The sequence below is a fragment of the Callionymus lyra genome, chromosome 8 (assembly GCF_982586985.1).
Source record: "Callionymus lyra chromosome 8, fCalLyr1.hap1.1, whole genome shotgun sequence".
Classification (NCBI taxonomy): Eukaryota; Metazoa; Chordata; class Actinopteri; order Syngnathiformes; family Callionymidae; genus Callionymus; species Callionymus lyra.
Window position 1 is genome coordinate 7,557,240 of NC_141825.1, and position 144,179 is coordinate 7,701,418.

Consider the following 144,179-nt stretch of genomic DNA (forward strand, 5'->3'; position numbering starts at 1 on the left):
AATCTGGTTCTGAAAACAGTTTTGGACCTTGTATCATGTCTCCGGTGGTAAATGTGGAGGTTAATCTGTGGCTGATCTTTTGTTCATTCGAGGACCTGACACTCAAGCACGGCTGGAGGACGGGCGCCATCATCCCCGAGCTCAGGAAGGAGATCAAGATCATGAACACGGAGGAATACATTCACATGATGGCCTGGCTGCAGGCGCTCACCGGACTCATAGAGCAGATGCAGGTAAGACCTGTCAGTCAAACCTGTCAACATCAGAGTAGACACATTTTTGTGTTGATGTAAAGATTCCAGTGTTTAAGGTCAATAACTTCCAATAAGAGAAGAACACATGTGAATGATTGAGGATAAAAACTGAGATAATCAAGAATGAAAAGATAATATCATAATTAAACTTTTACTTCCTGTAAATATACATTTTGTTTGGTCCTCAAACTACAAGATTAAAGCATAACACATTTATATTTACTCATTTATATCTTTAGCTACAAGCTTTAATTAAGTTTATTTTTTATTTGTATCTCATGAATTTATTCAAAAAGTGTGTGTTCTCTTCAATTTCATACAGTCATTATCATTGACATGTGCTGTGTCTCAAATCACGCGCTTCTCTAAATGCACTGTTTTACAGTACACTGTAAGACAGTGCACTTAGTCGTGCAGTGCTCAAATGTCGACATGTAATACTGTCTCAAATGATACTGAAGCTACGTCACTGAAGACGCGTCCGTGGAGCAGATACAGACATAAAAGTCTCGAGAAAAACTCTTATTTTACCACAAACAGCAAAACAACAATAATAACACAATGAAACAAAACTTAATAACTTGTTTCAATTGAAAAAAATTGCTGTCAAGTGATAGTTTTTCAACGACTGGTTACAATCAGTGTTAAAAAGTAGTAGAAGAAGAAGCTGTCGAGTCATTTCCTGTAAGTGTGTAGCAGCAGAGTTTGATTTGAGACAGTACTACCCTGTCCACATTTGAGCACTGCTCAATTAAGTGCACTGTCTTCCAGTGTACTGTTAATCAGTGCCCTTAGAGAAATGCTTGATTTGAGACAGCAGTAGCGTCATCTACGTCACTAAGATGGCGGCCGTTAAGGGTGGAAAATGTTTGGGACATACTCATGTTTATGATTTTAAATTTTTCCCGAGAGCGCAAATGTATTATTAAAAACTTGTCTCAGGATTGATTGAGTCTCTAACGAGAGTAAACAACAATATTTTTGCATTATTGATCAACAAATGTTAATGTTTTAGCAAAGAAGTCACAAGGATTTTTGTCCATAAAGGTTCACAGAGATCCAGCGTGTCAAGCCGTGGTGGAAGAGTGGATCAAAGAAAGAGAAGCCATGAGGTTCAAGTATCATTTACACGTTTATCTTCTTTAAAAAGAAACGCATCGTAACCTTTTTTTATTTCTGACTTCAGGCCACAAACCAAAGATTCCTTCAACCCTCAGTTCGGGAGTCTCTTCAGGACGTACCACAACCCCACCTACTTCTCCCGCCGCCTGTCACGCTTCGCCGACATCTACATGGCGTCCATCAGCTGCCTGCTCAACTACCACCTGCAGCACACCTTCTTCCCTCGCCGCACGCCGCTGCAGCACGAGTCGGCCTTCTGGCCCGAAAACGCGCCCGGCGCCGCCGCCGCGTCCTCCTCCACGCTCGGCAAGTCCACGTAGAGAAGTAAGAGATTTGAGCGTTAAAGGACTCGATCCAAAGATGTAACTTATGAAAGGGAAACGGTTCATCAGCGCACTTGTATTTATCTATAGATGTTTGAGAACAAGCTTTTGTCATTTTATCAATGTTTACACACAATACAACTAGTATTTATCAAATATTATCTTATTTTCATCCTTATTAAATCTAGATAGATAGATACACTTTATTTATCCCACTGGAGATCTTCTCCACTCCTGCCCCCAAATGAAACAATCTAATAGCACGAGGAATGAATTAGTCGCTGAGTCTATTAGTGTTGCATCATGGGAGGAGCATATGTGTACTACATCTCAGTTCACAGATAAAACAATGATTCAACACAAGCTTAATTTGACATGGAAAGATACACACATGTATAATACAGTAATAATCTTATATTCTTAATTGAAACTGAATTAAAACATGAATCATCAGAGATTAATACAGTTCATAAGTTATTGAACAAAGAATTATTTAGATTTTTCTATCATTATATTTTCTAGAAAATTTATATATATATATATATATATATATATATATATATACATATATACATATATATCAATTTCTGACGACAAAGTTTTCAAAATCAGACTTTTAATTTGAAAAAAACATCAAATTACATCAAATACTTCCTGTGACTGTTGATGACCCTCATTCTTTTTACAACAAATTTCTACACTGAATTATTTACATTTAAGTATTTTACGTTAACTTTTTTTTTTACATTTTACTATTTTATACATCAATTTATTTATGTATTGATCCAGAAACGCAAATATTGATTGATTGATACAAAAATAGAACAACAAAGATTGAAATTTGATGTTTTTTGAAATTCAAAGTTAGATTTTGATTCTCTAAAATAAATTAATATTCAAAGTCTGATGGCAAACATTTACTTCCATAGATTGTGATTTTGTTTTCAGCTAAACTTTTCTGACCCCAAACGAGTCTCGTCCTGAAATGACTCGATAATCGGATCTTGATAAGGATCTCGTCCTGTTGTTACTATCTTCTCTTTTTTTGTACGAGCTTAAATGCAACGTTTGACTCACTGAATGTGACTCTCGATGTTTCTTGAGGAAACATGTTCTCAAAGGAGCAGATGGCAGCAGCAGATGATAAAACACTCATTACCACTGTAAGCCTGGAAAGTCGCACTCGGAAAAATGACTCGGGATAATCTGAATGAGAGTGGAGGACGTGGAAAGTGAGATGATGGAGATTCACAGAATTTCACCGTTTCTTTTCTTCCCTGACCTGATTTGTGATTTCTGAAGAATATTCTTTTCTTCTCGAAGTTGATCTTATGGTCAATTAAATTCACTTGATAATTAACCTGTTAACCATCATTTATTCAACACAATGATTGACATCACGCCGTTGATCCAGAGTCTAGAGCCTGGATCGACTCGCCAAAAAAAACATCTGGATTCTTCTCTGACGTTTTTAATTCACAAAAAGTGTAGAAATATCTGAAAGACAAGATTTCCAAACATGTCTGTTCTTCCATTGTTTACTCGTTTAGAGCTGAGTCATGTTTTCATCCAGATGCTAGTATGCTATTTAGCATGCTAATAGAAGCTAGTTTGCTAGTTAGCATGCTATTAGAAGCTAGTTTGCTGGTTAGCATGCTAATAGAAGCTACTTTGCCAGTTAATATGCTAATAGAAGCTAGTTAGCTAGTTAGCATGCTAATATACGCTTGTTTGCTAGCTAGCATGCTAATAGACGCTCATATGAACGTGAAAGTAAGACGTTCTATTTTTACAGCCTGGATGGAGAATAAAACTCCAAAGAAAGGTTGAAAATATGCAAACAGTTGTGGACGTTACTGAGTAGTTTCTGTGCATCATCTTTAGAAATTGTTGAAGAATCACGTTGTTCTCGTAGTTTCATGATGTACAACGAGATTCTCGATCAGTTGTGGTGTTTACACTCAACAGTACTGTATCTGTATCTTTGTGTTTAACTGTTTTAACACAAGGAACTTCAATACGTCGGTGAATGTAAGATTTTTGGAAAATGCTTTTGGTGTTTTACAGTCTCGGACAAAACTTTTAGGACCTTTGCACTAAAGATAACAGATTTGAACATATGAAAAACTCCATATTTGAAACTTCTTTTAAGACATTGTTTCATTCTGCTGGGGAAACTAAAAATCATTTTGGTTTGTTGCTAAAAGATGTAGAAGTTTTTCAAACTCACTTGCTGAGGATGTGACTGAGCAAAATAACTCAAAAACGGATAAACAAATCTCACATAAATGTTTCCCGGGGGAAAGTTCCAAACAAGAATTTGTGTTGTTCCAGCAAACAATCTGGATCCACTATTGTTTTTTTTAAGAATGTATCACCTTCTCTTGAGAGATATTTAAGTTTGTAAACACTACTGCCACCTGCTGTCCAGTATTTCATTTTAATCTGACTAATTATCAGTAAGATTTTAAATGATAAAAAAGGGAATATAATTATTTAGATAAAATAAAAATGTGGCAATAATATAAGGGAAAAATCAAGTTAGAAATGAGCTGCTTGACAGGGGTCTGTGCTCTCAGCGCATTTCTAGTTTCACATGTTTTCATCACTAGTTCTGAAGATTTTTAAGTTTTAAGCTAAATCTGTTGAACTCAACGATGCTAAACATCACTAGATGTATTTGTATCTTCACAACCTCACTGTGATGGATGTTTCCTGCGGCAACATTATTTAGCCACTGAATCGTTTTAACATCCGTATTTTTATCCTTCTTTGGAGCGTGACTTATCATTTTTTGTGGCGAAAACGGTTGAATACTGCTGATCGTCACTGAACAAAAAAAGAAAGAAAATCTACCTTTTTTAAGTATAAATAAGTATTCAGAAAAGTGATGGATTTCCACAAACTTTAAATGAATTGTTGATAAAAGGAAAATGCTACGCTAACAATGCTAACTGTTTCTAAGGTCCTAAACTTTTGTCCTGGACCGTCATTGAAAAGATTTGCACTTCAGTACTGTACTATTTTTGTCGGATGTTTAATGTTTTTAGTAAATCATAAAATACAATGGAACTCACTTTTTTTTTTTCTTGATAAATGTTGAGTTGTGTGTTTGTGTTGCGATCTTTTATTTTGTTATCTTGTGTTCGGTAGAAACGTGTCTCACATTTGGGTTTTTCTATAGATTTTTTTTTTTTTGTGTAATAAAAAACTTGAGGACGCTTTTTCAGTCCTCGAATGAAACTGGAACACATTCAAAATAATATAATTTCATACTTTGTGGGCTCATTTGTTGCAGTTTAATTGTTGTTTCACCCCCAGCCTTCAACAACAAAGGACCTTATTTTGAACGCGTCCTTCCTCCGAGTGAGTTGTTCTCTGACTATTTATTAAAAGTTTGCTTGAAGATTCTTCGCGGCTGCGTGTCATCAATCCTGTTTGAAATGAAGTTTAATAAGACGTTGATTAAAAGTCTCTCCTGATCATCATTCGGAAGATATTAAACGACTTAATCAACACAATATTACATCATAGAACGTCTCCTCGTCTGAAGAATCACCTCCAGGGTTTGATTGATGACTTTTCAACTTTCCAATTAGCGTTAGAGCTGCAGGTTCGCGGGGATTAATCCGGTTAAATCGGGTTACGTGAGGGGGAGACAGGTGCCTCAGATCTGAAGGCAAAGCTGTGGAATTATCCGCCGTCGGATCAGAGGCTCTGGAGCAGGACACCCCTGGGTCCAGAGCCACAGTGTGACTTCTTCACCATGGACAGCAACAGTTCCACCTGGAGCTCCGGTCCCACCGTCCCGGCCGAGACCTCCGCGGCGGCGCCCACCATCTTCCCGCCGTACGGCTACAGCATCATCTCCTTCCTCATGTTCATCAACACCGTCTTCTCCGTGTTCAACAACGGGCTGGTGATCACCGTCATGCTGAAGAACCCGTCCATCCTGCAGCCCATGAACGTCTTCATCCTGAGCCTGGCCGTGTCCGACCTCATGATCGGCCTGTGCGGCTCGCTGGTCGTCACCATCACCAACTACAGAGGCTCCTTCTTCATCGGACACGCCGCCTGCGTCTTTCAAGGGTTCGCCGTCAATTACTTTGGTGAGTTTTTGTCTCAGATTTTATCTCTTGTTGGCCAATGAACGAATTTATGATCAGTAAATATGTGTTTACTCGTTTTTTCTGAATGAAACACATCTTTATCAAAGTTTTTTATGCCTTAAAAAATATCACTTGTCTTAAGAGTGGATGCGTTTAACTGATCGGAAAGCAGAGCAAGAAAATATAAAAAAAAAACTGCTTTAAATTAACTAAAATCTCACATCGGACCAATTATTATGTCTGAATTAAGACAGGCCTTGGAATTTTAAATGAACAATTTTGTTCCAATAAAGGATTTGAAAATAATTTCTGTTATGAATTTATATGAATTTCAGGTTTTATATTTTTTTAATAAATAAATAGTAATATATTTAGAAGGAATATAATAATAATAGAGAAATATTTGAATATAGTATTTATATTAATATAAATAAATGCAGAAAAATAAAAACACAGCAGGCTAAAATATACAACAAATGCCTTTTTTTCAGTGTATGTATTAGTGATGAACTCTATATATTCAAAGTCCAAAAAAATGTATTAACTATGTTAAATAAAGATGTAACTGAACAATGTATCAACAGAAATTCAGTCAAACCAAAAAGCAAAATAAGCCTAAATTTATGTCAAACTAAACTATTTAATTGTGTAATAAAAGTTCTATTTTGTAGATAAAATAAAAGAATGACCTCAGCATATAAACAGAATAAGCAACTGTGTAAAATGTTAAATATTATGAGATGACGAAACAGTTTTCTGCAGGACTGGTCTCTCTCTGCACGCTGACCCTCCTGGCCTACGAGCGATACAAGATGGTCTGCACCAGGAAGACCTGCTTCAGCATGCGTCGCAGCGTCACAGCTCTGGCGCTGGTCTGGGTCTACTGTCTGTTCTGGGCCGTGGCTCCTCTCCTGGGCTGGAGCGGGTACGGTCCCGAGGGGATCCAGACCTCCTGCTCTCTGTCCTGGGAGGAACGCTCGTGGAGCAACTACAGCTACCTGATCTGCTACACCCTCCTCTGCTTCATCTTCCCCGTCATCGTCATCATCTACTGCTACTCCAGAGTCCTCAAGTCCATGAACAAGGTAAGTAAGTAAAGGTTCTTTGTAAAGATCTTTCTAGACCAGGGTCACAAAGCGCTTTAACGATCAAAACAATACACAGTTAAATTATATACTTTAAAAGGTCAAGAACACATGACACAAACACAGCAGCAACATGAAAGTAAAGAAAAAGAACAAATAATAATGTCTTAAGATGTTTCTTGAAGGAGTCAGTAGATCATCAAACACAGAGGAAGATCGTTCCAAAGCTTAGGAGCAACAGTCTGGAAGGATTTCTCTCCTCTGGTCCTGAACCGTGTTCAGGAACCATCAGTAGATTCAGAGCTGGGGTGTAAGTCTTGATCAGATCAGTGGTGGAAGGTCTGACCATGAATAGATCTGAAAGTAAGAACCAGAATTTTAAAATGGATCGTGAAAGAAACTAATGCGGAGTTTTGAGGATCTGGGAAATGTGAGTTCTTCTACTAGAGCAGCTCAGAATTCTGGCTGCAGAGTTTTGTATTAACTGCGAGCGAGACAGATCATTCTTTTTTAGACACTAAAATAAACTGTTACAATAGTCTAAACGAAAAGATACAAACACATGGATTATAAGCTCCAGATCGTGTTCAATACAATTTTATTTAAAGTGTCTTATCTCAAGACACTTTACAGTTGAAGTAAGACTATAGTGGAGAAAGGAAAAACAGATCCAGCAACTCAACAATGGGTAAATTACATTGTGGCATTGGCAAGAAAAAAACATCCTTTTAGACGGCAGAAACCTTGAGTAGAACCAGACTCATTGTTGATGGCCTCCTGCTGTGACCAGCTGGGAGGAAGGATGGTGGGGTAGACAGATGGACAGAGAAGAGTTAGGGAGGATACAGTGAGAGAACAAAAAAGAGGAGAGTAGGAGAGTCCATGGAGGTGCTGGAGAGAACTCTGGATCCATTGACGTGGTGGAGGTCCTGGATCAGCAGCAGCTCTGGAGGTGGAGCCCTGGAGCTCTGGGAGAGAAATAAAAAGTGTGGGTTTTAACTGCACAGGTGATGAATGTAATGCAGAAAAGGAAGGATATACAGAGCCCAGTGACTAAAACTCCTCCAGCAATCGAAGCCTATAGCAGCTAAAGGAAAACAGAAAACCTGTTTCAGGATGACATGAAGTTTAAAGCTTGGTTTCCTGACCCTCAGCTGAACTGCAGCGTGGAGAGCCAGGGCGGGCGCTGCAGCCAGAAGGAGAATGACCACGCCACCAACATGGTTCTGTCCATGCTGCTGGCCTTCTTCATCTGCTGGTTGCCCTACACCGTCCTGTCCGTGGTGGTCGTGGTGGACCCGGACGCGTACATCCCTCCACTGCTGGCCACCATGCCCATGTACTTCGCCAAGACCAGCCCGGTCTACAACCCCATCATCTACTTCCTCACCAACCAGCAGGTGAGCAGGTCTTCGAAATGAACCAGAGACTTCTACCATGAAGAAGAATTCAAACTTGTGTTCTTTAGTCAGTTTTAAAGAAAAATACAGTTTTGACTTCATTTGATTTACTAGACGTAATATTTTATTCCTCGTTAGGATACCAGGGTTTTTCAAATCATGGCCGTTTGCAATTTAACCAATAAATAATATAAACAATACAGTTATTGAGATAAAATAAATGTTTGGCAATAATCTAAAGTAAAAAGAACATAAAGTTATAAAATTTACATTTTCCTGATCTGCGTTACATTTCGGAAAACGCCGCGTTTGACGGTGAAACTACAAGCCCCTGTTTAGATAATGCAACATGGCCGACGTCACAGGAAATAGAAGATGTGTGTCACGATGTCCGCGGAGTCAACATGTATCATAACAGGAGGAGAAATTTTCAATCTTATTTCAATACTTAACTACTAAGTGATCTGAAACTGTGAAAGATTCCCTTTCTTTTTATCTTCATGAATCTCTAAACTTATCGCTAAAGTACCATATTTCTCAGACTATAAGGTGCACTTAAAATCCCTTAGTTTTCCTAAAGAAAATCGACAGTGCTCCTGTTTTAACTTGCTGACCTTAAGCTGTTTTTCATGTGGTACATGGTCCTTCAAAATCTGTCACAGTCTTGGTAAAGTACAGAGCGTTAACGCACGTTATAATCCGGTGCACATTTTAGTCTAAAAAATACGGTACGAGTCAAAGGTCTGCATCCCTTTAAGTACACAAATCTATCGTTGTAGTTCTGGAAAACGGTCTAGAGATCCAATCATTTGTGGTCTCTGTCTTGCCCGGAAACAAATTGTCATAAAACTCTACTTCAAATATTCTTGTTAATTATATGTGTACTATTGTTATTAGTACTTTTGTGTCTTGGTGACGGTCTTGAAAAGTTTTTTTGTATTTGTGACACTCTCTAGTCTTGGTAGAGTTTCTTGACTGGGTAAGTCTGGACTAAAAGTCAACACGAAGCCCTCGTGATTCAGCCTTGAGCAACAGAAACATAACAAATCCATTTCTTTCCAGTTCCGTGACGCCACCCTGGAGCTCCTGTCCTGCGGGCGATACATCCCCAGAGGCCCCAAAGTCCGCATCACCATGCGCTCCATAAACAGGAGGGGCCAACTTCCGACGTTTGGCAAGAAATTCTCCACCCACACCAAAGTCCTGCCTCTCTGACTCTCGCCTTGTCTTGGACCAGAACCTGCTGGTCTGGGTTTTTTACGTGGGGCTCCGTGCCGCCCGAGAGAGCTTCTTGCATGTCGGAGGAACCCTTGATGGTGGACTGTGTGGCTCGTGGGATTAAGACGCAGAATAAACAAACTGACAAAAGTCAATTTGACAAAATGTTGGGATAAAACAAATAGATCAGCATGAACGTTACAAGATTAAAGTCGCCTCATCGCCGACTTGTTATAGAAGTTAAAGTGATAGTTCACCCAAAAGTAAAGAGTAATCTGTTCTTTCTAGCGTTATAGACAAAAATGTTTGTTCATTTTCATGTAGTGACTGGACTTCAGTTGTCTTTGTCTTCATCTTCGTCGACACTTAAAAACATCCAAAATACCTCCATACTGCTCGTCTGTAACGCCCCTCTTGGATTGACACATGAGAAATTGTTAATAAATAATAAAAAAACTTAAATAATTCTATATTTTAAGCTTGTTTTTTTTTTTCTGATCAATTCTTCTCATGTGGAGCTTCAATCCAGACGAGCAGTATGGAGGTATTTGGATGTTTTTAAGTGTCTTTTTGGACAAAGATGAAGACGAAGACAACTGAGCTCCAGTCACTACATTAGAATGAACAAACATTTTTGTCTGTAACTCTAAAAAGAACAGATTACTCTGAAAATATTCCCAGCATTAGTCGACATAAGAGTAGAAAATGTGTGAAGTTTGAATTCACTTTAAGGCATTATCTTTAGTGATTATTGTCGGCCATTTCAACTGATGAGAAAAATAGTATTTAGTTTCACTTCTTGGTGTTTGTCTCCTTTGATTCTCCTCCATCACTCCTCCACTCTTTTAACCATCCTTGAACCTCGCCTCATTTTAACTTGAACCACTATATCCTCCCAAAAAACTCCTTTGATTGCTCTTAAAAAATAAAAAACACTAAATCTTTACTTGTGTAACATCTTCCTCACACCATGTGTTCATCGATCTTCATTCAAGACAAGTTAAAATTCTGCAGTAGTTTCTTCATAATGTGTTCTTCGCGTCAGTGAAGACTCTCATTGGCTCGAGCCAGAAGATCTGAACACCAAACAAATTGAAATTGTGGTTTTGCTTCTTCATATTTGAGTTTGTCTCAAACTTTATTTTAGATAATTATCGTGAACGTGACGGGAAACGTGTGACTCTAATAAATTAAAAGTAAAGGACTTTTGCTTTGGTTCCCATTCCTGATCTCTTCTTCTCACCGATGGTGCTCTCGCTATCTCACCAGGGTTTATCGGGTTTGATCTTCCTCAGATCGCCAGTTTAATCCCTCGGCGATCAGATTGAAATCCAGTCGTCTAATCCCCGACACCAGCAGCCAGTCAGTCAGAAAGATGATTAGCATGAGGAGTGTGTTCTGTGTTCAGTTTCTGTCGCCGCGCATTTGCAATTTCAAATAATCATCATTTTTTACGACACAATTTGTCTTGTGCACCTCAGTGTTTCTTAATTTTGAGGATTCTGCTCCATCGTTGTGCTGGATTGTTGTTTGTAAATATAAAAAGTCTAAATAAAATGTTTTGGATTTACAATCGCTTTCATTTCATTAATACAGAAGTAAATGAAAAACGAGGAGATGTAGGTGTATTGAACACATTTCAGTCTCTCGTACATCTTTCCAATGATCTACAGATGGATTGATATGAAAGACGTGTGTTTATTGTATGACTAACAACAAAGAAAATAAGAAAAATTCCAACGTAAGTAAATGTTATATAAAAAGGCAAAAATAAAGAATTTACAGGTGAATAAAAATGTCCTGTAAACAATGAAGGATGACATAAACCTGTAAAACATGCTAGAATAAAAATGAAGTATATTATTATATAAATAAAGGAAGGGGTGGTAAAAATGAAAGATGAATAACAGGCCATGGTAATGAGACCAGAAGATCAGCAACAAAATATGAAGTTTCATGCATCAATCTCGTCTGATAGCGCTAACCTATGTAGAGAGGGATCTGATCAAATGACCTTCAGGTTCGTTGACTTCACACAACACAAGACTTCCTCCAAAATAACTGGATGTCTTAACTCAGACCACAAGGTTCTTACTTTCTTTTTTTTTTAAATTCAAGCTGAAGATTTTTGACTGAATACAGATTAACAAGATTAACCCTAGCATTAGCTCAGGGTCAAGGTGACCCGGAGGCCAGAAAACAAAACTGAGAGACAACACAAGGGTTAAAACAAACACAGTTGTTTTATCATTACCTTTTACCTTACTGGGGTTGCAGGGAGACTGGAGCCTATCCCAGTATTATAGGGTCAGAGGCAGGGGACACCCTGGACAGAACACCAGTCTGTTGCAGGGTGGCACACAAATACAGACAACCATTCACACACACTCTCCTAACTATGGATAATTTTCCATAGGTGGTTCTCAAGTAATCAATCTCTGTATGTTTTTGGACTGTGGGAGGAAACTGGAGTGCCCGGAGTAAACCCATGCAACACGGGGAGAACATACAAACTCCAGGCAGAAAGGTTGGTTCAGCCTGGAATTGAACCCTGGAATTGAACCAGCAACCTTCGTGCTTTGAGGTGACCTCGCTAACAACTGCACCACCACCTGCTTATTATATTCTTCGCAAATCCCTCGGAGAGTTCATTAAAACAAAGTAACGTCTTTTTTTAAGTCTGTTTACGTGTTACAGTCATTTTCCATTTTCTTTTTTTTGTGTGACTGTAAGTAAGTAAGTAAGTAAGCAAGTAATATTTGTAAAACTCTTTTCTAGACCAGGGTCACAAAGCGCTTAAACAATCAAATACTAATACTTAATAAAATATATACTTAAAGGGTGAGATTATATACAACTACATAATAGAATGACGTGTCTTTCTTCAACTTTCTCTTTTGGGTTTCAATCCAGTGTTTTTAACCCTCCTTCCGCGAATATAAAAGTTATTCGTTTCTTAACTTGTGGCCCTAAATTGCTGATTAAATATCCTGGACGCTGCCCACGGAAATACATCGCGTTGATCCCAGATTTGGCGAAACTGCATAAGCTCCGACAAGTGTGAAACGGAAAGAGCATTTCACACTTTTATCAGCAAACAGGATTACACAATGCGATTCTCTAATCCGTTGGCGTGCTGTCCCTTTATTTCCTGAGCCCAACTCAAAAGTCCAGAGTCTTCCATCTGGCACTTTTCCCAACCGCGAGATACGCTTGATGGACATCTGCCCCCGACTCTAAACCCTGCGTCAAAAGCAGATTGATTCCTGTGACGTAACTCCTTTTTTTTTTAAATTAACAACATCTCGTTCCGCCTGCGACACCAACAGCCCAGTTTATAATGAACGCGAAAAGCGGGGACTCCCAGGTGACCCGGCGGCGTCGTGGGGTGATAATGAAAAGGGTGGATACTTTGGCTTTAATTGTTCACGTCAAAGGTTCGCCCTTTAATGTTCCATCTGCAGCCCAAACGGGAGCCAGAGGAGTCGACGCTGAAACATGGGAGCCCTTTGAGTCCGGAGATGAGAGCCGACCCGTCGCTCGCGCCCGGGAACGGCAGCGTCTGGGACGAATACGTCGACCTGGGATTCGTCGGCGCCAACAGCTTGATCCTGGCGAGCACGACGGTCGTGGGCGTCGCGGCGAACCTGTTCGTCATCCTGGCCGTCTTCTCTCAGAAGTCCCTCCAGACGTGGAACAACGCGCTGGTGGTGAACCTGGCGGCCATCGACACCCTCAGGTGTCTGGTCGACTGTCCGGCTCTGTTTGCCATCGTTCTGTTCGTTCACGGGCGGAGACGCTTGGACCGGCTCGTCTGCGACGCGCAGATCGTCTCCTTCTCCTTCAGCTGCTGCGTCCAACTGTTGACTCTGGCTTGCATCAGCGCCGAGAGGTACCAGGCCATCGCGCAGCCTTTCAAAACCGTGCAGAGACGCCGCAGGATTATCGCTCTGATCCCGCTCACGTGGATCCTGGCCGTCCTGCTGGCGTCGTTGTCCGTCATCCGTTTCAAAGACTCGCCCGTGCATTTGTACTGCAGGTCTCAGCGGGGAGACGCTTCCTCCTACGACACATTTGGACTTTACACACTGTTCCCCCTGTGGGCGGCGTGCTTCGCCGTCATTATCGGATTCTACGGACGCATATTTACCCACGTCAGGGCGCACAATCGCAAAATATTTGACCAGGGGACCTTCCCGGTGTCTGAGCAGAAGCACACCGAGGAGAAGAGAGCGACACCACAAGCACAGAAGAGTCAAAACCTTCGTGAAACTTTGGAGCTGGTTGAACTGGAGACTCAGGACGGGACGCACAAGGATTCCGTTGCTGCTCCAGAACTGGATGCTACTGACAAGAATCCTTTGAAAACCCACCAGGATAACGGTTCTGCTGAAGACAAGGCGTCCACTGAGAGACCTCAAAACGAGCCAGAAAATCCAGCAAAACAACAAGAGAAGATCAATTCAATCAAAACAAGTGCTTTGATTCACAACGACGGAGGAGAATCCGTGGCCGTCGCCGCCGTCGATCCGGTCCCGACCCAACCCGGCGCCGTGACCACAGAGGTGTTCGGCGCCGTGTGCATGATGCCCACCAAGTCCAGCCGAGAGCGGGCGAGCAAGAAGAAGGAGAGCAACCTGGCCAAACGTACCGGCTACATCATCCTGACCTTCCTCTTGTTCTGGCTGCCGCTGATCACCACCGTCCTGCTCAACTTCACCGTCCACGGGAACAAGTACACCAAGGTGAGTAAGAACCAGAATTGTAAAGTTGAAAGTCCTGAAAGAAACTGGCAGCCACTGAAGAGATTTCAGGATCGGAGAAATGTGAGTTCTCCTACTAGAGCAGCTCAGAGTTCTTGTTAAGACATGAAAACACTGTTGCAATAGTCCAGACGAGAAGACACAAACACAAGGATTACAAGCTCCAGATCATGTTGTGACAACATTTTCCTAAGTTTAGAGATTTTTCTCAGTCACCTCTAACCTTCTCTCTGCTCCGATGTCACCCTCTTTAGGTGACCAGGGCTCTGAACGTGGAGATCCTGTCCGTGTCCATCTCCTGCATCACCTCCCTGAGCAACCCCATCATATACGCGGCGCTGAACCCTCAATTCAGGACCGAGTTTCATCGTCTCAGGAGACGAGTCAGATCCATGATCCGCAAGGAGTCTTGAGGTTTTCGTGTTCAACTGAACTGTTGACTTTAATCAGCGCAGTTTTCCTTTCAGTCGTCACGACCTGAACCAGCTCCTGCAACTCAACAAAGATGGTGACAACGCTTTCTGTCCATCAAGTGATCGTCTTCCTTCTCATAATACTTTTTTTTAAAATATTTAAACAACGAACGGTGAAAGTATCACTTTCTACGTGATGACGACACACACCGCAAACGTTTTTCATAAACCTTTTTTTGGATCAAAAAAACTTGAACTATTTACTACACATAAAACATGTGTATTAACAAAAACACCTTCTTTGTCAATCAGATTATTTTCCAAGCGTCCCTCACTTCCTGATCCGTCGACATGTGACTTCCACCCCAGCGGAATGTAACGGCGCTGCTGATTGGCCGAAATATGTTGGACTAAAACAACTGTACGATGTTAACTTTCAAGTGACGAACAATGATTACAAAACAATGAGCTGTTTTAAACCGGTAAAATTTTTGATTATGTAATGTTTACTCATAAGTTTCAGTATCATTGGTCGGGGTTCATCCAATCAGTGTCGTCGTCACATGTAGCCGCGACATATTCAGGTCACATTTTTTTTATAAATGTTATGATTTGGTTAAAAGTTTTCTCTAAGTGAAGTGTTATCGTTCACGACGTGTGGCGTCATCATGTGGGACCGAAATCATACTTGGATTTTGATGTAAGATACAGCAAAAAAATAATTTAAATAAAAGAAATGCAAAGGCCATGTGATTTAGTTTTAAATATTTTATTGTCCCTTGAACATGCTTTTATAAAGTGTGCTAGCATCGTTTTTTCGGCGGATCGTGACAGATTTGAAAAATGATGTTGTAGCTTCTAAGAGGTAAAAGAAGGACAAATAAATATTTAATATCTGAGCTACAGATTCTAATTAAGTTAAAAAACATTCCTTGGAAGGAAAATAAATATTTATAAATATTTGTCCATTTAGGGTTATTAAGATTTTCTAGTCTACATAGTCAATGAAAGTCTGATGTTTGTCCAAACCTTATGATGTTAATTGTTCATTTCTTTCAATATAAAAGTCCTACATTTACATCAGCCGCTGTGTTTTCCTGCAGTGGTTCCGAGGCTCTGTTGAGCCGCTCGGTCGGATGCAATTATCCCGGCATGTGGGACGCCACGGACGCCTCGACTCCTTCCTCCCCGAGGATGCCTCAACCGCGACCCCCCCCACAGAGCCGGTCACGTCCTCACTTGTCCCTCCAGCACTTTTATTTTCCACCGTGTTAATAGATAATGAGGCTTGAAAATGAAGGGCGTCAATTAAACACCACACGACTACAAATCTCACCCCATGTTTGATGCTTTAAAAATAGGTTTCTTTCTCAATGAAATAAATCATGTTTGTTTCAACTGAAATGATGAATAAAAGATGAAGAAAGAAAGTTGATCTAACACGCACAGAAAAATAAACCATTTGTTGACAACACTTCAGCTTCATCAGACCATGACTACGAAGCACATTGACTTGTAAAGAGGACGTCGACACTTTATTATCGAGGACAGGGCGGGAAATAATCCTAGTCCACTTTGATTGACATTTCACCATCCAATCATTTCAAACGGGCGCTCCAGAAGCTTGGACAGTGTTTCACAAGTGACCAAAATATTTGTATTTGGTGTCAAGACATTCAAGTATTTAACAGTAAGTAAGTTATGAAGGTGATCTTAAATAATTGTGTAAAACGTGTCCCAGGGAAAACACATTTTACGGCACCTTTGACCCTTGTTATCTCCAGGTCAAGGTGACCCAAGAGCTGAGTAATTAACTAAATTATAATATTTATAATAATAATAATAATAATCCATTACAAAACTTTCAGAAGAAAAATACTGAGTATATAAAACACCAGGTTATTAAAATAATAATAATATTGTTGATTGAAAAAACAATTGCCCTGTTTTATTCAAGTGTAATAAGTTTGTTATTGTGTGTTTCACAAATGATTGAGCAATGTTTAAACTGTGTACAGAGCAGGATTCAAGGTATCTTTAAAATGAGGTCAATCCATCCTTACGATCTCATTTGTCACCGTCGTGAGCTTCATGGCCAGAGATGCACAGTTCAGCACTTCAAAAAGTTTGTTCCGGCTCCGCTTGTGCAAGAGACAAAACTACGACAACAACAAAATAAAAACACATGTTTGAATGATGACGTCTTTTGCTGACTTCACTAGTTTTTCTTTTCGCGAGTAATTCTTTCAGAAGATAATAAATAAAGACTTTCTCTTCACACAACTCACTAAATTAGGTGTCAATAAACAACTTTACAAATGATTAAATGCAACCGCAGACACTATTTTTGCTACTTTGAAAGCCTGAAATATAGTTCGCTAAATTTATTGATCAAGTGCTAAAAGTGATAGTTCACCAAAATTCAAACTCAATTTCTACTCTTATGTCGACTAATGTTGATTATTTTCAGAGAGTTCGGTTCTTTTTAGAGTTACAGACAAAAATGTTTGTTCATTTTAATGTAGCGACTGGAGCTCAGTTGTCTTCGTCTTCATCTTCGTCCAAAAAGACACTTAAAAACATCCAAATACCTCTATACTCCTCGACTGTAACGTCTCTCTTGGATTGAAGCCTCGACATGAGAAGAATTGATTTGCTACGCAAACAGGAAGTACTACAGGTCAATATTTTGAGCGCTTCCAGTAGACAGTAGCGTAGACAGCAATCTGGAAGCGCTTGTGATATTTACCTGGAGTACTTTCTTTTAGCGTAGCATGTTAGCCTGTTAGCTTCTACTACAAAATATTGAAAATATAGACTTGTTTAAGTATTTTTCTGAACAATTCTTCTTATTTCGAGGCTTCAATCCAAGAAGGGTGTTACAGTTGAGCAGTATGGAGGATGTTTTTAAGTGTCTTTTTGGACGAAGATGAAGACGAAGACAACAGAGCTCCAGTCGCTACATTAAAATGAACAAACAATTTTCATCTATAACTCTAAAAAGAACAGATTACTCTGAAAATAAATCCAACGTCGACATGGGAGTAGAACATGAGAGAAGTTTGAATTTTGGTTGAACTATGACTTGAAGATCAAGCAAAAACGATTTTTCAATCTGACCCTGAAGACCTTCATGGCCGCTCATATGAAAAAAGACATGGGTCAAAAGAGTGGATGATTCAGAAGAGCTACAGTATTTATTGATCCACTGCACCAAAAGCACAATGTTTCGAATATTTCCCTTTTGATTCTGCTCATAGATAAAGTCCATGATTTGTAGAAGTGACATCATAACACAACCATCACTCTCCTGTTTTCCTTTGTCCCATTTCGACCGGCAAAGCCCTGACAGGAGGCAAAGACAAAAGGCTTACTTTGAATTAAAAAGAGAATTTCGGCGAATGGCAGCATGCAAATCCGTAATTCAACCCGTTAACAGACAGAAACATCGGCCGACAACTGTGAACTAAATCTAGAAAGAAGAGGATCCAAACGTGGTCGATAAAAGTTCTGAGATATTTACAGTATGAAAAAATAAAACTACAAAATGGCCGTTAAACACAGTGAAGTCTGGCTTTTTTTCTGCAGGACGCGACGTCGACACTGGTATTTCTACCGTCAATGGGAAATCTCTCGATCGTCAGAAATGAAAGCGAAAAAAACACAAACTTCTGACTTGCACATTTTTCACAGACATGTCATGATGCGCGGCACATTTTCACTCGTCAAGCGATGACACGATGAATGAACGAAAGAATATTCACAACAGTTTCCATTCCAGAGGATGCATGTCTGAATTTACATCAGTGGAAAAAAACGGCTTCTTCCAAAAAACTTGGATGGAATATTCACAGAGAAGCCTCGCGGACGATGAGCGTGTGTGCTTTTTTTTTTATCATGGGCGGCCGTTATGACCCGTCGCTGGAACATCTGCCTCTCTTTGAAATGAGAAGGAAAACAACTTCAGATTCAAAAATAAAGTCTTTTTTTTTTCCAGATGTGTAGGCAACAACGATCCAGTGGCAGCGTGTCTTTGCTCTGCTGTGCTTCTCGAAAAGGATCTGCTGGTCGCTCCACCGTCAGCTGTCCACGTCGCCGGAACTCCATGCAGCGTTGACATCAGATGAGATCACTACTTCAAAAAACGAAACTCAAAAAACCGCCGATCTTGTAATCCCTCTCGATTATGGCAGGTTGATGCTCGGTGGTCCCTCTCCTCGGCATCTCCGTTCAGACCAGTCGGGCCGACCGCGGGTGGGTGGGGGGGGGCGAGGCGTCTACAAGGCCGATACTCGGACAATGTTGCTCTGAGAGTACGAGGAGGTGGTGGTGGACACGTCCCCGCCCGATGAGGTCACCACGGGGACGGACAGGCTGACCATGGAGGGGGTGATGTAGGATCCGTCGCACTTCAAGGTCGCGCTCATGTCCAGTTTGGCGTTAAGGCTGGAGCGGCTGTAAAACAACGAGGATGGAGTTAGAAGAGGGTTTTTTACATCAACGACAATCTTTCTGGACACGATTGTCAACTGTGTGACTCAACCACAAATATCCTGATGATGCAAAAATGTCAGTGTAGGTGTTAGAAACGTCTTTTACTGCCTGTTAAACACCCAGTTCCATTTGTATCAACGTCACAAGCACCAAGATAGTTAGTCCAGCAAAGGATCATGGGATTGATGACGCAACACCCAGAAAGAAAAAACACCACTTCGCTAAGAACATCTGTCCTGAATAAAGTGTGATTTTGGTACAAGGTTTAAAGGACTCCTTTCAAATCAGCAGATCTGTTGTGTGGAGTCCCTCAGGTTCTGTTTTGAGTCCTTTATTATTTTTGCTGTATGTTTGAAACTTGGAGCTTATAATCGTTTGTATCTTTCGTTTAGACTATTGTAATAGTTTATTTTGGTGTCTAAACAAGAAGGATCTGTCTCGCCTGCAGTTCATACAAAACTCTGCAGCCAGAATTGTGAGCCGCTCTAGTAGAAGAACTCACATTTCCCCGATCCTTAAAACTCTGCATTAATTCAAGATCCTCAGAAACTAATTTACTATTTGAATGAGACCTGCTATTTTAAGAGAACAACCAGGAGAATATGTATAACCCTGGAACAAGTCGGGAAAACCCGGGGAGATTAGTGTAACAACGTGTGTCATACAAGATGATTTCGTTATTTCATGTATTTCATTTATTGTTGATGTGTACGTAGTGTCTGCTGTCGTCTGAGATGTTGAATGTTCTGTCGGACAAGATAAAATCGCATCAATCAAAACAATTCCCAAAGACAAATACACAACAACAACAACAGTATTGTGTAAGAAACAAACAGCTTAACATCAACTTTTTAAAACACATCTGTGTTATTCTTAACCTTTTTATAAAATGCTTATTTTGCCTTCAGTTTGAACTGAATCAAAAATACGAGGGTATGATTCAAAATGGAAAGAAATGGAAGCCTCTGTATTTACAATGAATTAAACTAGAAACTCATTCAACACTGCTGGGTTTAAACATTCAAACGAGCAAACATGGATCTTTGCTCACAATTAAAACACTTTTGAGTTTCTCACACAAAAGTTTCACCTCAGAATTCAAAGTCAAACAAATCAAACTTCAGAGCACGAGTGACATGTATCTCAATATGTGTGTGTCTAAATGTGTGTCTACATGTGTGTGTCTCGGTGTGTGTGTCTCAGTGTGTGTGTGTCTCAGTGTGTGTCTCAATGTCTGTATCTCAGTGTGTGTGTCTCAGTGTGTCTATAAATGTGTGTGTCTCAGTGTGTGTAGCAATCTCCGTGTGTCTCAATGTGTGTGTGTGTCTTGGTGTGCATGTCTCAGTGTGTGTGTCTCAATGTGTGTGTCTCAGTGTGTGTGCCTCAATGTGTGTGTGTCTTGGTGTGCATGTCTCAGTGTGTGTGTCTCAATGTGTGTGTCTCAGTGTGTGTGTCTCAATGTGTGTGTCTCAATGTGTGTGTCTCAGTGTGTGTATCTCAATATTAGTGTGTGTCTCAGTGTGTGTGTCTCAGTGTGTGTATCTCAATATGTGTGTGTGTCTCAGTGTGTGTGTCTCAGTGTGTCTATAAATGTGTGTGTCTCAGTGTGTGTAGCAATCTCCGTGTGTCTCAATGTGTGTGTGTGTCTTGGTGTGCATGTCTCAGTGTGTGTGTCTCAATGTGAGTGTCTCAATGTGTGTGTCTCAATGTGAGTGTCTCAGTGTGTGTATCTTAATATGTGTGTGTGTCTCAGTGTGTGTGTCTCAGTGTGTGTGTCTCAGTGTGTGTGTCTCAGTGCGTGTGTCTCAGTATCTGTGTCTTAGTGTGTGTGTCTCAGCGTGTGTGTCTCAATGTCTGTGTCTCAGTGTGTGTGCATCAATGTGTGTCTCAGTGTGTGTGTCTCAATGTGTGTGTGTCTCAATGTCTCGTCTCAGTATGTTTGTCTCAATGTGTGTGTGTCTCAGTGTGTGTAAATATTGAAAGAGTTTAATTTTTTCTCTCCAAAACTTTGAAAAAGTATTCGTGGAAAATAGTTTTTTGTTCTTTTGCAGTCAAAATGAACATTCATTGTGTTTAATTTTCGTGGAAAATAATCAAATACTTGTTTAAAATCAAATGCACGGAATCATTACTTGAGGTGTGTTAAAGTTTTGGGAGGATGTTATTCAGACTGCAGGAGATGAAAATGTGGTCACTCGCGTATGAAATTGCATATTTTGAACAAATAAATCTCTTTTAATTCAAGTGGATGCATCTTTGTATACTGTGTGTGTGTATGTGTAGGTGTGTGTGTGTTTCAGAGTGACTCTGAGGAAAGTGAGTCGACCACTTAAACATATAAATGTATAAAACCCACTTCATCTCGATCACCTTTTCTATTTGAAACTTTGTTTTATCTGTTGAAATATGAAAAAAAAGAAATAATCTCCAATGGAGATAAAAAAGAATCTGCTCCTATTTTTATAAATCAATTGAAGAGGTCCGTTGCTACTTTATCAGTGACTGTGCAAAAGAACATTAAAGCTCAATTTCTCTCCTTTTGTATCCGTGAACTCTCTTGATAAGTAGTTCAATGGAACTTAAACTACGGTGATTATGGCAGATATAAGAGACATTTCACTTTTACCGCTCCTGTGCTTTTAATGAGAGTTTTATCATCTGCTGCTTTTTTCGACACATCTGTATTATCTTTCACGCTTAATTTCACCAGCAGATTAAAACGAAAAGTTTCTCTATAAAATGTATAATTTACTAGAATAAAAACATTACAACCATTGATTGATTAGAGTCGACATTAGATCAATTCAAGTTCCATGGATTTAGTGACAAAACCAAAATAAAATATTCATAATAAAATTTGATTTAATTATTTGTTTCCCTCTTGAATCTAATTTTATCCGTCATTTGCTGTATAGTGAAGTGAAATAGTTTATTATTAAATAATGTATTATTTCAATTATTATTATTATTGTTGTTGTAATTGTTATAATTATTATAATTATTTTCTTTTTATATTATATTGATATATTATATATATGAACTATGTGTTTAATCTGTGTATTTATGTTGAATCTTTTTTTCTACTTCTGATTATTTCTAATATTTCTAAACTTGTTCAACTGTGGGACAAATAAAGGAATATCTTATCTGATCTTATTGAATATTCTTGTCGTGCCGTAGATTATGATCTGATTTTTTTTTTTCAACTTCCTTGGCCTCCTTTTGTTCAAGAATATTAATTTCTTTGGTCTTCCTGGTTCTCTTTATTTATTCTTGCCATTGAAACATAACACAATATATATATATATAACTGTATAATAAAACTAGTGGACATACAGAGTAAACTCTCCTGTCCTTCAAAGAAAGAAAGAAGAAGAAATAAGAAGCACTATACTACAAACACTTTCACATTTGATTAGAGTATGTTTTTGATGATTTCTTTGTTATAAAAGCCAAAAAAAGTGTACAACAATATATGTTTGTTCCTACAGTATCGCAATATATCCCGATATATATATTATCGTCACACATGTATCGTGATACTATAATCTCCAGATTCTTGCCAACACACAGCTCTACAAGATATGTCCAAACATCAGCTGGAGTCACTGTGTCCTCTCGTCCTCAGCTATCACCGGGATTTCTTTTTGTTGTTCCTTTGGCTGTGAAGGATGTAATGACTGCTGCCATCTAGTGGCCGGGCATTTAATTGGAACACTAACATGAGCAAAAGCTCTTTTATTTGCATGTAATAAAAACACGTTAATGAAAAATAAACCATAAAATAACTATGATACAACGATAACAATGTACTACAATGATGACAATGAACTACAACGATGACGATGAACTACAACTATGGCAAGGAAGTACAACGATGGCGATGAACTACAACGGTGGAGATGAACTACAATGATGACAATGAACTACAACGATGACGATGAACTACAACGATGACAATGAACTACAACGGTGGCGACGAACTACAACGATGACAATGAAGTATAACGATGACAGTGAACATCAACGATGACGATGAACTACAACGATGACGATGAATTACAATGATGGTGATGAACTACAATGATGATGATGAACTACAACTATGGCGAGGAACTACAACGATGGCGATGAACTACAACGGTGGAGATGAACTACAACGATGACGATGAACTACAACGGTGGCGATGAACTACAACGATGACGATGAACTACAACGGTGGAGATGAACTACAACGATGACGATGAACTACAACGATGACGATGAACTACAACGGTGGCGATGAACTACAACGATGACAATGAAGTATAACGATGACAGTGAACATCAACGATGACGATGAACTACAACGATGACGATGAATTACAATGATGGCGATGAACTACAACGATGACAATGAACTACAACGATGACAATGAACTACAACGATGACAATGAACTACAACAACGACGATGGTGTTAACAAAGTTTGACAACACACAGCCCTACAAGATATGTCCAAACATTAGCTGGAGCCACTGTATCCTCTAGTCCTCAGCTATCACCGGGGTTTTTTTTTGTTTGTTCCTTTGGCTGTGAAGGATGTAATGACTGCTGCCATCTATTGGCCGGGCATTTAATTGCGACACTAACTTGAGCAAACACTGTTCTGAACATTGGCATGTAATAAAAACACATTAATGAAAAATAAACCATATTATAACTATGATAAATAAAGATTTAAATCTAATAAAAAAGTCCTTTGAGAAAAAAAAAGAATGATACAGTGCTATTGATAAAGTATCGTGAAAATTAAAAGTGTATCGCTAACTTAAAAAAGCATTGAACGGAGGAGAAAAGAGTGGAGGCTCCAGACCTACCTGTTGACCACCGGCCTCTCTCGGATCTGGATGGTGCTGAGCTCCTGGTTGTTGGTGCTCGGCAGACTGAAGCTGCTCTTCTTCCTGTGGCGCCTCGAGCAGCAGGAGCTGAAGCCATGCGGGGAGGAGGACAGAGACGAGGAGCGAGAGCCAGGCTTGGTCATCACCGAGATCTCCATGCAGTTGGCCTGGAACGTCTGCTCGTCCACGAACTCGTGGTTCTGGAGAAGGAAAAGAACCGCAGTTAAGACGCATGAATCTGAGCTGTAAGTAAAGATGTGGAGGCTCAACATCCAGAACAAAACACTTAATAATTGGAAAATGAATCATCGAGGGGATAGAAATATATTGAGCCAGATGTCCGCCTGAAGAGCCATCTGTGAGCGAGAATTGAAGGTCGTGTGCGGGAGTCTCTGCCGGCAGGTGGCGCAGTTACATCACCGCAGATCTGCCGTGACTCATCCGGCGCTCACCTGTTTCCTTCCAACGCTTCGTGCTGGAACTAAACCTTTCATCAACAAGTCTGGGATTGATCTGATCATTTACACGAAAGAAAGTAATTGAAAAGAAAGTGTTTGGATTTAACAAGCAAATGCAAAAAGCCAACGTTTGATTTATCTGCCTTCAGAATACATTTGTGGTTATAGAAGTTCCAATTAGAATCTTTCAAACAAAGGAATATCATAATTACTTTTTCATGTTTGAAACAGTAACTTATACATTCAAAGAAATACCTTTATTTCTTTTACAAAACATGATTAGATGTGACGACGACTGATGGAAAATCATCAGAGATGATGTGTAAGAACATTTGAGGCAACGTTTCATTGTGTTCAACCCTTGCTTGTTGTTATCGTCATGATTCAAAATGATGAACCAAGACGATGACAATGAACTACGACTACGACATTAATGAGGAAATATGGCGATGAAAATAAACTATAATGATGACGCGTAACTACTACAATGATGGTAGACATCGATGAATTACAACAACGAACTATGACGATGACGTCAGTACACAACGTTGGCGAGACTACGGCGATGACAATGAACTACAACGATGACGATCAACTGCAATGATGACGATGAACTACAACGATGAAAATGAACTACAACGATGATGATGAACTACAACGATGATGATGAACTATAACGATGAAGAAAAACTGCAATGATGACAATGTACTACTACGATGACGGTGAACTACAACAATGACGATGAACTACAACGATAACAACGAACTACTACAATGTTAGTAGACTTCGATGAACTAGGATGAATTACCACAACGAACTATGACAACAACATCAATCCACAACGTTGGCGAGACTACGGCGATAACAATGAACTACAACGATGACGATCAACTGCAACGATGACGATGAACTACAACGATGATGATGAACTACAACTATGATGATGAACTACAACGATGAAGAAAAACTGCAATGATGACAATGTACTACAACGATGACGGTGAACTACAACAATGACGATGAACTACAACGATAACAACAAACTACTACAATGTTAGTAGACTTCGATGAACTAGGATGAATTACCACAACGAACTATGACAATACGGCGATGACAATGAACTACAACAATGATGATAAACTGCAACGATGACAATGAATTTTTAATTTATTTTATAAAGAACAGATGAAGATGTTTCAATAAAAGTTTCAGAAAATTGGAAAAATGAAAATATGGTTATGTTATGGTCGTGTCACAAATTACCAACTGGATCCATGAATAATTTGAACAGTTTTTGATTTACTCTATTTAGTAGAGGATGATCTGATTTTGTCTTCGCAATCGGGTTGATTTTTTAGGAAAATGTAATAATGCCATCTACTGGCCCATTGAACTAATTTCTTTGAAATACATTTCAAATGCCTAAAAACAAAAAAGTTTGCTAAATAAAATGTAAGTTCATAATATTGGGTGGAAAAAAATGTCAATTTTGGGAGTTTCGATAAAAGATTAAAGTGTTTTTTATGTTTGTAATTCCTTGTAACATAAAGATGACAAATGCAGTTTTTATAGCAATTTTTTTGTGCCAAACTGAATACATCGCAGACGAAAATATTGTGCATCTTTTTAAAGTCAAGCAAACTATGTTTTTTGCATTTTTTAATCAAACTTTTTTATTCATCTTTAAAACCAAAGCAAATGAATATGTTTCAATAGAAGAAATGTTGCTAATCGGAAAAAAGAAAATATGGTTATATTTTCGGCGTGTCATGAAAAACCATCTGGATCCATTAATCCTTTCAAAATCTTATATTTACTCTCTTTAGTAAGGAATAATCTGATCTTGGCTTTTGGTCCTACTGACCAATTGAGCTCATTGCTTTGAAATACGTTTCAAATGCCTAAAAAGGAAACAGAAAATCATTGCTAAAGCAAATTTAAGTTCATAATATTGATGTAAAAAGAACAGTGTCTATTTTTAAAATTGTTTGATTTTTTTCCTTCAAAGTAGTTTTAAATTGTGTTAAATTCATGCTAATTTCAAGTACTTTGCTACTTTGTATTTTTAATAAATATTGTTTGAGTGTAACTGTTAAACAAGAAAATAAATTAGAAACAGACGAGAAGATAAAACTTTCAGGAAATGTCGTCTGGACGAGAAACACTAATTTGTTACGAACAACCATCAGGATCCATAAATAATTTGACAAAAAACCTCCGATAAAAGCTCAGAGGATTTGTTACTTCTTCTCTAATTTCGCTACATTTCAACACGAGTCACTTTCTACTACGTTCTACACTCACGCGCACGTCTTTCTTCTCTGAATAATGAATGTCTCGAACTCGCTGGTTTTGTTTGGAGGGAATAATCTCCAGCGAGGGATCCCGAAAACTGACGTTCACTGTGCTTCTCGACGCTAATTTTCACTGCACATTAACCAGACATTCGGTTTGTTCATAGATGATAAAAAAAACTCGCTGATATCCCAGGATGCAACAGTGATACGTCCACATGTGTTTCTTTATGAACCACTGACAGCAATTAAAGTTTATCATCATCTTCTGCGAGAACAAAGGAACGAGCTCGTGTACGAAGGACTCTAGAGAACGATCAAGTTGGACGCCTCGGACGGACGAGCGTCAACAAAGATGGCAGAACATCCCGCGTGTTCGGTGAGTGATAACGGATGAAGCCACATGTGTTTGCTGCTGATAAAGGCTGGATGTGGTGCGAGGGATTGTTACCGTGGTCTTCTCCAGGCAGTGCAGCAGGTGATGGTGTTGGCTCTCGAAGGGGGGTGTGGGGGGCTTCCCCACCAGGGCTCGTCCCGCCTCCTTGGAGGCCTTGGATCAGAGAGAAGTGACAGGTGATTACACTGTAGTCGAGTTGTTCCAACGTTCAGTCGTTCAGAAGAAAAACAGTCGCAGGCAACAGCGAGTGATCTGTAGCTCGGCAGCCAAACTACTTTTTCAATTTCATGATCTTTTTTGACTTATCGAGATTTATTTGAACTTCTCAAGAGCTTTCTTAACTCCTAAAGAAATTTAGTATCTTCTCAGTATCTTTCTTAACATCTCAAGATCTGTTTTAACTTCTCTAGATCTTTCTTTCCTCCTCAAGATTTTTCTTAACATCTCAAGATCTTTCTTAACTTCTCGAGATCTTTCTTAACATCTTAAAATCTTTCTTAACTTTTCAAGATCTTTCTCAACTTCTCAAGATCTTTCTTAACATCTAATAATCATTCTTAACTTCTCAAGATCTTTTTTAACCTTCCAAATCTTTCTTTACTTCTCAAGATCTTTTGTAACATCTCAAGATCTTTTTGACTTCTCAAGATCTGTTTTAACTTCTCAAGAGCTTTCTAAACTCCTCAAGATATTTCTTAACTTCTCAGTATCTTTCTTACCTTCTCAGTATCTTTCTTAACTTCTCAATATCTTTCTTAACTTCTCAGTATCTTTCCTAACATCTCACAATCTTTCTTAAGTTCTCATTATCTTTCTTAACATCTCAAGAGCTTTCTTAACTTGTCAAGATCTTTCTTAACTTCTCAAGATCTTTCTTTTACTATTCAAGATCTTTCTTAACTTCTCAAATCTTTCTTAACTTCTCAGCATCTTTCTTATCCCCAAGATCTTTCTTAACTTCTCAAGATCTTTCCTAACATCTCACAATCTTTCTAAAGTTCCCATTATATTTCTTAACATCTCAAGAGCTTTCTTAACTTGTGAAGATCTTTCTTAACTTCTCAAGATCTTTCTTTACTATTCAAGATCTTTCTAAACTTCTCAAGATCTTTCTGAATTTCTCAAGATCTTTTTTTTAACTCCTTGAGATCTTTTATTTTAATATGTCAAAATGTTTATAACATCTCATGAAGTTTTACTTCTTTTTTAACTCCACAACATTCTTCTGTAATTATGTGAATTTATTTGTTTTACTTGTTGTGGTCTTTCTTAGCTTTTCAAAATCTCTTTGCACTTCTCGATCTTTGTTTTCTTCTTCTATGTTAATTTAAAGACTCCGTAAGACATCAACATGTTTTTTTTTTCACCATCGCAAATCAGAACCCAATCCAGAACCACAGCAGTGGCCCACCTCGACACAGATCAAACACCAAAACACAGCACAGATTCAGAACCAAGGACAGCACCACACACGTTGATGAAGCCCTGCACGGCTCTGGGATGGAAGGTGTGTCATGTTAGTCTGCACTACAGCCCAGGATGCTCTGGAAGTGACACCAAGAAAAAAAGAACGGCAGGTTGAAGACAGAGTTTAGAGGAGATGCAGACGGAGCAGGCGACCTCCGCGGACGACCTACTGTCCAGAACACCTTTTGATCGCTCCTTCCCCTCCAAACCCTGTTGGACAGACATGCAGAGCTTGAAGTTTCATGAGTCAGTGTGAAGCTCCGGCGTGGGGGCGCCCCCTGCTGTATGGACAGAGAAAGAGACTGTTGAGGAAGCATGTGTCAATGTTGATGTACGAGAGACGACTTGACCAAGCACTGGAATGACAGCGAACCCTGTGTCACAGCATGAGAAGCCCCGCCCCCTTTTGGAGAGTGGTGATATATGGCCCCCCATCCCCCGCCCCCAGGCAGAGCCGCATGCAAGCATTAGCCCCGGTCAATCGGCCCCCGTGGCCCCTCGTTACCTCCTCCAGTGAGTCCATCAGGAGCCCATTTTGTTTGTAGCGCATATAGGCATTAGTGCCTCGAAGCTTCGCAGCACGGATTCTAGCCACCCGAGTTTTCTGTTTGAACAAACAGACCTCTGTTTTAGCCCACGGTTCCTCCGACACACTAATTGGCTCAGAGTCCCTCTGGTAGCCCCCAGTATTTAGCGGCAGAAGAAGAACCGCCTCCATTAGCAAACACACGGCGTTCAGTAGCAACAATTTATTTGGTTGGTTTCCCACTGAAAAAAAATCTGCTGATCTACACAAAAGAATCCTTGTTAAACATAAGCGTCAGTACCCTCTGGGCTCGGCGTTTCTCCGCCCGCTGGCTCTGGTGGTAGATGCGGCTGAAGTTCGAGACGATGACAGGAACAGGAAGGGCGATGACCAGCACCCCGCTCAGAGAGCATATGGACCCGAACACCTTCCCAACGATGGTCTTTGGCACCATGTCGCCATACCTGGGACACAGAAGAAGAAGAAAAAAAAAACATTCGTCAGTGAAACGGGATCAAAAGCTTGCGGCGTTGTTTGTTTCATGATATTTTTAATGCTCCTGAAAATAGCCCCGGTGTCCTTGAAACCCCTTCAAGAAGTTGAAGGAAAGAGTCACAGATTTGAAGCGAGCGAGCAATAAATAGGACTTTTGTGAAGTCTCTGAATCGCTGGCCTACTTTTCCCCAAGCGTGCCGTCGCCGTGTTCCACTTTGAAAAACCTTGTTTGGTGTATAATTACTCACCTGCTGGCTTCGGCTAATTCTTCTCACATGGTGACCAGATGTCCCGCGCGACCTCTATGTGTTGAAACCATCGTGTAGGTCTTGTCACGGTGAGTAAAAGTGGATGATAACCCTTTGATAATAGCAACGATGGCTTCACCAGTGACTTCAAAATTGTGTGGAATTCATAAAATAGTAATTAAATATGTTTATTTACAACTGTGTAATATTAAGTAATGTGTTATAATAATAATAATTATAATTGAATGTATGTTTCCCTTTACATCCATCTGATCTCAAAGGTCTACAGGGTAGAAACAAGAGATATCACTATAAACATATACATTTCACATCTGATTTGATTTGATTTTGTCTTGTTTGTCCTTCCCTGAGTTCTACGGCGCCTGTTGCTCTCTCTCTCTCTCTCTCTCTCTCTCTCTCTCTCTCGTCATGCAATCGTCACCTCCGCAGCAGAGCTTAAAGCTGCCTCTCCTGCAGCAACAGGTGCCAGATTATAATGGTCACTCCCTGGTACAAACTTTTTCGATTTTCTCTCTGTGGATTACATTTCTTCTTGTTCTTAGTAATTCTGTCCTTCTTGTGCTTGACTTTTTGTTTTTTTTATCAAGCGTGTGTTTTTTCTTCTAAACACCGTTCTCTTGTTTTTTGAGTCAGCTCTTGTCCAAACCTCGCAATAAAACCTGAACGTTGAGAATAAAACACATTTTTGAACTTAAAAACAACAAGTTTTTAAAGTTTAAACTGAGGGCGCCACCTACTGAGCTCTAATATATGACACTGTTTCATGAAGCAAACACTTTGGTTCACTTTGACCCTGAGATGACACAAGGGATATCACAAATACTTTGGTTCACTTTGACTCTGAGATAACACAATTAATACCACAAATACTTTGGGTCACTTTGACCCTGAGATAACACAAGGGATATCACAAACACTTCGGGTCACCTTGACCCTGAGATAACACAAGGGATATCACAAATACTTTGGTTCACTTTGACTCTGAGATAACAAAAGAGATACCACTAACACTTCGGGTCACCTGGACCCTGAGATAACACAAGGGATACCACAAACACTTCGGGTCAACTTGACCCTAAGATAACACAATTAATACCATAAACACTTTGGGTCACCTCGACCCTGAGATAACACAAGGATACTACAAACACTTCGGGTCACCTTGACCCTGAGATAACACAATTAATACCATAAACACTTTGGGTCACCTTGACCCTAAGATCACACAAGGGATACCACAAACACTTTCGGGTCACCTTGACCCTGCGATAACACAATTAATACCATAAACACTTTGGGTCACCTTTACCCTGAGATAACACAAGGGATATCACAAATACTTTGGTTCACTTTGACTCTGAGATAACAAAAGAGATACCACTAACACTTCGGGTCACCTGGACCCTGAGATAACACAAGGGATACCACAAACACTTCGGGTCAACTTGACCCTAAGATAATACAATTAATACCATAAACACTTTGGGTCACCTCGACCCTGAGATAACACAAGGATACTACAAACACTTCGGGTCACCTTGACCCTGAGATAACACAATTAATACCATAAACACTTTGGGTCACCTTGACCCTAAGATCACACAAGGGATACCACAAACACTTTCGGGTCACCTTGACCCTGCGATAACACAATTAATACCATAAACACTTTGGGTCACCTTTACCCTGAGATAACACAAGGGATATCACAAATACTTTGGTTCACTTTGACTCTGAGATAACAAAAGAGATAACACTAACACTTCGGGTCACCTGGACCCTGAGATAACACAAGGGATACGACAAACACTTCGGGTCAACATGACCCTAAGATAACACAATTAATACCATAAACACTTTGGGTCACCTCGACCCTGAGATAACACAAGGATACTACAAACACTTCGGGTCATCTTGACCCTGAGATAACACAATTAATACCATAAACACTTTGGGTCACCTTGACCCTAAGATCACACAAAGGGATACCACAAACACTTTCGGGTCACCTTGACCCCGCGATAACACAATTAATACCATAAACACTTTGGGTCACCTTTACCCTAAGATAGCACAAGGGATACCACAAAGGTTAAACTTACATTTATTAATTGTCTTGATTAGTAGGTGTTAAATCAGGCCCTTGGCAGAGGCACGTGCTCTCCTAGTGCTTTTCAGATATATAAACCTAATGAGAGGAAAATATTATCTTAATCATGTTGGTGACATTGTTGGGATTGTTGAGTATTTCCTGCTACACACCTGAAGTCCATCGTTACCATCCCTAACCTGGATCAAGTACTTCTCTTTCTATGGCACCTGTACGAGCCGTTTGTTGGAAAGCAAAGCAAACCTGGATGTGGAGTCTCTCAAGTCGCTGTCAGGTGAGTCACCTGCATTAAATCAGATGAATGCGCTCGTTCTCTCCCACCTGTCTGAGCGAGACAGGAAGTTATAATCCAAGTGTCCTTCATGAACCTCCAGAGTCGCTCCAGGCAGAGCCAACAAACGCCGCTGTTCCCACCACGAGGCTCCGAGAGGTGATTATCAGTCAACGTAATGACACAATTAAGCCAGGAAGCCTCCGTCGCTCTGAGGCCACTGATGGCGGGAGAGGAGAACTAACAAATGATGACGCGAGTCGTGATCACGGAGACTCTGTGTCGACCATCAGGCGCTCTAGTCTCAGTATTTATATTTAATCCATTAAGAACATTTTTTACATTCCAGCCTTTTATTAATTTAATTTAAATCGTGAATGACTAAATATTTGAGCAAAACCACAAGTTTAGTGTTTCCCCTGAGATCTTGGTCGATGACTGAGGACAAGAGGATACAGTGACTCCAGCAGCTTTTAAAGCTGATGTTTGGACAAATTTTGTTTTGAAATCAAATGAAAGCAGTTACGACTTCGTCAAGAGTCATGTGGTCTTTTTAATTCTGCAACACCAGAGTCAAGTACTAGACAATACTACAAATGTATCCTCGTTACTATACTATCAATATACATCGTATCGTTGATCCTGTATCGTGATACGTATCGACAGATTCTTGACAATACACACACCTATACAGTAAACTACCTACCTCTCTGTAGAAAACTGACCTTCAGTGATCATTCAAATACTTACAATTTCAACTAAATATATATCATATCTAACATATAATAGAAAGTGATCGTTTCCTGATGTGAGTTCTTCTACTAGAGCCGCTCAGAATTCTGGCTGCAGAGTTTTGTATGAACTGCAGGCGAGACAGATCCTTCATGTTTAGACACCAAAATATTCTGTTACAATAGTCTAAACGAGAAGATACAAACACATGTATTATAAACTCTCTATAAAGATTGTGTGACATAATCTTTCCTCAAATTTAGAGATTTTTCACAGTTGAAGGAAACAGTTTCTTTATTGAGCTCAAGAGTACGTTTATAGGAACTATAAAAAGAAGTTACTCGAGCGACAAGTTTATTTAAACGTTCCAACATTTGCAGAATCCTCTCAAACAATCATTCATCGTCTGTTTCTGCTTCACTGGTGCTATTTGTGTTTCATTAGAACCCAAAGCTTTGTTGTTCAGTCGACGTTCCTCCATACGACTATGAGCCTCAGAGAAACTACTTTAAAGCTTGTTTCTCGAGAAGAAGAATAAAAGAACAATGTTGGTGTGTATTTATTCAAAAGACCTGCAGGAATCATAAGATCTAACAAGTAAAAGTTTACTGTAAATAACTCATTTTGTCCTGCAGCTCTGGCTTTGTTTAAAAGCTAAACAAGCAACTCTTGGACTTTTTATCACCACAAGAGTCTGAGTTTAAACAGACTCACAACTGTGTTTGCTACACACAGTCAGACACTGGTTGAAGTTTGTCAGTGTCATCAGAATATCAGTGGTTTCATTCAAATGTTGAAACTAATGTCTTTTAAATTGAAATGTTGTTTTTTAAGCATTTTTCAATTAAATAAATGATATATAATATCGGCTAAATCTGTTTTATAGAATCAAGAATTATATATAAAAAAAAATGTTGTATGTTTTCAGTCATGGAATTTAAAAATATGGACATTTTCAGAATGAACATTTTTTTTACACATACAAAAAGAAAAAACTAAAAAAACTACTTTCAATCACCCCCCCCTCCCAAAAAAAAACCATTTCAATAAAAAACTAAAATTTAGATTAACCCTCCCCTCCCAAAATCCTTTTTAAATAATAAAAAAAACAACAACCAATTCAATTACCCCCCCCAAAATATTTAAAATAACCACCCCTACAAAAAAAAACATTTACATATAAAAAACAAAACAAAACAAAAACATTTTAATTAACCCCCCCTAGAAAAACAAATTAAATAAAATGAAAAAATAAAAAAGATTAATAAATTATTAGTCCAATAAACAAAAAGAAAAAATAACCTTTAATATATAAATCAACTAATTCAATTATTTAATGAACATTAAAATTATTATTTATTTATTTTTCAACATTAAAAATGTTAAATTAAATTAAATGTTGCCATAAAACAAATATAACATTTTAATCAAACAAAAAAAAACAAAAAAAACATTTCAATTAAAAAAACAACAACTTTCAATTGAAAAAAAAACCAAAAAGCTTTGTATTCTTCTTCGAAAAATTCAAAAGTCATTTCAACTTTCTTTTCACAGGCTCTGACTTTGGAGTTTCCGGCCGACATGTTGCCGGAGACAACGCGAGCTGAGGAGACGAATGATGGCGACCAAAGGAGGAGCAAACGACCTGAGAAGACCATTACCTCCGGAGAACAAGATGAATGCAGGTGGAGGAAGGACATCAGCATTGCTCAGTGTCTGTGACAGCTGCACGTCTCTCAAGTCAGGCGGGGGAATGTGAATGTATCGCTACACGGGAGGTTGAGCGCTTCATAAATGAACTTGTCTAATGCCGGCAGCTTGAGTCATTAGCCTCGGGCCCCATCATTCTGGCTCCGGCGCCGCCTGGACTCAGAGACGTTCACGTGGACGCTTCAATATCACGCCTGGTGAGAGCTGCTGTACAACAGTTTGCTTTGCTCTGAGTGATTTCCCTCAGACGTCGTAGGTTTTTACGCCTCATCGTCGCTCACGCCTGGAGGCGTCGCTTGAAGATGCACCTGTGACATGACTTTAGACCCCCCCCCCCACGTATGACGTGACTTTAGATCCCCCCACGTATGACGTGACTTTAGATCCCCCCCACGTATGACGTGACTTTAGATCCCCCCCACGTATGACGTGACTTTAAATCTTTAAATGAGAGATCACTGTACACAGGTAGATCAGTGGCATCAGAATATTGGATAAACTTCACATTTTTAATTTAAATGTTGTTTGTTTCATTAAAGTTGAACTAAAGTGTGTTGTTGTGTTGTTGTGATGTGTGATTCTATTGTATCATCAGCGTGTTTGTGCGTGAGTGCTAAAGTGTGTATGTGCGTGTGTGTTGAAGTGTGTATGTCCGTGTGTGTTGTTGTGATGTGTGACTCTATTGCATCATCAGTGTGTGTGTGTTGTTGTGATGTGTGACTCTATTGTATCATCAGTGTGTGTGTTATTGTGATGTGTAAGTAAGTAAGTCATATTTGTAACTATATTGTATTATCAGTGTGTATCTGTGTTAAAGTGTCTATGTGCGTGTGTGCTATTGTGATGTGTGACTTTATTGTGTCATCACTGTGTATGTGTGTTGTTGTGATGTGTGACTCTATTGTATCAACAGTGAGTGTGTTGTTGTGATGTGTGACTCTATTGTATCCTCAGTGTGTGTGTTATTGTGATGTGTAAGTAAGTAAGTCATATTTGTAACTATATTGTATTATCAGTGTGTATTTGTGTTAAAGTGTCTATGTGCGTGTGTGCTATTGTCATGTGTGACTTTATTGTGTCATCACTGTGTATGTGTGTTGTTGTGATGTGTGACTCTATTGTATCATCAGTGTGTGTGTGTTGTTGTGATGTGTGACTCTATTGTATCATCAGTGTGTGTGTTATTGTGATGTGTAAGTAAGTAAGTCATATTTGTAACTATATTGTATTATCAGTGTGTATCTGTGTTAAAGTGCCTATGTGCGTGTGTGCTATTGTGATGTGTGACTTTATTGTGTCATCACTGTGTATGTGTGTTGTTGTGATGTGTGACTCTATTGTATCATCAGTGTGTGTTTGTACAAAACTCTATTTTCATTGAAATATTGACATTAGAAAATGATCTTAAGCTCCGCCCACTGAAAACCCTTTGTTTTTCTGGAGATGAAATCTTGTTGACCATAACCACACCCACTCTGCTGTGATTGTCAACGTGGAGGTTTGTCAACGCGCATCATCAATGATCTCCACCGCCAAGAGACTCGTTGTATAAAAAAAGCAGGGCATGATTACAGCTGGAGGAGGAGTGAAGCCATTATTACGTCATAATGGACTCTCGTAACCTCTCTTTCGCCAAGATTTCAGAGCAATTTTATAAAGTGATAAGTTGAAAACATGGTCATGATGAAAAATTGAATAAGTAAATGATTTATGTATGTTTTTTTTACTGGTTACATTTTATATTCTACTTCCAATAACTTAAAAATATTTTTTATGAATTCAGAATTGTGTCATTGGTAACTTGCATCCATGAATGTCAGGACTAAGATGATTTTTCCTTTTCGCTCTTATTCTACCACAAAGGACGAAAAGGCTGAAAACTGTCACGTCAGCGTGAATTTGCTCATTTTCTACATTAAAATGTTCAACTAGTTTTGAATTAATTAAAAAAAGCAATTATTTTTTAAATTACTTTTTCTAAAGTCGAAGCCTTTAAAATCCAATATCAAAATCCAGATAATATTGTCTCTGTTGCTTTTAAATGTACGTCGTCACATGATCGTCTACGCACCCCACGATTGGCTGAAAGTTTTACACATAGAGATTGAATTTTCTAATTCCAATTATTCAAAAATACATTTTATAAATTCGCTTATTTTTACATTCTTAGTCTTGTTAACGTAGTATATAAATGTTAGGTAAAATATTTCTCATTGGTCATCACTTGATCACCTAATAACCCTATAATATAGTTATTAGGCTAAATATTTATTGTTTAGATTTGAAGGCATTTTGAAGGCACTGATACACTTTCATGCTTTAGACCACACGACAACTTCAAGACTACAGTCCAGACGCAGTGATGGATGGTTCATAAGGAAAAGCTGTGACACACAAAGCTCCGATGGCAGAGGAAGGAATTAACAGCAGCCAGAGATTAAAGCAATGTTCCGCCTTTGTTCTTGTTGTCGGCGAGAGGCGCCTCCCCTCGTCCCCAGCACCGAGCTGACATGGGCTGAGACACCAAGATGGATGACCAGATCCTTATCCCCACCCCCCTCCTCCTCTCAAGCAGGAAGTGGTGTGTCGGAATGACTGAGTATCAATTCCCGGGTTGCATCCACCTGAATCCGAGCCAGGCTCCGGCGGAATCCGAGCGGAGCTGTTGGACCGAACCACCGAGACGCCGGATGAAGCTGGAAAGTGTGGAGACTTTGACTCTTAAATCACAGCCGAAAAAAAAGGGTTTAAATGGAATTTCAGTGGGTTGTCAAGGCAGCAGCACGATGTTGTTTCCTTAAAGAAACATGTTTTTTTTTTTAAGTTTTACAGGTTTGAGTAAAAGACAGAGTTATGGAGATGAGTTCTTGATGTGATAGAAACATCATTAGGTCTGTATTGATGAACTAATCTCACGATACGCCTCGATACGATCAATTCAGAACACGATACAATTTGATCCGATATATAATGATGTATCTTTATATATATAGAGAGCAAAGTGCAAAGACATAACAAACCGCAAATATAAAGAACAAAGTGCAAAAAGATAGCTAAAAAAGTGCAAATATAAAGAGCATAGAGAAAAACTACAAATATAGAGAAAAAAGTGCAAAAGATAACAAACTGAAAATATAAAGAGCAAAATGCAAAGAGAAAACAAAGAGCAAATATAAAGAACACAAATAAAAAGATAACAAATTGCAAATTTAAAGAACAAAGATCAAAAAGATAAAAAACTGAAAATATAAAGAGCAAAGTGCAAAGAGATAACAGACTAAATGTAAAAAACAAAGAGCAAAAAGGTAACAAACTTCAAATATAAAGAACCAAAGAGCAAAAAGATAACAAACTGAAAATATAAAGAGCAAAGTGCAAAGTGATAACAAACTGCAAATATGAAGAAAAAAGATAGTTAACAAAGTGCAGATTTAAAGAGCAACGTGCTTAAAGATATAAAACTGAAAATATAAAGAGCAAAATGCAATGAGAAAACTAAGTGCAAATATAAAGAAAAAGGTGCAAAAAGAAAACATAGGTCAAATATAAAGAGCAAAGTGCAAAGAGATTTAAAAAAATGCAAATATAATGAGCAAAGTGCAAAGAGATAACAGTCCATATGGTTGTCTATATCTTTCCCTGAACATCAATCAAACGACTAAAAGTGCAAACTTTAAACAACGCAGGGACAAACTTCACAGACAACTAAACAGCAATGATGTTGTTTTATGCTTTACATTAATAGATGTGTATATTTTATTGTTTAAGTGTTCACTTAAATCTAATCTTTTTTTATTCAGTCTCATTAAATCAGAACTTGTGACCAAAATTAAGTTAACTTGGTGTTCAACGCACTGAAATGAAAGGAAAACTGGGAAAATCTAAAGGTAAAAAACACAAGTCAGTGACTAAAAGGTAATTAAAGGACACACACTTGTATTAAGACACTGTGCAGATACAACAAAGTATTCAAGTCTCCAGTGGGACAAATATAACTACTGTTTCACTAATGTAAGTAAGTAAGTAAGTAATATTTATTTATATAGCGCTTATGTATTCATTTACAAACAAAGATTGTCTCCTCAATGGTTTTATTATTCTTTCGCTATTAGATTTTTATTTTCTTTTGCCTAATTTTGCACTTTTCTCTCCCAGAAAATGACTCAAAACACTCGAGCAACAGACGTCAGATTCACGACGAGATTAAAAACATGGTTGAAACGATGCTGTGATGGAAACAGCAGCTGCTGCAACATGTTTCAGCATAAAAGGCTCTTGATGGTGCAGATGTTTGTTTGTCAGCTGACCAGATGTTAGGAGACGCTGTACACGAAGACATGTACATATTACATTTATTGTATATTGAATCATTTAACATTAAATACGTTTTATTTATTTAAATGTTCATTAAATCATTATATTTACTGATTTCTACATTGAAAGGTATTTATGAATGAAAAAATGAAATATATTCAAAATGAATTATTTTTTTGTTCTAATGAGAATAATTCAGAAAAACATTTTCTTTATTTTAATTTTTTTTATTTGCAGCTTTTACTTTTAAATTCAATATAAAATGTTGGTATCATAACAAAATATTGTCACCGTTGTCATGGTGAATAGATATGCAAGTTCTTCTACAATATGTTGTCACATGATTTTCTACAACATTGAAAGTTTTTTTTTATTTAAAGATTTTTTGTTGTTGTTTTTGTGTCAATTAAAATGTTGTTTTTTTAATTGAAATGTTTGTTTTTTTGTTTTGTTTTTTTATTGAAATTGTTTATTTTTTGAGTAATTGAATTCAAAATGAAACATATTAAAAATTAATTGCTTTAATATTCTTATAACAATAGCTCAAAATACATTTTCTTTATTTAAAATGATTTATTTGTTGATTTTAAATTCAATATAAAACGTTGGTATAATAACAATATAGTCACTAGACAACACCGTTGCCATGACGAATAGTAATATAGTAAATTATTCTACGGTATGGCGTCACATGATCGTCTACACGTTGCTTGATTGGCTTAAAGTTTGATTGAGTAGCTCGGTTCTCTATTTGTATGGTCTGGCGACGCTATTATACCAACGTTTTTATTATGAACTTGCCAGCATTTGTCCAAGGATTTTTACAAGATAAAAAAAAAATTGAAAAATATTTCTCATGCAAAATTCAAAAGAGCATGCAATTTAGTTTTAAATGTTTTATTTTCTCTTTATGATCATTAACTCTTGAGATAAAACGAGGGTTAAGAGGAAACCAGAATCGTTATTAGGATCTAAAATGACACAAATGTTGCAAGGTGAGGCTGTAACTTGATATTTGAGCTTCAGACTCTAATTTAGTTTAAAACGTTTAAAAAACACAAGTCAATGAAGAAAATTAGCAAATTCACGCCACCACGACAGATTTCAGCCTTTTCGTCCTTTGTGGAAGAATAAGAGTGAAAAGTAAAAAATCCTCTTAGTCCAGACATTCATTGATGCAAGTTACCAATGACAAAATTCTGACTTCAAAAAATATATTTTTAAGTTATTGGAAGTAGAATATGAAATGTAATCCATAAAAAAGACATTTATAAATCATTTACTCATTTAATTTTTTCAATTTTATTAATCAAAAAACATCAATACAAAAAAACCCCACAATATTAAAAAAAAAGTTCTAACATTTGAAATTTTTAAGTTAAGTTAAGTTACTGATTAATACTTTATAAAGTTGCCCTGAAATCCGGGCGAACTAGAGGTTACCAGAGTCCATTATGACGTAATAATGGCTTCACTCCTCCTCCAGCCAGCTGTAATCACGCCCCGCTTTGTTTACACAACGAGTCCTTTGGAGGCAGAGACTTCTGAGATTAATGACGCCCGTTAACAAACCTCCACGCTTGACTTATCATAGCAAAGTGGGTGTGGTTATGGTCAACAAGATTTCATCTCCAGAAAAAGTGTTTTCAGTTTTCAGTGGGCGGAGCTTAAGATCAATTTCTAATGTCAATATTTCAATGAAAAGCGTGTTTTGTAAAATCACACACTGATGATACAATAGAGTCACACATCACAACAACACACGTACGCACACATATGATGACAGTTCTGGAACACAGTCCTTGTATAGTAAGGAGTAATTAAGTCATTTTTATTTGTTTCCAGACCAGGGTCACAAAGCGCCTAAACAATCAAAACAATATTCAATAAAGTATATATTTTAAGGCCAGATAAAACTGAGAACCCAACAGGAGTTCCATAAAATCAAGGAAAAGCCTGAACAAATAGAAACGTCTTAAGATGTTTCTTAAAGGAGTCAGTAGACTCCATCAAGCGCAAAGAGAGAGGAAGATCGTTCCAAAGCTTAGGAGCAACAGTCTGGAAGGATTTCTCTCCTCTGGTCCTGAGTCGTGTGCGTGGAACCATAAGTAGATTCTGATCCACAGACCTCAGAGCCCGCGCTGGGGTGTAAGGCTGGATCAGATCACTGATGTTAGGAGGAGTCTGACCATGAATAGATCTGAAAGTAAGAACCAGAATTGTAAAGTTGATCCTGAAAGAAACTGGAAGCCAGTGAAAAGTTTTAAGGATCGGAGAAATGTGAGTTCTTCTACTAGAGCGGGTTAGAATTCTCGCTGCAGAGTTCTGAATCAACAGCAGGTGAGACAGATCCTTCTTTTTAAGACATGAAAACAAACTGTTACAATAGTTCAGACGAGAAGAAACAAACGCATGGATTATAAGCTCCAGATCATGTTCCGACAACATTTTCCTAAGTTTAGAGATTTTTCTCAGTTGAAGGAAACAGTTTCTGGTCAGTTTTCTGCAGTGTTGAACAAGAGACATGTCTTTATCAAATACAACACCCAGGTTTCTCAGGCTCAGTTTGACAGACTGACCTAAGTCACCTAAGTACTGACTCAACCCTGGAATTATTAGGCCCAATAACCAGAGTTTCAGTTTTGTCCACATTTAGCTGCAAAGTGTTTTAGCCATTGTTTGATTTCTAGCTAACGATTGACTAAGTTCAGCCTCTGGGGCTCAGTTGGATCAAAAGAGCAGTAGAGCTGGATGTCATCAGCAAAAATGTGATAAGAAACATCAGGAAATCTCTGAATGATTTTACCGAGGGGAATCTTGTGAGAAGCAGAATGAGTGCACGAATGCTCCTACCCAGGTGCAAAACAAATAGACTCAGGGACTCATTCATTCCTCGGGCTATTAAATTTTACAATTCTGAGTTCGGGGGCAGGAGTGGAGTGAGAGTGAGATGTTCTGTTCTAAGTTAGTCTTTGTATCCTTAGTCTTTGTTGTTTTTCTTTGACCTATGTTCTTTGTCTTTATCTTTAGACTTAGATTGTGTCATCTTGTTCTTTCTCTTTATGTTCTTCTTATTATTTTATTTTGTATGTATTATTTTTTATTGTTTATGAAAAATTGCTGGCTACTGGAAAAAACAATTTCCCGAAGGAGACCTCCTGAGGGATCAATAAAGTTTTTTGTTTTTTTTACCTACCTACCTACCAAGTACAGCAAAAACAATAAAGGACCCAGAACAGAACCTTGAGGGACTCCACACAACAGACCTGCCGATTCAGACCTCATTTGAATGGCAGATACACTAAAACTGCGCCCAGAAAGGTAAGATGAGAACCATTCTAACACAGACCCAGACATTCCCACGTCAAAGGCCGAGGACAGATCCAAGAGAACCAGAACAGTGGATTTACCCGAACCTCTTCTAGTGTTGACCTTCACAGCGTGACCTTGTTAGGCTCTCGCCCAGATTTCTTCTCAAGACCTGGGTCTGGGCGCACTGGTCGCGGTCACGTGTGCGTTCGTGCGCACAAACCTCTAATTGAACATCCAGTCGCAGCAACAACACAAAAACAATCTCGTTCCCTGATCGTCCTCCAGAACAGCGTCTGGGCTCGGAGACCATCTGGTCAGTGGGAGGAAGAAAGAGAAAAGATCTGGACGACGTTATTTGTTATTTGATCACGACCGGTCTTGGAATCAATTCAATGAAATCATCACGACCTCAACGTCTGCTCCGACCTCCGACCTTCCGCTGACGCAATCACACGGCCGCGAGGTCGGAAAAACACAACTAACGTCGTGCGGTGATTAGAGATGTTTGGATTCTCTCTCCAGGTGCCGAGCGTCGGGATCTGAGAGTGTAATCTCTGGAGCGAGCAGGTTCTTGTCGACGGCGTGGAAATCCATTTACCCAGAGGCCTCTCTGTCACTTCTCCTCTGGCTCCTGAGCTCCAGACCAAACGTTCCTCGGCTCGAAATGAATGGAAAAAGCCGACAGACGTTCGCCGATGCCGGCGAGATGGCGATTAGATGCGTCACTTTGAATCTCTATCTCGTCCTCGTCGATGGACTTCTGAACGGGAGGCGGCGGAATGAAACAGATGTGATGAAAACATTAAGAAGCTCAGCTGATGAAGATCCAGATGAATTAAGCGTCGCGTCGCATCAGGAGCTTCGCCTCGTGGTTTCACAGCAGTGCTGACAGAACCACACGTGACCATGAGAAGCTGCGACTCACCTTTGTGTGTTTGTGAGAGTTTAGTTCATCTCTACCTCATGATCTGAGAGGAAATTATCATTTATGATAATGCGACCAGTTATCCCTCCATCCATCCATCCATCCATCCATCCATCCATCCATTCATCCATCCATCCATCCATCCATCCATCCATCCATCCATCCATCCATCCATCCATCCATCCATCCATCCATCCCTCCCTCCATCATCAATTTATCATCCATCCATCCATCCATCCATCCATCCATCCATCCATCCATCCATCCATTTATCCAGCCATTTATCCCTCCCTCCATCATCAATTTATCATCCATCCATCCTTCCTTCCTTCCATCCATCCATCCATCCATCCATCCATCCATCCATCCATCCATCCATCCATCCATCCATCCATCCATCCATCCATCCATCCATCCATCCATCCATCCATCCATCCATCCCTTCATTCATCCCTCCGCCCATCCATCCATCCCTCCGCCCATCACCATCCATCCATCCATCCATCATGCATCCATTTATCATCCATCATGCATCCATTTATCATCCATCCATCCACCCATTCATTTATCATCCATCCATCCATCCATCCATCCATCCATCCATCCATCCTGCATCCATTTATCATCCATCATGCATCCATTTATCATCCATCCATCCACCCATTCATTTATCATCCATCCATCCATCCATCCATCCATCCATCCATCCATCCATCCATCCATCCATCCATCCATCCATCCATCCATCCATCCATCCATCCATCCATCCATCCATTTATCCCTCCCTCCATCATCAATTTATCATCCATCCATCCTTCCATCCATCCATCCATCCATCCATCCATTTATCCAGCCATTTATCCCTCCCTCCATCATCAATTTATCATCCATCCATCCACCCATTCATTTATCATCCATCCATCCATCCATCCATCCATCCATCCTGCATCCATTTATCATCCATCATGCATCCATTTATCATCCATCCATCCACCCATTCATTTATCATCCATCCATCCATCCATCCATCCATCCATCCATCCATCCATCCATCCATCCATCCATCCATCCATCCATCCATCCATCCATCCATCCTTCCATCCATCAACCCTTCCATCCATCCATTGATCCACTGATCCATCCATCCATCCATTTATCATCCATCCATCAAGTATATGGGTTTATTAGTTTCTAACGTAGCACAATTTTAAACTAAAGCTGTGATTTTTTGCAAAACATGATAAATAAGATTGTTGCTTCAGTTTACGTTATGTGTAATTAAAACTAATCATATTGTTTATCACAATATCATTGTTGCATAATTCATTTATTCATTATAATTCATGCATATACATTACAGTGAAAGCAATTAGCATGTAGCATTACAGACTGATTGTCTTGTTGGGATTCAACCCTAAACACTCTCACTCTCAGTTCTTACTCCAGCATCAGCTTTAGACCTTATAAATCACTTTTAAACACATGTTTTTTCTCAATTCTCAAGAAGGATTTATTGACCCTAATATAGTAAAAAAAAAACATAATTTACAAAATTGATCGAATAGCAAATCAAGAATGATTGTTTAATTTGGACTTTGATGCTTGAACTGTTAAGACACTGTGAGAGTTTTATTTTAATTTATCAAATAAAAGGTACATTATTGTCTCATATTAATGAATGAATAATGAATAGTTTTTATTTTGCATAAAATGTGTAATTATTTATACAAAGTAAATTAGAAGATCGTAAATCATTGTAAAAAAAAAAGACATTTTCATTCCTGACACGTTTTTAGTTATTTTCAGTTTTCCGCAAATTAATAAATATTTCTACAAGGATATTCATAGAAACACATAATATTTTAACACTTATAACATATATCTCATCTTGAATAATCTTTATCGTACAATATACGATAATCTATGAACATACGGAGCACATATCAATGTAAATATATGATATATACATATATTTTATTATTATTTTACCTGTTCATATTTAACACATAATAATTTAATTCAAGTACACTTACTCTTCTATATATTTGTTCACAAATATTCTTCTGTATCTTTTTAAAAATACATATATTTGTACTTTGTTTTGTTTCTGCCTCCAGACAAACACACACAGCTCGATACACACAAGCTTCATGTGTATCCAAGTCTTTGGCTTTAATGTACAGTCTCTATGTTTTATCTATAAAATTCCCTCGAATATTTCTTACTTGTGTGAGTCTCTCGATGTTTCGAAGTAGAAAAGATCCATATTCTCAACAAGAGTGTGTGTCTCCGTGTTATTGACTGTATTAGTTCACTTCAAAAAAGTAAAAAGAAACTCTACCTGTGGTGGAATATCGTTACAGTTTTTGTTGTATTGCATAAACACTTAAAATCAAAAGTAATACACAATAATACAAACTAACACTCGAGGAGCAACATCTCGGCCCAGATTAACACAATTATAAACACAATTTTAGCTTCACACTTTTTTCTAATGACTGCACACAGTCGATTGCAAAATACTAAACACACTTGTATACATTAGACACACTTGCATATCATGATGTCACTTCCTTTCAAACTCCAAAAGACTATTTTTCTCAGTCCCCCCACCCATATTTTTCATTTTTTATAGTATCTTTTTTATTATTATTTTTGATTGGGTGTGTATTTTTGTGTGTGTTATGCACAGTACTGACATCTTTCGTTGAAATTTTGATTGGTTTAGATAAATACATTTTATTTTCATCCCAGCATTGGTCTTGTGTTGTGTTTGATGAATTTCAACTTTTGTATATTTGCTTTTTTCTGTGTGTACTTCACTTACATGACTCACATAACTGAGCAGTAGAATTGTTAAAAGTGTGTTAGGTCAAGTGCAGCGGTGTGTAAATGCATGTGGTGTTTGTGGAAAAAAAATGGGCCCTCTTTTCAAAATCATGCTTAAGCCATCGAAAAAAAACACTGTAATATATATTTATCATTTTCTCGCTCGAAGCACGAGTCCCTGCATGTCTTTGACGACCCACTGAGTTGATGATTTTGTCTCTGACCTTCAGTTATCAGCCAATCACACGTCCAGCTCCCTGCACTCGCTTTTTCAGGTAATTCACTTTCACACTTTAATGACTGCTGCTGCTCAGACCATCTTCTTCCCCTGTCCGCCTCCTCATCTCCCCCGCCTCCCCCGCTGGTCCAAAAACCTGTCAATTATACTGAATCCGTCATCGACGGCACCGATAAAAAGCGGATCATGGCGAGAGTGACGACAAGGTCACAAAGTATCCACCAACGAGGGGGTGTGAAGTGAAGCATAAATCTGCTGCTGAGGTTAAGGAAGTGTCAACGCGGTAAAAAAAAGAGAAAATGTGAGAAGTTGCTTTTTGAATTTAAAATTAAACTTAGAATTAAATTATGTGTGACATAGTTTAAATGAGTCATTGGGTAAAAAGTTCCAGAAATAGAAAGAGGGATTATCGCTTTTCAAAGTTAGCACGTTGTACCGAAAAACAATGTTCGACATTTGTTATAGTGCGGAAAAAAACATCCTGGACTTATTGTTTGACCATAACATTTTTTAAAACACAGTATTTTTTTAAATGTTAAGAGTCCATGTTCCGACACAAGCTAGCATGCTAGCTAGCTACTTAAACAGGCTATTAAAAATTGCCATTTAAGGGTAGCTCAATGTAACATTGCATAAAAAAAAGAAGTGCAGACCTCTGCCAAGCAGCTCACTCCCTGACATAGGAAAGGCTGTTGGTTTTAACAAGATTCGTAGTTTTCTGCATTTAAGTGTCGTCGGATATCCGAGTTCCAATAGTTTTTTGTTTTTTTTCATTAGGTTTTGTTTTGATTTTGTTTTATTCAGTTGCAAAATGCATCACAATTAAATCCTGTCTTATCAATCCTTAAATTGATTCATGGATCCTGATGGAAATCCAGAAAACCGCCAAATTTTAATAATTTTATCTTAATTTGCAAAAAGGTACAAAGATAATATTCTAGGTCATAAAGTGCAAAAGTAACCATCGTCCTCTTCCTCAGATACTGTCAATCCCAAAAGATTGTTAGTTCGGTTAGTACCGAGTATCGTAACATGCTTCATTTTTTGGTGTTTTTGGTGTTGGATAACTTGATAAAAAAAAAACCAAAGTGACAAAGCGATGGAAAAATTATGAACTATTGTGTTGATTGTGTTTGCGCAAAATTTGCGTTGGCACAGGTATTTCTCATGTTAATCCATACTACAGACATTTTTTACTTGTAAGACATTACACTAACCATTGTATGCTTCCTTGAAGACCAGCTGTAATTTATTACCGTCTGTGTTTTCCTGTTTCAACTTTGTTCTCGCCTCTCGGATGATCAATATCTTATAACTATAGGATCTGACCAAAACAGTTTTTACTTCAGCGTGGAAATGGTACACACGATATGAAGGTTCTGTACTAAACTCTCCTTGCAAGTAAATCCTTTTGACTTCAAACCAATTATTATCTCTGATGTCTGTTCTTTGTTCACAGTCTTCAGTCGGATTGCTTACCTGACACAAAGGCAATAGAAATTCGAATTGATTTTTAGTTGACCTTGAAAAATTGTTTTCTAAAAGGAGTATTGTTCAGGAACTGCTACCGAGGTGAATTTGTTTTGGTACCGGTATCAAAGACTTTCGATCGAAATTCTGTTGTGACTTCATGATGTTCCCGGCACACTCTGGCCTTGGGACGATGAACACAAGAGAAGAAGAAGAAGAAGAAGATTTTCTTTCCGAAGGCGTCACAAAGAGCCAAATAAAGCTCGTCTCCTTGACACTGCAGCTCCTCGCACCTTCACCAGGAGGCAGAAGAAGTACAATATTCATTCTTGCTGACAGTTAAATAATAGATGGACCAAAAAAAAAAAAAAAAAAAGTAATTTTCCTTATGAACTCCATCATGTTCATAGGACTATGAAATCCCAGGGAAACGGATGATGCCGCCGGAGCGTCACAGTGGCGCACTTACGTGAGCGACAGGAGGTATAAATTTGCAGGATGTATTTGTGAAGAGAGGAAGATTAATGGAGGACTTCGGGAGAGCCTTCGAGAGTAGTTATTTCATATTAAGAACCCTCATAAAAGATTGAGTTCACCAAAACAAGCAGATGATCGTCCAATAGGAAAGCAGGATCCGACTGCAGTGTACGGGAAGATAAATGCAGCAAAAAGGAGGCTGTGCCGCATTTATAGAAAAAAAAAAGAAAAAAGTTAAATAAAAGAAAAGGATCTCGGGCGGATGATACGACTGTTTTATTGATGGAGTGACTGTAATTGTCTTTAAATATTGAGCTCAATCTGTTTCTCTGTGTCTTAGGAGCCTCTGGAACGAAGCGTTTGTGTCGTTGTGTTGTGTTTTAAAGTCGCACAATCAAAGGACATGATCTCTGCTTTGATCCCTGCTATTAGCGCGTCGCATCACTGGACGCACAACACGAGTGTCTCCCGGGGCGTGGACGGCAAAGACAGATGGGATTAAGGGCGTGTGCGGCGACAGCACTCCGGTCCGATGCAATCCCTGCTGATATGAATCATTACGGCGGGGGACGGCGTCCCACGGGCGTCGGGATTAGCCGCCGGATTCTCGCTGCAGGTGATAAGAGGCAGAACTACACAACATAATGGGCAGATAGGAGAGCGGAGATAGGAGGAGCCCGAGGACCACAAGCGCTGCTATGATACGTGCTCGGGGTAGAAGAGAAGGTTGGCTGTTTTGTAACACAGGCCTGGTTTGAGGGATGTGTTTTCGAACATTCGTACCTCGATTCATCAGGAATCTCTTTGTGGTACTTGATGAGGAGAAGTAGCAACAGTCCCTCGTGAATATGGAGTCGCACGATACCATTAGAAAGTAGACAAAGAAATCTATCACTTCTCTAAGTGCACTGCTTTACAACACACTGTAAGACAGTTATTTGTGCAGTGCTCAAATGTGGACAGGGTAGTACTGTCTCAAATCAAACTCTGCTGCTACATACTTACAGGGAATGACTCGACAACTTCTTCTTCTACTACTTTTTAACACTGTCGTTGAAACACTATCACTGACACTTGACAGCACTTTTCTCCAATTGAAACCAGTTATTAAGTTGTGTTTCATTGTGTGTCGGCCGTGGAAAGTGTCCATCGATCCACACTCAAGTTTCTGGCCATCCGGGTGTGCCAATCGAGTGTTCATTGCGCACTACACGCACTATTCACGCACTGCTTATCGGGAGGCACTCAAAATACTAGTGCAGAAGTGTGCGATGTGGGACACATCCCTGGTCATTGCTCTCTACAGTATTAAAGGGGATTTAGAAATGGGTTCAAGTCCCTCAAATGTTTCGGTTAATCAGCTGTTGTAAGACTGAAAAGTAAAAGTTAAAAGCAAGATCGAGGATAAAAGGATATGATTCATACAACAGGAAAGAAAGATCCTTCTGTACTAGATGACACTAGAAGACATTGGTTTAAAAACAAAGAGATCAAGCGAAGCGTAATTCACCGTATTTTTTAAACTATTTAACAATATTTATTCTCTTTAATCTTCGTCAATGCTTTGATTTAGATCTTGTCTGGTCACTGTCACTCACAGCAAATCAGCCTTTTCCTGACTTTTTTGTGTCATAAGCTATGATAACATTACTATACATTGATACATTTGACCAGTATTTAAAGAAAATTTGAGTAAACCAAAAAACAAAGTTGGTCAAGATCAGAATTCCATCAGAGGTTTTGACTTCTATGATGTAATTCATGATTATAATAATAATAAATCAATGAATGTTTATTTTTAAATAATGAAAGTATTTTCATAGTTTTATTTGCAATAATCAGATCTTTGTGTCCTTTTCCTTTGTATCCTTGTTCTTCACTTGCACTTTGTCATCCCTTACATTTGTTCTTTTGTTTGAACTTTGTTCTTGTAAGTAAATAAGTAAGTAATTCATATTTACATAGCGCTTTTCTAGACCAGGGTCACAAAGCTCTTAAACAATCAAAACAATACTCAATAAAATACATTCTAAAAGGTCAATATAGCACCCTATTTGTGTCCCAGGACTTGAGGACTGACTTTGATCAACATGCTTTGGATCCGTATTTTTATACATTTTTCATCTGTTGATTCCACCATCGAACTTCTTCGCCGTCAAAGTTCAAGACCTCGGCACCTCTCCATGTAAATGTGTCATAAAGCGAGTTAATGAAAGTGTCGTGCCTTTTGATCTTTTCAGGCGCAACATTTCACCCATGAGTCCTTGCAGCCGCACAGAAGACTGGCGGATCTGTGCTCCCCCAGCAGATAAAACCATATAGAGTAATCCATCACATATAGCTGCCGCACCTCGGCGCTCCCGCTCGCTCACATATCAAACATGGATTCCCTCAGCCTCCCAAATCCCGGCTTAACCCTCGCCCGGCGTGGCAGGCAAGCTAGTTATCGCCGCCGCTCCGACATTAGCATGCACGCCCTCTCCCGTTGGGGAGATCTTCTTAAGAGTCGGAGATGATAAAACGCTTTCCTCTCTAGTCGTCTTCCCTCCCTGACTTTGACTCACCCTTCCTTGCGCCCCGGACCTGCCTGCGTCTAACTTCCAGTGGGAGATGAAACGCTCTCCTCTTTTCTGTTTCACCCCCCTTTTCTATTATCATGCAGCACTGAAGCAGCCCGGCTTGACATTTCTCTTTCTCCGCTCACTCCGCACCTGCTGACACTTGAGAAACAACTGCTGTCCTATGCAAAAAACACTCGCCTTTTTTATGCTTCTTTTATTTGTCGAGTCACCGTTACTTCTGCTGCTCGTCTTCATGATCTGGTGGCTTCGTCTTTCACCGAACGCTCTGTGGTTCCCCTAATGGAAGAAATGATGTGTATCTGCACTGCATATTGTACACTTTTATATCTGAGGAAATACATTTATCTGATGGTATACACGTCTTCTGGTCGTCAAACGAATAAACTAAAATATTTTTACATTTTCATTTAAATTACGAGCACTTTCCACACATAAAAGACAAAATATTCCTTTGAAAAATAAACAGAAAATAAAAATATTACCAAATATGCTGAACTTAAGGTACTTAATCATTGCTTATGTTTCAAACTACTGCTTGTTTCTATCTATTCTATTTGGCTTCGAAATGTCTGAGGAAGTCGCAAAAAGGAACACGACAGTTTCAATCAGATAATAAAACTGATCTTCGTTTGATTCATTTAACACCATCAGTTTTCCTGTGTTTTCATTTTGTTCCTCTTGGATAATCAATAATGTACGATAAGTTGTGACCCAAACTGTTCTTACTTCAGAGTGAAGTGGGACGCTCGTTGAGATGGTTCTGTATTAAACTCTCTTTTTTTCTTGATTAGCCACATACAAAAAACGTTTTCATAAAAATGCTAAAGTTTGAAAACTCATTAAAGTTTGAATAAAAAAAACAAAAAAAACGAATAATGATGAAAACTCTTCAACAAGTTGTGAGAAACAAATGGAGAATACAATATTACGTTTTCACAGTTTCCTGTTCGGCGACCAAACTATGTGCAAAACTCTGTCAATGTGAAGTCAAATGTTGTGTTGTGTTGCCACAGTGACACCTGTGTAGTTCCACTAACCCTGAGCTCAAAGACTAATTTACAGACACACCAGCACCACCACAGCTCCTCCGAGTCGAGGCTAAAAATATCGTCCACGATGTCAGAATCCGACTGATAATGCAATTACACTGGTCGCCGGGCTGAATGGGCGGCGGAGGAACATGAAAGAGGGTTTGAAGAAGCGACGGGGAGCCGGAGCTGTGGATTATGAGAGAACATGATAATAAAATGAAATCATCAGACTCTCCAGCGATTATGCTAATGAGCTCATTCTGTATTCACCGTAAGTTAAGTCGCCGTGTCGGTGAGCGCGGCGGAATTTCGTTCAACACCTTGGTTGTTAACGTGTCAAAGTGAAAGATTCTATCTGTCATTAACGACTGCGTCATGTAGTTTTGCTGAACTATTACTATTACTATTAATGGAAACTTCTTTTTTTTTTTGCGACGCCGCAGGTTTTTCTTCATTTCTGCTGACTTTGAAAATCAAGTCATTTTCTAATGAATATACATTGACTGTGTGAAAATATTCACAAAATAAATTATTACTATTGTCATTATTACTTTTATGGTTCTTGCTGTTAATTCAACTCATATTAGTAAACGGATAGTTGTACTCTCATGACGACTAATGTTGATTATTTTCAGAGTAATCTGTACAAAAATATACATCTATTTTCCTGTCTTGACCAGAGCTGTTAAAAGTGTGCATGCGTAAAATTCCTGGAAGTATGATTATAAAATGTATTTAACCACATAAAATATTGCATCTCTTATCGCTGCTTGTGTGAGTAAGGAAAATGGGGTCCAGATGACTTCCTGCCAGATACTGATCTTCGAAGAACTAAACGACTGTGAGGATTATAACTTATTCAGGTTAGTGTTTGGTGGAAACCTTTGGATTGAAATAATTAACATCATATTGAAGTGTGACGAGGATATAGCGGCGAACTAACTTCTTCTTCAGAAAGGATTCAGACAGACATGTAAACTCTGTGTTATTCTTTCTCATGTACAAGTAAAACGCTTTAAATCAGATCTGATTTATATTCTTTCTTTAAATAAAATAAAATGATTCCTAACTTGACAATAGACCTAAGAGGGACGTTACAGACGAGCAGTACGGAGGTATTTGGATGTTTCTTTTGGTCTTTTGGACGAAGAAAAGTGAGCTCCGGTTGCGACTGTCTGTTTGGTGGACATACATTTCCACCTGTAACTCTCAAAAGAACAGATTACTCTGAAAATGAGTGAGAGTAAAACGAGTGCTTTTTAGACTTTTAACTATCACTTCGAGTGAATTTGGGCGAAGTTGAAGCTCTTCTCCTTTATTATATTATTATTTCAGTGGCCGAGCTTCAAGTCTGGTGGTTTGATGTAATATATTTAGACAGATTTTTTGGTATAAATATAAAGAAATATAATTTGTATCAGAGGCCGAGTTGGGGTGTAAGGCTGGATCAGATCACTGATGGAAGGTCTGACCATGAATAGATCTGAAAGTAAGAACCAGAATTTTAAAATGGATCCTGAAAGAAACTGGCAGCCAGTGAAGAGTTTTAAGGATCGGAGAAATGTGAGTTCTTCTACTAGAGAGAGTCAGAATTCTTGCTGCAGAGTTTTGTATTAACTGCAGGCGAGACAGATCCTCTAATTAAATAATATTGTAAAATTAGTAAATTGTGTGGAAAGAGGTGTTAATTATTAGTGTTCTATATATATATTTTATAAAGGAATAAAATAAAATCCTTATTGATAAGATCATAATCAGTTTGTTCATCTTAAGGTCACAGATGCTTGTGTGATGCCACAAACACAATTTCGCCATGACCGTCATAACCTTTGCCGTGACCTTTGCGGTGCGTGCAGGTGACGAGAAAGAGCAGGAAAAACGTGAACGGTCCGTAGGATTAATGCCACCATGTTGGAGAAGGGAACTGGTCCAGGAGCTTCATCACACTGACAGCAGATTAGCACCCGAGCACCGACGCTGCAAGATTAACTTTGATGTGAGACTTTACTCCGAGCCCCTGGATATCAGCTCCCGACACCAGCCGGTCCAAATTCTTACAGTGAAATTTCTCACCGATTCTAGCAGCTAAACATGAAGAAGTATCAAACTAAAGTTAGATTAATTGTGACATTTGCGCGACCTTGATGACAGTTTTTCAGTTCATGAGGAGATTTTAAAGAAGCGACGACCTAAATTTCAACCGAGCGATGGGCACGACTTTCTGCATTTTCCAGTGTTGCCGCCAGCACGTCGGCTCTTTCATGTTTGGTTCGCTGCTGAGCTGACCTGGATCGACACGGAGGAACCTGAAGACCAACAAATTCAAGCACCGTTTTCAGAAAACAGGATCTTACTGTGTTTTAGCTTTAATCATGCAAAAATACATTTTAAAGTCAATTACATAGAGTCTCCTCTCAGAGTTGCATAAATAAAGTGTTGATTTTTAGACATGAATAATTTATTTAAATCTTAGCAACAGCCCCAAGTGTATTGAAGAGACAACAGCAACAGTTGTTTTCTTTTCAGAGCCATGTTTTCTCTAGTACAGCACCAGAAACTGTAACAGTTTATTTTCGTGTCTAAACAAGAAGGATCTGTCTCACATGTAGTTCATATAAAACTCAGCAGCGAGAATTCTGAGCTGCTCTAGTAGAAGAACTCACATTTCTCCGATCCTTAAAACTCTTCACTGGCTGCCAGTTTCTTTCAGGATCAATTTTAAAATTCTGGTTCTTACTTTTAGATCTATTCATGGTCAGACCTTCCATCAGTGATCTGATCCAGACTTACACCCCAGCTCGGGCTCTGAGGTCTGTGGATCAGAATCTACTGATGGTTCCTGAACACGCTTCCGGACCAGAGGAGAGAAATCCTTCCAGACTGTTGCTCCTCAGCTTTGGAACGATCTTCCTCTGTGTTTGATGATCTACTGACTCCTTCAAGAAACATCTTAAGACATTTTTATTTGTGATTTTTCTTCACTTTCTTGTTGCTGCTGCGTTGGTCTTATGTGTCTTGATCTTTTAAAGTGTGTATTTTAACTGTGTATTGTTTTTGATTCTTAAAGCACTTTGTGATCCTGGTCTGTGAAAGAAGTACTTACTTTTTTGAATAATTAACTGTTTGTTTTCTACGCATTGCTTATTTTGTTGAATTATTTGGTGACTTCCTGCTTCATCCAACTTCACTAAATTAGATTCAAATCCTGCAAACAGACAATAATATAAACACAGCCAATATTTGTATTGACTTTCTGTTGAGGGAAAGTAATTGTGAAAGAGCAGATGATCACATAAAAAAAATATTTAATTCAAGGATGTCAAACTCCATATCTATGTCATCTTTTCGTAATTTATGCTTTAATTATATTTTGTCCTTCATCAAATGTGTTTCCATCCTTCAACACTGACATTGTTGTAGATCAACATGTCACGTTAATTGATTGTTGCCGCAACCTTGAGTTTCATCAGAAGGAATTATATGATTATTTTGTATAAATCATTAGAAAGTCCAACATCGGGTCGAAATATAAATATATAAAGTCTTTCAAGCGAACACATCAAAATCTTGAGACCAATCAATGTCCACTTCAGGGAGTGATTGATCATTTTCACACCAACAACTCAAGAAGACCAACCATAAGATTTCACAAATAGTCAACTTGCAAAAAGAAACAGTAAAGTTAATGAATAAAAATGTGATTAAAGCAAATAATGATTCTCACCAAAGTCAATAGATGGAATTCATTAATTACAGATTGAATTGAAAACTCAAAGAAATATCCCTGACTTTGCATCACATTTCCAGCTTAAATATGGACAATAAAGATCGGAGCAAGCTTGTGTAGAGAACAAGGTCATGGCAACCAGAGGTAGGACACAATCACAGAGAATCAGGGTTCAGAAACGTTTATTCGGTCCAGGTCAAAAAAGACAGAAGTTCAGTCCAAACAGGCGGTTAACAGAACCACTAGGCGACAGACAAGGTTGGCCAAAACAGGCAGGCAAAGCTCAAAACATGGAGGGAAGACAAAAACGGTGACAAGGTACGTGGGAAAAAAGTGCTGGAACTTGAGACAAAGCTAGAAACGAACTGGCAACGAAACAAGACGCAGAAGGGGTTCAAGAGCAGAGCTGAGTAGAGTGTAAGTGCATGCAGGTGTGCAGGGACAATCAGGGAGCAGGGGGACACAGGTGAGAAGGGGGCGGGGAAACAGGAAACAGAAACAGGGGTCAGTGATCACAAAAATAAAACAGGAAGACATGAAACATGAAGTAGAAATCGAGACAATAATCCCAACATGACAGACAAACCAAACCTTGACAGCTTGAGTTTGCTCAAGAGAAATCGACATCAAAATGTATTGGAAGTGAGATGGACACGAGTTCAATTTCATTTTTTAAACCCAAACATTTAATCTCTAGCTGAGATTTAAGGGCTCGGGGGCCAGATTTGGCCTTGAATTCGACGTATTCACCAAGTATTAAAGTCATGTTTGGATTTTTCCCTCCATTAGCATCTTGATCATTCTGAATGTGTAAATCCCGGAGAAATCCACCTCTACATAACAGCTGTGAATGCATCTCTGATTTTGTACTTTGTGAGAAGATGACGACTGTGATTCGCGTCTTTCCTGAAGATGACGGTTTCCTCTGAATCCCGCCGTGACAGGAGTTGAAAGCAGCTAAAACCACATCAAACCTTTTCAACATCTACGTAAACATATCTTCCCGCTGAAACGGGAGATACAATTAGAAACTCATGCTGGTGTAATAACCTTATTTTATTCTCGAAAAAGCAGCACTCCAAACACATTTCACCCTCATTCCTTCCCCGCCGGCATCTCATCTGTGAGCAGCAGGGCTGAGCGGAGAACAGGTAAGTGGCTGAAGAAATGAGAGTCTTTTTGAGGCAGCCGTGGAAAAGCTGTGGCAAGAGGAAGCTGAGTTTGAATGGCATACACACCCGGTATTATAGAAAATACTCAAATTGCAGGAAAAGTCCTCTGATGAACTCCTTTGTTCAACAGACAGCTGCAGATGAGGACTGAGAGAGAAAACAGGAACTCCCTTTGATCCGGGAATATATCTATTCACATCAAAGGCAAAAACAAAAAGAATAAAATAAAATAATTTAATAGAAAATAGAGGACTGGGACATGTTTAGTTTCAGTAATATTTGTATTTAGTTTTATATACTTACAAACCCACCATTTATAACAATAATGAATTAACAGAAACACTAGAAATGTGTTTTAATAATTTCTGATGTTTCCAAGAAATGACCTCAAAAATAAAGTTCGCCCTCCACGGTAAAATCTTCCGAAAAAAGTGAACAAAAATAGTCTCAAACACACGAATAAAGGGTTTAAAACTGATGTTTTGGGTACAATGTGTCACTTCCTGACTCCGTTGTGGCAGAAAAAGTGAATGTGGCAACAACAAAAACCGAGTTGTTCTCTGACACGTCCAAAAATGATTTTCAAATTTGTTTGTCTTTCTGAGAATTTAGAGTGGATTTTAATGGTGACAGTGATGACAACAACGTTGAAAACTGTAGTGATTGAGGCTGAGAATGCAATGTCACCAACTGCAAAAACATCCACTGCAACAACATCTTCTCAAATAGTGGGATAAAGATAAAGACTGCAGTGGAACAGACTGCAACAGAACATTATGCAGAAAAACAGACTGCAACACCTTCACCGACTGCAACAGCACCAATTGCAGGTACCGACTGCAAAAGGCTCCCAGTGCAAAAGGCACCGATTACAATGGAATGGACTGCAACGGCACAGACTGCAATAGCACAGACTGCAACGGCACCGACTACAATGGCACAGACTGCAATGGCACCGACTACAATGGCACAGACTGCAACGGCACCGACTACAATGGCACAGACTGCAACGACTGCAACGGCAGAGACTGAAGAGGCACAGACTAAATGAATAGCAACTGTTCTCTTTTTTCCGCTATTAGTGTCAAATTGGTTTGAATCTCTTAAGCCTAAGAATATTTAATTTTCAAATATTATATTTAATTGCTCGTACTTTTATGTGTCAATACTAGCTAAGCCACAATGTTTGCATGAAAAGAAATACAATAAAAGTGATTTAATTTTGGAACTGTTCCTCCCTTTCCTCTCTCCGCTTATTCCTGAAGCACTGAAAGGAAAACAAAAGCCAAAAACGTCATTGTTCAGCAAATTAATTATTGAAGCTCCAACTCGGGCCAGGATCTTTCAACCGGAGCTCTCCTAATTAAAAATGTTTAAAAGGCTAAATTATTGTGGTGAGAGGTCCCGGAAGAACATTTGAAACGGCCTATCCGACGCACTTTAGGTTTAATTGATGAGCTGTCACACTTCGATTCTGCGCTCACCAGCCAGATTTAAGGTTGGCGGAAAATTAACAAAAGATCCGCAGGCGAGTACACAAGCAGTGTTTCATTAATTGCTAGTGATGCTAATGCTTAAGTCGCTGAGTTGCATTAAAATAGTTTTCTCATCCTCGGGTCCAACCGAAGCCGTGGGTATCCACGACATGGAAGAAGGTTTTTAAAGTGACAAAACGAGTCTGACAAAACAATCAGGCGAACATTTAAAGGTTGAAACCCACAAATCCATCATTTCTAAAACACTAATGCACTTTTATGTCTCTATTATTAGAACAAACTGCAACATCAGCCGCACGAGTTAAAGTTAATGACCAGAGCGTGTTCTGTCAGGCCTCTTCATCATAATCCTCGTCTTCATATTCACCAACATTCAAATGCAAATGAGAAAAAAACAAGATCTGGATCGGAATAATAAAGGCTTGAGGAGGCACAGTTGTGTGGATAAACTTGTGAAGTGAGCTTTTGAAATAACTGTTTTTTGAAGGTGCAGACGTGGACTCAGTGGCTGCTGAGGATTGTGGGAAATAAGGAGGAGGATGAAGGGCCCAGAGAAGGGAATGGTTTCAACAACTACAGAAAGAGCTAGTCTTAGAGACGAAAACCCAGGGTGACTTAAAATAATTGAACCATTTCTCATTTTTATTTATAAAACTCATCTTTTTTGTTATTCCCCTCGAGGGGGAGCCAGATTCTATCCCAGGTACTTCGGTCGAGAGGCGGGGGACACTTTGAAATAGTCGGCATCATTAACAACGTCTGCAATGGCACAGACTACAGACCTACAGACAAGTTCTCAATCAACCTGTGGATGTTTTAGGACTGTGGGAGGAAACTAGAGTGTAAAACCAACCCACAACCCACAATAAATATATATTTTTTATTTTAACAATTGACTGTGTTGGTGAAGCTTCATGAAACAGTGTCATCATTTTAGAGGTCTGTAGGTGGCGCCCTCGGTTTTAAAATGATAAGAGGTTTCAATAGAATAGATGTTCAAAACAATAGAGTATAGAGGAGAGAGTGACATCTAGTGGGAAATAATAAAATGTTTCATGAAGCTTCATCAACACATCACTACTACATTATTTATAGTACCGAATACTTTAGTTTTAACAATGTTTACCAGGATAAATAATAAAATATTAAATCAGGTGTGGGAACATCATGTCGATGATGCAGTTTTCCTTTGCATTAATCAGAATTTTGAAAATGTTCAAAAAGGCGTTTTTTGTCTTGTGCATGAATCAAATGTTTAAAATTCCTCAGAGAACCTCTTTGGAATACACATTAAGCTTCTCATGTGGACAGCAAATGCAAAGAAAGAAAACCTCTCAGTGAAAGTGAGTAAAGTAGCAGAGGTTGGGATGAGACAGGAAGAGAAGAATAGAAACGTTAAAGCGTGTCGGAACGAGCCAGACTGGCTGCTTCTGATATCAGCGCAGAGGACCTGCGTGGAAGAACCAGGGACGAGCCTTGATTGTAGGATATACTGTATATCCTGACTGGTGTTCTTAACGCTCGGGCAGGAACTCAATTTATGTGATATTCAGAAGAGATGAAACACTAAGCTTTGATTCAGACTCACACATTTTCTACTCTCATGTCGACTAATGTTGGCTTATCTTCAGAGTAATCTGTTCTTTTTCAGTGTTATAGACAAAAATGTTTGTTCATTTTAATCTAGCGACTGGAGCTCAGTTGTCTCTATCTTCATTTTCGTCCAAAAAGACACTTAGAAAAACCCCAAATACCTCCGTACTGCTCGTCTGTAACGTCCCTCCTTGGTTGAAGACTTAAATAAATCTGTATTTAAGCTTTTTTGTCGCAGAAGTTATCAGTCTTGCAGCTGTTGCCTGAAGTGTCAGTAAGCTCGAGTTAGGCTGATGGCCTAGTGGCGTCTTATAAATAATTGAATTAACAATTTAAAATATATACTTGGTTAAGTTTGGTTAGGGTTAAGACGTTACAGATGAGCAGTATGGAGGTCTTTGGATGTTTTCAAGTATCTTTTTGGACGAAGATGAAGACCAAGACAACTGAGCTATTTGAGGATCCTGGATGGATGGATGGATGGATGGATGGATGGATGGATGGATGGATGGATGGATGGATGGATGGATGGATGGATGGATAAATCTAAAGATAAAGGTAGATCAAAGAAAAATAAAAAAGGATACAAAGATTAACATGGAATATCATATTTTCACGCCACTCCTGCCCACAAACTCAGAATTAAACAATCTAATAGCACGAGGAATGAATGAGTCCCTGAGTCTATTAGTGTTGCATCATGGGAGGAGCATTCGTGCTTCTCTGTTCACTGATGACACTGTTCATAGGATGACTGTCATCATCCATCCTTTTTATTGTACTTTGTTCTTGTTCTTGTTTCATGAATCTATGGTCTGTGTTGCTGTGTGCCGGAAAAACAATTTCCCGAAGGAGACCTCCAGAGGATCAATAACGTTTATCTTTCCATGTCCATGTTCCAGAGTATCTGACAGACTAACTACCAGCAATGTTACCAGTGAGTGAGACGAGCCGGTCACGTCTTCCAGTCCTCAATTTGTTCACAACATGACTTTCCCCTCGTTCCTCTCCATGAGTCTTCCTCTTGTCGAAATCAAAAAACGACAGGGAAAATAATAAGAGGCAGCGAACGAGCAGAGAACAGCATCGAAAGGGCTGCGAAGGTCATTTGTTCAGATGAAAACACTGCTTCTGTCACCGAGACTGAAGGCAATTCTACCGGCTCAGGTGACGACGTATCTCCCGTTATTTACAGCTTCTGCTCCGAGCTCCACCACGGAGCGTCCGATCTGCCGCTAACTAACGCGAGTGAATGAAGGTTATTCATCGTAATCACTCTACACGCCCCCCCCTCTCCCTGAGGGTTGCTATATTTAAGCACTTTTTCATTTCTTCTCCTTTATTTCGGTCTTGGCTGGTGGCACTGATGTGGGACGTCTGCCCTTGAAGACGGAGACAACAGAATGAGATATTTTTACCGCAGCGAACACGGTTCAATATTTGAAAAAGCAGTTTTTTTCAACTTATCTCCACGTCTTCAAGAAAACCTTTTTTTTTTTTTATCACCTGGATTATCTTTCCGTCTTGAGGGAGAGAGTTGGAACGTTCACCGTGCATTTCTCTCGTTGGTTCGCCTACGTTCTAATTGGACTTCTCCATCTGCCGAGATGTAAAAAAAAAAAAAAAAAAGAAGCTCTTGTGGGAATGTGACGGCTAAAGCATCCCATCATACACACTCATACATCAGGGAGAGGCTTGCTGTAGCTGCGCCACTGAGCCGGCGTGTGTCTTTGAGTCGAGATAATCTGAAGCGTTCTGATCATATCTGCCGTGTGAAGGTATCAAGCTGACGCACTCACAGCGTTTGCTATTCGCCGCGAAGCTCATTTATCTGCGGAGAGACTGCAATTTCAATGTCTGACGCGTCAAGTCGAGGAGAACTATTGTAAACATTGTAAGTACGTAAGTAAGTAATTCATATTTGTAGAGCGCTTTTCCAGACCAGGGTCACAAAGCGCTTAAACAATCAAAACAAAACCCAATAAAATAAATATTTAAAAGATTAAGACTCATAAGACAAACAGGAGTCTCAGAGAATTAAGAAAAAAGCCTGCACAAATAAGAATGTCTTAAGATGTTTCTTGAAGGAGTCAGTAGATCATCAAACACAGAGGAAGCAACAGCCTGGAAGGATTTCTCTCCTCTGGTCCTGAAGCGTGTTCAGGAACCATCAGTAGATTCTGATCCACAGACCTCAGAGCCCGAGCTGGGGTGTAAGGCTGGATCAGATCACAGATGGAAGGTCTGACCATGAATAGATCTGAAAGTAAGAACCAGAATTTTAAATTTGATCCTGAAAGAAACTGGCAGCCAGTGAAGAGTTTTAAGGATCGGAGAAATGTGAGTTCTTCTACTAGAGCCGCTCAGATTTCTCGCTGCAGAGTTTTGTATGAACTGCAGGCGAGACAGATCCTTCTTGTTTAGACACCAAATTAAACTGTTACAATAGTCTAAACGAGAAGACACAAAAACATGGATTATAATCTTCAGATGTGTGTCAAATACAACACCCAGGTTTCTCAGGCTCAGTTTGACAAACAAGGATCTTTGATTCACTGCCACAAACACAATCAAGCTTTTCGCAAATGTTTGCTCTTGAAATTCTCCAGTAACTTCAAGATGATCTTACCAAAAAATGTCAAAATAAATGGGATCACTTAATTTAAAATCACTCCATTTACAGATTTGTTTAGCAAAGTTCCTTTGAATTGTATCAAAACAGTTCTGAATAACAACGTTCACATTTTGATGTGAAAAACTATCACTTTTTGGGCAATTTCTTTAAGTCCTTCACAGAGTTAACGCAGACAAACAAGTGAAAATGTCATTTTATATTTCAGAAAATTGAATTGATATTCTACTACGTTCTTAAAATCTAAAGAAATCTATTTAAAAATCCTGATTATTATTTGTGTTGACACACCAACCCTTAACGCTGCTTCTGGCTATTACAATGACATTATTTCTTTAAGTAACATTACAGATATATGATGACGTCAAGTATGAAAGTTCAGACTCAAATGGGTTTTATGGGTTTTATTAAGCTTCTCCCAACATCTGTGACTTATGTTTAAATTAGGTTTTGTCATTAAACTTGAATGTAAACATTTAATAATAGTACTGGGAAAATATTTTCATAGATCACAAATAATGTCCATGCCTTAATTAAAAATATATATTTTCTCTTTTTATATTTGACATATTTTGGATATGGCACTTATATCATACAGTATAACAATAAAAACATATATAAAGCATTTCTTTTAAACTGAGCTGATCTCAAATACCCTATGGTCAATATTGGTTTACTGTTTATGTGAACTAAGAACAACACATTTAACGAAAGTACAACTAAAAAAGATACATTTGTATTATTTGATAAGTAGTAAGCTACAAAAAAAGACATATTTAAATTTTATAAAGGAGAATTTTGTGTTGGTTATTGCAACAATCTCCTAAATAGTTCCATTTTATCAGATACTTCATTGATCACTCTCAGTAAATTGTGTGTATTTCTAAACAAGTGTTTTCTAAAATACACGCTGCATTATTTACAGTTTTAAACAAAGAAACGTAAGGACAACCTTTTTCTTTTCGCTACGTTGAACCTTAAACATTTCAGTTGTGTTACTGTCTAAATTTTTCCTAAAGCGTTCCATTCCATTTACCCAAGAATTTGAAAAAAAAAAAAAAAGAGAAAAAGTTTTCAGACATGTTTTTTCGGCAATTCCCACTTGGAGTCGTTAATGACATGGCAAATTGTGTTCTTGCGCTCGTGTCTCTTTTACATCCCATTGACTGGGAGTTGAACACTCAGGAGGGAGCAGTGGGACGTGTGACAGTGTATTTGTGGCGATGATTACAGCCCATTAACTTTGATGGATGCCGGTTCGTAGGAGAAGACGACGGGAGTTTGGAACGACGGTGGCGCAGCTTGTTTTTTCTGTCACCAGCATGTGTACACAACGTCGTGAGGAGGCTGTGGGTGTAAACGCCGTGTGGGCCTCGTCGTGTTAGAGCCCTGGAGGTTTGATGAACGTGCTGATGACTACGGATCGCTCGGTTCGCGGAGAATCTCGAACGCGTCGTTTCAATGCACTTACACGACAACAGTTGTCATCGGTGCGACGACATTTGAGGCAAAAATGACGAAACCATTGATAACATTTATCTGTTATACAGATAAAATATAATACAATTGTTCAAAAGTGGTTTGTTGTGACATTAATAAGAATAAAATTCCGAATAATGATCTGATTTAGCAGACTGACACACAGTGTTGGATGACAGGCTTTAATTAATTAGACATATCTTTAAGGTGGATTTCAAGTCTGTATATATTTACCCGCCTAAAATTTAATTGAATATAAATTTATCCAGAATAAACATAATTGCAATAATTGTATAATCAATGTGTTTGTGTCTTCTCGTTTAGACTATTGTAACAGTTTATTTTGGTGTCTAAACAAGAAGGATCTGTCTCGCCTGCAGTTCATACAAAACTCTGCAGCGAGAATTCTGAGCCGCTCTAGTAGAAGAACTCACATTTCTCCGATCCTTAAAACTCTTCACTGGCTGCCAGTTTCTTTCAGGATCCATTTTAAAATTCTGGTTCTTACTTTCAGATCTATTCATGGTCAGACCTTCCATCAATGATCTGATCCAGACTTACACCCCAGCTCGGGCTCTGAGGTCTGTGGATCAGAATCTACTGATGGTTCCTGAACACATTTCAGGACCAGAGGAAAGAAATCCTTCCAGGCTGTTGCTCCTGAGCTTTGGAACGATCTTCCTCAAGTTTAATGACATCATAACAGGCAACTTTATTTAAAAAATAATAACAACGCTGAAGGACAAGCATGTTCTGATTTGTTGCTTCTGTAAAATTAGATTTTTTTTAAAAATTATTAAACGTTTTCTATCTGGGAACTTTGAGCACACATGAGATTAAAATGTGATTAAGTAGATTCATCATTTACAAATCCTTTAATTAATTTAACATTTTTAATGGCCTGACAGTTCTACTTCCTGTTCGCTCCCGGTCGTGTTTGATGGTTTTCTAACCAAGTCAGACGCGCATGAAGATGTCATCAGAGCGCAATTAACATGCAGAAACTGCTTTCTGTCGTTCCATTTCAATTGATTTCCTGAACCCAACAAGAGAATCGTCACCTTTAGGAGTTAATTGAATGTCACGTTACAGAGGTTGATGGCGCTTCCGTCTCCCCAGAGCGTCGTCTACGTTCACCCCGGTGACCTCCAGAGGACGGCGAGGAGCAACACCGGCGCACGTGCTTCCACGCCAGGGCCGTTAATGGCGTGCGTTCGCATGTGAACACGAGTCCGGGCGTGCAGGCCAATGAGCCCGAGCCGAATCCTCAATTGATTGCCGTGTCACACTTAATTCAAGCTAATGTCTGAGGTGGCTTGTGGTGTCCGCTCGCGTTCCCCTTTTTTGTCCCGGATGAGGCGAAGGAAGGCGTCATTTGTCGGCGACCACTGCAGCATGAAACGCCGTGCGGGCTGGAAATGAATTCCTTAAGCTGCTCCGCAGGGATGGAGCTCAATCGGTTTCCATAGGTTGAGCATAAATAATAACCGTGTGTTTATGGTTCCGTGGTAATGCTTGAGAAAGAAGCTAAAGCCCTTGAATGGATTGAATGCTTAAGCAGTGGAGATAGTGATGTGGACGCCTGGGCCCGGAAATCCTCAAGGTGAAAGCAGAACACAATAACTGTCAATATAGTGAAGCTGTCGTCTCAATAAAGTTCTCACGTCGACTTCAAACAAGTATTGACCCACCACACGTACTCTCACCTCTTCTTTGTGTTTTCATTCATCGCCTTTAGGAAAAATAAATGTTTTTCTATTACAAAGAGTTCATTACAATGTTTTAAGTAACGACCATGTACTTACATGATAACTTAATAGTACTCGAAACAGACACACTTTTAGTGATAAACAAGTTTAGTTACATGAAAATTTTATAAAAATAAAATCACAAGGATGAATATATGTCTCGTCTGCAGTTAATACAAAAGCCAGAATTCTGAGCCGCTCTAGTAGGAGAACTCACATTTCCTGATCCTTAAAACTCTTCACTGGCTGCCAGTTTCTTTCAGTATCCATTTTAAAATTCACTCAAATACATTCGACATGTCAAAAATCTAGATGGGCTTCATCTTTGCGGCCGGCGTGACGTCAAAATAATATTATAAAACTGACCGTTTTCAAATGTTTCCATTGGAAATCCAGAAATTGTCTTACTAGTACAGCTCTACGTGTAAAAAAATGTTTGTAATGTTTTTCATTTTCAGAAAATAAATAGCTTTTTTTTTTAGTACATTTTAAAATGAAATTTTCATTAAATAAAACATTCCAAAACTTTATTTTGTCTTCATGGTTCTGATATACTTTATTTTCATTTAAAAAGATATTAAATTGACTTGTTTTTTTAGAATCTTTAAATAAAATACTTATTAAAATGGAATAATATACAATCAGATTAACACTAAAACTTATTGAAGAGTTTCCTTTGATTTATTCATTTTGTTTGTTTGTTCTTTCTTTTTTTCTTGACGGTCCCTTATAACAGTCACAATATAACATGTGGCCCCTGAGGAAATGTATTCAGCCAAACTGGTCTTGATCTTCCTCACAGACAGACGATGAATATTTAGTACTTAGTAGTGTATAATGCGACTCATAGTATCCACAACATTTAAAAAGTTTTAGAATTCAAAAACAAGTTTTGTGTTTTTTCAGTCCCTGGTTAAATAACAGAGGACGCATGGGATTCGTTTAAGGGCCACAATTGACCCCCAGACTTTTGAAAAGACATAGTTATGGGTAAAATATTATTCTAACAGATCTAATAATGTTCATTTTACAAAACCTTATTCAATGTTGAAATTATTTAATGAAACTATTGACATGTTTTCATCATGAAAACAATAATTATTATCGTTTAATATATAACTGTAAGTAAAAATGTTTGTATTGATACTTGGGCTGTTATAAAATATTGTTCCATCGATATATGACTTCTTTTTTTTTCGATATTCAGCAGGATTGTTCTAATTCTTTTTTCTTTCAAACCACATTTTTAATTTTTACCATAGTTCAATGAAGTATGTGTAAAGTAAACACTTTTTTATTTACAATTAAAATGTAAATAATAACAGCGTTTGTTCATTTTTGTGTTGCAATTAAACCTCTGGTGACTATATGGCAGCATTACGTCCTCCAGGAACAATGAAATCCTGCTAGATGACTGAGGACGAGAGGAGACAGTCGACTCCAGCAGCTTTTAAAGCTGAGGTTTGGACATATTTTGGTTTGAAAACAAATAAAAGCAGTTACGACTTCGAGTCATGTGGTCTGTAAATACTACAACACCAGAGTCAAGTACTCGACAATTCTACACAAATATCCTTGTTACAACAATATCACTATATCGTATTGTTGATCATATTGTGATACGAATCATGATTTAATGGATTCTTGACAATACACACCTACTTTATACTGAGCTAGCTGAAGTTGTTTCATTCCTTTAACAATGAAAATGTCTATTTTATTGGAAAGTACATTGCAATTACAGCTTTGATGAACGCTGCTGCTGTCAGCTGCTCCTAATGTATTGCTGTATATTTAATATCTCATTAGTATCATATATTTATTTAGACCTGGAAAGCACTTACAATCCCCTGGAGCCTGAAAAGTGCTGTAGAAATAATCCAGAGTGAGAGAGAGTGAATTATTGATGTGATATCTATGAGTGAAGCTACACAGTTGATTCCAAAAAATCTTTGACTTCTGTTTCCAACGACATCCGAACGTCTCAGTGGGTCATTTAGCTTCAGCGCGGAACAAAGAGTCGAGTTGGAAGAAGAGAAAAAGAAGATGGAAAGAAGAAATTTTGTTTAAACCTCATGACCTCAGAATCACTGCAGGGAGTTCAGACCGTGGAAACAAATCATTTGATATTTTACTAGTTATTTTGTTTTTGTAAAACCTGTTCTACTACATGACAGCAAGAAGGTCTCGGGTTCAAATCCAGCCTGGGAGGTTACTAGAGTTTTGCTCATGGATTCTACTGTTTCTTTAAAGACTAAAATACATGTTAATGTTTAGGAACTCATCGTGAAGTCAAGCCCCTCAGATACTACACACCTAAACAGCAAACTTGTAGTTGAGGCCGCGAGTGTTTGCGCTGCTCAAAGGACGCACACCTGAGGTCAGCGAGGAAGAACATTTCCTGTCTGATGTTGACTCCTGAATCCAATTAGATCCTTCTGTTCCTATGGGCAGAGAAAGTCTTTGTTGTCTTGATGCTCAAACATTTATATGGTTTTTCCAGCAGTTTTACAAAAAAACCTCCCGTGATGTTGTAGCAGGTAATTAAAGATTTTTATTTTTCACTAACTAGAAACAGATTTTTTTAAACACACTTGCTCAGCTTTGATCCTAAAATCTACATGATTCCCTTTTTATAGCAGTTCAGACAATAATGGAGAAGTAAATTGCTTATATTACAGCATAATAAGGGGTTTTCACCAAAATGTATATCGTCACAATACCGAGTACCAAGCTACTCGATCAAATTTTTAGCCAATCATGTGACACCCAGACGATCATGTGAAGACCTATGGCACCTTTATAACATTTGTATACTGAATTTAAATTTAGAAAATGCGGCCTTTCAATTTGAATAGCAAACTATATTGTGTAAAATGGCAAAAAAAAACATAATAGTAAAACATATTAATTTCATTATTGTTTATTTTTTATTGATTTATTATAATTACAAAAATCCAAATGTATCAATTTAAAATAAATACTATTTAATTGAATAATATTTATTTTTTCTAACCTTCAATATAAATATTAATGATATACAGTATGTATGATATATTATTATTTTTAATTTTACAAAGAAATAATGATTTAAAAAACATTTCAATATCTTTTTTTGATCTACCTTTTAATTTAAAAAAAGATTTAATTAAATTATGTTTTCAAGTCAATCCTTCTATATACAAATGATTGTATTAAATTATTAAAAAAAATACAAACGTAACCATTTTAAATAGATATTATTAAAAAACAATATCAACCCTTTATTGTTTGATATATTTATTGATATATTGTTATTTATAATTAATAAACAAGGTGTGAGTTCGTACTTTATATTGGTTTATAATTGGCTTTTGTGAAATAAGAAGCTTAGAAGCTTAGAATATTAATAGTTAGTGTTTCCCATTCTAAAGTGTTATTAATTTTTATTATCTTAACTTGAAGTGTTCATCACATTATGCCGACTGCTGACAGTCGAGCCACGCGTCTGGTATCGTTTTTTAATCTTTAAATCCATGTTTTCGCAGGATAGTAAAAAAATCAGCATTCCAAACGGAGGCTGTCGAGAACAAGCACCAGCTGGCAAACATTACGCTCGCACGAGCAAAACATCGCCACTCTGGTGTTCGCACGCCGACGTGTGAAGAACAGATTCATCACCGCCCATTGTAAATTATGCTGGAGAGAGAAGAAGAAGAAGGAGAAGAAGAAGAAGAAGAAGAAGAAGAAGAAGAGAGACAGTTATATGTGCAGCCGCCGTTTGTCATGTGACTCGTGGGGGGGGCGTTTACAGGGTTTGGCGACAATAAAAGCATCATCACCGTTTTCCCTGTGAGAAGATTTACGGCTCCATCGTTGTCGAGGCTGGTGTCCATTTAAAAGAGGTTCCTGGTTGTAATTTCACGACGACTCAATGTTTATATGCGTCTAACGATTGGTAATTACACTTATTGCGCGTCATCATGAAACACAAAGGTTGTGTAATAACGAGCAGCTGTCGGTGGATGACGGATGAACACAATATTTATCAGATTTATTCATACTTCCTCACAGGTTTTTTCCTCGGAGATGAAGGTCTGGAGACGACGGGGAATAATGGAGGGGAGCGTGACGGCCATTACCGTGTCATTAATCCAGGACAATATTAAGACGCTGATACACCTGTGGCTGAGAAATGAGTCTCGGGTGAAGGGGGAGAATATATGGCCGCCGGCCCTGTTTGGTCTTTGACCTGATGTGTTTGTCTATTTATAGACACCAGGGCCGGGCAGGAAACAGCTGCCGAGCGTCAGGGCGACAGTCCGTCATCCTTCATCTCAGCAGGACCTCCCAGACGCGAGGAAGCTCGAATTTAAACGAGACGGAGCTTCTTATCATTCATGCCGCGTACAGAGACTCATAATCTGCGGCGCCTCGGGCGAAGACGTGACAATGGAAGTGGGTTAGCGGTGGCGAGGGCGGGCGGCAGGATTTGACCGCTGGTGTTGCTTTAGTTAGATTGTTTTAATGAAATGTTGGTTTGGAATTCAAAATTCAAAATAAAACTTGCGCTCTCAGCCAATCATGTGACGCGAAGACGATCACGTGACTACACCTTGATACAAGTATTTCTATATTCTATTTAAATTTAGAAATTTGTTTTTTGAATTTGAATAGGAAAACAATTAAAAATAAATAAAATATATATTTTTTTATTCTGATACAACAAAAATATAAATGTGTAATTTAAAATAGATAATAATTAAATTAAATTGTTTATTAATCAACCCTTTAATATAAATATTGTTGATATATGTATCGATATATTACTATTCATAATTACCCAAAGAAACAAAAAATACATAAAAAATACTTGTAATGTAAAAATTTTGAATCCACCCTTTAATAAAGAAATTATTAAATTTAATTATTCCTCTTTTTTTTAAGTCAACCCTTCAATGTACACATGATTGAATCAACTTCTGATCGATTGAATACAATGTTTTCAAAAAATCGAATGATTTATAAAAAATTTAAATCATTAATAGTTTAAACATCTCACATGTTAAATTCAACATTAATATTCACTGAAATACAGTAAAACGCTTCCATTGATCGCCGCTCAGACTTTACGAGCCACTTCTCCTTCCATTCAAGCAGGTATTGATCATGAGGAGCTTTTAATTGTGGATTCCTGGCGCCGTGTACTGGCTCACGATCGCTGGTCTCCGACCAAAAAAACAGCGTGTAACGAAGTGAGCGAAGATTTAAACAAGCCGAGGGGATTGATACTTGCGTGCTCTCCATCATGATGCTCTCTTATGAATGGGCTGTAAACAAACATTAGGCTAATGTGTTAACCTGCGTGATTCACTGCTCTCTGCGAGACTGATGAAAAGCTTGTGTCCACGTATTACACGAGCATTTACAGTATATTGATCTCCAAGCACTCCCTGGATGAAAGACACAAAGTACAGCGTCAGTGAGTTAAAATAGGTTCAGTATTACCTGCAATGGTTGGAAATGGGGGTGTGACGATACACTTAAGACCCCTTTATTGGTACTTTAGAAACGCCCGCAGACTTCAGGGACCACAACAGAGCAAGTTAGGTGTTGAAAATATCCTTTAAATCTTCACAATTTAAGGCATTTTTTAAAAAGTCTCACTGTCTTAGGTGCTCCCACAAGAGCTGGTTTATGGATAGTAAAGGAAGCGTTCAAAACCCAAAGCACGAGAGGTTTTATTCAGAGATGTTGATCAGGACATGAATTGAGTTCTACTTATCCAAGGTTGGGTCAAAAGTCTGAGCAATGACGCCGGCTGCCCCTAGTGGAATACTTATGGAAATACTGTTTAACCTCTTCAGTTCATTCTGGATCTGGATGACAATCAATTTAGTCTGGTCACAAGTCATGACGCTTTTCTTGAATCAAGAAGTTTTTCATCTGGTTTTTCAAGAAGTTTTCTAGTCCATCTTCTGAAACGCCTGTTGCTGTGAAATTTTGGTTAATGTGTTATCGTATTTTTTGTTAAGCAAACTTTCCCCGGAAGGAATTTATATGGTCAGTTTTTCTTTTAACACAAAAAGTCAATTTTGCTATTGTACATATAAAACCCAAAGGGCAGGAAACCACTGGTGAAGGATACAGGTCAGATTGTTCCCGGAATCATTTATATAATTTCTGTTGAATTTTGACTATCTTAAAAGTATTTTTCCTAGAAAAAATATGCTATTTTCTCTGAAGTAACATTAGCCAGACACTCTTGACACGTCTAGACAGTTGTTTCAGTAAAGTTTACTCGAAAAATAAACCTATAAACTTGTGGAAAAATGCTTTTATATGAAGGTCGGTCCGTCAACATAATGCTCACATTAAACCAGTCCTTGGTGCAAAAAATGTTGAGACTCAAGCAACAAACAACTGTGTGGTTTTTTGGGAGAGAAAGGAAGAACATACAAATTATAAAATCAAAAGAAATATATATATATATACAGTGCCTTGCAAAAGTATTCGGCCCCCTTGAACCTTTCAACATTTCGCCACATTTCAGGCTTCAAACATAAAGATATAAAATTTTAATTTTTTGTCATGAATCAACAACAAGCGGGACACAATCGTGAAGTGGAACGAAATTTATTGGATAATTTAAACTTTTTTAACAAATAAAAAACTGAAAAGTGGGGCGTGCAATATTATTCTACAAAATAATACTTTGTAGCGCCACCTTTTGCTGCAATTACAGCTGCAAGTCGCTTGGGGTATGTCTCTATCAGTTTTGCACATCGAGAGACTGGAATTCTTGCCCATTCTTCCTTGCAAAACAGCTCGAGCTCAGTGAGGTTGGATGGAGAGCGTTTGTGAACAGCAGTCTTCAGCTCTTTCCACAGATTCTCGATTGGATTCAGGTCTGGACTTTGACTTGGCCATTCTAACACCTGGATACGTCTATTTGTGAACCATTCCATTGTAGATTTGGCTTTATGTTTTGGATCATTGTCCTGTTGGAAGATAAATCTCCGTCCCAGTCTCAGGTCTTTTGCAGACTCCAACAGGTTTTCTTCCAGAATGGTCCTGTATTTGGCTCCATCCATCTTCCCATCAATTTTAGCCATCTTCCCTGTCCCTGCTGAAGAAAAGCAGGCCCAAACCATGATGCTGCCACCACCATGTTTGACAGTGGGGATGGTGTGTTCAGGGTGATGAGCTGTGTTGCTTTTACGCCAAACATATCGTTTTGCATTGTGGCCAAAAAGTTCGATTTTGGTTTCATCTGACCGGAGCACCTTCTTCCACATGTTTGGTGTGTCTCCCAGGTGGCTTGTGGCAAACTTTAAACGAGACTTTTTATGGATATCTTTGAGAAATGGCTTTCTTCTTGCCACTCTTCCATAAAGGCCAGATTTGTGCAGTGCAGGATTGATTGTTGTCCTATGGACAGACTCTCCCACCTCAGCTGTAGTTATCTGCAGTTCATCCAGAGTGATCATGGGCCTCTTGGCTGCATCTCTGATCAGTCTTCTCCTTGTTTGAGATGAAAGTTTGGAGGGACGGCCGGGTCTTGGTAGATTTGCAGTGGTCTGATACTCCCTCCTTCAATATAATTGCTTGCACAGTGCTCCTTGAGATGTTTAAAGCTTGGGAAATCTTTTTGTATCCAAATCCGGCTTTAAACTTCTCCACAACAGTATCTCGGACCTGCCTGGTGTGTTCCTTTGTCTTCATGGTTCTCTCTGCGCTTTAAACAGAACCCTGAGACTATCAAAGAGCAGTTGCATTTATACGGGGACTTGATTACACACAGGTGCATTCTATTTATCATCATCAGTCATTTAGGACAACATTGGATCATTGAAAGATCCTCACTGAACTTCTGGAGTGAGTTTGCTGCACTGAAAGTAAAGGGGCCGAATAATATTGCACGCCCCACTTTTCAGTTTTTTATTTGTTAAAAAAGTTTAAATTATCCAATAATTTTCGTTCCACTTCACGATTGTGTCCCACTTGGTGTTGATTCATGACAAAAAATTAAAATTTGATATCTTTATGTTTGAAGCCTGAAATGTGGCGAAATGTTGAAAGGTTCAAGGGGGCCGAATACTTTCGCAAGGCACTGTATATATAATACACAGCTGCCATAATGTACCATCTTTGCACTGCTATACTTGCCGCCCGTCACACCAGAAGTATTTCAGAGATTTTCGTAACACAACACCCTTATAATCTAGCTCACAGTAAATTAATTGTAACCTAAGTTATCTGAAGAAATGTGCATTTTCATTAAACTAAAGTGTGTACGTATGTGTGTTAAAATGTGTATGTGTGCTGTGTGTGTGTCTATTGTATCATTAGTGTGTGGGTGTTGTTGTGGTGTGTGACTCTATTGTATAATCTTTGTGTGTGTGTTGTTGTGATGTGTGACTCTATTGTATCATCAGTGTGTGTGTGTTGTGTGACTCTATTGTATAATCTGTGTGTGTGTGTGTTGTTGTGATGTGTAACTATATTGTATCATCCGTGTGTGTTGTTGTGATGTGTGACTCTATTGTATCAGCAGTGTGTGTGTTTTTGTTGTGATGTGTGAATCTACTGTATCATCAGTGTGTGTGTGTTGTTGTGGTGTGTGACTCTTTTGTATTATCAGTGTGAGTGTGTTGTTGTGATGTGTGACTCTATTGTATCATCAGTGTGTGTGCGTTGTTGTGATGTGTGACTCTATTGTATCATCAGTGTGTGTGTGTTGTTGTGGTGTGTGACTCTATTGTATCATCAGTGTGTGTGTGTTGTTGTGGTGTGTGACTCTATTGTATCATCAGTGTGTGTGTGTTGTTGTGATGTGTGACTCTATTGTATCATCAGTGTGTGTGTGTTGTTATGATGTGTGACTCTATTGTATCATCAGTGTGTGTGTGTTGTTGTAGTGTGTGACTCTTGTATCATCAGTGTGTGTGTTGCTGTGATGTGTGACTATTGTATCATCAGTGTGTGTTTGTACAAAACACTCTTTTCATTGAAATATTGACATTAGAAAATGATCTTAAGCTCTGCCCACTGAAAACAATGTTTTTTTCTGGAGATTAAATGTTGTTGACCATAACCACACCTACTCTGCTGTGATTGGTCAAGCATGGAGGTTGCCTTCTAACCTGTGACTCATTGAGGGAACTTGAACCACTTTGCTGCCGAACACTAAAGACTTAACAAATCGATTCATATTTTTTTAATTTATTTAAAAAAAAACATGGTTTGAATAAGTGCAAGAAATGAAATGTATTTTTGATGAGTCTATGCTTTTAAGTGAATATTCTTGTGGTAAAAGAAGGCTTGTCTGTGATTAAGAAAATCATTTCTTGGTGAAACTAATCAGTGAGTAGATTTCGTAAAACATCCTCAGTTTGAACCGTGATATTATCCCATAAATCCGTCCACATCCAAACAGTTCTGAGACGTCACACGAAGTTGCATCATTCTTTGAAGTCGATCCTGTTCCGGCAGTCGACTGGTGATTGCTGTTCGCTGTAATCTCTGGATCTCTGCTGATCACAGATGCAGGCTGTGGGGCATCTTTTGATAAAGAGACGAGCGTCAGGAAGGGGGAGAGGGATGCTGGGAATTTAAAACGCTGGCACAGTTTCAGGATATTGTGTTTGCTATTCCGGCCCATGAGCCCGACGAGTAATAATCAGCGAGAAAGCGCGATGCACGCCTTCACGACGCCAAGACGGGTGGGACGATCATCACCTTCCTCTCAACTCCTTACTCCGACATCTGTGCTGCGAAGCTGCGTCTGCGGCTCCGGGCTGCAGATGCAGATGCAATACTTCACCGGTTGGTGACACCTGCATCTAATCTAAACCTGCTAAAGATTTGCTTCGGCGCGTGTGATCCAGGATCAATCTTGAACTAAAGATTAGAACTTTTTTTTCCTGTCAAGCCGACTAGAAAATTCACAGCAACATCCCGGGTTTAACTCTCTCAGAGTAACATTAATCATCTAATTTCACGAGTCAAAAACAGCTTTTCTTCGTATCAGATTAAAGATTTGATGAACTCTGAAGTCTTCCTCTCCAAGACACAGTAAGTCCCTCATCATGACCATGTTTTCAACGTATTACTTTATAAAGTTGCTCTGAAATCTGGGCGAACGAGAGGTTACGAGAGTCCATTATGACGTAATAATGGCTCCACTGCTCCTCCAGCCAGCTGTAATCCCGCTTTGTTTATACAACGAGTGTCTTGGAGATGGAGACTTCCGAGATTGATGACGCGCAGTGACAAACCTCCATGCTTGACCAATCACAGCAGAGTGGGTGTGGTTATGGTCAACAAGATTTCCTCTCCAGAAGAAAAAAGTGTTTTCAGTGGGCGGAGCTTAAGATCATTTTCTAATGTCAATATTTAAAACACACACTGATCATACAATAGAGTCACACATCACAACAACACACACACTTTATTTGACCTTCAACTTTTAACGAATGTTGCCATCCGAGTAGTTCATCTGTGGAGTAAAGCTTCATGAGGCTTCATTTGCTCTCCTGCGCCATCAAGTGGACAATAAGTGTGAAGCTCTGACATGTCTTGTGCTTTAAAGATTCTGATAATTAACAAAAATATGCTTGAATTACTTATGATAATATAATCTTTATTCAAGAATAGCAACTTTTCTACAGCGCTTGGCTTCAACGTTTATTTTATTTGAACTACTTTGAAAATATATCACATAATTATGATACTTACGACTAGGTTGTAATTGTGTGTCAATAGTTTAGCTTCAGCTTTTCTTTTTCACACCTTCAGGCACAATATTACAAAGTGTGTTTGTGTGTCATATTCAGGGTCCACTCTTCATTCGAGTCAAAGAGTTGAGAATTAAACCAACTATCAATAACAATGACTCAAACTCTTCTCGATAAACGTCGACCAAACATGTAAAGATATTCAAAGAAAGTATAATTTCCATCGTGCTGTTGTGTTGATACATAATTGAAAGATCTGGAACAGATGGTAGTTCAATTAAACAAAACAAGGCATATCACGGAAACAAGCCTCAACAATAGAAACAAAACTGAACATCTGGAAGACGGAGAGAAGAGTCTGTCTGGGATCAAACCCGCACTTTCTGTTCAGGCTTTACAAGTCGAGTCTGGAGGCTTCATTAGAAGCTGGAGATTCTATACTTCTTTTATGAATGATGTAGAAACCAGCTAGTTAGATTAACACAGAAAACTCCAGTATCCAGAGATCAGAGCCTAACACTGGGTTACGCAACAACATGTCGACCACACACGTGCAGCTGATTCTTCATGATACTCTTTGCGGTTAGTTTAGTTCTCACTGAAGCTCTTTCCTCACACATTGATCATGTGTTCGTCCCATTCATGAGCTCCCTCCACCCACCAGGCAGGATCTCATAATCCTCGCCACATTTCAAAATCTCACTATCAACACTTCCCACTCTTCACCGACATATAAGAAACGCTTGATTTATTTCTGTTTGTGTTTGAGTTCAACCTGGGATTTTGTCGTGCGATCCACCTTTCACATCAACCTTCTCGTGATTCCATTTTGACCCCTGACCACAGCCTGTCCTCCTGTCGTCATCATCAGGTAATCCTGTCACGCCGGACCAGCTGTCCTGGCTCTGCTGCCGCCGGAGAAACACTTTCACGTCACAGAAACAAACTTCACAATTTACTTTTGAATCCACTCGCGTGTTGAAGCCATGAACAATCAGTTGATATTTTGACCTTTTAAGTCTGGCCAAAGGTTGTCTTGTCAATCCAACACAAACAATCACTTTTTAATTTCTAAAGAGTTTTTTCCAAATCATTCAAAAAAGTTAATTGACTCCGATCTTCAGCCCTGTCAGTGTTTCTTCCGAACCTGTTGCTTCGGTTAAACTCTGTCTACAAAAGTTCCTCTTCAACAGCTCACAAAACATAGTCAACATGTATGTACGGAACTATACGATCACAAATAGCACGTCTATATTTTTTTAAACTATTATTTGCTGGAGAAAATGTGATCAAATGTTGACTCATTTCAAGTTTTTCCGTTATTTCTGTAACGTAACAATGGCCACTTATTCTTCTTTACTTGAATTAATGGTTCTTTCGTTCAAATAAATCTTAAGGTTGTCCGATAGATTAGATCACATTAGATTAGATTAGTCTTTATTGTCATTGCCACACAAAAAAGTTACTTTACAGAAGAAAAATAAATTGCACAGTGAAAAGACTTTCATATTGAACATTAAGGGCCGATGCTCACAACCCCATTAATAAGGAAAACAATTCCACTAAGACACCCTGACAAGACTTGTGATCTTAAAACCATTTCAGGTGACTATATTTTGAAGGTCATCAAAAGCCAAAAGTCATGACAGAAAAAGATTCTTCTTTGAAGAAACTAGTATGAGTTTTTAGTTGTTTCCAACTTTTTTGTTAAGTAAATAATTCCACACATGTTTATTCATAGTTTTGATTCAATTAGTGAGAATCTATGATGTGTGTCTGAACTTTGGGCCTCTACTGTACCATGTTACCCCTCAATGTCGATGTGGCGCGAAATTCGACGTCAGTAATCTGCAAGAAAAATATACGAAAAGTCAAACTAATGACACATTGATAAAAACATAGTCTGATTTTTCATGAATATGTATGTATGATACAGAGCATGTGTGTTCGAGGCCATGGAAACCACAGAGACTGTAGTGGGAGTGATATTTTGATATAATGCACTGATGTTCATTTGATGATGATCTAAACGTCTTATTGACCTATAACAGTTCACGGTCAGATGTGGTGTATAAATAACCATAAACTAGTTATTGAGAGGTGGATTCATTCAAACGTGCGCCACTGAAGGCCTATTTGTGAAATGCATGGCCCGCCACTGATTTTCAATATGATTACCTTTAGCTCGTTCTAAAAGAGACGACACGTTAGCACATCTCCATTTTAGTGTAAGTTCTGAGGCAAAAAACATTAACATGTAGAACTTTTGATGGGAAAACATATGCTAGTAACAAAATAGGAGTCATCTCTCAGAATACACAGAATTGTGGGTAATCTCCCACATTTTTTCCAGAAGTACTGCCGGACACACCAGAACCATCGTGCTAACTAACTTTGTCATTAGTTTTAATGTGGTTTAGCGTATGGGAACCATTCACCTATAATATATACATAAATCGGAATGTACACACTTATTCATGACAGTCGTCAGGTTAAGGTACCAAATCGAAGATTGTCATGAAAATGTTTAATTATGACATTTTTGTTGATGTTTTTTTTACGATACATTTGTTTATACATCCATATATTCAATGATAATTATTAAGTTACACAAGCAGTACGTACGATTGAAAACATTGTTTCAGGCTCCCCCCAATGTCGAAACAGTGTAACTAGAATCTTTGTTGCTACGTTACTTCATTGCTAAGTACTGCATATATTTGCTTGAAACATGAAGAAAAGGATCTTGTTAGGTCAGCGTTCTCTTCCGGGTAATTTTAAAAAGTCATATGGAAACACTTACGTAGTGCTGTAAAGACGGGTGTGAGTTGTGTAGTTAAGACCATCATTAAAAATAATACAGCAAGAGTTCTACTAGGTTAGTCATGACTGTAATTAAACACTTCTTAATGTAAAATATTATGCTGTTACATTGTAAAACTATTCTGATTTACAAATAACCTTTACTACTCACTTACTATTCTAATCCAAATAGTTTTGGAGCTGTTTTAAGTTTATAAACCAAAATAAGTCATCAAGTCATTTCTCTATTGACCGTCCTGAGGTTGATAAGAAAACAAAGCTTGAGGCGATTAAAGTTGATTTGTTTGTGAAATGATGTGATGATTAGAGCAATAATCCAGAAAAGCTCTTGTTACGCACCAATCGCTTGCAAATGACTTCTTAGGCTGGAGGGAAGTGTCATGGATTGTTAGTGATTGTTTGTTCCTCGAATTCTTGATTTGCCTGCCCTGAGGTTAGAACATCTTCATGAGCAACAAGGTTTTTTTCCTGCAGGAGACGGAATCCATCCCATCGTTCGGATGCATCACCTCATGACTCTCTGTCTGAAGAACTAGTTACTATGGAACATAGAAGTTTGTTGCAGTGGAGAGCATCACTGCAATGCTGTTTCTCTACCTACCAATGACAATACAGTACACAGCCGTTGTGAAAACCTCTTCATAAAATTACTTTTTTAAAAGCGAAGTGTAAAGTTTAAATTATAAACACCAACCTTTCTGGAGCTTCTTTAGTTTTTATGAAGATAAAGTAATTTACAACATTATCATAACTGGAGTTTTAGTGATACTCTGATCTCATGATACTACTTAATACGATGTATTTGGCTCAAGATACGATTCGATATGACAGTTTTTCAGCACTGACTTTTCCGACATCTTGTGATAGTTCCATTATCTTTTGCTTAAATTGATAGAACTGAAAGAAAAAATGTGTCCAAACATCAGCTTTAAAAGCTGACTGTATCCTCTTGTCCTTAGTTATCACGGAGATCTTACAGATTTCAATCTTTCCTTTAGCTGTTAAGGACGTAATTACTACTGCCATCTAGCGGCTGGAAGTTTATTTGCAACACAAAAATGAAGAAATGCTGTGAAAATTTAAATGTTAATAGATTTTTTTTTTAATTTAACTTTACACACACTTTATTAAAATATACACCATACATTACTGTGATTAAAATTAAAATAGGTTTTGAAAGCCTCCAAAGAAAATGCCCAACTTTATGTTTGACAAGAATTGGTTTAATGGTGCGTAAAGGCGAAGAGGCCCCCGAGCGGCAGCTTTTAATCACAAACGCCTCGGGCCAGCTCTGCTCCTGATTATCCGACATCTTAATAACGGGAATCTCATTCCGAGGCAGACGTTATCCGATGCTAACAAACTAAAGTGAATCCACTTAAAAAACCTTTGTGGAACATTTGAAGAAAGTGATGATGCGGCATTACGTGCAAGAGCTCGCTAATCTCATTGTCGGAGCGTCGCTCGTCTCGATGCAAATGACGAGTAAATAAGCCACGAGTCAAACGAGCGATCCGGGGGTTGATCATGTGAACACGGTCTGATCCACTGATCTTCTGACACACTCTCCACATCCCGGGGAACACGGTCACACAAACCGGCACTATTTCCACTCGAGCTGCTCCATTACCGGGAAGTGAGGCGGAGCAAATGCTCCACTAACAAAAATGAAATCGAGGCGACGCGTTCTCTGCCACGTATCATCTTATTTCTTAATACGGTAATGCTGCATTCATTCTGAGCAACTTTAATCTTGTTCCGGAAAATTCCATTAATCTCCGACGGTGGCTGGCGATACAAAGAGGAAAACGCTGAGCGGTGGGGAAAAAACACCGGTGCCATATTTTACATCCCCACACTACGTCGCACAAGTGCAGAGCTAGCCAGTCCATTCCTCTGTTTTAATGCGGCACATTCCCAGGGAATTAATAAGAATTCCGATGTGGCACCAGCGTGTTATGAGCTGCTTCCAGGATCGTCAAAAGAAATCCAATGAAAAGGAAGGACACCCGTTTTTGTCCTTGCCGTATAGATTATTTATCAATCCCACCATCCGCAGTGACGCATGTCTGCTTTGAGAGTCTCTTCACACACACAATATCCTCACATCAACCGACCAGCTGGCCCTAATCTGTTTGGCAGTTCAGGGTTGAGCGACCGCGAATGCAATATCTTTATGACATTGTTTTACTCAGCGGGACGTGTCGGTGAGTGCTAAACCGCAATATGGAGAAATGAAATCTATCAATCTATAAAAAAACAGATCAAAATGACGCCGTAAATCCCGGACAAATGAACGCGAGCGTAAGCAAAAAATGACGACGGTGTGAATAAAAAAGAACAGCTGACCTTGCATGTTTGCAATTTGTCTATAAAACAAGCGTCGCTGAGCACCTTCTGCCTGATAAAGTTCACGAAGCCATGTTGTGATTTTGGTTTCACGTCTGTGAAATCAAAACCATGATACAACAGAATTCCAGAGGTTGTGTGTGTATATATGTGTGTGTGTGGGATGCAGAGGTGATGTCAGTGTGTGTGCATTGACCATGAATAGATCTGAAGGTAAGAACCAGAATTTTAAAGTTGATCCTGAAAGAAACTCGGGGATCGGGGAAATGTGAGTTCTTCTACTAGAGCGGATCAGAATTCTGGCTCCAGAGTTTTGTATGAACTGCAGGCGAGACAGATCCTTCTTGTTTAGACACTGCAGAAAACTGACCAGAAACTGTTTCCTTCAACTGAGAAAAATCTCTAAACTTAGGAAAATGTTGTCGGAACATGATCTGGAGCTTGTAATCCATGTGTTTGTATCTTCTCGTCTGGACTATTGTAACAGTTTGTTTTCATGTCTTAACAAGAAGGATCTGTCTCGCCTGCAGTTGATTCAGAACTCTGCAGTGAGAATTCTAACTCGCTCAAGTAGAAGAACTCACATTTCTCCGATCCTTAAAACTCTTCACTGGCTTCCAGATTCTTTCAGGATCAACTTTAAAATTCTGGTTCTTACTTTCAGAACTATTCATGGTCAGGCTCCTCCTTACATCACGGATCTGATCCAGCCTTACACCCCAGCTCGGGCTCTGAGGTCTGTGGATCAGAATCTACTTATGGTTCCTGAACACGGCTCAGGACCAGAGGAGAGAAATCTTTTCAGGCTGTTGCTCCTAAGCTTTGGAACAATCTTCCTCTCTCTTTGCGCTCGATGGATCTACTGACTCCTTTAAGAAACATCTTAAGACGTTTCTATTTGTTCAGGCTTTTCCTTGATTTTCTGGAACTCCTGTGTTGTTCTCAGTATTATCTTATAAAGTATATACTTTTTTTTTAGTATTGTTTTGATTGTTAAAGCGCTTTGTGACCCTGGTCTGGAAAAGCGCTATATAAATAAATATTACTTACTTACTTACTTACACTAAAATAAACTGTTACAATTGTCTAAACAAGAAGATACAAACACATGGATTATAAGCTCCAGATCGTGTTGTGACAACATTTTCCTAAATTTAGAGATTTTTCTCTGTTGAAACAGTTTGTGGTCAGTTCTCTGCAGGGTTGTACTAGAGACATGTCACAGGTTTCTCTGGCTCAGTTTGACGGACTGACCTAAGTCAGCCAAGTACTGACTCACACATTCACAATGATAAAATCATCACCTGCTGCACCTTAGTCATGGAATCATTGTCCACATGAATCTTCAGGACTTCCAACAATCGTCTGAATTAGAACACGATTCATCCTGAGTGAGGTGTAAGAAAATATCGATATAATGATATATCGTGATGCTTTTATTAACAATACGGCGTCGATATTAAAAATAAATAAATAAATAACTTTTGAAATAACACTTTAATTCTACCAAGCCCTAATGCTGAGTAGGCAAAAAGTTTAATTACAAGAATTAAGCGAAGAGTTCAAGACATTGGTTGAACATTTTTGTAACAAATCTACATCATTGATCCAATAATTGGTTACAAATGATTTAAAATCCCACAGAATGAGCAGGAGAACCTTTAATGGTGAAAACCAATGATGCTAAATATACAGGAAACAGTGTATTTATCATTCAAAAATCTTTTCTAAAAACGAAAGAATTTACAACTTGGACCAAAACCAGGAAAGTGTGGCTCGGGGGCCGTACACTTTATTTTACCATGAAAGAAATATTTTCTAAATGAATGATCTAAAAATCTTATATTCTCAATTGAAAAGTTTTGTTATCAATAAATATATTAAAATAATATATCATTTAAATGTGTTTCAGGTTTATATTGCTTGTAGATGTATTTAATATATAATATATAAATAATTTATATTATAATGTTATCTAAATGCTGTTAACATGTACACACGATCATACAGAGACTTTTTGACACAATTATTTCAAAGTTGACTTTCACTGACATTTTTGTATAATAAACCTGTCAAAAACTTTATCTCGTCAGCCTTGACTTGCATAATAAATTAAAAAGAAGCAGAAAAAAAGAAAGCGTAGTCTTTGATGTGTAAACAACAGCTTATCTGACTCACTGTCAAATCCTTCTGAGGGAGTCTATTTATAAACATTGTCTGAAAAATCTGCAGGAAAAAAAAGCATTTTACAAAAATATTTGTCACAGGCGATCTTCAGTGGTATTTAAAGTGATAGTGATAAAATATCACTTATTTTCTACTCACCCTCATGTCGACTAATGTTGGATTATTTTGAAAGTAATCTGTTTATAGGCAAACATGTTTGTTCATTTTAATGTAGTGCTTGGAGTTCAGTTGTCTTCATCTTGGTGCAAAAAAACATTGAAAAACTTGAGCGAGTCTATATTTCAAGCCTGTAGCAGAGTTTTCCTTTAGGTCATGGAATGCAGCAACACAGCAGAGTGAATGTATATATAAAAGTATAAATATTAATACGTTTTAAAATAGTGCAATATAGAATAAATAAATAACGTTTTAAATATTGCATAGAATAGATGTATATAAAAGTATTAATAAGTTAAAAATAGTGCAATATGGTATAAATAGAATAAAAACATTTTAAATATTGCATAGCTCAAGTTAGAGTTCATTCAACAGTCTTATCCCCAGAGGAAAGAAACTGTTTCTAAATCTTTCTGTTCTGCAATGAAATTTCATTGCCAGTTTCACTGCTGTGTTTTCTGCGCAATGACAATAAAATAAAGTCTAATATTGTCTAATCTAATTTAAACTTTGATTTTAGCATTTACTGCTAAGATTTCTCAAAGAAACAGGAGATAACTCCAAACAGCCATCTTTGTTATGATATATATATAAACCATGAAATACACCTTACACCTCGAGTGTCCTGTTCCATTGTTTATCGGTTGAATATGAATACATTTTTTAATGTTTAATATTCTTACAAAACTATATCAACAACATCTCTTATTCACAGAACATCTTTCCCTCTTAATGACTCAAACGTCACTGTTTCTTTGAAGCCTTAAACCAGATAAAAGTGACTCAAACACGTGGTTCTCCGCACAGTTCATCGTGATCTCCGTTAAGCTCCCGTCGTCTCGAACACAGCACGGGGCGCCCGCACGTCCCTCCATATCTTAGATGTAGAGCGATTTCATCTGTTGCATTTCATCCGTGTGGATGTTTTTTTCTGCAGCCAGTAATTACCCAAGTTCCTGCGACGGTGGAAGGCAGGGGATTGTGGGGGATCGGGGGCGAAAGGGTGCGGAGCCCGTGTCTGGAAGGCAACTAGTTGATACTGATTCTAAAAATAGAATGTTGCAGTAATTGGCTGGTTGAAAATGATTTTGTAGCCATTATCTTTTATGGATTTGCAAATCTAAAAAAAACAAAAAAAAACACTGTCTGTTTGTAAGCCTCTGCGGAGCGAGTCGGAGCCTCTGCAGTGATTTGCATTTTCCAAAATGGTCTTCCTGGGAACACAGTATCAGTGTCAGGTTCCTCTCATTAAGCCACTTGTCACCTCAGGACCTGCTCTACCGGAGTGACGAACACGACACCTTTACTTGTTAACAAACGACCGGGATGTGAGCGATTGAAAAAACCATTCATAATCCTCATAGCACAGACGAAGACAAACGTCACACCCACAGCACTGCATCGTCCAACAAATGGTCGCAAGTAGGATGGAAAAAAAAAAAAGGAGTGAAAAAAATCCTCTGTGTTGCCCCCCGGGTGGGCAGAGAGACATGGAAGCCACATGAGCTCATCATCCCTTGTTATCTCCTGGGTGCAGATACCAGCAGGGAGTTTTTCAAAGGAACCAAATGGTTGAGTTGGTGAAAACACGGAGCAAAAAACATGGCTATATTTTTACGTCAATGTATCAAACTAGTGATCATCATAACGTGACGCTGGTTTATGGACCAGCAGCTGACCCTCGTGTGCGTTAACCTGCCTTCCTCGCCGTATAAATCCTACACAGAGAGTTTTATGTGACACGCATGTCAATCTCTTCCAGGTCTGCAGAGTCGCAGCGGAAACGCAAACAACGCGGTGATAAATTCTGGTTGACTGGCTGGAATGGACTGAAACCCGGACTGTTTTAAACCAACCATAGTGTACCATCTACTGTAGAAATGTGTAAAATTTGATAGATACGACAGAATTCATAAAATTTACAAACATAATTTTGATTGTAAAGATGATGTCTAATGAAAGAATGAACCAACAATCGTCAAATCAACTGTATTAGGAGCAAAAGCCCGGAATCACTACAATATTTTCTGAACCCCAATAATGCATACAATCAAAATTGTAGATGTTAGGAGTTTACGAAAAGGGCCTAACCCCCCAGCATGTAAACAATCACCTCACCGCTGTCTACAGTCAGGTCTAGAAATTGCTCCAACGGCTACCAGTAGACGAAGCAGGTGGAAAAAAAGAGGGATAGATGAGTTATGATGATAGTGTGTTTAAATGGCACTGAAGGCACACAGGAAGTATGGCGGTTCTATGAAAGTATGAGGAAAGGTTAAAGAGCGAGACCACAATGGGAAAAGGCACCTGTGGAAACTCCATGTGGGACTTTTTTTGTTGTTGAAAAAACAACAAGAGCAAAGACAAGGAAAAGAAAGGGAAACACAAATACATTGTAACAACTGACTTTGCTGGAGTATCAAGAGACTAAAGAGGATCTTCAGCAAACACCAGATTCCTGTTATATACTTCAAGAGTATAAACAGCATACTACAGAAGCTTGTCCATACTTAGGTCTAAACACCCCGAGCAGTGTGCTGTATGTTGTCCAGACCTTTACATTAATGGAAACAAAACAACCGCTTCACAGGCCTATGGCTCAACACAGGAGATCCACTTCCTCAGGTCAGGACTTGTCCATCTCCACTTAAAAGACAGAGGAAACTCTTTTGAGGATAGCAACGTACAGGTGCTAACCAGAGAGGAAAGATGGTTTGAAAGTGGTGTTAAAGATTCTTTACTAGGCTGGAAAACCATTCTCTTGACATCGTATCTTCTCAGTTACTTAGAGCTGAGCTCCCTCCAAAGGTCCACAACCGGATCCAGTGTGAGTCAACGAGCCTCTCTAAGATACACCTAGCACCCTTTTGACATCCCAAGTCCAACTCCCTATTGTTCTCTGTTCTTGCCCCAGGATATATATACTGGCTCCTCACTCCAGCTCACTCGGAACTGAAGAAACTCCTCGAATGAAACGTCTTCCTAGATCTCTACACAGTTCAGTTGACTCGCTTTGGAACCTTGAATGAGATTCATGACATTCACCTGATGAATGAGAACCTAGACCGACAGGTATAAAAGGAGAAGAGAAGTTGTTTTTAAAAGAAAATATGGACCAAAATTTGAAGAAAATATTAAATATAGCCATAATATAGTATTTATAGCCTAGTATAAGCGTGGACATGACTTGTCCAACCAGAGAGAAGCCAATTGAGCGAAGTCACATATGAAACGCACAATACATACAACGGTTTCTCGCTGGTCGATGTAGGTTAATGTGGTGGTACCGCGCTGGTATCTGGAGTGTGTCGGCCGCTCTGTAACCAACTACCCTTCTATCCCCTCGTGGGTTGCGCTTGACTTCCGCCGTTTTCACAGCCGCTCTCAGCAGTGCACTCCATTACACCTTAAATCACTTAAAAGATCAGAAGCACCAAAAAAAAAACTCCCAGTGAAGCTAATTTACCCTGACTGTGAGGATAATCTAGAGAAAACAAGTGCAAACAAACAGCGGCGTCTGATTCCAATCTCATAAAGGGCAAAGCTATCTTTACTCTCCACGCTGTTTGTGCATCAAATCGACGATATTAAAAACAAAATTACACCTTCCGACGTCGATGCGTTTATCAACCATACTGCAAAAGCACAATATCCCAGATAAGGAATCGCATATTCCATATCCAGGGGCATTATGGGTAAGGCAGATGTTGGCTATCACGAGGATGATGCTCAATAAATAAAGAAGGATAAGTGGGTCTTGTCCTGCGTTTGGTGGCACAGAGCCGTAGACACAGCGGCGTGACACGCAGCTGCACACTGCTATTGATTCTCCGCTGGTCTCCAGGCACCCTTTCCTTTTCATTCAGGCTGCCTGCCAAGTGCCTCTGAACAGGAACCCCTGCTCTCCCAATGTCTGCACGTCTGCTTAAGCACAATCAATGGCCCATCAGCAAGAAAAGAGAACACACTCCGTACTCTGAGCCTCCGTCGCTGGTGAGTCAGAGAAAATTGAAAATATATGTAGTGGAAAGACATCATGATACCAAGCCGGCATTAGGCATCATTGACTATCAGACGGAAATCAAAGGCTTTTAAAAGAGCTTGATATGGCTTCCAGACAGAAGAGCAGCTGCTGGTCTTTAAGGCCGTGTTGAGGAAATGTACATTTATAGCTCTGAAGGTCCCTCTACGGTGACGGAGGGCTGTTGGTGGAACATTAACTTGAGTATGAACTAGTAAAGAAGAGACAGACACTCAAATATACCACAAACCATCACTTTCATTGCCAACTAGGGTTGTCACAAGAACCAATACTTTGGTACTAGGGCTCTGTGAGCGTCGAGGAAGGACCTCCATCGTCTTCAAAACGTTCTCCTGCTTCTGCTATTTCAATTGAAAACAAAAGACCTCGTGTGACTGATAAACCTGCCAGTCAACGTCGCATTTGTAGATACTATGGCTTCGAGGATGAATGTGGAGAAAATATTAACCTTTAAAATCCTGCAAACATGTCTCTGGAGTTTTGGAACTAAAGGAGAAACACTTGGAACTTCACCTTGAAAGACTTATTCGAAGAGATCAAGGTAGAGATTTTTAGTTTTATACAAAACTATGTCAAATTAAACACACATTCAGTTATTTGAGGTGGAGAAACACTTCAATGCAGCAATAATCACTACAGAGGTGCTTGTTTCTTATACTTTACTTTAATTTACTGTGACGATACTGTTTAGTACACAATGTTATTTGAAGTAAAACTTTATTTTTCTTTCACAGTATCAATCAACAAATCTTGTTGGTTTTCTGTATTTAATAAAGTTGTGTACTTCAAAGTAAAGGCTTCTTTTTCTAACCATGGTATCAAAAATTATCGAAAAAATGTAATGGGTTTGGTATCGACTACTGAAATCTTGGATCATGACAACCCTATTGCCAACAAATGACATACACACACTATACAAAGTGGTTTCTTCCTTTCACTTTTGCTAAAGTGTATCTAGAGAAAATGTGATCGAAGATCAAACACTCATGAGACTAGATGAGCAAGAAACTTTTACCTAGAATGGTCGTCAGAATTCCATCTATTTCCCAGTGAAAATCACGTTGTCTGTGCGAGGGACACCTATAATGAAATTCTGACCTGGTTTTTCACCTTCGCCTCCCAAGGATGGAAGATGTCAGAATATATATATCAGTCTTTTCTCTGGCAGGATATTCACTGAGACCAGCTCATTTGGAATGGAGGAGAACTCGCGGACGAGATGTGAAACGTCTTCCTTAACTAGACTCAGTCCAGTCGACTCTCTTCGGGACCACGTGGATGAAGAACCTACATGGACTTGTCACATTTTTCACTTAAATCCATCCTGTGTTCTGAGGTGTGCTAAGATTGAACTGAGTCATCGCCTCCCAAATCTGCTGACAAATGAATATTCAAACATTTCCACGTGTTTCTGGTTATCCCAGTTCTCCTGCCTTGAGCATTTTTAATGTTTTTTTTGTGACTTTTCTTTTAAAAAGAAAACCTAAAAACACTCAATATCACCAGTTCCCGCCCAGTTCCATGTTGCCTTCTTTAAGATTCAGAAAATTAACATAATGAGAAGATGATTTATGAATCGTTACTGTGGCAATTAATATTCTCAGCAACACAAGATCACATCATCTGTAAAAAGGAGAGTTGAGATCTTACTACGATCCGACCAAGATCCGACCACAATCCAACCACAAACCAACCACAATCCAAACATGATCCATAAACCATCCGACCACGATCTGACCACGATTGAACCACAATCGGAACCCATCGGACGACAATTTTTGACCACGATTTAGCTACGATTGAACCACAATCGGACCACAATCCGACTACAATCTGACCACGATCTGACCACAATCCGAGTTGATCAAGCAGAGTTGAGCTCTTACAGTCATTGTCCTTGATTGTGAAAACACATCCAACATAGAACCAAATATGTTGATTTTCTCTTAAAATACTGCACTAGTTTGATAGTTTTATTTGCAAACCCACATATGATATAATATGAGAGCTGTTGTAATGAAACCAATATGCTCCATAATGATAATGATGCATGGATGAATCGAACATTTCATGTTTCTTCAGTGTGTGTTTGGAACTTGTGTGTAGATGAAACCAACTCTTTATTTGATTTTATTGGAAAAAGTTAATGATACAATATTGTTTCACCCGGTCCGGAGTAAGATTATTCATACATCACTACACATGAACATATCTCTCCAAATATATACATTAATATTTAATCAAAACTGCTTCCATCTATTTGAATTTTTCCAAGTACATCACGACCGTCATGAGTTTAATTTAGAGCTATTTGCGTTTTTAAGAGCAACATATAAAGGGGCAAATAAGACAAAGTATTTTGATTTATACATTGAGTTATTCCTAAAACTGAAAAAAATAAGCTTTGTAATGGAATAGAAAAAGGCTTTTTTTTATTTTAAATTACATCTATATCACAAAATAAAGACATATTGTTAATTATATTTTGTGAAATTTTTTAAGCCTTTTTTTGCAAGTGATTGATCAACTTGACCAGTGAAGATTAATAACAAAGAAAAAGTACTTTTGCCAAAATGTCCTTTGTGTTTCTCACCGTAGATGAAGATAGTTTAAGATGGACGAGGCTGACTTTCCGTGGAAGTCGAGAGAAGGAGTTTTCTTCCCACATTTCTTTTGGATCCAATTCTCTAATAACTCTGGGTCGACTTTATCGAACCTCTTGAACTTCTGTGTATTATGTAAATAACGATTCTCCCGGGAGTATTTCTGAATCCAAATGGATTTCCGTAAGTCCGTTACTCGGGGAAAACGGGAAAAACTAAAATCAATTCTGCTCAATAATAAAGCTACCAAAAAAAAAAGAAAAAAGTACTGAAGCTTCAGTAAAAATGCTGCTTTTGGAAAGTTTCTCTGCCCATTAGCACCGAGAGTTGAATAACTGTTGCTCGGTCAATTATCCTCTGTGCTGGGCTCCATAACAAATCATCAGTTTGTTTTTCCTGTAAATAGAAAAGGCGGTGGGTGAGAAAACGGCCACATTTTTCCTCAAGTCTGTGCGTTTTGGCGACGGTGACAAGCACGACGCAGCCTCACAGTCGGAGTCAGATGTGTCTTTTAAAAACACACCTCGAGACAATGATGGATCACTGACTGTCGGTGACTCTTCCTCCCCAGGTGGTCTCCGCCGAGGCGGCGTCCTGCACCACTGCCAGGATTCAAGGCAGGCTGTGAATCCGTTTGCCGGGCTGTCACGGTTCACAATGGAGCGACGGAGACGCAACCATTACAGCGAACGTTTCTCTTTTGTTTCCAACGCGTCAGAACATCTTTGTGTAGTCGATCTAAAGCCACACAAAGAGAAGAACCTGAGATGAATGCGGCGATGTCTTCCTCAAAGATACACAACCAGACTCATTTTGCATCTCAATGTGGTCGACCACGATCGAACACAATCCACCAGGTTTGACCAGGATCGACAACAGTCGGACCACGATTGGACAAGGATGGACGAAGATCGACCAGGATCTACCACAATCGGACCATGATCGACCATGATCGATCAGGTGCGACCACAATCGGACCAGGTTCGACCACGATCGGACCACGATCGGACCAGATTCGACCAGGATCTACCACAATCGGACCACGATCGACCAGGTTTGACCAGGATCTACCACGATCGGACCAGGTTCGACCATGATCAACCAGGATCTGCCACGATCGACCACTTTCGGAAAGATTATCGGACCACGATCAACTAGGATCGACCACGATCGGACCACGATCGGACCACGATCGACCAGGTTCGACCAGGATCTACCACAAATGGACGACGATCGACCAGGTTCGACCAGGATCTACCACAATCAGACCACTATTGACCAGGTTCGACCAGGATCTACCACAATCGGACCACGATCGTCCAGTTTCGACCATGATCGACCAGGATCAGCCACAATCGACCACTTTCGGAAAGATTATTGGACCACGATCGACTAGGATCGACCAGGATCTACCACAATCGGACCACTATCGACCAGGTTCGACCAGGATCTACCACAATCGGACCACGATCGTCCAGTTTCGACCATGATCGACCAGGATCAGCCACAATCGACCACTTTCGGAAAGATTATTGGACCACGATCGACTAGGATCGACCACGATTGGACCACGATCGACCAGGTTCGACCAGGATCTACCACAATCAGACCACTATCGACCAGGTTCGACCAGGATCTACCACAATCGGACCACGATCGTCCAGTTTCGACCATGATCGACCAGGATCAGCCACAATCGACCACTTTCGGAAAGATTATTGGACCACGATCGACTAGGATCGACCACGATTGGACCACGATCGACCAGGTTCGACCAGGATCTACCACAATCAGACCACTATCGACCAGGTTCGACCAGGATCTACCACAATCGGACCAGGATCGTCCAGTTTCGACCATGATCGACCAGGATCAGCCACAATCGACCACTTTCGGAAAGATTATTGGACCACGATCGACTAGGATCGACCAGGATCTACCACAATTGGACCACTATCGACCAGGTTCGACCAGGATCTACCACAAATGGACGACGATCGACCAGGTTCGACCATGATCGACCAGGATCAGCCACAATCGACCACTTTCGGAAGGATTATCGGACCACGATCGACTAGCATCGACCACGATCGGACCACGACCGACCAGGTTCGACCAGACCAGACCACGATCGACCAGGTTCCACCATGATCGACCAGGATTGGAAAGATGATCGGAACACAATTGACCAGTATCGACCAGGTTCAACCAGGATCGACCAGGATCGACCATGATCTGACATCAATCGAACCTCAATCGGGTCACATTCGAACCACAATCAGACCACAATCCACCAGGATCAACCAGGAACAATGTTTAGAAGAAGATAAACAAGGCTTCATTTGTCGCCTCAGAATAAAAGAGCTTTGAGAAGTGCATTCCAGCCGCTTTAATAAACCCAATATGTATTTATTTGCCTTCTGAAAAAAAACCCGCTCAACTTGTTTTCAGACCACACTGGATCCCACGCGGAGCCTGCGGCATTTTTTACTTGAGCAGCGTTTCATCTGCGACAGTGTGACTTTCAAATTAAAAGAAATTATTTCCACAGCTCCGACTTTCTCTCTTATTAATGAGTGTCAGTGCCGGCATGCATCCGAGATGCGAGAGATATTTTTAAACACATTAACAATGGTCTAATTTTAGCTTCCCCTGCATTTACTGTTTAACCGAAATAAACTGTGGACAAGTTTCCAGCACCGAGGGCCAGACGAGGGAACGTCGAGTGAAACCCACGCGGAGCTGCACTTGAGTGCTCTCATCAATACAAATTAATTTGATGTCATCATCTTAAGAGCGGTTAATTATCTTATGCTACATCAGCAGCACGGAGGGAGGCGAGGAATATTCCAACATTGACTGTACGGTAGATACGATGAGACGCGAGCGAAGACGCCGCTCGACCTGGCGGAATAATGGAATCAAGGATCTCCACCACTTTAGAGCATCGGCGTGTTTGATCCAGAACTGTCGCCTCTTCTGAGTTCGTACGTCGACATACTTCGTCAAAGACGATACACTGAATAATGAAGGTTGAGCCGACACTGGATCACGTGAGGAGAAAACACGAAACACAGGTTCAGTCGCAGCCGAAACAGGATTGACATGGATTAGATTGTCTTGATCTGACGATGGTTATTATACAATTTTATACTTTGGACTCGGGTTTGTATGTAGTAGTACTGTTGAATAGAATAACTGTAGTAGTATAACTGTAGAAGAGCGTAACTGTTGTAGTACAACTGTAGAATAGTATAACTGTAGTAGTATAACTGTAGTATAGTGTAACTGTAGTATAGTGTAACTGTAAGTAAGTAAGTAAGTAAGTAATATTTATTTATATAGCGCTTTTCGAGACCACGGTCACAAAGCGCTTAAACAATCAAAACAATACTCAAAAAAGTACATACTTTAAAGATCAAGATAATACTGAGAACAACACAGGAGTTCCAGAAAATTCAAGGAAAAGCCTGAACAAATAGAAACGTCTTAAGATGTTTCTTAAAGGAGTCAGTAGACTCCATCAAGCGCAAAGAGAGAGGAAGATCGTTCCACTGTAGTATAGTGTAACTGTAGTACTACAACTGTAGTATAGTGTAACTTTAGTAGTACAACTGTAGTATAGTATAACTGTAGTAGTATAACTGTAGTATAGTGTAACTGTAGTATAGTGTAACTGTAGTACTATAACTGTAGCATAGTGTAACTGTAGTACTATAACTGTAGTATAGTGTAACTGTAGTAGTACAACTGTAGTATAGTATAACTGTAGTAGTACAACTGTAGTATAGTGTAACTGTAGTAGTACAATTGTAATATAGTACAACTGTAGTATAGTATAAATGTAGTAGTACAACTGTTGTATAGTGTAACTCTAGTATTAAAATGTAGTATGGTATAATGTAGTACAGTGTTACTGTAGTAGTACAGCTTTAGTATAGTATAACTGAGTAGTACACCTGTAGTATAGTATAACTATAGTAGTACAACTACAATATAGTTTAACTAGTATAGTATAACGTATTATAGTGTTACTGTAGTAGTATAACTGTAGTCTAGTATAATTGTAGAAGTATCTCTTTAGTCTAGTATAACTATAGTAGTACAAGTAGATTGTAGTATAATTGTAGAAATACAAGTATAGTATAGTATAATTGTAGTAGTACAAGTATAGTATAGTATAGTATAGTATAGTATTACTGTATTAGTACAAGTGTAGTATAGTATAACTGTAGTAGTGCAAGTGTAGAAGTACAAGTGGAGTAGTAAAAATGCAGTCTAGTATAATTGTAGTATAGTATAACTATAGCAGTATAAGTGTATATTAGTATAACTAGAAGTGCAAGTATAGTTTAGTATAGTATAAATTAAACCAAATTATAGCTTCATTACATTCAAGTTAAACTAAAAACTCAACTCTTTCATTTACTTTGACTGGTGGATGTGACTTTGACAATATTATTACAGAGACTGATGTCATCCATGGACATGCCTGACTCAGGTACTGACCACTGCAGATAAAAAAAAAAAAACAATGATCTAATATCAGTGTCAATGTTGTGATCGATCATCAGGTTTGAAGAAAAAAAACCCAAACACAGTTCAGGTCATTGTGATGCGTTCAATGACAGTGAGCAGGAGCAGCAACATGTACTCATCAGTACTACATACATACTCTAGTCTAAAGTTGTGGATTCATGGAGGAGCGAAGGACGGAGCATCGCTCATTGACAGGCAGTGAATGCAGCACAGCCGAGCCCTGTGATTGGCTGAGACTCGCACGCTCACAGCTCCGGGTGTCCATCAACGCAACACCTGTGGCCGCAGAGCAATTACACCCGAGGACCCGCTAATTGGCTCGCACGGGTCGCCTAGCAACACGCACAATTAACTTTTTTCTTTCTTTTCCCAACAACATAGTTTACGTTTAATCTCGAGCAACCTTACCCGAGGGTTGTCATGGTGACGATGGTGTACCAGAAGGCGGCGGGGATGCTGGTGAACTTGCTGGCCGAGGAGCCCTTCTCCGCGTAGAACATGACGGTGGCGAAGATGATGATGGCCATGGTGAGCGAGAAGAGCAGGAAGCCCAGCTCGGAGGCGCAGCTCTTCAGGGTGTAGCCCAGGATGCGCAGGCCCGCCGAGTGGCGCGAGAACTTGAAAATCCGAAACACGCGGAACACCCGCAGCGTGACGAAGGCGCCGCTCACCTGGTCGTTGTCCGTCATCACCAGGCCGATGTAGTAGGGCATGATGGCCACCACGTCGATGACGCTCATCACGCTCTTCATGAACTTGTAGCGGCTGGGCGCCGCCACCAGACGCAGCAGGTACTCGACGGTGAAGATCATGACGCACGCCGTGTCCAGGCAGAAGAAGGCGAGCGCGTAACGGTCCCCGCAGGAGACCTCCTTGGACCTGTTGGGCAGGCTCCCGCACGGCACCGTCTCCACCACGTTGGCCATGACGGAGATGGCGATGAAGAAGCCGGTGACGTAGTAGAAGACCAGCGCCACGGTGCTGGTGTGCGGGTTCTCGAAGGCGCGCCACAGGAACTCGCGCGCCGTCAGGTTGACCGGCGCCGCCTCGTTGTTCATGTCCATCTCCTCGTCGTCCTGGAGCCGCTCGGCGTTCTCCCGCCGCCGGTCCTTGTACTCCTCGTAGCAGCAGTCGCCGATGATCTCCGGGATGATCCCGAAGAACGCCAGCTCCTCGTCGTAGGCGGAGATGCACTCCTGGCGCGGGTAGTGGAGCTTCCCGGTGCGGTAGAAATTGAGGATGTGCCTGAAGATGTCCGGGTCGCGGTCGAAGAAGAACTCGTTGGTCTCCTCGTGGAAGAAGAAGTCGCGCTCGGTGCTGCCCAGCAGGGTGTCCGGGTAGCGCTCCAGGGTGGTCCTCCAGGTCTGGAACTTGGTGCCGCTCACGTTGAGGATGATGAGTCCGTCCTGGGCTTTCCGCTTGTCCTGCGGGGGCACCGGCATCGGGGTGCTGGCCACGGGCATCCACCCGATGGCCGCCGCCCGGGCGAACGGGAGCCACGCCGCGACACCTGCTGCCATTGCTGACCCCTAGTTCTTGCTGCGACCCTGGTCCTGGTTCTTCACTGGCGCTACGAGGCGACGAATCGCATCTGCAGGAGCAAAAAACATCCTTTTAAAAAAAATATATAAATATTCGACTCTTGCACTGCGCAAAAGACGCACGGAGAGATGGCACTTTGCGGCGGATTTCTTCCAATAAAAGAAGGAGGACAAGGAGATGGAAAGACCTACCTCAGAACATCACCTCTTTAAAGAGCATCCGCGGGGACTTTGCGAGGAGAAATCCGCGGAGATAATCCACGAGCCATCGATCAGCCACTGCAGCCAGACGACGAGAAGAAACCGTCGCATCAACAAGTTAAACAATTCTCTGCGCGAGGAACAAGTGCGCGTAGATCAGCTGGAATGTTACTATGATCCGCAGGTTTTTTTCTTTTTTTTAGTGTGTGAGTGTGTGTGTGAGTGTGTATTCCTCCCACCGATGCAGCGACTCCTCAATAAACTCCTGTTCCTCTCGTCTACTGCAAGACCACCCTCCCCCCCCTTCCTCGCAGACAGGAGAGGCAATCACATGCGGGCAGAGAGGAGTGGTCCTGGATCTGCACCTCCAACATTCCTCTGCTGCTGCCACACATGTGTACAAGTACACACAGCCCTGAAGTACTCACGTGCATGTCTTTGTCCGTCAATATCATTATCAGTGTCAATCAAAAACTAACAATACTGTGTATTTGATTGATTGGATTTTAAAGACGAATTGAATCTTTAAAAAAACACAACATTGAAGTCAGTTACCCGCGTTTTTTGAGTGTTGTTTCAGTGTCATGTACTTTTAGAGTACATTGAAATTAAAAAAAAAACTACATGAGTCCATTGAAATATAAAAAAACTAAATGAGTCCATTGAAATATAAAAAAAACTACATGAGTCCATTGAAATATAAAAAACTACATGAGTCCATTGAAATATAAAAAAACTAAATGAGTCCATTGAAATATAAAAAAAACTACATGAGTACATTGAAATATAAAAAACTACATGAGTCCATTGATATATAAAAAAAACTACATGAGTATATTGAAATATAAAAAAACTACATGAGTACACTGAAATTTAAAAAAAAATACATTAGTACATTGAAATATAAAAAAACTACATGAGTATATTAAAATTAAAAAAAACTATATGAGTACATTGAAATATAAAAAAACTACATGAGTACATTGAAATATAAAAAAAACTACATGAGTACATTGAAATATATAGAAAACTACATGAGTGAATTGAAATAAAAAAAACTACATGAGTACAATGAAATATAAAAAAAATACATAAGTACATTGACAAAAAAAACTTCATGACATTGAAATAAAAAACTATGTGAGTACATTGACATAAAAAACTACATGAGTGCATTGACATAAAAACAACATGAGTACATATAAATAAAAAAACTACATGAGTACATAGAAATAAAAAAAAACTACATAAGTACATTGACAAAAAAAAACTACATGACATTGAAATAAAAAAGAAAAAACATGAATACATTGTAATAAAAAAAACTACATGAATACATTGAAATAAAAAAACTACATGAATATATTGAAATAAAAAGCTACATGAATACATTGAAATAAAAATGTAGTATAATTGAATTCTTTGGAACAAAGAAGATCCAAAATTCCAAAAGAAGCTGTTTTTTTAAAGGAATAAAAGAGAAATTGCACTGAATGATTGTTTTCGTCTTCAGCAGAAAATGTCTGCCACTAATTTTTAGACGTACGTATCAGCGCGATCATCATTCTTCATTTTCTCTCTCTTTAACCGAGTTACGCTGCTCAAAGGTCAGCGTCAGCAGCTACACTTCTCAGCTGACATTTTCCAAAACAACCGTAATCAATGAAAGGCGTATTTTTCCATAACACAATCAGCCTTCGTCTCCCAGGACCTGAGACAGCTGCGTCCACCATGAAGCACGTGTTTCAGCGACGGCCACATCCAGACATCGTCACACACACAGTCACTTAAGTCAGAGCCTTCAAGTCCATCCAAACATGGACTTTGATGGAAACATCTGTGTGATCTTCACTTCAGTCCAAACCACAGTCTTCAGTCGATCATCAACAGATTTCACAGGCTCCCGTTATCTGATCATTGCATGTTAGGTTTGAACTTGCACCGTGTTTCCTGCCTTCTTTAGTGATCTAGAATATAGAACATAAAACTAAATACTACAAAACATACAGTACCTACATGAGTACATTGAAATCAAAAACTACATGAGTACATTGAAATATAAAAAAGCTACATGAGTACATTGAAATATAAAACAAAAAACTACATAAGTACATTAAAATAAAAAACTACATAAGTACATTGAAATTTAAAAAAACAACATGAGTACATTGACATAAAAAACTACATGAGTACATTAATGTAAAAAAACGACATGAGTACATTGAAATACAAAACTACATGAGTAAATTGAAATAAAGAACGACATGAGTACATTGAAATAACAAACTACATGAGTACATTGAAATAAAAAAAATACATGAGTACATTGAAATATAAAACTACATGAGTACATTCAAATCCAAAAATGCTCCTTCCCAGGTGCAAAACAAATAGACTCAAGGACTCATTCATTCCCTGGGCTATTAAATTGTACAATTCTGAGTTCGGGGGCAGGAGTGGAGTATCTGGATGTTCTGTTCTATGTTAGTCTTTATCTTTAGACTTCGATTGTGTCATATTGTTCTTTCTCTTTATGTTCTTGTTCTTATTTTATTTTGATTTATTTTTGATTTTTTATAAAAAAAATTGCTGTATGTATTGGCTATTGGAAAAAAACAATTTAAGATCAATTATGTTTTACCTTACCTTACCTTACATGATTACTTTGAAGTAAAATACTACATGAGTAAATTAAAATAAAAAACTACATGAGTGCATTGAAATAAAAAATACATGAGTTCATTGAAATACACACAATCCTTGGTAATAAATATATTGATTATTACATACAATTGCTTCTTATTAATGCTTGTTAAAAACATTTAAACCTACTTCACGATTACATAAAATATAAATCTTTGATATGTCACTTGAATTTTCATTTAGGAATTCAAGTTAAAACTATTTTAAATAATTTAAGCAGTTATAAATATATATGTTAATGTCATCACGATGGTGTATGATGATGTGTCTGACGTCTATGAGCTCAGCTCCAGACTTACACTTTATTTTCTACCTAGATTAATAAATAATGATTTTAAAAATGCATTATAAATGTTACTCAGTTCAGCTAAAGCGCTCGGTCTTAACTGGAATATTGGAGACGGTCATTAGAATTGACACCAAGAACACAGATCAACATGTTTTGTATAGTTTCCCGTGGAGGTTCAGCACCACGGACAGCGTTCGCCAGCCGAGGTCTTCAGTGGCAGCAGGTTACGGTTCTGCTCGTGTTCTACAGTAAAGTCTGAGTCAGCTGAGTGTCAGTGTCACGCTCAAGCACACACAGCTGCTGAGCCACGACCACATAATGGATGTTCTTTCTGACCATTAACCCCCCGACTCCCCCGCAGTCCCGGTCTGAGGTGTAGATCCAGAGAATGCACTGCAGCTGTTGCTCTGATCCAAAGCACCGTCATTTGCCGCGAGAGTGTGGAAGAAAAAGCTGCGCTCAAGGACAATGGATAAGTGAAAACGGACGGACACGCTGAATGCGGTGGAAGTCGAACCTGCGGCCTCGGTGCTCTTCACATCTCCGGCCAGAGCCGAGGCACTCTGATGCGCCGCCTCTGGCACCGACCCAGAGCTGTCGTCGGATGAATGCACGGGAGTGTCAGCCGTCCTATTAGTGTATGCCGAGCATGTCGCGGCGCACTGAGTGTTCACTTTGAGACGTCAGGCCCGGGGCTATGTATTCATCAGGGCATTTAAATATTCCAGTGGTTGCCAAATGGCACCAAACACATGTGTCCCGCCGGAGCTGAAGCTCGACTCACCGAGAGCTCGTCACATCACAGATCCAGTGTTTCCAGTTAAATGGGTCAAAGTGGCTCTTTATTGTTTACGTAGCTCCTGCTCCATGAAACATCTTGTTTGTCAAAATCGGCATCGTAGCTCAAGCGGTAGAGTTGTTGGCTTGGGAAGTTGAAGGTTGAATCCCAACTCCGGGTGAGATTGTTAGCAAGACACCTAATTACAAAACTCTGCAGCGAGAATTCTAACCTGCTCTAGTAGAAGAACTCACATTTCTCCAATTCTTAAAACTCTTCACTGACTGCCAGTTTCTTTCAGGATCAACTTTAAAATTCTAGTTCTTACTTTCAGATCTATTCATGGTCAGACCTTCCGTCAGTGATCTGATCCAGCCTTACACCCCAGCTCGGGCTCTGAGGTCCGTGGATCAGAATCTACTGATGGTTCCTGAACACGCTTCCGGACCAGAGGAGAGAAATCCTTCCAGACTGTTGCTCCTAAGCTTTGGAACGATCTTCCTCTGTGTTTGATGATCTACTGACTCCTTCAAGAAACATCTTAAGACCTTTTTATTTCTGCTTTTCCCTGGTTTTCTGGGACTCCTGTGTTTGTCTTTTGTGTCTTGATCTTTTAAAGTATGTATTTTAACTGGGTATTATTTTGATTGTTAAAGCGCTTTGTGACCCTGGTCAAGAAAGATCTTCACAAATAACCTTTACTTACTTACTTACTTTTTATAAAACAATTGAGGTGGATGAAGGTGAACTGAAACTGAGGTTGTCAGGGAAATATTTTACCTAAGACACATAGCTCAGAATGACAGAAATCTTGTGACATCGGTCGTATTATGTACTTCTACTGTTTTCTTTTTAATCTCCTTTCTGATCACATCACCAACTGCTTCAATTAAATCATGTCTGTTTCCTGAATGACAAGAAAACATGGATGTTTCCAAATGTCTAGTTAACCTCAGGGGAAACGTTTGCCCTCTGATGGTTTGCCATCGCATGACATGTTTCGATGTAATGAACATACATCTTTAACATAGATTAAAAAGTTTCAATTTTACCTTTTATCCTGATGGTAGGTGAAGCACTGCCTCCTCTGACCACATGTCATTGAAATGAAGCGTAAAGCTATGTTGGACACCTCTACAAAATAAAACTACGTTTCAGACGAGTTTGTGGGTTGAGTTATCATTCATATTTTCATGTTGTTAAAAATATTTTATTAATATATTTAGTTTTATTTTTAAACGTTTTTTAAGTTGTTTTGAACTGTGTGAGAATGTGCAAGATGTTCATGACAGTTTGGTAAAGGTTTATTACGATTACAAGAATATAATATGAGACTCAACATTGATTAATGAAAATGAAACACTCTCTGTTTTTTAAATTTTGTTGATCATGGAGGGTTTTCAGAACGTGAATAACGTTAATAAGTTAATTGAAAGGAATAACCAGAACACCAGCATTCCCTAGTGTTGTGGTTATTTTTGTTTAGTTTTTGATCTTCGCTGTGTTGACACCGGATAAATCCAGGCACATGAGCAGCAGCGACAAGAACCATACGTGAATAATGAATCTTTTAAAGATGGAACCCCAGAACACCAACGAGAGTCAATCCATCAAAATCTATAACTTACATCTGTTCACACAACAATCAGTTTAAAAAACAAACTCTCCAAGAATGTGTTTTGAAATTAAAAGGTTGAACGATTATTTGTGAAGACCAAGCAATTATAGTCTGATTTGTAAACATCTATCTGCTTGTGAGAAATAAACTCGAATTATCGTCCATTTTCCAAACCTGAAATTTATTTATTTTTTCAACTGAACAATGTGGCTGCTCTGATTTCTCCAGCGTTCAATAAGCAAATTGCTTAAGAACACATGTCATGTAATACATTTGCTGTAATACAAAGCTTCATTTTAGATCCATTTTAAAATGTCACGTCTGGGTCAACAGACGGTCATCAGGGGTCAAACCTCTACCCTAGTATTATCCCTGGAGCATTAAAATAATCTCCCTCGTACAAATCTGACCTATACCACAAAATTGAAGCCGTGCTTGTATCTTTAACATATAAGTTGATAAAATAGTAGTAAAATAAATATCCTTCAAGTCTTTATGTGGAATTGATTTTTATTGTATTTGTGAAAGATATGCGGAAAATCCTTCAGACGTTGTCGCTGCACTGATTTCCTACCCGACCTATGAATTGTATCACTGCGTTATTATCCGTTCATCCACAGATCTCCTTCTCCCTGACATATGGGTTTCGATCACTCCTGTGGATCGTTCATACATATTTCATAGCATCTCGGACCAAACCACCGCTGACACCAGTTGCGACAGGAAGTGGAGGATTAAAAACAAACATGGACGTCCTGCGCTCCAGATCATGGGAAGGGTTGTAACGTCAGCTGACATCGAAGGTGGTTAACCGGACAGAACAAAAGTGCTGGTCGAGAGGAGGAGAAGAATGAAATGTTGAACTGTTTGAGTTTATCATTCTGTCTGTCCTCCTGACATGAATATGGCTGAAGGGAATCTGTGCTTCAACGACGGTGAATGGTGTTACAAAAAACGTGAATAAGAATGTTGAAACCATCTGGTCTGGTAAGAGTTAGTAGATTCAAGGTGGATCGATCAGAATAAAAAAAAAAGTCTTCCTCGTCTTCTTGGAACCTTCGTCTACTTGCACGACATTATCTTATTCATCCATCCATGGAAGTCATCAGACCATACACACACACACATATCCATGATTGCCCAATAATGACCCGTTTTTCAAGACGGATGATCCGACCCTTTTCTTCAGACAGCATAGTTTCAATTTCTTTCAGAGACAGTGGTGCTCACCTGGCTTTTCTGAATGAGCCGAAGCACTCGGCGTTGTCCGAGGATTTTTTAACAAGATCCTAAATCGCTAGAAATATCTAAAATGAAAAACGTCAAAGGGCATTCAATTTGTTTTAAAATATTTGATCCAACTCTCGCATTGACTTTAAAGTGCTAGCGCCATTTTTTGGCAGATCACGACAGAGTGATGATCATCAGCAAAAATGTGGTAAGAAACATCAGGAAATCTTTTGAATGATTTTACCAAGTACAGAAAAAAAAAATAAAGGACCCAAAACAGAACCTTGAGGAACTCCACACAGCAGATACACAGATTCATACCTTATTTGATTGGAGAGAGAGAAGAAACAAGATCTAAAAGAGGCAGAAAACGTTGAAGGACTAGTTAGTTAGACTAGAACTTTAGACTTAGAAAAAGAGTCACTGTTGTGACACTAATAATAAGTAGTTTTTTGTCTTTTCGTCTTCTGTGGTCGAATAAGGAAGAATCATCTTGTTCATATACAAATCATCTGACAAATTGGTGACCAAAGAAGAAATAACACAACAGTTTTACATGTAAAAGTAAAGTACAAATGCATTATTCAACAATTACGATTGGAATAAAAATGAATGCCTCGGGCCTTAGAGCGAAGGTCAGACACACAATCTGACTTCTAGATCCACCTAGACTTCCACTGCGAGTACAGAAGGTTAAGTTGCTCCACCTCCCACACAGTGACATGAGCTGCTCACATTTTCTGCCGGTTATAGGATTGTCGATCTGCACTGTTGGTCTCATAGTCAAGTTGTCTGGAAGCTTTTTAAACAACTTTTTATCAAAGTGTGACCCAGGGGCCACATGTGGCCCTAATTAGGTCAACGTTGATCTACTGATTGTAGTTTAGAATTATACGATCATAAGATGTGAATAGAACTAAAATCGATCATGAATTGAAGTGAACAATTGTATAATACCATAAAATATACAGTGGTCAAATGTAAAGGACAAGATTAAAATAAATAGCAATCATTTTTAACAACTAAACAAATCTAAATATATTATATATATATATATATATATATATATATATATATATATATATATATATATACATATATATATATATATTTAAAATAAGTTGAAATTAGTGATGAAGCTTCATGAAACAGTGTCATATGTTTAGAGGTCAGTAGGTGGCGACATCAGTTTAAAATGACATTTGAATATATGTTTAACGTATATTATATAATATATTATAGATCAAAGAGTGACATCTAGTGGACTCTGAAAGTAAAGACACTGTTTCATGAAGATTCATCAACACATCACTACTTCAAATAATCTTCGAAAATGTATTTCTAGTTTCTAAATTTCATTACTTTGGAAAAGAGACATAAAGAAACAAGGTTGATAAATAGATTTGTATCATTGTGTGACTTGTGTTAATTGTACACGTCCTAAATTTTGAGGACTAGGACAAGATTAGATTAAAATAAATTAAATTAAATCTGGTTGATGTATAGGTCTTGGAAATGCATTCATGAATTCAAAATTATAGAAAAAAAGTACTTAAAATGAGTGATGTGTTAGTGAAGATTCATGAAACCGTGTCATGATTTAAGAGGTCAGCAAGTGGCGCCATCAGTTTCATGAAGCTTCATCCACATCATACTACAAGCTTTTGAATTTTGTTCATTAGTTTGGATATAAAAATAAAAAATTGAAAAAAGATTGGTATGATAGTGTGACTAGTTTTGGTTGTACACTTTTTTTAAATAATAATTTAATTATTTCTTATTAAAAACTCAATGTTTTAACACTTTATTTAACTTTATATTTTGTATATACTGTTCATGTATTACCATTTTTATTTCAAAGCTCCCTGGTATATATTTTTAAAACCTCAGAAACGAGTCGTTCGTAAAAACTGGTCGTGGAAACAGATCCGGAGCGAGCTCCGCGGTCGACGCTCTTTTGATGCGTGAGATTTGTGTCCAAACGAGAAGATAATGAGCTTCTGCTCTTCTTTAATCCAAATATACATTCAAGGCCTCATTACGAGCCAAACCAAAGTAAATACGCTGCTCCTGCACATTACTTTTGAGTTTGACTCGGTGATTAGCGGCCGGAGAGTGGGTCAGTATTTGAGCTCAAACCCGAGGGCCAAATATACGTTTGGTAATGATCCATCAGTCATGAAAAAAAAGCCGCCGTTAATACCACATTAATAGATAGATAGATAGGTAGATAACGACGTATGTCTGCATTGAAGCCCTAATGTTTCTTTTTGCACGAGGCTCATTTCAGAATCCATCACAAGAGTGGGTAACTCATTACCAGTATGTACTCCAGGAATTATCCGAACAAGGCCCGTCTGTCATCACGACACTGTCAGATGTGCTTTGGCTGTGGGGCTGTGAAAAGAGAGCACGGGGACTTATCTGCTCAGCTGTAAAATGATTTTCTGTCTCTCGGAGAGAGATAGGGTCTCGGTGTGTGTGTGTGTGTGTGTGTGTGTGTGTGTGTATCGGTGATATGAGAGTAATTAAGATATGCGCTCGCATCACACCGAGCGCGTGGGAGACCAGAAGATAAAATTGAAAGAGTTTAGTTTAAAAGGGGGGGACTTTGATTAATTACAAAACTCTCCGAGGACTCTCAGCCCCCTCTTAAACTGAAGCGCCATCAAACAGCCCGGGTGACCTCGACACCTCCGCCTTATCTTCAACCGGCGGGTCGTCGTGTCGCTCGCTCGCCCGTACACTGGTTCTTATACGACCGAAACACATCATTATCTCCACATCGAGCCGCTCCGTGTTAAGATCTTGTTAAAAAGGCTGAGACATTTGGATCTGGAGTGAATTTCAATTGGGTTTGTGGCAAAAAATTACATCCTCACCTTTGTCTTTAATAAAACCTGATACATCTTTGTCTAATGACAACTGTCGCTCCGCAGGTCGACTTCTTGAAAATGGATCTTCAAACAGAAGTTTGTTAAAAGTTCAGAAATCTATATTCATAAAATTAGTCCAGAAGTTAAAGTTAAAATTATCAATACTTAATATTTTCTTATTACTTCCTGTCTGAGCTCTTCATTTGTGCAACACTACCTTGATTTCCCTCCGTCTTTGTTCCTTCGACATCTTTTCTTTAGACTTTCTTTTATTGTCATTGCACAGAAAACACAGCAGCAAAAATGGCAAAAGAAATGTCGTTGCTAGGCAACCGTTAAAAAACACAGCAGTGAATGTATATATAAAAAGTATAAATATTAATAAGTTAAAAATAGTGCAATATAGTATGAACATAATAATAAATAACGTTTTAAATATTGCATATATTAATTAATGTATATAAAAGTATAAATATTAATATGTTATAAATATAATAAATACATAATATTTTAAATAGCTCAAGTCATATTTTCATTCAGCAGTCTGATGGCCAGAGGAGAGAAGCTGTTTCTAAATCTTTCTGTTCTGTATCGGATGCTGCGGAACCTTCTGCCAGACGCCAGGAGAGAGAACAGTCCATAGAGGTGGTGGTTGGGGACAGAATTCTGTGTCAAATTGTCTTTTTCTTATCTTTCTTTTTTCCTCCAGGTGCCCGACATACCTTGTTGTTCAGTGAGTTTGTGCTGAACAACAGAACAACTAAAATACATTATAGAAACACTATAGAAAAGCCTTGTATTAGTGAAATTAAGCCAGATTCTTGGAAGACATCCAGCTCGTCAAAACCTCTTATAACTGTTGATTGTTAATCAACCAGGTTAAAGAAGGAAAAACAAATTATGTAATGAAATATAAAGAATTCCGAGCCTCAACATCGTTACATACTTTATTTTTGTGGATATTTTGTTCGTTGATAAATCTTCTGTTTTCAGTGAAGTGGAGTCTCTCTGTCTTCCCCTAAAAAGCCAAAAAAGGGTCATTTATTCCCTCCAAAGTCCCCCCAGATTTAAATGAAAACCTATAGTTACACGTAGACATTTTTTTTTATCAGACTTGTTGTTGGATATGCTATACCTCAACAAAGATCTGGGGAGGGTGGTAGATATTCATGGGTCCTCTGATGCTCAATGGAGATGCGTGTTACATACATGACTTCAATAAACGTGTTTCCATTGGTCACTAGGGCTCCTTTCTAACTGTTGCTGGATATTGATTTGGAAGTGGAAAGTCAAAGTGGTAAAAAGTGAAGATGTGGGTTTTTTGATCGGACAGAAACGATATGTAACAATTTTACATTAACTAATTTTAGGTTATATAAGATACATTTTTGACAGTCATGACATATGGTAACTCATGATTCATTCCAGAGAGTTATTACAGTGTTCAATGTTACAATTTACTTCTTTATATAATTTAGTTACATTTTCTCTAGAAACAAGACCAACTAGAGCAACAAACAATAACTATGTGTGACTAACACCAAAGTGAAATAGTGACCTGGTATATGTCCCCAACCCCCGTCGCCATTTGTTACGCACAGAAAGAAAAAACTATTTATATAATGTATGTTCTATTGTTTACTATTTTCTTATAGCTGTTTTATTTTGAAAAAAACATGTTTTTACACTCTTGACACGACAAGACGCTGTTTTCGAGTCAAGTGTACGCAAACAATAAACCTGTTAACTAGTGAAAGTGCCGTCGACCAACAACCTCTGAGTCTTGTTACGGTTCAAGCTAACATGAGTATGAAAATAACAAGGGGATATAATATTGATATAATAAATAGACAAATGTATACAGTGTTTCGGCTCTTTAGATTATGAGTTGCTCTGTAGGCATGGCCTCAGGGAGTGTCAAAAGAAAGGAAGATGAACTTTTTAATTCAAAATGTAGCTTGTTTGAACCAAGATTCCAAGATCACCTACCCCTCCTTCATTTTCATAACCACTATTATGTTGGGAATCTAAGATCAGACACATCTCTTTAAAACATTATATCCAGCATTGAAAAAGCCGCGAGTCGTCACTAACTATCTATGGAATAATTGTGTCTCTGAGGAAGCGGGATTATTCTCCCCTCTTATCTGAGGCAGCTGAGAGTCATGGCACATTTCTAACCTTAAATACTGATTAAGAAACAGATTGATTTAAGTATTTGGCTTTGATGACTTCATTATTGGGATATTAAAGCGACACACATTTTCTTATCGAAGAAAAGCCACTTTCCTCTCCTGGTCTGACGCCTAAGTAACCAGCTTATTTCCAACCGAAAAGCGGCAGCAATCTTCGCAAAGAGCCAGGAAGCAAAAGTGTACTTAGTGGAGTTGAGCTCTCGCTGGTGGAACCATCGACCCCCCACTGGGATTGTGTGTGCGTTAATTTGGTAAGATTTTGTATCGTTTGAGTTCAATTCCTCCTTTAATTGTTCATTCATTATGTGGCGCTGCATAACACACACTCAGAGGGAATTGGAGGTGGGAATAATGGAATATGCTAACAGACTTTTTTTTATCCAGGATTTAAGGGAACTTGCCTTATGAGAAAAAGTGTCTGATTTAAAGTCACTAGAGTCACAGGAAAACTCTTTGGTCAGTGACAGGAAAATAATGGTCAGACAGATCAGTGGTGTGACCCAAATCTTGCACTTCTGCACTTAATATTTTAGGTGCGTTCACATTGAGAAGTGTGCTAAAGTCTAGTGCGCTCACTATGCAGATGTCCAGAAATTGAGTGTGGATCGATGGACAGTTTCCAACCACAACGGCCGCCATCTTAGTGACGTAGATGACGCTAAACTGAAGCTAAGTCACAAGTCTTCAGAGCAGATACTGACGGAAATGTTTTGAGAAAACACTTATTTCACCACAAAACAACACAACAACAATAATAACACAATGAAACACAACTTAATAACTTGTTTCTATTGGAGAAAGGTGTTGTCAAGTGTCAGTGATCATGTTACAACGACTGGTTACAATCAGTGTTAAAAAGTAGTAGAAGAAGAAGCTGTCGAGTCATTTCCTGTGTGTAGCAGCAGAGCAGCAGAGTTTGATTTAAGACAGTACTACCCTGTTGATAGTAAGTTAGTAAGTAAGTAAAGGTTATTTCTAAAGCGCCTTTCTGTACCAGGGTCACTAAGCGCTTCAACAACCAAAAACAATTCAGAGCTAAACTTTACAAGATCAAGACACATAAGACAAACACAGGAGTCCCAGAAAATCAAGGAAATCCTCAAATAAAAATGTCTTAAGATGTTTCTTGAAGGAGTCAGTAGATCATCAAACACAGAGGAAGATCGTTCCAAAGCTTAGGAGCAACAGTCTGGAAGGATTTATCTCCTCTGGTCCTGAACCGTGTGCGAGGAACCATCAGTAGATTCTGATCCACAGACCTCAGAGCCCGATCTGGGGTGTAAGTCTGGATCAGATCAGTGATGTAAGGAGGAGTCTGACCATGAATAGATCTGAAAGTAAGAACCAGAATTTAAAATTTGTCCTGAAAGAAACTGGCAGCCAGTGAAGGATCGGGAAATGTGAGTTCTTCTACTAGAGCGGCTCAGAACTGTTAAAGTAGTCCAGGCGAGAAGACACAAACACATGGATTTTAAGCTCCAGATCATGTTGTGACATCATTTTTTCTCAGTTGAAGGAAACATTTTTCTGTAGTGTGTCACTAAATGCATGTCTTACAGTGTACTGTGAAGCAGTGCATTTAGAGAAGTGGATGATGTCAACAAAAAGAAATGTCTGGAAATGTTGAGAATTTAAGGAAAAAAATAAGGAAAAATTGGCCTTTAAAAAAAAGATCACTACCATTAAAAATTAAAAGGTAAAAGCTTTATCAAAAAAACAAGTCAAGACATAGGAAAACCTGGAAGTGACTGAATATGATGAAAAAGTTTTTTTTTTCTCCTTTCACAGCTTCTCTCATTCCCTCGTATTCTTCAACTGGGGTTTAAAACTTCAATGAGCTTAAGTGTAAAGTGCTGAACGTTGTTTCGTTTCTTTAACCCGAGCTGCGATGTTTGACGAGACATCCTCAGACGGTGAACATCAAGAAATCAAATCCAACGACAATCTCGTCTTCAGTGGACACTCACCAGACCAGAGGTGACGGAAGATTCCGTTGGATTATACACAAGACAGGAGAAGGCGAGAGGAGGGGGAGAGAGGGGGAGAATGTGATGATATTTCACTCTGAACAAACAAGCTGAACCTCACAGAGAGAGCGACCATCGATCTCCACCGCCTCTAATCATAATACATCCACTTTTCTCCAAGTTTACTTTCTGGCATTCCATCACGGCTTTATAAATTATTTTCCTGTGACAAATTGATCGCCCCCCCACCACCCCCTGGAGCTGACGGGCGAAAGGATATTTGACTCTGAACGCATGTGTGTGTTTTTGTAAATGTATGCAAGCTATGTGTGTGTGTGTGTGTGTGTGTGTGTGTGTGTGTGTGGGGGTGTGTGTGTGTGTGCCTGTGTTTGTGTGTGTGTTCAGTCAGGATCAGTGTGTGTCGTCTGCTTTGGAGGCATCATCTGCCATCTGGCCTCAAAGTACAGGGGCCACATGGTGGGAAAGCAAATGTCACCAGTCAAGCCAGCGAATGCCAAGTACCGGCAAATGACGTCAGCTGAAGTGGAGACGCACAAACAAACAACACACAAAAAAAAAGGACTTTGAAAGACTCACACCTGCTTTTAAACCTCAGTTACTCACGTATGGGTTTTTAAAACACGTTCGTTTTTATACCTTATGAACCTCCTCGACCCGGCACAAACCTCTGTTCCCACCACAAAGAGTCGCCTCATGTGGCGACAGATCCTTTTCCATCGCTGTCGTCGTTCTCCGGAACTCACGACCAACCACTTCAAAGACACAAGTGACCCTTTTCAAATACCAACTGAGCACCAACATGGCTGGAGCCTCTTGTGATGTTTGAACAGCTCGTCAGCATCAGCCTACGGATGGTTTTTGAAAAGAGATTGAGAAACAAAAATTTGTATCTAAAAATGTTCTCTTAGGTCAAGGGAAATAAAATGATGGTCAGGCCTGGAACAAGCATATCAACATGGAGAAACCTATAGAAATGTTGAAAAAATGAGAAAATGAAATGCTAAAAAACAAACAAAAAATTGGGTCCAGGCACCATGAAAAAACTAGAAATTTAAATATCCGGGTTTTTAAATATTTTTATTTTGATAATTAAAGAAACCACAACCTTCACAAAACAAAAGACAAAATAATTAAATGTTAAAATGCTTAAACAAAACAAAAGCTCAGGTCCAGTCGAACAAATAAATAAAATGTTAAAAGATTGTAGGCATTTTTTTAATTAAAATAATTCTGAAGAAATTAACACCTTTCATGAAGATAAAAAAAAACAAAACCGGTAGAATGTCTGGAAATCTTAGAAATGGGTAAAATATTTAAAAAATATAATAATTTCAATAACCACCTGTCCAAAAATGGTATAAAAATATATTAACACAAATAAAAGGTCAGGTCCTGTCAAGTTATTTGAAATGTAAAAAAAGCAAGCATGATCTATATGAAGATCTGCACCTTAAACAATCTCGGGCAGAGTCAGAATCAGTCATTTTTATTATCATTATTATTTATTATTATTTCGTTTCATATGGACGTGGAGATGTTAACCAGGGAAAGGCGTCGCACTGGACTTGATTGAATGTTTAAGTGATTTTTTTTCTTCTTTAAATGCGTCGACAATCTTGTGATGTAACTTTCTCCCGCAACCAAGTGTCGTACTTTACTAGACTTTGATGTATGATTTCAAACTTTGCAGGGCGTCGCTTCAATGTTTGGTGTTAGAGATAAGAGTCTGGAAAATTTACTCAATTTACTGAGATGGATGGATGAATATATGGATGGATGGATGGATGGATGGATGGATGGATGGATGGATGGATGGATGGATGGATGGATGGATGGATGGATGGATGGATGGATGGATGGATGGATGGATGGATGGATGGATGGATGGATGGATGGATGGATGGATGGATATATGGATTGATGAATAGATGAATATCTGAATAGATGGATGGATGGATGGATGAAAAGATGGATGAATATATGGATGGATGAATAGATGAATAGATGGATGGATGGATGGTTGGATGGATGGATGGATGGATGGATGGATGGATGGATGGATGGATGGATGGATGGATGGATGGATGGATGGATGGATGGATGGATGGATGGATGGATGGATGGATGGATGGATGGATGGATGGATGGATGGATGGATGGATGGATGGATGGATGGATGGATGGATGGATGGATGGATGGATGGATGGATGGATGGATGGATGGATGGATGAGTTGAGTCCTAACCTCCAATTACATCATTCAGCCTCGAGAGATTAATATACATCATAACCTTAACTTTATCCTTAAACGTTCTTAGCTCCAGCCCTTGAAAAAAACGTCAGGGGACGTCCTTTGTTTAGCTGGAAAGTGTGTCGGCGAGGTCAAGTGAACTTGTGTGGTATTTATAGCACGGCATCATGGGAGGTCCAGTTCAACGGAGAGCCGATCCAATAACAGAGGATTAAATAAGTATCTGAGCCAATTGTTGCGATGATGGCGGGATTTAGGGTCTTGGGTTAAATCGTATCCAGACAAATGTATCTCAGCATCTGTTGCGGGATAACGCCCGAGCAGATCGACTCTCTTATAAACTCACTTATGACCAATAATGATCAATCAAATTATCGGACGCAGAAAATTTGGGTACAAAAGGTTTGTGTTCACATCTGCTCTGCTTAGCGTTCGAAGGGTAAACATCGTCCTTGAAGCAAGAATTACTATTTCAGTGAGGGCGCGCTGGCAGGAGGGAGGTCTTTTGGTTCTTAATTACACGGCGCCAGATAAACACACATCGGGCTCTTTTTTTTTTTGCCGCAACGCTTCAAGGCCTTAAGAAATAGAAGTTGGAACTGACAGGACAAGGTGAGCAAGGAATTGTGCTCGCCGTTGCTTTACATTTCCCCGGCCGACGTGTCCTTGCGCTCACTCCGAGGGAGCGGAGGGCGATCCGGCGCCGATACACTGTGTTTAGAGAGTCGGAGATTCAACATTCACCACGACGAGCCTCGTCCCTCTCTCGTCTAATCCCTTCCACACCTCTTCACCGGATGACAAGAGCTTCTCCCTTCAGAGAATTGGATGGGAAAACAATTACAAACACGCTCGTGGGAGGAACACTCGTCCCGAGCTGACTGTGTCTCATCCCCGGCATACGGGACATAAATAATTGATTGATTTAATGAGTCAAACCATATTTAAACAGCTATTTTGGGTAACGCCGACATTGTCTCTGCTGGAAGCAGAAGTGAACCGTGCTTTTGTCTGGGAGAGGAGATGAAGGAGGCTTCATGTGAGCATTACTCATGCTCCCGGGGGAGCGTTCCTCTCAGGTGCCGGGGAGGACTAACCCACCCCTTGTTGAACTTCAGATGCAAGTGGAGTTCGCGCAGATGACGTCTGTCAAAGGCTTGAAAGAAGGACCTGATCTTGATATCATCGAGTCCCTCATTTGTGTTCCTGGTTTAATTGGTTTGTTTCCCGTTCGGTTCTCTTGGTGTATTTGATCCCATTTTATTCGGTCTCTGAAGAAACTCCAGTTTCATCATGAGCTCTTCGCAACGGTTGCCAGAACGTCTTGCTTCCGTGGTTGGTACTGGCCTCAGCCTTTTTTTAAATTTTGTTCGATAACCTTCCGCGGTTACAATCCTACTTCTACCTTTTCTTCTCGGCTTCTGCAGATCCTTCTGTTCGTTTGATGATTGATGATTTGAGGACATTTTGTATCACACAGAAGGTTTATATCAACAAAAAGATGATATTTTTCCGTTTGTCACTTCCTGGTCCGACGATACATACCTCGGTAGACCAGTGTCGTGTCTGAACAAGTTCATTGATCGATAGTTCATTGAACTTGTTCGTATTTCGGTCAAACGGGAATTGAAGGTAGTTTATTACTGCCTGACGAACGCTACTGTGAACGTGTTCATTCTGGAGTCAGTGAACGTCTCACTCCCTAAGTTCATCTTCATGCTGCTGAAACACACTGTAAACACCTCTTAATGTATTGTGTAAAAACAACCCATCATGCATCAGCGGCAAAGAGCGGCAGGTGAAGCTACAGCTATTAAGTCGACACACTCGTATCAAGGATTATTTCTATAATCATTTAAACAAGTTTGATCACCAGGTCATATTTACATTGATTTGCAGACTTGCCCACTGACTTTAAATATCAAATTTGATCGTCATGACCATGAACGCATCACTGCTACTGTGGATAAACGGAAATGCGGCTCTTAAAACAGTTGTTTAATATTTATATGAAACTTTGATGTAAGAGTCACTTATTTTTATTGTATTTTATTCTTCTTATTTTATTTACATTTACTCAATGTATTCTTCACTTTATCCCACAACAACACATACGACTCCTTTAGTTTTCTTTTATTGATTCTGACTATGAACTCTGACTCGTACTTTTAATGTTAAAACAGATTTAATTATTGATGACTTTATTATATATATGATTTTTTAAGAGCTTGTCGTAACATATGAAAACACAGAAACTGTGAATCAGTTCGTTCTTGGAGCCGTGAACTTTTGAAAGGTTCAATTATGAACTAAACTAGTTATTTAGAATTAGTTGAACTAGTTCATTTGGAAAGTGAACTTTCCCAAAAACTGGTGACGACGACACTGATTGGCTTGTAACTGTATATTACAAAATAAACCTCCAAGTGACTAACAGGGATGATCAAATGAATATCTGTTCTGTTGAAATGTATTTATTACTCGTCAGTTAAAAAAAAGGTGTTATGCAACAGTAACCTGGACACGTACCTTTAAGGGTGAAAGTTCCATGTGTATTTTAGTAACAAAAATGTTTAATGTGAGTTACAAAAGTGTCCTTCAATTTGTAAGGATATGACAACTTTACTGAAATCGATCATCTAGATTTAACACAAATTTCACTTGATAAACTTATATTTTGTTTCATATTTAATTCATATGAAATAATCATTGCCTCTCTTTAGAAAGTGCTCAGCTATTTCTTAGATCAGGTCAAGTCAACACTCACTGAGAAAAACAAACAATCTCTCGATGTTGCCAGCTAGTCAAGGACAAGGACAGACATCTGCGTAAGTCAACTGATAAACAGATTGTCTCTAGAAGACTGCTGTAACTTTCATTCCATTTTGTTTGGACTGCTGTTTCTATCGTATCCTCTGCATTATCTCGGTTTTACTTTCTCTATTTTAATATTACGGCAGGTGTGTCCAGTGTGGCCCCTTAGCAAGCTTCATTTTAAACTATATAAATCAGCCAAAGAATATAAACTACCCTTTTTTATTTTAATTAGGAAATAAAAACAATATTAAAACAGTTTAAATGTTCCAATAGTTTTCGATGACGAGACTCTGAGTGAAATCGCATAAAAGCTAAAAACGTTTGTCTCTTGTCATTGGAACTGGATGAAGGTTCTTTATATATTGAACTTGATCAGATTATAGATCAACAAATAATACATTTATTGTTGTTTACAAGGTTTCCTTAAGCCTGTAATTATCTGTTAATTACAGTCTTTTCACTTTCTGGAAGCGTTGTTTTGTTTCAATTGGATTTCATAAACTTTGGTTTATTGAAGTGTAAATTTCAATTTGGCAACTTAACTTGTGCGACTTATCGTCATGAAACACTGAGGCAAGAGAAGCTGCTGCTGCGGATTAAGGACCGTCACACAGAGGCAGAGGTCCAAGTATTACATCAGTCTTCAGACGCGGTAATTAATTTCTACTTTTGCATTGTTTATTCAGACGCTGTGGAAATATTTCGAACTCCATCACAGCGACGTCGGGTCATTCGAGTTTTGATGGATGGAAGGTGTGTGTAGAGTCACGATTCATTTTGTGACGACTCACACCGTTAGTGCTGAGACTCACACATGTGTGTATACGACACGTTTGTCTGTTTGATATTTGATTGTGTTAATAAAAGTCCATGTATAACTTTATTGACTCTACACACTCACAGAAAACAATGTTAGTGAAGGTCCAGCTGATTGGACCAGGCCCCCCACAAACCAATGGGACGCTTTGATTGGTTCATCTGTGCGTCAATCAAAACAGCTGATCTGGTGTTTGAAGATTTACAAATTGAGAGTCGTCACGGAGGGTTGTGTTATGTTGTCAAGTCATGTTGTCAATTTAAAATCATTTAATGTCTGAAAATATCCTTTTAATTTTATTAATTTACAGGAAGCACTTTAGCTTTTATGACTCATTTCCTGCCTGAACCATCATATCATAACCCGGACACGATGAAAATATACTATATCAGTGTCTTTAGAATCTTAAAAGTTTTATTAAATGTTATAAATTTGAATAGCATTTTTTTGGTATTTAACTCAATTATTTCTATATTTAAGATTGATTTTTTTATATATATATACTGTATATATATATATAAATTAATTAATAATTCGATTTTCTTTTTTTTTCCATTTAAAATGATTTTCTTTTTTTTTTTTTATATTCAAGTTAAAAAATATTAAGAAAGAAATGCTCTGAACCTTTATTTAATATTCTAGTATAAAAAGTGTCACCAGACAGCACTGAAAGAAAACCAAGCTACTTGATCAGATTTGAGTTTAAAAAACCCATTTAGTTTAAATTATGATGATAAAAAATGAAATGAAAAACCTTCAATAAAGCAATTGTTTAATTAAATTATTCAAATATAATAACTACCTTGAATCCATTAAACAAATGACTTTTGAGCGGGTCAGCTGAGTACGAGAGGACGTCCTAGAAAACAAGTGCAGTCATCACTGCACACGAACACGCGACCCTAACAAGTCAGGACAGCAAACATACGGACGGGGACCAAAGCAAGTCGTGAAACATCTGCTCAGGTCGTTTTAGTTTCATCACCAACGACGTCCAGATTCAATCTTTTCCACGTTCAGGTGATTTAAAGAGCTTTTGACTCCACGTTGTGTCTCATCAACGTTTGTCTCAGGTACTTATGGATGAAGATCTACCGACATGAGAACTTCCCTCCTCAGCGCCGGGTCACATGACCGGAGGGAGGGAGAGGTTCATGTTGTCACTGTCGCTCCGAGGCTCGAGCGGTGAGTCTTATAAACCTGTATTTGACAAACAACGATGATTAAATTAAAGGCAATCCTTGTAATCCTGACAGGGATTTACTGAGACCTCTAGCGCAAACACTGGGATGACTCTTCAGGACGCGTCCCTCCTCGCCCTCCTCGGCCCCCCCGCCCGCCTGCAGAATGTAAAACGCTAAAACAAATGAGTATAAATAGCCGCACATGTGATTGTTTACCCACACGGTCACGGGGACAACAAACGCCACAGCTGCCGCCTGTAATGAAGAGCCTGCAAGACAAAGTCTATTCCCCTCACCGGCGGGGGGTCAATAACTCATTAGGGCCCGGGGAAGTGGCGGCGGCCGAGGGAGATGACGAGGTGGGAGATGAGCTCCGGGCTCTTTACCTGAGGAGATCAGTGTGTCGTCGTGCCCCGGAGGTCATGAAGACGATTCATGGCTTCATTAGACCAGAGTCGTAAACACCAAAGATGTTCACGGCTGAGTTTGCTCTTTTGTTTGTCTCCAGTTCTTTGGTTTCACATACATTTTCTTCTTTTGATTTCACACACACTGAGCAGTGTGGCATAATATAGCAGCCAGAAAATTAAGTGTGGATCGATGGACACTTTCCACCCTCAACGGTCGCCATCTTAGTGACGTAGATGGCGCTAAACTGAAGCTACGTCACTGACGACGCGTCTTCAGAGCAGAAACTGATGTTAATGTCTCGAGAAAACACTAATTTTACCACAAAACAACGGTAATAACACAATGAAACACAACTTAATTAAATTGGAGAAAAGTGTTGTCAAGTGTCGATGATAGTGTTTCAATGACACGTTACAATCAGCGTTAAAAAGTAGTAGAAGAAGAAGTTGTCGAGTCATTTCCTGTGAGTGTGTAGCATTTTTGGTAGAATTACAGTTTAATGTGAGACAGTACTACCCTGTCCACATTTGAGCACTGCACAAGTATGTGCAGTCTCTTACAGTGTCCCGTAAAGAAGTGCACTTAGAGAAGTGCGCTATTTGAAAAACAGCACTAAGGTCAGAGTTGAAGATACTCAGGAATGCATTGGGAGTATGAACCAAATTAGAAATACTGTAAAGTTATCAGAGAGATGCTACTTGGATGCTTTGGACACATAGGGAAGAATGACTGGACATAGCAATATAAAAGTAATTGTAAAAACTTATTGTATTAAAGAGTAATTGCTATCGTGGTGTAAGTGTCTTCTCCAGGATCTTGGAGAAGATGGTGTCTGAGCAGCTCAAGTTGGTTATGACGACGAATCTGTGTCTCAAATCGCATACTAGCGTACTCAAAGTTAGTATTTTTAGTGCGTAAGTAACTAACCTAAACGGCTGCCATCTTAGAGACATTGTTAACGGAGGTTACGTCATATATAAATATGCATATATATGCATAAACTTGCAGTTGCATTTTCAGCCAACAGTTGGAGGATGACACTTCTTTGGTGCTGATACTGGCTTAAATATCTTGCGAATATTTCGATTCTCATATTTTTCGGTTATTTCTTCTTCCAAACTTGCAAAAGCAGGTGTCGATAGTGTTCCTACAGCTGGTTGCAAGCATCGTTAAATAGTAGTAGAAGAAGAAGCTGTTGCGTCATTTCCTGACGGTTTCTGACAGTTACTGCAGAAACAATTTGGTAATGCAAACCAATTGATGCAGCAGCTGTCCGAGTGGAGGACCTTGGCTGGTGTGGTTACAAATGGTTGAACTGCCAAATTCTCTGAAATGCCCTTTGCTTATGGTACAGAAATCAACATTCAATTCGTTCATTCACGGGGGACATTGTTGCTGTCAGCATGAAAATTGCACTCTCCCTCAAAATTGCCCTGTGATACGACTGAATGTTTCAGAGTGGCCTATTATTGTGGCCAGTCTAAGGTACACCTGCTGTCTAATTATCTTGATATGCCTGTGAGGTGGGATGGATGATCTCGGCAAAAGAGTATCACTATCACAGATTTAGCCACATTTGTGAACAATATTCGATATTAGAGAATATAAGAGAAATGGTCGTATTGTTTATGCAGGTCTTTGAGTTCATCTCATGAAAAATATGAGCAAAAATAAGTTTTGCATTTATATTTTTTTTCAGTGTGTTATTGCCATCTTTGGTTTCTTATTTTTTTTTATTTTAGCTATGAGCATTATGTGTACAATGTACACTGTTTATAAAATAATTCAATTTGACGCTCTGCAGCTAATAACACTGTCCATGTTTATAACTTGGCATCTGTCTTGAATCTACTGACTTTTTTGAGCTACTTCAAATAGAAAACTGCAGTCGTATAAATGCTTTTGCAATTTTTAAGTCTGCATTGTGTCACTTAAGGCAGCGTCAGACGAGGGAGGGGGAATTGGATCGTTTCCCACCGACTGGTTTGTGTATCCTGTCTTTTAGGGCCAATATGGAGTGAAGCGAGTCTGTCAGACCTGGCAGTCGTCAGATTATTTTCCAGATTATTGTGACACATTTAATTTGCTTCCTCATCATTCGCTCAAGCTTGCCTTCTAATGATGCGACCTCAGAGAAAGAGCATGGTTTCCAGTCAGTACACATCTTTAAAAAAAATGAAATGACACTGAAAAGAGCCAGTTTTTGAAGAACCAAATGAGACAAAACTACATTTTCAGTGATAAGTGTTGTAGTAATGGATCAGTGTTGCTCTCAAGACCACTTTATAAGGTTCTCATCTCAGTCTTGTCTTCATCCATCTCCACCTGACTCACTGAACTGACGGTACCCCCAGAAGTCACCTGTGACTCACCTGCTGTCAAATGTCTTCAGAAATCTTGTCAGAAACACATTTTTAATACGTTAAACGATCAATTATTGTATCAGTAGCTGATGTGTTTTCTGTGCTAGTTCTCAGACTTAAACGACTGATCAATTATTAAAAGTGTTTAATGTTGTTATGACCTAAACTTGTCATGTCTTGCTCTCGTCTCATTCCAAAAATGTCTCGGCCTCATCTTGGTCTCCAAATGTCTTGCTCTCGTCTCGGTCTCCAAATATATTGCTCTCGTCTGGGTCTCAAAATGTCTTGCTCTCGTCTGGGTCTCCAAATGTCTTGCTCTCGTCTGGGTCTCCAAATGTCTTGCTCTCGTCTGGGTCTTCAAATGTCTTGCTTTCATCTCTGTCTCCAAATATCTTGCTCTCGTCTGGGTCTCCAAATGTCTTGCTTTCATCTCTGTCTCCAAATATCTTGCTCTCGTCTGGGTCTCCAAATGTCTTGCTTTCATCTCTGTCTCCAAATGTCTTGCTCTCGTCTGGGTCTCCAAATGTCTTGCTTTCATCTCTGTCTCCAAATATCTTGCTCTCGTCTGGGTCTCCAAATGTCTTGCTTTCATCTCTGTCTCCAAATGTCTTGCTCTCGTCTGGGTCTCCAAATGTCTTGCTTTCATCTCTGTCTCCAAATATCTTGCTCTCGTCTGGGTCTCCAAATGTCTTGCTTTCATCTCTGTCTCCAAATGTCTTGCTCTCGTCTGGGTCTCCAAATGTCTTGCTTTCATCTCTGTCTCCAAATATCTTGCTCTCGTCTGGGTCTCCAAATATCTTGCTCTCGTCTCCGTCTCCAAATGTCTTGCTTTCATCTCTGTCTCCAAATATCTTGCTCTCGTCTGGGTCTCCAAATGTCTTGGTTTCGTCTTGGTCTCCAAATGTCTTGCTCTCGTCTCGTTCTCCAAATGTCTTGTTCTCGTCTGGGTCTTCAAATGTCTTGCTTTCGTCTTGGTCTCCAAATGTCTTGCTCTCGTCTTGGTCTCCAAATGTCTTGCTCTCGTCTCGTTCTCCAAATGTCTTGCTTTTGTCTCGGCCTCCAAATATCTTGCTGTCGTCTTGGTCTCCAAATGTCTTGCTCTCGTCTCGTTCTCCATATGTCTTGCTTTTGTCTCGGCCTCCAAATATCTTGGTCTCGTCTGGGTCTCCAAATGTTTTGCTCTCGTCTCGATCTCCAAATGTCTTGCTCTTGCTGGGTTTCCAAATGTCTTGCTCTCATCTCGATCTCCAAATGTCTTGCTTTCGTCTGGATTTCCAAATGTCTTGCTCTTGTCTCGGTCTCCAAATATCTTGCTCTCATCTGGGTCTCCAAATGTCTTGCTTTCGTCTCTGTCTCCAAATAGCTTGCTCTCGTCTGGTTCTTCAAATGTCTTGCTCTCGTCTGGGTCTCCAAATGTCTTGCTTTCGTCTCTGTCTCCAAATAGCTTGCTCTCGTCTGGTTCTTCAAATGTCTTGCTCTCGTCTGGGTCTCCAAATGTCTTGCTTTTGTCTCGGTCTCCAAATATATTGCTCTCGTCTGGGTCTCCAAATGTCTTGCTCTCGTCTGGTTCTCCAAATGTCTTGCTCTCGTCTGAGTCTCCAAATGTCTTGCTCTCGTCTGGGTCTCCAAATGTCTTGCTCTCGTCTGGGTTTCCAAAATATCTTGCTCCTATCTCAGTCACCAGATGTCTTGCTCTCGTATCAGTCTCCAAATGTCTTGCACTCGTCTGGATTTCCAAATGTCTAGCCCTTGTCTAAGTCTCCAGATGTCTTCCTCTAATCTCAGTCTCCAAATTTCTTGCTCTCTGCTCGGTCTCTATATGTTTCTCCCTCATCTCGGTCTCTAAATGTTTTGCTCTCGCTTGGTCTTTAAATGTCTCTCTCTCGTCTCAGTCTCCAGATGTCTTGCTTTCGCCTCGGTCAATATATGTCTCTCTCTCGTCTCGGTCTCTAAATGTCTCTCTCTCGTCTCGCTCTTAAAAGTCTTGCTCCATTCTCTGGTCTTCCAAATGTCGTCTCGCTGTTTTGGTCTCGATGGTCTCCATGAATGAGGTCTTGACGACAACACTAGTTATTAAATATTATTTTTAAATTTCAGTAAAGACTAGTGGAGAGAAATACATGTGTTAATATTTATGTTAATTGAATACTAATCCATTTAATGTAGAAAAAACACAACATAACATATAAGTTCAGTCAGTTTATCGACGCACTTTATGTGTTTTATCTGTCAAAGTTCATGCACAATTAAACCTAAATAAGATACAAATTTTGGAATAAAAGGAAGTACGAAATTGGAAGTGCAAACATTACACAGATATTAAATCATAAACAATATGCTATAAAACTGTTGTTTCAGTTCTTAACAAACTGATGCAGAATTCCCTTTAGAACAACGATAAAGTTGATGTTGTGCAATGAAACACAATTACAAGTCATTTCCCTGTGAATATCATCACGAATGGTGCTTCAACGTGTCTTATTAGCAGCCTGGGGAATATTAGAGCTTCTTCTCTCGCCATCGTCCGTTTCATCTTCTCAGTCATGGAGCCAAACGTGACTAAACGTAGGATAGAAGAAGCAGATGAACTACTAATGAAGCAGTCGATGCTCAGATCTTCACTTGTAGATCAACGACTGAAGCTTCACTTGTTGTTTCAAAGCGTTTTGTTTTCATGCCTCGACCTTCTAACGTGGAGCAGAACTCACTGACCGTCCTCTTACACAACCTAATCCTCACGCTTTTGTTGTCACTTCAGTGCCACCAGTTCAAACTCTCGGCAATCGCACTCTGACCTGATTATGTCCGGACTGGACGGCGGATAAAAGAGAAATAAAAAAAGAGGGATAATCTTGTGATGGGATCAGATGAGAAAGTATAAATACTTCATGATCATTTCTCTGCAAGCGTGCAAACATTCAATCTTTTCCACAGACATCATTACGTGTTCAGCATCTGTTTTCCACACATCGCTCGTATTCACAGCTATTGAAACGACATTTTTTCTCACTTCATCACTTCTTTATTTCTTCACACTGAATGATTAATGTTCTCCAGATTTCCCTATAATCATAGTTTCAAAAATCCAAACTCTTGATTTGAATAGAAACTATGTTTGTAATTCATATTATATAATATATAAAATTTCAAATTGAATAACCATACTGTAAACATATATTTGTGTAATAAGTAATATTGTATATGATGAGCTTGATTTATATAGATAACAACTAAAAAAAAAAATCTATCTGTCTGTCCATCTAACTATCTATCTATCTATCTATCTATCTGTCCATCTATCCATCCATCCATCCATCCATCCATCCATCCATCCATCCATCCATCCATCCATCCATCCATCCATCCATCCATCTATCTGTCCATCCATCTGTCTATCTATCTATCTATCTATCTATGAAATCTGGGCGAACGAGAGGTTACGAGAGTCCATTATGACGTAATAATGGCTTCACTCCTCCAGCCAGCTCTAATCACGAAGAGACTTCCAGGATTGATAACGCAAGGTGACAAACCTCCATGCTTGACCAATCACAGCAGAGTGGGTGTGGTTATGGTCAACAAGATTTCATCTCCAGAACAACAAAGTGTTTTCAGTGGGCGGAGCTAAAGATCATTTTCTAATGTAAATATTTAAATGAAAAGAGAGTTTTGCACAAACACACACTGATGACACAATGCAACAACAACACACGCACACATACACACTTCAACACACACACACATAGACACTTTAATAGGTCTTTATAGACCTAAATATCTCAAAGGTTGAGATCAAGCCAAATGTGAAAAGAAAAGAAAGAAATACTTTCCGAGCACCGAAATAACATGTATGTTGTTCACATGTAAACAAAAGCCTCATCTTTAATCGTGCCGCGGTTATTAGTTAATTCCCGCTGGCGTATGAATCAACACACAATTGTCTAATCACAGCCCTTCACTCTCGCAATCTTGTTACGAGCTAATCACGCTCGTTTAGACGGCGCACAGGTGTAATTACCGCAGTCAGGCAGCCTCGCGCCCAACAGGTCAGCTCGCTCGCACGGCGCGGCCCATTACCTGACACATTAAGTTATGATCGTAGCGGAGGGGCCAGCTGCAGTATAAACGCTGCCCCCGGGAACAGACCTCCGGGAAAAAAAAAAATGAAGTAGCGACGGGGACACAAGACGAGGCGGAGAGTGTAATGCGAGGCTTCGATTAGCGGCGACGACAAATAAGTCATTCGCGGCTCATCAGCGGCTGTTGTTTACCAATCACGCTGCTTGGAAAACAGTCGGGCAGATCCTCTAACGACGGGAAGTTCATCTTTCCAGCTCATGATGATGATGATGATGACGAAGCAGAGGCCGCTCCCGTTATTAGCCGCCCGGTGACCGAAGATAGACGAGAGGGAAAAAAAAGTTAACACTCGTCTCTCGCCGTGTGTTAGCGATGCAGAGCAGAGCGGCGACACTCGCAGGATTAACAGAAGCGGTTTCCGACGAAGCAAAAGTGCTCTCAGGACACCTTCAAGACTTCCTCACTTCCCCCTTCAACTCGACGTTTCTTCTTCTTCTCCTTTTTTTTTTTTTCAAATCCACTGCCACACTCGAGAGGAGGGGAAGAAATAAGCCGTGAAGTGTTGAGAGAGAGAAAAGGAAGCGAGGAGTGAAACATGAAAAGGTGAAGACACGAAGACATCTGGGGACGTCGTGCAGTAAACCAATGGTGGAGAAGGATCGGCAGCTCGGGGAAGGGGGGGGGGGGCGGCGTTATGGTGGGTTTTATGAACTGTGGCCGTCCAATCACGGCTCTAATTAAGCGAGTGTCGCACATCGCGACCCCCCCCATAGAACGAAGCGTTGTTTACTCTCGCCAAAGAACACTTCTGCGCAGCGTGACGGCGCCATGTCGACACTTTGCTTTATTTTTGTGTTATTAAAAGCTTCAGGAGTCTCGCCGCAGCAAAAAAAAAACCCCGCCAGGCTGTATTTTCTATTTTGTTTCCATTTGACAAACGCCGCCGCCGAAATGACAAATGCGAGAAAAGCCTATTGAGGACGCCTTCAGGGAAGTAATGTAAATATCAGATATTAATCATCTCCTCCGGAGAGAAAACGCACGACAGGCCGTCGCGACAAAGGTCGCGAAAAAAACAAGCCCACGCACTCACGTCATCCAAATAAGTGGCGACAGACTTCTGATACCACTAATGTTGGGCTGTGTGGTCTTTTTCCCCCTCGCAGATCGGTTTGTTCATCAAACTGTCAAAATACAGCCTGTGGACTCATGTTGGACGTAGGTGAGAATTTTTTGAAGGTCTACGTCCTGTTAGCAGGGACATGGAGCCAAGACTTGCTCTGACCAGGGGCCAAGAAACCTAAAAGGTCAAGGCAACATAGAGACAAACACAACTAGGTAATGAATAAAAATCTCAAATAAGAATCTCTTAAGATGTTTCTTGAAGGAGTCAGTAGATCTGGAAGCGTTTTCAGGAACCATCAGTAGATTCTGATCCAGCCTTACACCCCAGCTCGGGCTCTGAGGTCTGTGGATCAGAATCACTGATGGAAGGACTGACCGTGAATAGTTTTGAAAGTAAGAACCAGAATTTTAAAATTAATCCTGAAAGAAATTGGCAGCCAGTGAAGAGTTTTAAGGATCGGGGGAAATGTGAGTTCTTCTACTAGAGCGGCTCAGAATTCTGGCTGCAGAGTTTTGTATTAACTGCTGTATTATTTAAGACATCGATAATCTCTGTTCCTTTTCTTAACTTAAACTCTTGAACATTCTAACAGGTCAAAATAAATAGAACTATCTACTTTTAGCAAGAATCCGGCGAGCCACGTAGAACGATATTGTGAACTGTCTTTGAAATGGTTTGATTGACTCATGCATTCTTAGCCAAACATGATACCAAGAGTTCGATCATGCAGATGTTCAAAAAACGGTGTAAGACAAGTGTGAGTCCTTTTCTTTCTGTTTCCAAAATTTTAGTCCAAGTAGTAGAAAACTACAAACCACTGGAACACTGACATGTTATTGTCAGTACAAAGGCACTGTTTCTTTAGGTGATATCACACATATGGGAAAACATGATTCAAACACCAAGATCTCAAGCAGGCCAATTCCCACACAATATTGTAATTTTTTTTTGGTAGTTAGAATATCCTTTAAGTAATCCAGAGATGAAGAACACACTTTTAAAAATATATTAAATATATAATCAAACAACAGACCTATGATTTCTTGTAGCAAGTTTAAGGACAATAAAAATCAGATTTTTTTACCAAAAAAAGGAAGAAATAATTTATTAAATGTGTGTATCTTGTCTACTATGTGGTGGCAAAGATGAAGTTAGGATAACATTAAAGGGTAAAATGAAATAATTATTGATATGGGAAATGTATTTGTGCAGAATAAATGTCTAAGAATGACTCGTTGAAGAACATTTTCTTGTTTCTCGTGGAGCCTCGTCTCACCTGCATCACGAGACTCACCTGACAGTCAGTCGTCCACGTCAGCGATGTTCTTTCGGGACTGGTTATCTGGACTGATCATTGTGTCTCGGTGTAATTGTGCATAAACATTTGACACGTTTCTGCATCTTCGCTTCAAGTCTCTGATGTTCATTCTCGCAGAAACCCTCGATGCAGTTTAAAAAACAAACATCCTCCCTTGTGACTTCTGGAATCGCCGTGAAGTCAAACCTTCAGAAACACCAGCAGCAGCAGCAGCAGCAGCAGGTTAGAGAAAAGCAGCAGAATCACAAGAAGAGGAGAAGAGTGTTGGTGATTAATTCAGGGTTTAGCGTCAAGAAAGAGAAATACAATTGTGGACATAAGGTCTGGTCGTTGATACTTCACTGACTTTAATCAAAAACATGAAGTCTGGGACGACTTTTGCATTTTAATCCAACCTTTAGAGCATTTTTTTTCCTCCTGGATTTCTGCTTTCTATCCGCACATGCATATTTGGTTCCACTCTCAAACATTTTATGGACTTTAAACTCGCTGATTGAACATTTTCGCTGCTACTCTAACTCTTGTCGTGCACTCAAAGCTCCGGCTCTTGCCTTTATACCTGCTTTACCCAAAATTGCTGCTCCTGATAAAAATGCTCTAAAAACCCCTGAACACAGTGAAACGTGTACAATTTGTTCCAGCGACATTTAGGTCAAGAACTGAAACTGATCACCCTGAGGCGCTAAACCCGATCACAGCACTCTGCCAAGCAGCTCAGTTCCACAATTGCCCGACATGTGTTTGATCGAAACAATGGACAGATCATAGTAAATGTGAGCAAGAAGTGGAGTTTGCCCTCAATTTCTCATGTGTAGTTTAATTCATTGGCTACCAGCCAAATTTGGATCGTTAAAAAACCTTTTTACTGGATGTAAAAATAGAAATTTATTACATGACAAAAAGAAAAGAAAAATGACTTTTTTCACTTTTTCAATCAATTACTTACCAAGGTTTCAACTCTATAAAAATACATGTGTAGGGCTAAAGCAAACGCATCCTATATATAAAACAATGAATACAACGCAAATCTTTATAAAAAAAAAAAAAGGAAATTCTTCTTATTGTGTTTCGTCAAGACACTCCAATTTCCTCCCACAGATCTACAGAAGTGATACGATGGACTCGGGAATATCCGGGGTGTCACTCACCTGTTGGAACATGAATGATAATATAAAGAGAAAGAAAAAAAAGACTTTTCTGTATAAATGTTTGATCAAAATCCTTCACATTTTGAAAAGAATATGTTAATGACTGAAATTGGAAGGAAAAAAATTCAGAAAGAAACAAAACAAAAATGTCCTAATTTCACTAAAGTCTGGGCACAATTTACTCAGAAAGTCTCGCTGGCCTCTTAGAGAAGACTAAATAAAAACAAGGTTGTTAAAACAAATGAGCAAACACGTGGCATATACACAGTATGAACTAATGGCTTTAAGTATACATAATTACATATTGATTGCAGCCAATGATTCAAACGCTCCAACAAAAGAAAAACACCTTAAAAAAGGAAACTGATCATTAATTTAATCGTTTGAAATGTTTGTGGTTTTGTATTTGATTGACTTCATTTCTCAACACGTGGAAATGAATTCAGAGTATTTCAGATAAATCATTTCGGATGTGATGCTATCAACTGTGCGGAGGTTTCGCTTCAGCACACTATCATCGCCTCTCACATCAGGCCTCGCACCATTTTATTTTCCACCCTAAACATGAGTAAATTGCTCTGTTATGAACCTGCATTTCAATTTCCCTGCTTCGTTTAAGTCGGAGCGAAATAGAGTGCATGCAGATTTGCATCTGCTTCCATCTGTGTAGACCCATGTGTGTGTGTTTGTGTGTGTGTCTGTGTGTGCTCATTTTATTGTGTGTTCGACTGAATGTTTGCAGATATATTTCACATACTTTTTCTTTGGGTTGTGGGCACCACTGACGGCAAACATTTGAGCTTAAACGCTTTAATGGACGACGTACAAGAGTGTGAAGCAGTGAAGCTGATCCTGGTGAAGCGGACGATGAAGGCAGCTGAGGATGAGGATGGGAAAATGGAGCCACATCGACTTGGAAGGAGGTCTGAACAAGGTTCATGCCACGAAGCCCTGCTGCTGGAATGGCTCGACAAATAAGTAAAGCGGTTCAGTCTTATTTCGCATTGAGTACTAGTGAACAACGATATGACAACTTTTCATCCGTCAATATTTCTACCACATTTGTCAATATATACTGTATATATACGTAATACATTTAGTAGAAAATATAACATTATACAACATAGGGGTGTAGAAATAAATGCTTTACTGATTAAAACTAATCGTCAGTAATAAACATGAACATAAACTCATAGTTTTGATCAACTATGCTTTGAAAATGTATATTGAGTAATACTGACAAACCTGGTATTGTATTTGACAAGGACTAGTACATCACTGCAAAAAACTGACCAAAAAAACGTTTTTTGTTTTTTTTATGTGTCTTCTCGTTTTGACTATTGTAACAGTTTATTTTTGTGTCTAAACAAGAAGGAACTGTCTCGCCAGCAGTTCATACAAAACAAAACTCATAGAAGAACTCACATTTCTCTGATCCTTAAAACTCTTCACTGGCTGCCAGTTTCTTTCAGGATCCATTTTAAAATTCTGGTTCTTACTTTCAGATGTACTGTATATATGGTCAGACCTTCTATCACTGATCTGATCCAGCCTTACACCCCAGCTCAGGCTCTGAGGTCTGTGGATCAGAATCTACTGATGGTTCCTGAACATGCTTCCGGACCAGAGGAGATAATTCCTTCCAGACTGTTGCTCCTAAGCTTTGGAACGATCTTCCTCTCCCTCTGTGTTTGATGATCTACTGACTCCTAGAAACATCTTAATACATTCTTATTTGTGCTTTTTCTTTATTTTCTTGTTGTTGCTGTTTGTCTCTTCGTTGTCTTGATCTTCTTCACCTGGGACGACTGAGAACTTGTGTCTTCTCCCTAATCGCAATAAACTATTCGTGAAGTGCAGAGTGTTGTTGTTTCTCGTGATGGAACAAGTTTGTTTTGCTGCGTTGCTTCTACGGAATGTTTGCAAAGCACAACCTGAACAACAGCTCGCTCTGGTTAATGTCCTTGATTCTCAAACGTCTGTCTCAATATTATTAATGAAGACTTTCTCTTTGACAGTAAATCAGTGGATAACTTCACTCTGTGTGTGTGCAAGTGAAACATCCCTCTCTGTTTGATGGATCTACTGACTCCTTCAAGAAACATCTTAAAACGTTTTTATTTGTGCTTTTCCCCGATTTTCTTGGACTCCTGTGTTTGTCTTATGTGTCTTGATCTTTTGAAGTATATATTTTAACTGTGTATTGTTTTTGATTGTTAAAGCGCTTTGTGCTGGTAACAGACGTCATTTTCAAAACTGTAGGATATGCTAACCTTCTCTTTTCTCTCTCTCTGTATCCTCCCTCACTCTTCTCTCCATCCATCTGTCAACCCCCCCCCCCCCCCCCCCCCCCATAGCTGGTCACAGCAGGAGGCCGTCAACAAGGAGTCTGGTTCTGCTCAAGGTATCTGCCTTCTAAAAAGGGCGTTTTTCCTCTGCACTGCCACGCTGTGATTCACTCGTTGAGTTGCTGGATCAGTTTTTCTTTTCTCCGATAAAGTCTTACTTAAAGTTTCTTGAGAGAACTTTGTCATGATAAGACACTTTAAGTAAAATTCAAAAATGAATATATTTTCTGAAGTGAAGTCTCCATTTTCTGAATCCTGAGTGAGTTACACACTGGATTTTATTCCTTCACAACCAAAACCACTGGCTCCCTTATAGTTATTATAAGAATGTCTTATATGTAAAGGAAAACTTTTTGTAGCTTAACGGTTTAATTACCTCTCAAAAGAGAAATAGAGTTCATACCAGAACTTTCTAGTGAGAAAATCCAAGTCTTTAATAATGGGAGTTTCAGTCTCAGTGCTTTTATAGTTTCAAATAATATTAAAGTGATTATTCACCCAAAAATGTTCTACTTACCCTCATGTCAACTAAAGGTTGCTATTATTTTCAGAGGACATCCTTGCCCTCACTTTTCTCCTTCTTTCTCTTCTATGTCGGGGCTTCAATCCAAGAGGGATGTTACAGACGAGCAGTATGGAGGTTTTTTGAGGTTTTTAAATGGCTTTCTTTGGACAAGGATGAAGACGAAGACAACTGAGCTCCAGTCGCTACATTAAAATGAACAAACAGTTTTGTCTAGAACTCTAAAAAGAACAGATTACTCTGGAAATAATCCAAAATTAGTCGACATGAGAGTAGAAAATGAGTGAAGTTTGAATTTGGTATCTTTTGCTATTATCTATCCCTTTAACGCCATCACCATATCAACGACTTCTCAACTTGAATACCTTAACCTTTTCACCACATCATTCTGTTGTTCCACCATTTACACGCGTCTCACGTCGTCTTAGCAACACGAGTCCTTCCACCACGAACCCTCGCCAAGTCAAACGGCCTCCAGGGAAACTCATTTGCTGCTCAGGAAAATACTACCTGACAGATCGATTCTCTCGTACCAGCAATTAAAGGACGATCTCTCCCCGACGCTGAAGAGGAATCCTTGGGCGCAGACGTCGGTCTCCCATTGCTCATAAATGTCAGCATTAAAACCAACCAGCCGCTCTACGTGCGTTACAAATGCTCTCCGGGGACGTCTTGACATTTGGATGATCGTGTTGAGATTGGTATCACAAACAGTGGAATTTCCATCCACGACTTGCGCAGTGCAGTAACACGAAGCAACAGATAATCACTGGTTAATGTTGTATTCATAGCTGCGAGCCAGACTGAAATAGTCCTCACGAGGATCTATAGATAGAGCTGGACGGTACTGAAGTGTTGCTGGTGAGGAGCAAACACCATGCAGCTGTCAGTGCCAGGGAAGGAGAGGAAAATAGCTTTCATCACGGACTGCGGGGGCCACAGGGAGGCGCAGACTCAACCAGTCATACATCTTCAAATGAATTCACCAGGGTGGCCGAGCTTGACGGCGGGAATCCTGGGAGCCCGGATCCCTTCCCGAGAGGATCCGCTCATGATGAGACCAGAGCAACTAACCGCAAATCTCTTCCCAGAAATCCAGAGAGTTCAAAAAAAGATTAACAAAAAGCTCTGCTCTGAGAAGTCGATGACATTCCAGAAGCACTTTTTCTTCTCGTCGAAAACCGAGAGGAGTCGCTGGTGTTTGGTCGTCCATCTTGAAATGGCTGGAGCCGGGGCCTCACACTGTTGCATGTGTTTTTGTTGATGGACGAAATTATGGGATTTGACTAAGAGGATTAAAGTGACAGCAGTTAATGAGGCACAGCTGGGACTGGATCACATCAGAAAAAAAAGAAGAAAGTAAGCCCCTCCCAGTCGCAAATCCACACGGACAGACGACGCATGCAACACGTGGACACATCTGCTTCATCACACACAGACCACTCACGTCCATATCACGCTTGTTACAGCGGCTGCATGATCCCATTTAAATGGACAAGATTAGTTCACGTCTTAGCGCTGGATTTGAGGTATTTAGCCGAACAAGACACTGAGAATAACGATGCGCCAATAAGCTCCCGCTAACCTCCTCTGTCACCCTAAAGCCGGTGGACGACGTGGTCGGACAAAACACGTGACTTCTCATTTTGTTAATGGATTTTTAGGGTCGACGAAGGTGAAAGTCACAGGTTAACCAGCGTCTCTGGACGATGGAAACAAGAAACACTGTGTTTGAAATGAGCTCATTCAATCATGGCTAATTTTAGGAGAGCTGAAGCTTATCCTGGCAACTTGGAGTGACCAAACTGTTGACAGTTATGCTTTTACCTACAGACTATAATAATAATAATGACTCATTCTGAAAATAAGCTTTAGATTATCTTCAAAAAAAAAAAAAAAAAAGTTCAGGGGTGATAAGTGAGCCTCATCCCTGTGTTGTCTCCGGGTCATGGTGAACCAGAAACCTTCTTGCTGTGAGGCGACCGCTGTGCCACGGTGTGCCCTTCTTCTGCTAGAAACAATCTTTAAAATATATACTTGCTGTTGAGGTTTTTTCCAGACTAATCCCAATTGTTGAGGTTTCAGTCCAAGCATTAACTGCAGCTCCTTCTTGTTTAGACACCAGAATAAACTGTTACAATAGTCTAAATGAGAAGACACAAACACATGGATAAAATGAATAAAAAATAATATGAACAAACATTTTTGTCTCTTAAAAAAAACACATTACTCTGAAAATAATCAATATTAGTGGAAATGAGAGTAGAAAATGAGGGAAGATTCTAGGTGAACTATCATGTTTCTTACTGAACTAGAAAAAGTAGCAAATACATAGCAACTTGCCTGCTGGAGACCTTGGATCCTACAGAGGTTTGAGGGATTATCTATGCTGCCTGTGATCTAACTTAAAGGAAAAAAGTACATCTTAGTCTTACAGGGTGGATGAATTTATAAGTTGGAGTAATTTCATAGAATCCTAGAATCAGGGTATAGTTTTAATAATGCAATGTCTAATATGACAGATCAAGATTTGGTTAAATTGTCGATGTTCTGAGTAAAATTGGACTTATATTGGTTTTTTGAGCACTTTTTAAAATTGCATGAGGCGCTCATGAAATGGAATCAACTCACTAGTTGTCATTTACCATTGTTTTTGTAACGCGGGAAGAAATGCACATGCATTGAGACGTGTTTGAGATTCAACTCAGGAGCTGGATTCATACTTACATTTCAAAGTAGAATTTTTTCGTTTGAACCTTACAAAGAAATTCCCGGCATGCTCACTCCAACAAGAGAAAAGAGTTATTATTTCATGTCCTCAAGGATCTTTGTAGGGTATGGCATACATACAGAAAAGGACCCAGGAAGCCCAGGACTGCCTCGAGCTGTATACGACCCATTGAACCTCTTGATGCAACACAAGCCACTCGCCCGACATGTTCCTGACACCTCTATAAAATTTTGCAACTCTTCTTCTCCGGGTCGTTTCTATCTTCTCGACCTGCTCATTCATCCATCATCTCATTGTTGGTGACACGTTTACAACTGGTGGCAGGAAGATAAGTCGTCCTGGTTCAAGTCTGTCAAGAGTTGACTACAACCAAAAGAGAAATTTTCTTTTCCATGTTTATCTTAATAATACATGTTTTGTCTTCTGCTATTCCTTGCTCACAGTTTCCATATCACGGCACTTTTGACAAACATTTATTGAACAAAAACAGGAACAAAGAACAGGCATTCAAAACAAAACAGCATTAGAAAAGATGGATGGATGGATGGATGGATGGATGGATGGATGGATGGATGGATGGATGGATGGATGGATGGATGGATGGATGGATGGATGGATGGATGGATGGATGGATGGATGGATGGATGGATGGATGGATGGATGGATGGATGGATGGATGGATGGATGGATGGATGGATGGATGGATGGATGGATGGATGGATGGATGGATGGATGGATATATGGATGGATGGATGATGAATGGATGGATAACTGGATAGATGGATGCATGATGAATGGATGGATGGATAAATGGATATATGAATAGGTCGACAAATAGATGGTTGATGGATGGATGGATAAATGGATATATGGATGATGAATGATGGATAGATGAATGGATAAATGAATATATGGACGGATGGATTGATTGATGGATAAATAGATGAAAACTTTTATTCATCTCCGTAGAGAAATTGAATTCTAGAGATTCTTAAAATTAAAAAAAAGGAAAAAAATGATGTGCAAACTGTGGGAATGTAAAGAAAGGATACAATAACATAACAATAAACAGGCAAGATAAAGACTGAAAATATACCTATTTTAAGATATGGAAAATAAACTATTCACAAAATAGAAAAAGTATAAAAAGTATACATCTGTAAGATATGCAAGATAAACTATAAACACAATATAATGAGCATAAAAGGGCAGAGACGTCACAGGTTTTGGATCCAACTAGTCAAGTACAAATAGTTTAACCAATCAGGCGTCTGAAGACAGTAATCAATTTATTGTCAGTCAGGTGTAGCTTGTTTAAGCCGACACCTGATTCTTTAACTCAAGTGTGCTGGACTGGTTGGAACAAGAACCTGCAACGTCTCTGCCCTTTTCTGGACCCGTTTGACACCCCTGCTCCAAACAGTAGGACATGTTAAGGAAAAGCACCTTGACACCCCATACATCTTCATAGCTTATTTGTTTTTTGTTCATTGGCTAAAACGGTAGTTTTCTAACGCAGGGATTTGAACCTTCGTCCCCTTAGTGACCACACAGAGTTTACATCACTAGGCTAGAGATAATGTGAGCTTTTGAGCTTTCAAAACAGAATCACAGTGCAACCCTAAAACAATTATGAACTGGCTGGCTCTGTGGTTGGCATGAAGCTGGACTCCATCACATGCTGACCTCCTAATACAGTTGAAGGCTAAAGGTTAAGGTTGACGTTGTTAATATAAAAAAAATCTAGCTCTCCACCTCCTCACAGCGAGTCAGTCAAAGATCAGCTGTCTGCAGCGTTCCTTTCCAGGGCGGCTTCTCCCCTCTGACCCCGAGAGCTCCGCCCCTTATTTAGGGGGTGAAAAGTTAACGGCGTTAATTACAAACAGCCGCGCTTCCCTCGCCTGATGCTCCTCTCAGCCTCCCGTGTCACGCCGTCGCCGCCGAGGCGAAACCACTCGCGCACATCGAGATACCGCGGGAGTCATAAATCATGAATGTACGTCCTGAACCTTTGCCTCCTCGTTCTGAGATTTACATCTGAGCTGAATTTATTAGCATCTGTTGTCGTTGGAGTAAGAAATGGAAGTGTTTTGTGATCGGATCTACTGATGTTGCAATAATCTATAAATGTTAGTTTAAAAGGTCGAATTAACCCTTTCTATACATTGTCAGAAGTGTAACTAAGAAGTATCAATATATTTTTTTATAAAAAACAAAGAGAAGGTATGTAAATAAACAATAAAAACAACAAGATAAACACAAACTTAGAATGAAAAAAGAATTATAAAAAATAATGGATTCATTCATTTCACTTGACGCTTCATTAAACAGTGTATTTGTAGCTCAGCAGGTGGCGCCCTCTAGTTAAAAATGATACAAGATGTCCAGAGCACTAGATCTAGAGGTTACAGATTAAAAAGCTCACTGTTTCATGAAGCTTCGTCAACACATCACAAACTTAATTTCATAGTTTGCTGTATAACATTTGGGCAACACTTTCAATAAAACCTCACATCTATTTTTTAAGCCAACAGCACCATCTAGTGAGCTCATAAAATGATGACACTGCTTCATGAGGCTTCATCTTCACATCTACTTCAATTGTCCTGCCATGTCTATGTTAGTTTGTATAGAAGTGTAACATAAAATGTAAAACAAACTATTGGAAATTATTATATAATGAAGAATATTTTCTATTCCTATGAAAATGTGTCTTTTACGTGAACTGCAAACTACATTTACGGACGCACTTGTAGACTCAAAATATTGAGTGTAAGTGCAGAAGTGCACGATTTGCGACACACCCCCGGGTCCCTACAAAACTCTTCGTGACCCTTTTCTATTATTTCGTGCTTTAGAGAAGAGATTTGTGCACCTCAAACCAGTTTAATGTGGGATTATATACACATACCTTCATATTAAAACATTTTCACAACTTAACAGGTTTATTTTTCGAGTAAACTAGACTTGATTGTCCTTGTAGTGTCAAAAGTTACACACAAATGTTACTTTAGAGAGAAAACCTTTGGGGAACCACTTCATTTGAATCTTCCACATGTTTTCTTCCACAGTGAAGAAATAAATCATTAGCTCCAGGCAATATCATCCTTAAGATTAATAAATTGTTACCATCAAGCATGAGGACATTATGTTCCAGGGTCTTAAATTCCAAGGTGAGAACACCTGTAAAGAAGCTCCAGTAGTGAGTGTGTTATTATTGCCGCAGTTGTTAAAAACTGAGAATCAAATCTTTAACTTTAAAACTAAAATAAATCCTTTTTTCTGTTTACCTTTTATAAAAGCCTTTTCAACGTCTCATGCTATGTTTCTTTTTCTATCAATATCACGATAATATTATAATGATTTATGGCTTTTGTTCAACTTGCTTCATTCCCTAATTCGATTGACAGCAATAATTTCTGCTCTGAATTGTTCAGCAGCTGCAGAAGATTAGTGTGCGAGGTCAATGAGGGACACCAGCGCGTCATTACATCTGTTGGTGCAGGGAAGAAGAGGAAGATGATGGAAGAAAAGCTGAAATCTGAGGATTTTTTTTTCTTCACACTGCGAGTTGTGTGTTATCATTTTGACTATGAATATAATATTTACACTGTGCTGGTTCTCTTGGATCTGTCGTCAGCCTTTGACACATTTGATCAACAGATCCTGCTGAGAAGACTGAGGGATGAAGTGGGACTTTTTGTGTTACAGAGGTTCTCGTCATACCTTTCTGGGCGCAGTTTCAGTGTATCTGCCAATCAAATACGGTGTGAATTAGCGGATCTGTTGTGTGGGGTCCCTCAAGGTTCTATTTTGGGTCCTTTATTATTTTTACTGTACTCAAATCCCCTGGGTAAAATCATTCATAGATTTCCTGATGTTTCTTACCACATCTTTGCTGATGACATCCAGCTCTACTGCTCGTTTAATCCAAGTCCCAGAGGCTGAACAGCTTATTCAATTGTTGCTAGAAATCAAACAGTGGCTAAAACACTTTGCAGCTAAATGTGGACAGAACTGAAACTCTGGTTATTGCTCCTGATGATAAAGTTCCAGGGTTGAGTCAGTACTTGGGTGATTTAGGTCAGTCTGTCAAACTGAGCCTGAGAAACTTGGGTGTTGTATTTGACAAAGACATGTCTTTAGTTCAACACTGCAGAAAACTGACCAGAGACTGTTTCAACTGAGAATTCTGCAGTGAGAATTCTGAGCCGCTCTAGTAGAAGAACTCACATTTCCCCGACTAAATTTGGCCAAACGGTCTATCAGAGGCACACAGTCGTGGAACAGACGACCAGCACATGTAAGAAACTTTGACACCTATTCAACATTTAAAACTGCACTGAAACAATGGTTGAAAACTAACCGGACATGGACTTAGATAACTCACCTTTCTTTAATCTTAATCTTAGTCTTCATCTTGACCTACATGTAGCTTGTTTATGGTCTGTGTTTATGGTGTACATGTAATGTCTTCTGAATTATCTCTCTTTTATATTATCTGAACTACCTTAGGACAACAGATGAAAATTGGCTATTGTGCTTACTGGTTAAATCTACTGTTGCCGCTTTAAGAGTTGATTATTTTATTTCTTTACTTACACACTGAGATTATTAATGACCATGATATCATGTTTTAAAGCAAAAAAATTATCTCTGTGTCTTCAAGAGCCGCTCAATGTTAAAGGAGTTTAGTTCTACGATGTCTTTTAATTATAAAAGTTCTGGTCTCGACCTGGTTAATTTTTTTCTTCTTTCAAGAACAAGTGAATCCACCGTTGGATGTGTGGCTTCGGGGGAGAGTCTGAAGAAAGGTGGTCGTACTTTTCGAATTAAACTATGATCATTAACTGACCTTTAAACCTGTTTTTTTTTTTGGTCCAGGTTCTTAAATCTCTTTGGAGAAGGTCGTGTGTAGGAAGTAGTTTTGATACAGTGATCTAAGGTAAGGAAGTCAGCGTGTTAAGTTAAGGGTCAACAGAGGAAGAGCCTAGTGTCCATAGAGTGACATGGGCAACTTATTCATCTATTCTGAGGAGAGGATTTTTAAAATAACCGTGAGGAAAACAGATCCTTCCGCTTCCATGTGTTCACAGCAGTTAAGTTTCAATCAGGCCTCATCAGTGTTTTCACACCAGACTCTGCTCTTTTGTCTCCGTGAAAATGTCACCTTGTCAAATCGAATACATCTTCTCCGTGGATCAGCGATCGTTTTATTTGTAGCCTTCCATGAACTGATATCTTTAAAATGATGACTATCTGCGTCAGCCAATGTGCCCTTCAATCTTCGTCATCCGTCCATCCATCCCTGCTCCCACCTTTATCTTCACCCACCGTCGCTGACGACAGGTTCGGCGACGGTGATGCAGGATGTCTAATGCATACATCATGTAAATGACGTCGTCGTGAGCTGCACACACACAACACACACACGCACACAACACACACAACATGCTTAATTAAGTGGACGACGGACCCTCGTGACAGAGATGTAGCCGGAACCCCTCGATAATGTAACATGCATGTTAATAAAAAAATGATCTAGTTTAAAGATTTTAAATAATGAAGCAGCACAACATGAATCATGCATCAGGGAGCACCGAGTGCCTGCTTCACATGCACTCCCACCATGTGGGTTTCTTAATGTGGTTGTCCAATACCGCAGCGATGCATTATATCACGGTTTCTCACTCGGCGGCGTCACATTTTTTTGCCGCAGCAAACGTATCGTGATCATTTCATCAAGTGTTTCCTGCGGACGAAAGAAGGGAGAAGGTGAGCGAGGTGTGATCAAAGTGTCTTTGACGGATCCTTCTCTTTCTCTCTGAGCGTTTTTTAAAAGCAGCCGAGTCGTTCAGAGGACACAGAAGTGTTTTGTCAAATTGTTGCTAATTAACACCATCGTAGGTGTCGAAATGAAGTGATCACTGCGGCTCTGATTCAATCAAACCTTGATTGAGGGAAAATGGGAAACTTCGAGATTATCTTCTAATGAGCGCCGTTGGAAATATGCCCTTTGAACGCTTGGTTTTTAAATATTCAAAGGGCATTTTAGATTCTAAAGGAGTATGTTTTTAAGGGATTGCTGGTAGCACAGATGTTTTTGGGAAGTGATTTTATATTAAATTCCATAAATTGTTTATCCTGTTTGTTCAACCATTTTCATATTTTTTCAAAATCACATTTTTTTTATTTACCTTTAGAAATAAACATCAGAAACAAAAACATGTTTTTTGATCATCTTAAAACCAACTTGGCTTCATGTCTTAAATATGACACATTAGGGATTATATTAAGCAGTAACTTGTTACAAAGTAAGGAAAGAGATTGTTCTCTGGACACAGTATCAAACATGCTCTCTTTAATATTGTCATAAAAACTCTAGGAGTTCAAATCAATCATTTAAAGGTATGAGTCATATCTTCTTAAATATTGATACCTGAAAGTCTTTGGTGTAAAAAAAAAAAAAAGGATTGAGAATTATTTTTTTGTTTAAGAAACTTGTGATAAAGTAACTGAGCAGGTGGTTATGTAATGAATGAGGAGATTGAAAGACGTTTTATTGCTTATTCACAACACCCTCGCTCTTTCTGCAACTGAAGTCTCTTGTAGCTCACCCCTCTTTTATTCTGTCACACACACACACACACACCCTTTAACCCCCAAATAATACTGACAGAACATACAACAGAAAACAAAATAAAGTTGAACTTAAGTGTGTATGTGCGTGTGTGTTGTTGTGATGTGTGACTCTATTGTATCATCAGTGTGTGTTTGTACAAAACTCTCTTTTCATTGAAATATTGACATTAGAAAATGATCTTAAGCTCCGCCCACTGAAAACACTTTTTTCTCTTGGAGATTAAATATTGTTGACCATAAGCACACCCACTCTGCCATGATTGGTCAATCGTAGAGGTTTGTCACTGCGCGTCATCAATGGTCTCGTTGTATAAACAAAGCAGGCGTGATTGCAGCTGGCTGGATGAGGATTGAAGCCATTATTACACCATAATGGACTCTTGTAACCTCTTGTTCGGCCAGATTTCAGGGCAACTTTTTAAAGTAATACGTTCAAAATACAGTTTGAACTTGTGTTTAAAACTTCCTAGTCCATGTAGACACGGTTTGATACTGTGGAAACCAGTTCCAAGTTCATTGCTTAAACTATTTTTAATAAAATGCTGGTGTGGAGAGAAGGTCTACGCCTACAGTAGACATCACTCATGAACTTGAAGAATCAGAACACAAGAATTCATCTGGACCGATGACTGGTTTTCCTGAGTCAGCACCTAAAGTCAAAGGTTATCCATATAACCTGGACTCGATGTTACTCCTCATCATTTTAATTGGTTAGTCCAGCAACTTGATCTCGCCAACTCTCTTGAACTATTGCAGAGGATGGATGGCAGGGGTGGAGCGTCCTGCAGAGAAGCTGGCTAGAGGAGCAGAGAAGAGCGTATGGTGGATTCTTGATAACAAGCGTGGCTCGCTGCCTGACGGGTTCGTTGGAAAACCTTTCGGAGACTCAGAGGAAATAAACCTTTCTAATGCAGGCGTTCATTTGGCCGACATGTTGTTGGGTTTCACTTGTAAGGTGCGACCCTGGCTGTGAACAGCTCATGTTGCTTTCTGCTGAAGATTGTCCAGGGAAAAGTGTACGACTGTAGAGAAAACACGTCGGCACAGCTTGAACCATGACTGATGATCACGTGAAGAAAAAGTATTATTTTGAAAAAAGGCAAAATAAGAGCATCTGTCTGTGTAGGTTCTCATTATCCAGGTCATGGTTATTTTTAGGTTGATGTTCTAATGTGCATCTAATGTGAGGTTATACAGGTCCGGGTTTTCGAACAAAAAATGAATATGTCTGTTGGGTTTTTGCAACATATTGATTCTTGGAAAAAGTGACAAAACAATAATGTAGCATTTTCATTGCGACAAACGACAAACAACTAATCAAATTGTGTGTCAAATCATAATAATAATGATGATGGGACAACGGGACTACCACCTCTTTTTTCATCAACTATCTTTCAAAAGCTAAAAAATGGTATCAAATGATGTTGATAAATGATGGGAAATGACTGAGCTAGTGTGTATATGTAATCACATTTACTCAAACACACAATTTAACATGGAAATCATTGCTTGTGTTTTAAGTATTGTTGGTCTGAGTTTGGAATGGAATGCTGGGTAATCTCTCAAAATGACACATACCATAATTACTCAGATAAGACAATAGAAAGAACACAAAATGTTGTTTGCTTTATTTAAGACCAGCTGTAATCTATTAATATTAATCTTTTGAACTAATATTAAGTCTGTGTTATTCTTGTGCTTAGCTTTGTTCTTGTCTCTCAGATAATTAATAACTTACCAGAGAGTATAAAGATGCAACCAAAAAGGTTGTTGCTTCAGAGGGAAATTGGACGTTTGATGAGAAGGTTCTGTATTTAGTCTCTCCTTGTACAAGTAAAAGTGACTTGGAACCATCACCGAGTCAGTTTCTTACTAGATAAACTTATGGCGCCATGTTTTTACTAGATAAAGACATGGCGCCGCAGACATGAGGGAATTGATTTTGAGTAGAAAAATAATTTGGGTTTCAATGAAATGTTGAGTGCTTGATTTGATTTTTAAGAATAGTGCAGTATCTAACTTTCAATGTCCAAAAAATGTAAAAATATCCATATTTCATGTACTTATTTAAGTTAAAAGTTACCTGTTCCACATCATCTTAAGACCTTAACCGCCATTATTATACAAACAAAAGCAGCCGTGCGAGTTATAGGATGATGGGAAGTGAAGAAACTTGGTCTATAAACCTGCAGATGATCCATAAATATCCTGATAAAAGTGCAGATCATTGCAGATGCGGTTGCGCTATGGTGCAGTAGGAGGCGTCGTAATATGGTCAATATTCTTATAGGAGTGAGAAGTGAAATTGAATCAGAGCAGCTGCAGCAGTGAGGAGTGAGCACACTGCTCAAATAAAAAAAAAAGAACTGGAAGAATGTTTGCTCCTCTCTCTTCACACACAGGAGGAAAATAATCCTTCTTATAAGACGGTTCTTCATGTTTGTGCCTGTTGATTTAGTTCATCTGTACCTTTTCTCACCATTTTCAGACCGTGGACCTGGAGAAATAACATCTTCCCGCCCATTTACTATTCGTCAGGATCCCTCGGGTAATAGACGGATTCCAATTCCAGGCTGGAACTGTCACTGAGCCAATCTGTCAGAATAGGAGTCTAATCCACTATCACACTTGAATATGAATTAAAAAACAGTCACGTCCTGAACTTCTTTTCTACCGTCGCTCGACTAGATCGGAGAGATATCCCTACATCGACAGCTTCTCTTAGGGGAGCCCGTATGACAGAACCCCCTTCCCTGCAAGGCCATCATTAGAATTCCACAATTACGTCCAGTGCATGTTCTGCCTGAGAATAGTCGGTAAATATTTTGAAACATGTCGCCTCATCTCCATGGCTGCGGTCGTATCACTGATGAATTAGTGATTTTACACGCGCTCGGAATTTCATTTGGCAAATATGAAGAGACGAACCGTCGTGAATTGGACTAGGATGTATCTGTAGCGGCCGTTTCTACAAGGTGGGGGACATTGATTTAACTACCTGTTCAGATACATCCCACCCAGGCATGAGTTTTAATGGAGGCACTGTGGCAAACACAGCGGAAATAACTAGAAATCAAAACCCAGTTCTGAAACGCAGGAGGCGGGGCCTCCGCAGGATGTCTGTCGTCTTCCAGCTCTAACCTGATCGATGGCTTTGACTCCTGCAGCAACTGAGAACAAAAAAAGTTATGCTTCCATTTCTAGTTTTCAGGCCACTCGCTGGCCACGCTTCAGTGGGTTGAGAAATTACAGGACACCTCCCTTTCCAATTTCGCCATCACTGGACCAGGCTTGTGAAACGATTACCCGGGGGGGTGCGGGGGGGCAGAGTAACCTTGTTTATAGCTCATTGAGCATTCATGGTCCCAATTTAGCCCAGATCATTTCAACAATGTCATCATCCACTGAATCTTCACCTCTGTTTATTCACCCGGAGGCTGATGAAAACAAATAGGGCGTCATAGACTCCTTGGACGGGCATGTGTTCTTCCACCCAGGTGCTGGCGACCCAGTGCAGACAGCTCACCCAGAACGCATCACTCACATTAACGTACATCTGTTGCCACGAGTCCCTGCCACTCCATCATTGGCTGCCGCCTGCTTTTCCCTCTCCTTGAGAGTCCGGCCCCTGCATGAGGAGGACAAACAAATCTTGTGATTTGCCTCTAATCTGTAGTCTGGCCTCAGCGTGGGCCACCGGCAGCCGCACATCAAGGACAAACCCGCGGCAGGAGGTCGGTCCATTAGCGCAGCGTCCTGCCTCCAT

The 144,179-nt window shown here is 39.2% G+C and overlaps 4 protein-coding genes across 5 annotated transcripts in view; 3 read left to right on the forward strand and 1 right to left on the reverse strand.

Moving 5' to 3' along the window:
• Positions 1-2,128, forward strand: part of nt5dc3 (5'-nucleotidase domain containing 3) — a 13,895-nt gene extending 11,767 nt beyond the window's left edge. Inside the window, exons 12-14 of the mRNA XM_087796961.1 lie at positions 93-233; positions 1,302-1,366; positions 1,441-2,128. Of these exons, the coding sequence (XP_087653087.1) occupies positions 93-233; positions 1,302-1,366; positions 1,441-1,696 (462 nt within the window). The 3' untranslated portion in view covers positions 1,697-2,128. The remainder of the gene's footprint in view (positions 1-92; positions 234-1,301; positions 1,367-1,440) is intronic.
• Positions 2,129-5,465: 3,337 nt separating this feature from the next.
• On the forward strand, positions 5,466-9,508 carry parietopsin. The gene is made up of 4 exons (XM_087797727.1): positions 5,466-5,808; positions 6,571-6,893; positions 8,048-8,293; positions 9,356-9,508. Exons 1-4 carry the CDS (start codon positions 5,466-5,468, stop codon positions 9,506-9,508), a joined length of 1,065 nt encoding a protein of 354 aa, XP_087653853.1.
• Positions 9,509-12,851: 3,343 nt separating this feature from the next.
• Positions 12,852-14,687, forward strand: LOC148073524 (D(2)-like dopamine receptor). Its single transcript, XM_087797751.1, has 3 exons — positions 12,852-12,878; positions 12,976-14,256; positions 14,529-14,687. Exons 1-3 carry the CDS (start codon positions 12,852-12,854, stop codon positions 14,685-14,687), a joined length of 1,467 nt encoding a protein of 488 aa, XP_087653877.1.
• A 3,171-nt stretch (positions 14,688-17,858) lies between these two features.
• Positions 17,859-97,518, reverse strand: LOC148073525 (A-type voltage-gated potassium channel KCND2-like). Of its 2 annotated transcripts, XM_087797249.1 has the most exons (7): positions 96,969-97,518; positions 95,644-96,826; positions 29,508-29,670; positions 29,186-29,284; positions 27,268-27,366; positions 24,042-24,262; positions 17,859-19,142 (listed from the first exon to the last, which is right to left on the reverse strand). In XM_087797249.1, exons 2-7 carry the CDS (start codon positions 96,753-96,755, stop codon positions 18,965-18,967), a joined length of 1,872 nt encoding a protein of 623 aa, XP_087653375.1. In that variant the 5' UTR covers positions 96,756-96,826; positions 96,969-97,518; the 3' UTR covers positions 17,859-18,964. The 2 variants fall into 2 exon arrangements, with proteins under 2 accessions (XP_087653375.1, XP_087653376.1); XM_087797250.1 differs by lacking the exon at positions 29,186-29,284.
• Between the last annotated feature and the right edge of the window lie 46,661 nt (positions 97,519-144,179).

What these genes read in the sequence shown, in the direction of transcription:
- LOC148073525 (XM_087797249.1), bottom strand. Translation starts at nt 96,755, where the DNA reads ATGGCAGCAGGTGTCGCGGCGTGGCTCCCGTTCGCCCGGGCGGCGGCC. An exon ending in GTCACCATGACAACCCTCGG is followed by an intron (nt 29,671 to 95,643) that starts GTAAGGTTGCTC and finishes TCTGTGTCCCAG; the next exon opens with GTATGGCGACATGGTGCCAA. An exon ending in ACTGCCTGGAGAAGACCACG is followed by an intron (nt 24,263 to 27,267) that starts GTAACAATCCCT and finishes TTCCTTCTCCAG; the next exon opens with AACCACGAGTTCGTGGACGA.
- LOC148073524 (XM_087797751.1), top strand. Translation starts at nt 12,852, where the DNA reads ATGAACGCGAAAAGCGGGGACTCCCAG. An exon ending in CGAAAAGCGGGGACTCCCAG is followed by an intron (nt 12,879 to 12,975) that starts GTGACCCGGCGG and finishes TTCCATCTGCAG; the next exon opens with CCCAAACGGGAGCCAGAGGA. An exon ending in ACGGGAACAAGTACACCAAG is followed by an intron (nt 14,257 to 14,528) that starts GTGAGTAAGAAC and finishes CACCCTCTTTAG; the next exon opens with GTGACCAGGGCTCTGAACGT.
- parietopsin (XM_087797727.1), top strand. Translation starts at nt 5,466, where the DNA reads ATGGACAGCAACAGTTCCACCTGGAGCTCCGGTCCCACCGTCCCGGCC. An exon ending in GTTCGCCGTCAATTACTTTG is followed by an intron (nt 5,809 to 6,570) that starts GTGAGTTTTTGT and finishes AGTTTTCTGCAG; the next exon opens with GACTGGTCTCTCTCTGCACG. An exon ending in TCCTCAAGTCCATGAACAAG is followed by an intron (nt 6,894 to 8,047) that starts GTAAGTAAGTAA and finishes CCTGACCCTCAG; the next exon opens with CTGAACTGCAGCGTGGAGAG.